The sequence below is a fragment of the Hemiscyllium ocellatum genome, chromosome 32, assembly GCF_020745735.1.
Source record: "Hemiscyllium ocellatum isolate sHemOce1 chromosome 32, sHemOce1.pat.X.cur, whole genome shotgun sequence".
In the NCBI taxonomy this organism is placed as follows: domain Eukaryota; kingdom Metazoa; phylum Chordata; class Chondrichthyes; order Orectolobiformes; family Hemiscylliidae; genus Hemiscyllium; species Hemiscyllium ocellatum.
Window position 1 is genome coordinate 35,723,732 of NC_083432.1, and position 144,179 is coordinate 35,867,910.

Here is a 144,179-nt window from a genome sequence, read left to right on the forward strand (position 1 = left end):
ATGGGGTGGGAGGGGTCTTTGATGCTGGTTGCCTTTCCGCAGTGTAGATCGAGTCTGTAGATGGGAGGTTGGCTTGCGTGATGGTCTGGGCTGTGCTTATAACTTTCTGTAATTTCTCATGGTCCTGGGCAGAGCACTTGTCATACCAAGCTGTAATACACCCAGATAGAATGAGTTTTATAGTGCATCTGTAAAAGTTGGCAAGGGTTCTTATGGACATGCCAAATTTCCTTAGCTGGGGAAGAAGAGGCATTGTTGTGCCTTTTTGACCATCATATGTATGTGGGAGGACCAGAACAAATTCCTGGTTATCATCACTCCGAGGAAATTGGTGCCCTCGACCTCTCCACCTCAGCTCCATTGATGTAGATACGGGTGTGGCCGCGTCCTTTCTTCCTGGAGCCAATGATCAGTTCTTCCATTTTGCAAATGGTTATAGACCTTTGTGGTATCAATAGAAAAAGATCCATTACACTGGTGTTTCATTACATAGATTGGAAGAAATTAACTTGTTTTCATTTCAGAATCATCAAGGACTTTATCTTAGTTTGGAAGATTTAGAGATTGAAAACTATGGGGCAGTTCTGAGAAGAATTGGTTGGGATCAGAAGAAAATACAGTTTCTCCCCTTTACAGGATTTCAAGACATTGCAGGGAAATACAGTTACCTCAATACATTAGATTAGATTCCCTGCAGTGTGGAAATAGGTCCTTCGGCCCAACAAGTCCACACCGACCCTCCGAAGAGCAATCCACCCAGACCCATTCCCCTACATTCACCCCTGACTAATGCATCTAACACTAGGGGCAATTTTACATGACCAGTTCACCTGATCAGCACATCTTTGGATAGTGGGAGGAAAACGGAGCACCCGAAGGAAACCCGGGCAGACACGGGGAGAATGTGCAAACTCTGCACAGACAGTTGCCCCAAGGAGGAATTGAACCCGGGTCTCTGGCACTGTGAGGCAGCAGTGCTAACTACTGTGCCACTGTGCCGAAAGTTTAATTTGGTTAGAGGTCTTGTTAGAAGTTGGGAAGGTTTAACCTCTCTGTTTTGATAGTATTCATCTAAGAAGACTTCACAGCTTACACAAAAGTAACTGTGAGAATCAATCACATAGGACTTAAATATCTGATATAGAGATTCAAGTTATATCAACGTAAATCTCTGCAGGTCGATGTGGTTGGGAACTAAAACTTGGATTTGCTGTTTGTTTCAAGATATTGTCCTGAGCTGTTTACTTTATCTAGAGAGCTGAGTTTGAAATTAATTTTATTCTGTTGTCAAGTTTTGCATAATAAACATCTGTCGTTAAAGAACCTTTGCAGTCTCATATGACTGTTTGAATGATTGACCACCATATTAAAAAAGTAAACATGATCTAGAGAGCCACATTTCATTCTGGAATCTGACTTGTCCAGTAGTACCATAAGCTGGGATCATAACAATCTGGGCAGTAGGAGCAGGAGGATGACTATTCCCTGTAAAGAGTTAACAAACAAATAGAAAGTTGAATGTAGCTGAAGAAGCAAAACATATTTTTGTGACAATTTCCATGATAGCAGGGAGTCCCTGACCTATATTGGCTGCCATTTTAAATACACCTCAGTTTTAAAATGTTGATCCTTGTTCTCCAATTCCTGCAGGGCTTCAACCTTTCCTAAAGCTCCTCTCCCCCTACAACCCTCAGGTATCTGAACTCCTTCAATACCAAGTTATTGTTATGAATGCTTGTCATGTTATTAATAATTGAAATGTGGATTCTGAAGTGAACAGAATCATGTATTGTGTTTTGCATGATTTGTAATTCTATATTGTGTGTGTTAAGTGGGGCATTTTAATTTTATTTTGAGCTCCGAGTACTGTCAGGTTGTCTGGTTTGTCTACATGCATTTAGATAAAGCCAATAAGAAGCCATTGACTTAAATACCTCAGTTATATTACCTGCACAGTAACCAGGAAATTTAAAATGTGAACATTTATAGTGCAAACGATCTGATGGTGAAACGATTCCTGAGCTTTAGAGTGGCCCTGGCAGACCCAAATAGAGCATTAATGAGCAGGTTATTACCGAGAAAATGTTGATTGTAGCAATAGGAAACACTGTTGACGATCCCTTCCATAACTTTGCAGATGATTGCAAGTTGTAATGGTAATTGGCCATCTTGAATTAATTCTACTTTCTGTGGGAGTATTGCATATGAAAATACTTTCCTGTAAGTGTTTCATTGAGCGTCATTCCTCAAATTATAAAAAAATGAAATCACTTATAATCAAACTGGAGCTTTTTTACATGGTCCAGTTAATCAATCTTCAGTTGACATTGGAATGGCTACTTGCACCTGTACAAAGTGAGTATGAAGATGATAGACAACTAATTTTACTGTCCCATGGACCAAGGGATTAATAAAAGTTTGGGGTGCAGATTGTTAATGAGAAAAATGTCTAAATGAACATAACTGGCATGAATATAATGTCATAATATTTAGAAGTGAATAGTTTACACAAAAGTTAAAGAGGGCAGGAAAGAGAGGGCCCAGGATCTCATTTCTCCCAGGACCTCATTTGTTCTGGCACTACTGGATAGTTTGCTTGCCAAGTTTACTAGGCTTCTCTCTGGTAAATCTATCTGTTGGAGTAATTTTACACCAGATGTTAACCATCAGAATGATTTTAAGTTCAAGGTCTACGGTTAAGACTGAAGCCCGACTCGTAATGGCAAGTTGTGCAGTGCTAGCTGGAAATACGTCTCCCACCAGGTGACTAAAGAGAAACAAGAGGCATTAGGTTATGTACAAATAAAAAGAACTGGCCTGGTGCCTGGTAGGCATCCTTTCTTTTTGCCCTGGGACAATGGAATCCAGTGCAGACTGATCTAAGGGACATCAGTCCCAGGAATGCCCACAACACAGCAGGTAACCTTATTTCTCCTGACTCCACACCAACTGGAGGAGATCACTATTCCCAACCAAATAGCTAGCAGCTCTATCACCCTATCAGCTTTGAGTGCCCACAATAAATGTCTGGTCTGTCACCATCTTGGTCCTGCCTGCAGATGGACCTCAATTCCAGCCAACAGACCAGGCACCACACAGCACTATAAGTCATGAAACTGCCAAACCTGAGACTTCATCCTCACATTAGATTAGATTAGATTACTTACAGGTCCTTCGGCCCAACAAGTCCACACCAACCAGCCGAAGCACAACCCACCCAGACCCATTCCCCTACATTTACCCCTTCACCTAACACTACAGGCAATTTAGCATGGCCAATTCACCTAACCTGTGGGAGGAAACCAGAGCACCTGGAGGAAACCCACGCAGACATGGGGAGAATGTGCAAACTCCACACAGACAGTCACCTGATGTGGGAATTGAACCCAGGTCTCTGGCGGTGAGGCAGCAGTGCTAACCACTGTGCCACCGTGCCACCCCTTTTTAAACAGATCTGGATTCTATCAGCCTCCTTTGAAATGAATTGAACTCCAATGGCTGGAGAACACAGCATTTATTGAATCACAAGGCAAATTAATACAGATTTCAATTTTAGGACACTATTTTAAAACAGAAAGATGTATGATGAATGTCAGCATTGCCAGTTCTTGCGTTTTCCCCATGTCCTTTCCTGAAATCACATAGCATTATTTCTGGCTAGATCTGAAACATTGCAAATTGTTTCTGCTTTTGGAAGCAGCGTCCAAAGTCACCTGAGGTGTGCAGCCACTCATAAACAAGGATTTACTGGCTCCCTGGGATATTTTGCACTAATCATTGCAACTGCACCTAACTTATGTGTCATCTGTAAGCGACACATAAACAACACTGATCAATGTAAATTCACCTCCAGCCAGTGGCAGCTCAGAGGGAAACCCCCAATATATAAAAAAATTGTTACTTGGTATGAACTTACTGGTCATGTATATCTCAAAATGGAGCTGCATTAGGTGAGTTGAAAGCATGCATTATTCTCAAGTTTTAATGGAATTTAGGAACCTAAGACATGGAACAGAATAGGCCATTCAGCTCCTCGAAACTGTTCCATCCTTCTATGAGATCTGGCTGATCTATGGCCTAACGTCCATATACTTGCCTTTGGCCCATATCTATTAATAGCCTCACAAAATGACCCATCTCAGAATCAAAACAAACTGATCTAGCATCAACAAACAATATTCCTTCTGGGAGGTGCTCTGATCAGCTGAACACAAATGCATAACCAAGATTGAGTGATGAATGGGATTTCTGTTACTCTCCAAGCAACTTCCAGAGGACTGCTCCGCTGTGAACAGGAAAGCCACTGATTGCATTCAAATCTCCAGGCCTTTGTTACTGAAACGTTGATTTTCCTGCTCCTTGGATGCTGCCTGACCTGCTGTGCTTTTCCAGCACCACACTCTTGACTCTAATCTCCAGCATCTGCAGTCCTCACTTCTACCTCGTCCATATTTTGTTTGACAAGCAGCAACAGTGAATGCAAGACACACAGGGATCATTTACTGATTCAGATGCAGTCACATCCATTCCATTACCTGTTACAGTTAAAACTTAATGAACAGTTAGACCTCTGCCCTGACAGTGATTCACTCGTAAGATCTGAGCTTAACTACTAACATAACAAAGGGATATCCATGTCAGAGCAAATTACTGTAGATGATGGAATCGTTACTGAAAAACAAACAATGTGGAAATCACAACAGGCCAGGCAGCATCAATGGAGAGAGAACAAGCTAGATGACTCTTCATCAGACTTCAAAGCATCTACTCAAAAAGTTAGCTTGCTCTCTCTGTATGGATGCTGCCTTACTTGCTGTGATTGCCAGCATTTTTTGTCTTCATGGAAATCAATGTCTCCTTGAAAGACAATCAGATGATAAAGAAGTTAGGTCGTCTGAAGTAAGGTTTTTATCATATGAAAATGTCAATGGCCATGCTGCAGTGTCAGGTTGCTTGTTGTATCTCTTAATATAATGCCATTGGGACAGGAACAGCAGGAGTACATGGAACTAATACTAATTCCAGGTAAGGAGGAAACAAGCTCTCCCAAACCAGTTCCAGGCTGAGAAAAATGAAAAGGCCATCTATGAGACTTTTATCACGACAGTCAGGTAATATCTTCTTCCTCCCTCATCACATCAATATGACTAACACAGCATAAAGTGTGTCACTTAGAAATCTAAATTACACATCTAGAAACACCATACACCCACTAAGAACATAAATTCACATTCAATAATTGCAAATACTATAAGTGTTTCAAAGTCAGTTGTTTATCACAGTTACGGCTTAACCTCGCAGCTGCATATCAAAGCTGTGCTCGTTATTAGCTAGGTATTCCTTCCTGCAGGTCCTGGGAGAGAAGCTTCTGTGGTTGTTGTCAGCAAGATATTCAAAGACACATGGTTTCATGATACTGATCAACCTGGCACCATGGAACACCTATTTCACTGTCATTGATGATCCTCTAAGCTCTTTAAGAGACAAGGAGGTTGGACTGTTTATGTCATACTGTTAAGCAGCATTTTCTTTTTGGTTTCAGTTGTTCCATTTAGGATGCCTTACCTGTCACTGTACCTTGCATTGACTGTGGAAGTAAACCACAGAGCAGAATGAAATTGCTGAAACCAGAAATAACGAAGGAAGTGGGCTGAGGAACTGGAACCTAATTCAGTACTTTTGCAGATAAATGTCTGGATAAACTTGTCAAATAATGAAAATATACATTTGAAAAAAAGGACAATTTTTTATTGTGAAGTCTCATGAGGTTTATACGATACACATGGATTGCCAAAGAAAATGCTAAAACCTTTATCACAATTTTGACGCTCCTTGATCAAAAAGAGCAAGAGCTGATGGATTGGTGTTGTGTCCTAATATGGATTGCTGAACCCAGAGTAAAAGCATCAAGAGGCACTGTATAAAATTGAAAATAGTTTATCTGCAGAAATAGACTGAAGCTGCGATTCAAACAGTTGCTACTAGGTACGTAGTAATAAAATATTCAAATCCCATCAAACCATGATCATTATGACATGGAATGTCCATCCCATATACATTGTCTAACTTGACTTCAGTGCATTTCTTCTGTTTTCTTGCTTACATCACATTCACAGACATGCAAAGAACTGTCACCATTTCAAAAAGGGAACCGTGCTAAGAATTCCATGAGTAAGTTACTCTTTGCCACAACTTCATTTGCAGGAGAGTGCCCAAATTTTCGCCTCAAACTTCAATTTATAGCACCATACTCCTCAAAAAAAAATTATGTTCTATGGTAGAGAACATTCTGTGGTTACAATCAATGATTGAATTGTAAACATATGGGCAATAAAACACTTTGCTGACAGGTTTCTAAATGCTCATCAGTTGATTTAGTTGAGATGGTAACAATAGCTACTAGTCCTTTAGTTTACAGTTCAGTGATTGGAAGTATTTACTTTTCAGTTTTAATGAATGGTACTGCATTCTGGCCATGTGTTGAATATCATTATACACAACAGCAGCAATTACAAGTTGACTCTTCCACTAATTCTCTATCCCATTGATAAGAGAAATCATTGTGCTTTATAAGGTAACAAAACATGGTTAATAAAACATTGTACATGGGCATCTTTGGTAATACAGGATTAAACCTAAGGAACAAAACCAGTTGTGTCTGACTTTATCAGTGGAAACTTTTATAGAAAAAGGCCAGATGTTGGTTTTGCAAAATGCATTTCTCCAACCTGATAAGGACATGCAGTTTCATTTTCTTACAATTACTTGGAGGCTATCCATTTGGATTTTGAAATAGCACCTCCCACGTTGCAACTCTGGAAACATTGTACTTTATGTGAAGATGGGTGGGTGGGTGGGGAGGACGAGGTGCTTATGTGGTTGAAGCGGTGTGGAGAAGAAAGGAAGAAACCCAAAAGCCAAGTGGCTGCCTTCCTCTTGCGCACTTCTTATTCCCCTACCACAGGATTTCCAAAAGTGTGGGTTGTGACCTCAACTGGGGTCAAGAGCTGAAATGTTGGGGTCACAAGTTCCAAAGCAGCATTGGCCATTATGGAGGTCTGACTGAATTATGACAGCTGCAGATTGGCTCCCATTTCCTCAGATTGATTACCCTGCACACCACTTCCGTTCTCACAGGTCTCACTGTGGGGTGTCACAAAAGTTTTTAAGCCTTGAAGTGGGGTTACAGTGGGAAAAGTATTTGGGAAGCACTTTCTTATTGACTTCAAGGAAAGCAAGGCTTCCTCATTACTACACTTAGAAAGCAAACTAAAAGGCTTTTTTTGTGACAATTTCAGATGCAAGAATTCAGTTAAACTTGAAATAAGACACCTTGTAAGTAGCTTTCCAGTCATTGAATGAGTAATGAAAAAATGTAGATACTCATTAGTACAAGAGGCACATGTTTTCTTGAACTCATTTGAACGTCTACAGTTCAAGTTAGTTATCTTTTGTTTGTTCGTTTTAAACTGAACATCTTTTATTTTGCAGAGTTCTTTTTGAAACTTGTGTAAGTTAGTCAAGTGAGGCTGGAGAATATAAGAGTGCAACAGTGATGTGAAACATCAGCAGCTCCTGTTACTCAAAGAATAGGCAGAAACCAGCAGAGACTCCACACCCACAGTCAGACTACAGAACATTAGGTTACGGTTGAAACTGCAGAACACAAATGGCAAAAATAGAATAGGCCACAATATTTGTTTTAAAAAAAGCTGTAAAGATCTATTCAAGTCTGTAGGGAGGCCATCAGAAAAAACACAGCCTTAGGGTTCCTGTGACCTCACTATTCAAATCATTTCAAGACAATTGAGAACAATGTTCACATTGTTGGAAACCAAACCAGCTGCAGGAGACAGCTTCCTAATAATCCATTTCTCAAATTTAAAGGAGTCAACCATTCTGTAACGATGCAACACGTTAAAAGTTAGTGCAGTCTTTGCTGAGGTAAATACCACTCAAGCTCCTTTTTTTTGAGAAACAAGCGGTCTAAAAGTTCCCTGGGGAAACGTGTTCCATAAATCGTCTGCCAGTCATGTCATCACCACTTAAAACACCTCTTTGCTGGTGACTTTAACGATTTTAGAAGAATGTACAGTCAGGAAGAACACTGGTACAAAGATAGTGGTAATTCGTGAGGCAAGTTGAGACAAGTCAAGAAAAGCAAATGGAGTGAAAAGTTAGAAAGTCAAATCTAATGAGTAGAGCAGTATTCTTAAATCAGTTAAAAATGACAGTGTAAACCAGAGTCAAAAAGTGTGGCGCTGAAAAAAAGCACAGCAGGTCAGGCAGCATCCGAGGAGGAGCAGAGTCGACGTTTCGGATGTAAGCCCTTCTAATCAAACTTGCCTGAAAAATGGGGTTACCTCAATTTGCAAGAAAGCACCACATTTTGTTCTGTTGTTTTCAGCATAATGCTCCTGTCAACTATGTTGTGTGCAACATAACCAGATTACAATATGCAAAGCTACTGCATACATCAGACACAGATCCCAAAACACATTGTCTCAGAGGAATGTTTTATTAAGTCTTAGATAATTTCATAGTAGTCGTCATGGTCTGAAAGTTGGGCTCACCAGTAAATGTGCAGTCCACCCACCAAAAGCTCTTGACTAATGAGCTCAACATTCTCAACCTTTGCAAGAAAAGAAAAAGGGGTGAATGGACAAATACATAACAAAGTGCAGAGATGGGGTTTAAAAATTGCAAGCAACTTCACAAGAAAAGGAAGCTGAAAAAGTTAAACTGGAGAAACTAATGCTCAGTATCCTAATTTAGGGCAATTAGAAAAATCATAGCAATACGTAATTTACGTAGAATTTATAACTTCATTTATCCCCACTTTGGAGGCTCACACTACGCATACAGCACAACTTTTTATTTTAAAAGAACATCTTCAAATACTTCTCTTTAAAAAAAAATGGTGATCAGGGAAGGGAAATAGAACAGTCAGTGGGTGTACCGTCCCATATAATACGGTGCAATAGGTGCTCCTTTCTACAATTTGCAGCCTTCAGACCTGTGCCTGGTGCTCTGTGGGTGTTTGCCTGTATGTAAAAGTTGTACATGACTAGCATTCAGCATTTACAGGATAATTTGTACATCATCTTTCATCTTTTTTAATGAGGGAAGGATATGACAGAAATGGGAAAATACCATATCTCGAAATAAAACTAAGTTACTAAACAGAATTCTTTGCTAAGACCACTAATACTGTACATTACAAAGAGATTTGTCAAGCAAAACGGGAAAGAATTCCTGAGGGTTAAAAACCTCTGTACATCATAAAAAGAAGAGATGAATGAAAATCCCTTTTCAGCTATTCCACTGAAATGTAACAAACGCTGTGCTTCACTTTTGACTTCAATTCTTTCCATCTCAACAAGACCAATCTCACGTAACAAAGCCAAGGCAATCACGGTCTTATATTTGGGGTTACAAAGGTCGGTTTCCAATTCATGAAGCACACCAATTAGTACAATGCATCTGTGTTGCTATTCCTGGGTCGTTTGATTTTCTCAATATTTTTGATGATCATATCGTGTAATGTTACCTGTTGAGGAGAAAAAATACAATATTTAAAATTCATAAATAAGTGCATTGATAACAGCAAGAATAGCAAATTACTATGTTTGCTTCTACAGAAGCTTGATGTAAACAAACCTTAATGTTGGAATGCAAGTCTGTTCCAACATAAGATCAGATTAAGTCTTAATATTGAAAGGACAGCCAGTGTCAGAAGCTGAACCGTTCACACCAAAGTGGTGGGAAGCTGAGTTTTAGGGTAAGTTGTATTATTGTAGAAGATTAGAACTAGACATTAGCCTATAATCTACTTGACCAATGCCAATTTACTGCTGAATTTAGCTGCTGATTGTGACCTCCATTAAGTAGCTCACTTTCATGAAAAACAAAAACCAGAATACTTTTAAGAATTTATTTTGTGTCCTATTGTATACTGTTAAATCATCATGCGTAGCATAGAACATACAATTTCAAAAGAATACACTGACAAACCAATTTAGGGTGGTCTGGGTGGCTCACAGCATTGCATACCTGCATATTCTGGAAGTTATGTACATTAATACGCAGGAATATGTACATGCACCATGCCTGTTTTAACTCAACAAAATGGGTGGCACATACCCATTGACTCATTTCTCAGAGAAAAGCCCTGACCAGAACCAACGCCTGGTTGACAACTGTCAATCATTATGACACATTCGCCATGGCAACACATCTACCAATAAGAGCGCACCTGTCCACAGGTCAGCACCCTCCCATCATGGACGATAAATATTCGGTTTCTTCTTGAATTATTATTCTTGTGAAACCTCCTGATGAGTGAAAAACTTGTAGAAAATGCATCGTTTTTAAAAGCATTTCAGTTTTAAGTCTCAGAAGAACAGCAACAGCCCAAACCAATGATTGTGGTGCTTTTCACTTATGGCAGGGCTTGGGCTCCAAGTGGTGTCATAAACTGACATACTGGAATCAGCAATGTCCAGCGCAGAACTCCTTAAAAAAAATGACTCCTCTGATATTTTTTTGGATGCCACTTTGCATCTTAAGAGATTTCCCATATCACTCACCCTGAGAACTTACAGAGTCATAGAAACATACAGCATGGAAACAGATCCTTCGGTCCAATCTGTCCATGCCGACGAGATATCCCAACCCAATCTAGTCCTACCTGCCAGCACCCGGCCCATATCCCTCCATACCCTTCCTATTCATATACCCATCCAAATGCCTCTTAAATGTTGCAGTTGTACCAGCCTCCACCACATCTTCTGGCAGCTCATTCCATACACGTACCACTCTCTGTGGGAAAAAGTTGCCCCTTAAGTCTCTTTTATATCTTTCCCCTCTCACCCTAAACCTATGCCCTCTAGTTCTGGATTCCCTGACCCCAGGGAAAATACTTTGTCTATTTATCCTATCCATGCCCTTCATAATTTTGTAAACCTCCATAATGTCTCCCCTCAGCCTCCGACACTCCAGGAAAAACAGCTGCAGCCTGTTCAGCCTCTCCCTGTAGCTCAGATCCTCCAACCCTGGCAACATCCTTGTAAATCTATTGTAAACCCTCTCAAGTTTCACAACATCTTTCCGTTAGGAAGGAGACCAGAATTGCACGCAATATTCCAACAGTGGCCTAACCAATGTCCTGTACAGCCACAACATGACCTCCCAACTCCTGTACTCAATACTGTGACCAATAAAGGAAAGCATACCTTCTTTACTATCCTATCAACCTGCGACTCCACTTTCAAGGAGCTATGAACCTGCACTCCAAGATCTCTTTGTTCAACAACACTCCCTAGGACCTTACCATTAAGTGTATAAATCTTGCTAAGATTTGCTTTCCCAAAATGCAGAACCTCACATTTATCTGAATTAAACTCCATCTGCCACTTCTCAGCCCATTGGCCCATCTGGTCCAGATCCTGTTGTAATCTGAGGTAACCCTCTTTGCTGTCCACTGCACCTCCAATTTTGATGTCATCTGCAAACTTACTAACTGTACTTTTTATGCTCACATCCAAATCATTTATATAAATGACAAAAAGTAGAGGACCCAGCACCGATCCTTGTGGCACTCCACTGGTCACAGGCCTCCAGTCTGAAAAACAACCCTCCACCAGTACCCTCTGTCTTCTTACTTTGAGCCAGTTCTGTATCCAAATGGCTAGTTCTCCCTGCATTCCATGAGATCTAACCTGACTAATCAGTCTCCCATGCTGAACCTTGCTGAATGCCTTACTGAAGTCCATACAGATCACATCTACTGCTCTGCCCTCATCAATCTTCTTTGTTCTTTCTTCAAAAAACTCAATCAAGTTTGTGAGACATGATTTCCCATGCATAAAGCCATGATGACTATCCTTAATCAGTCCTTGCCTTTCCAAATACATGTATATCCTGTCCCTCAGGATTCCCTCCAACAACTTGCCCACCACCGAGGTCAGGCTGACTGGTCTATAGTTCCCTGATTGTTTGACTCACTTCTGTTCTCAGCTGTACCTGTCTCAGATCGATCTCTTTCCTCACTATCTCCCTGGGTCCCACCCCACCCCCACCCCCCACCTTACTACTTTAAATCCTCCCAAGCAGTTCTAGCAAATTTTCCTCCCAGTATATTAGTCCCATTCAAATTTAGGTGCAATCTATCCTTCTTATAAGGTCACGTCTACCCCAAAAGAGATTCCAATGGTCCAAAAATGTGAATCCTTCTCCCATACACCAGCTCCTTAGCCATGCATTCATCTGCTCTATCCTCCTATTCCTGCCCTCACCACCTCGTATCACTGGGAGTAATCCAGATATTACTACCCTTGAGGACCTCCTTTTTAAATGTCTGCCTAGCTCTCTGTAATCTTCCTTCAGAATCTCAATCTTTTCCCTTCCAACTTGCTAAGGTAGAAGTGGATTAATCATGGTTAGAATTGGACGGAAACTTTCCATTTCACCCATGCATTTAACTAGGAGAAACGGAATATTTAGTCACTCAGTAAATGGAGATTAACTTTGATTTCATGTTGTAAATCAAAAGAACAGCTCTGGTATTGCACCATTGATATCTATACTGTTTTATAAGCTGAATGAGAGGAAGAATAATAGTGTTAACAATGTGTTTGAGATATCCATAAAGTTAAATTGCTAAGATAGGCAGGGTTCCTCAACCAATGTTATGACTAAACTCATACCCTAAGAGACTAGCTTTTTGGAACCATAACCTGGATTGGAAGTTGGCCTCCTGTAGCAGAAATCAGGAGTACTACATTTGAAAACCAAATTCTGTGTATTATTGAGAGGTTCAATACCATGTTGCTTTGAAACTGTATGGGTGTGAATTCAAGACTGAACAGCACATGGGAATCGAAGTTAAGGAATTGTTGCCTGACAACAGCCCTCTGATGGTCTAACAATCAATCAATAAGTGCCAAGAGTAGCAGAGAAGCATTCAGATCCTGCAGGCATAAAGCAACCATCTCTTTCCCTCTCCATGTGGGGAAAGAGAGAAAAACCAAGAAAGCAACTAGACCCATTTCCATGTTGCAAGCCATCAAACTGAAGAACAACTATTACTACAGACAATAGTGTATCATCACTGCAAAATTCAGAAGGACCAAGTTAAAATAGCCTTCTGTTTGTGGTCTGCCCTGTTGATTTTCAGATCTTTGCTTACTCTCTATATATTATTTTCCCTCCACAGTATACTTGCCTGTTGTCTGCCTTAATTGAGATGAAGTCAGAAGTTACAAGACACCAGGTTATAGCCCAACAGATTTATTTGAAATCTCAACCTTTCTGAGCAATTGTCATCAGATGAAATTACTTCACCTAACGAAGGAGCTTGTAATTTCAAATAAACCTGTTGGGACTGTAACCTTATGTCATGTGACTTCACTTTGTCCACACCAGTCCAACATCTCCACCTCCACATTATTAATCGAGATGGACAGCATGTGAATTTGGGTTCTTCAAGAAGTACATTTTAAGTTAGATATTTAATTAGATATCCTTTCATTTCCATGTCCTTGTCAAAGTTAGCTTTTCTGTTACTGATGAAATCTGGTCTGAATTGTTTTTGTCTTGAATAGCAGTCAGTAAAATAAATTGGTCATTTTAGTGGTCTCACTGAGACTTTATACTTTCTGTGACAGTTTATGGAATAGTGGGGGTATGATTATTGGCACACTATTCCCAGTAAAACTGCACATTTGGAGGACTGGAATACAGATTTGCACGTGCAATTATCCACCAGGCAAATTTTCACACGCTATTATGAATGGTGAGCACCCAACCCACATCAGGACATGTCTCCAAATGATGCTCAGGAGAAGTTATTCGTGGTTGCCATTACATTTGCTAGGGAAACATCATTCTTTAAAAGAGTGGGTATGCAAGTGAAAAATAAGAGATTACTGACAAGAAAAAGCTGTAGCAATTTTCAAAACACAGCTTGCAACATCAAAAACTAACTTTTTAAAATTTGATCACTATACATGTGGGCTGAATTCGTACTTACATATTGGTTTCTCAGTTCAGAAACAATTAACCGAAGGCTGATGTATTCCTTTTCGTCAATTTCAGACACGGTGCGACGGTAATCTTCCTAAATAACAAAACAAGTAAATTATTGCTCCAATTTCTACTTCAGAAGATGCTAACTCATCTCTTCTCTGTAACCCTGCAGCTATAGATACTGACCATTCTTCATATCCTGATTTAGCCTATTTAGGTAGGCATAGCACCATTGACATTACAAGAGATCTAGACATTCAGAGGTCACGGGGAAAGCAACCACAATCTCCTGCTCACAGTGTGCACCATGGATTTGAAGCACAATTTTGCTCGAGTCACATTTCGACTCAGGCGACTGACTGTGTGGAGTTTGCACGTTCTCCCCGTGTCTGCGTGGGTTTCCTCCAGGTGCTCCGGTTTCCTCCCACATCACAAAGATGTGCGGGTCAGGTGAATTGGTCATGCTAAATTGCCCGTTGTGTTAGGTAAGGGGTAAATGTAGGGGTGTGGGTGGGTTGTGCTTCGGCGGGTCGGTGTGGACTTGTTGGGCCGAAGGGCCTGTTTCCACACTGTAAGTAAGTCTAATCTAATCTAATCCTCCTTCAAAGACTCCCTATTTACTCTCCTGAACAGAATGAAGATTTGATTAGGGTTTTTGAAGGCGTCTGGCAAAAATGTTAGAGCTGGCAGGAGTTAATATATATTGCAGGAGAGGGCGAGTGGGTCCCCAAAATTTCACGAAGGCAAAATGACTGTGCCAGTCTGTGTTGCTCAAACAATACAGAAGTGAAATACAAAAGTACCAGCATTCAACACAACAAAAATGATAACATTAAGTCATACACACAGATCAGTAATAGTTCAGGCAGAGGCAAACTGGATAGGGGTGGATAAATATAACAAATTACTTCATGATAATATTGATGCCAAATCTTGTAGTACTAATGTTCAGTTTTGAAAGAATTTCATTCTGTACTTAATGTCTGATTCTAGCACTTATGGCAAATAGTACATGTAATTGATTTGTTGTATTATATTTTAATCTGTTTAAACATGATTCAGTTTCAACTTCTGAACCCAGCACTGTGGCTGCCCAAATTCAGGCTGAATTGAACACAGAACCAGTAGGAACAAAGAGGAAATTGTTCTAACTCATTTTACATTTACCATGGAATTGTTAATATCACCTCTCAATTAACATGAGCTAGATTTTTATGCTGGCTGTGAAGATAAAACAATGTTTTAAAAACAAATGTATAAAAACAAAAGCTAATTGGGATTTTATAATGATGGAAGTATCTGTGGCGAATAATTCCATTGTCTTACAAAATGCATTTCCCAGTGCATAGCAGTATTTACCATGTGGCTAACAGAATTATTTACTTTTATTTAAATTATGATTCAGTTTCCTTTGACCACAAGCAATTAAAGTTTCAGTGTAATCTTAATATCATTTATTTTGAAAATTACTTCTCAGGTCATACATCCTACTCCTAGACTCTGAATACAGTGCAGTGTACTCAGATCTCCATTTGGCAATGAAAGTTAAGTGGCATTTAGTGAGATCCCAGACTGACACACTTAGGCCAAAAACTTAAGAAAAAAATTACACAAGTGAACTTTTACATTTTGATCTCTAGTGCATCTTGTTGCATTGAATTGTAACTATCACTGCCACAAACAATCTACTTTTTCAATACATCTGTACAACAGGTATTAAAACTCGCTCCATTTTCTTTAAAAACAAATCACTTTCGTTTATATCAATCTTAACATAATCGAACATCCCAAAGCACTTCACAGAGGAAACATGAAACAATATGTCATTTAAGTCATATAAGGCGATATTAAGTCAGATAATCGTGGCTTCGACGAACGTAGATTTAAGGAGTAATTTAAAGGAGGGAAAAAAAGCAGGGAGGATTAGAGATGCAATGGGCTCATTGTATTTGTGTATTGAATATCTAACCCCGTGACCTAGGGGCACAGGCCTGAATCCTTCCACAGCAGATGGTAAAATGTGAATTCAGTTAGCTTGATAGTAACTGTGTCAATTGTTATAAAATCCCATCTAGATCACTACTGTTCTTTTGGGAAGGAAAGTCTGCCATCTTCACCCAGTCTGGTCTACACGTGATTCCAGACCTACTGCAATGTAGATGATTTTGACCTTCCCTCTGAAATGACCAAGCAAGTCATACCATTCAAAGGCAATGAGAGATGGGTAACATAAGCTGGTCTTGTTGGTGATACCCACATATCTAGTAAGAAAAATAATCCCAAAGTTTAGAGCAGAGGTAGCTGAAGGCACAGCCAATGGTTGACCAATTTACAGTTGGGACAAAGATAGGCGATGTTATTGAATTGGAAATAGGTGGTTTCAGAAACACCACAAACATCTGGTTGAAGGTCACCTGGGGGGTCAATGTCACAGTTTGTGACATTTAGTTAGATCCCAGTCGGTTATCAAAGAAGGAACAGAATTGGTGGTGAGGGAGTGGATTTTGTGACAGGATTAAAGACCCCAGTTTTTTCCAATATTTAATCAGAGGAAACTTCCCCATATCTAGTCCTGGATATTACAGAAGCAGTCCAACAACTTAGGAACAGAGGAATCAAGAAAGAAGAAAAGGATGTAAAGTTTGTTGTAGTTAGTGCACAAAAGTATGTCATTAACTTCAGTCACAATGTTATGATAAAATGCACCTATATGTCTTATCAACTATTATATATGTGATCAAAAATTTTTGTAGAAGCATAGCAAATAGTGTGATTAACTATTTGCAGTTTATAGGGCTTGATATAAGGAAGCAGTTGACCGGTTATGCATGTATTTCACTCCAGAAGTAACACTGCAAATTTTAGTGACAAATATGCTCTCACATCACAGTTGCACTGCCACTTACCACATGGGGATATTTAGCTACTTTGGACACCAACTTTGCTCTTGTAATGTAGTACCTGGAAAAGACATTAATGTGTTTTAATTTGGATTTTGTTGGCTTGTAGAGCAAGGAGTCTGGGCATTATTTATATATTTAACACTCAAAGTTATATTGCCCATCAATTAACATACTAAACCATCAACATGAGTTTTCATGAAAGCAAGCTGAAAAAATGTTAAACTGAACGCATTTTACATAAGAGTGTGTTCTGAAAGATTCTGCTAATATCTATTAATGGATAAGTTCAGATAATGAATTATACATTAAGGTCTATACTTACCGAGAGATCTGATCCAAGTATGAAGCAGCTTCACTTTCAACTGTTCGGAGTTCTGCAACAGTCTCTTCCTTTAATTGAATGTGGGGAGAGAAGCAAAAGGATTGAGGAAATGCTACTGCAATATGGCTGTAACCTTTGTGTAAAGTATTTATCTTGAGTTGCTAAAACTGAATTATCGTACAAATTATTTAAAATTGTATTAATGGACTGGTCACAATCGATTGAGAAAATCTCAATTTTAAACTGGACTCAGTTATTTATTCTATGTTCCCTTAAGTTCCAACACAATATGGGCATGCAAGTGATGGTTAACACTAAGGTGATGTTGGTGAAACAGCAACACTCTTTCAATCCCAAGCAATATCTTGATAAAATAGGATGTTTATGGTACAGTGGTAAAGTTCCTACCTCTGAGCCAGAAGGCCTGGGTTCAAGCCCCACCTACCCCATTCATGTGACATAATATCTCTGAATAGGTTGATTAAAAGATCTGTAATGGACTCTGATCAAGTGTCACATGTTGAAAAGCTAGTCATAATAACAAAAACACACACCTGAAAAGATATACTTAGAAGATACTCCAGAAGAGACAAAGTGACATTCCTAAGTTTGTAGCAGCTTTAGTGAGATTTGCCACATAGGACTTCAGCTTTTGCATAATTAAACTTTTACTTTCAGTGACAAGACTGGCAACATTGCAAGGAATATTGGCCATTCACAAAACGACTGGGAGTCTGACAGAAATAGATCCAGATACATCACCCAATACAGCAGTTCAGGTCAGCTTGTCAGATGGTGAATTGCGTTCATTCGCACATTTGAACAGCTGAGAATTTTTGTTTTTAATGTTTTACAGTTTCAGCGTTTCATCAAGAGCACTTCCATACTGGATTCTTGATAACGCTTGATCATTAAAGGAATGACTCTAATAGAGTCATAGGGATGTACAACATGGAAACAGACCCTTTGGTCCAACCCAGCCATGCCGACCAGATATCCCAACCCAATCTAGTCCCACCTGCCAGCACCCGGCTCATATCCCTCCATACCCTTCCTGATTCATATACCCATCCAAGTGCCTCTTAAATATTGCAATTGTACCAGCCTCCACCACTTCCCCTGGCAGCTCATTCCATACATGTACCACCCTCTGTGTGAAAAGGTTGCCCCGTAGGTCTCTTTTACATCTTTCCCCTCTCACCCTAAACCTATGCCCTCTAGTTCTGGACACCCTGACCCCAGGGAAAAGACTTTGGCTATTTACCCAATGCATGCCCCTCATAATTTTGTAAACCTCTATAAGGTCACCCCTCAGCCTCCGATGCTCCAGGGAAAACAACTGCAGCCTGTTCAGCCTCTCCCTATAGTTCAAATCCTCCAACCCTGCCAACATCCTTGTAAATCTTTTTTGAACCCTTTCAAGTTTCACAACATCTTTCCGATAGGAAGGAGACCAGAACTGCATGCAATATTCCAACAGTGGCCTAACCAATGTCCTGTACAACTGCATCATGACCTCCCAACTCCTGTACTCAATACTCTGACCAATAAAGGAAAGTATACCAAACGCCTTCTTCAATATCCTATCAACCTGCGACTCCACTTACAAGGAGCTATGAACCTGCACTCTAAGGTCTCTTTGTTCAGCAACACTCCCTAGGACCTTACCATTAATTGTAGAAGTCCTGCTAAGATTTGCTTTCCCAAAATGCAGAACCTCACATTTATCCGAATTAAACTCCATCTGCCACTTCTCAGCCCATTGGCCCATCTGGTCCAGATCTTGTTGTAATCTGAGGTAACCATCTTCGCTGTTCACTACACCTCCAATTTTGGTGTCATCTGCAAACTTACTAACTGTACCCCTTATGTTCGCATCCAAATCATTTATGTAAATGACAAAAAGTACAGGACCCAGCACTGATCCTTGTGGTACTCCACTGGTCACAGGCATCCAGTCTGAAAAACAACCCTCCACCACCACCCTCTGTCTTCTACCTTTGAACCAGTTCTGTATCCAAATGGCTAGTTTTCCTTGTATTCCATGAGATCTAACCTTGCTAATCAGTCTCCCATGGGGAACCTTGTCGAACGCCTTGCTTAAGTCCACATAGATCACATCTACTGCTCTGCCCTCATCAATCCTCATTGTTACTTCCTCAAAAAACTCAATTAAGTTTGTGAGACATGATTTCCCACGCACAAAGCCATGATGACTATTCCTAATCAAACAAAATCATATTAAACCAAGGAAGCATAGTCAATGATGAACAGCTGACCTAAAATGCTACATTGAAATATAACACACAGGCACATATTACTCAATTAAATAAAAACCAAAGAACTGTGGATGCTGTAAATCAGGAACAAAAACAGAAGTTGCTGGAAAAGCTCATCAGGTTTGGCAGCATTTGTGAAGAGAAATCAAAGTTAGCGCTCCGGGTCCGGTGACCCTTCCTTAGAAGTGTGTTCTGAGGAAGGGCCACCGGACCTGAAACATTAACTTTGATTTCTCTGTAGAGATACTGGAGCGTTTCCAGCAACTTCTGGTTTTGTTAGTTAATCAATGCATTCTCACAGAATGCACACATGTAGATAAAGTCATCAATTTCAAAATGTGCCTTTCTTGATATGATGTGCTATCTCATTTGCCTTCTTAGCAGAACAGGAAAACCCGAGAAAATGACAATACACACTGAACTGTGCCTAGTGACACAGACACTTGATCAAAGTTCATTATTGATATGTTAATCAACCTATTTGGAGATGTTATGTCACATAATTAGCAAAGGTGGGACTTGAACCTAGGCACATTCGGCCCTTGGGTTTAAAAGCAGCTCAGGCGGAGGTGAAGGCAGCCACGTCCTAATGAGCAGCAAATTTCGTGTGTAAAATAAGCCTGGATGATCTGAGGAGATGCTTTCATGCATTTCTACAGAACAAAGTTACCCACAATACAACAATTGGAATGGTAATCAGATTACAACAGATTGCACTCTTGCATAGTTGAAACTATGCAGAACACAGTGAAGTTTACAACACAACAGGTCACATTGCACAATTTGACAGTGTTTGATGCTGATATGCAGATATAGCAGCAAGACCCTCCAATTCTAGGTAACAACTCTCAGCTTGATCAACAGGGTGGAGGGAAAAATCCCTAAATGCAAAACAAATATCAAATCTAGGGTACTGGAAATAAATGTGAGGAAATCTTTTTTAAAAAAAGCATGCAATGATTGTACCTGAATAGAAACACCAAAGTTATTGCCATCTTCTATCCTTGGAATCAGTAGCTGAACCCACATTTTAACCTAGAGCATGTTCAAAAGAATTGAGAATAACAGTTGTACAACCCACATGAACAGGAAATTCAGATAGTGCTTCATGACAACACTACAAATACAGCTTTTGCATCTGGAGTCATTATTTTTATTCTCTCTTGTACAGAGTAATCCCATATGGGAGTGAGAAAAGAATAAAATGTTCTCTTGGCTTTGTCTACTGAATATTTGCCAAAATCTGTTTGTAAGTTTCTAGATGTTGAAACTTGGAAAAGTCTGAAGCACATACTTTCTTCTGCAGCCAAATTAATGAAGTTTGCTTCCTTTTAGTATATTAAAATATTAAAGTAATTTCTGCATGCTGCTTTCATTGAAAACATCTTCAGCTACTTATAAAACACATTTCAGGTTGTTTCTGCAGGATTCGTATTTATGTGACTTAGTATTTAATGTTAACTATACATTAAAAGGTCAGACATATGAATTAAAAATTATTTAGCAACTGAGTCAGATAGTTAACAATCAATCATTTTCTGTAAATGAAACGCAACTTTTGTTTAAAGCTGTATGACTGGACTCTGACAGAGAAACTGTACGATGGTTCCAATTCCTCAGGTAGTTGATATAAACATAGAACACTAGACATGGCTGTAAACCCCAGTAGCGTGGATCTCAAGATGCACATTCTCCTCATGTCAAAATTGTTCCTGAACATCACTGAACATCACAGAACATCATAATTATGAAGTTAATTTCTTCACTCAGATTATGGTGAATATAATTGTCTACCACAGAGAGGTGTGAAAGCTCAGTCACTGAACACATACGCGATAGAAATCAACATATCTTGAGACTATGCCATTAAACGGTATGGAGGTAACGTGGGAAAGTGGCATTGAAGCAGATGACTAGCTCTGACTAAACTGAATGGTGAAACAGGCTGGTCTATCCCTGTTTCTGTGGAATACCTGCATCATGTCCCACAATGCGTCTCAATGTCCTGAGGAAGAGTCGGGGTAGAGAGCTACCTATTTTAATCTCAGAATGCTCAATTTCAATCCAAATCGGAATTGGCCTCTCTTCCCTGCTTTCCATTTGAATCCTATAATTTTCATCTGTATCCTTACAATCCGATGATTCTGAGAGGACATTTTCAAAAGTTTTATTTACCTTGGAGCCTATTTATTGGTTTCCCATTTCTACTATTCACCTCTTTGCTCCCGGAATGTTGACCCCTTATTCCTTCACCCCGCATGCATCTTGTCTAAATGAACAATATTTTAGGTGTACAAGGCTGAATAAGGTCAAGATGTTCCATATGAAGAGCAAGAAGCTTTTGGTGAAAGAGTGACAAATGTTCACTTCCAATTAGCAGGGCGGTACCAGGAATTTTATCCTATTACAGTATACACTGGGTCGGTATCTGCTTTGTGTTAGTATGAGAGGTCAGATTCCAGATTCATGCTGGGAGCTGCAACTGGAATGAAAATATCTTTCATGTTACAGCCTCATTTGTAAACAGCAGTCTTGAAGATACAAGACATTAAACAAAAAAAAAAGAAAAATTAGGCAAAGCATACATCATCCAAGCTTCAACTTTTTAATCAGTTCTACAAAGTTCTTAAAACTGTCACGAAGGAAATGGGAGGGATGACTTTTCCACTTAACATTTCTAACATGACTTTTCTCAAAAGGGCAGGATGTGTCTTATAGGTGGAATTTCAACAGCATGGAAAAGTTGGTCCTTGCAGGGCCATGCTTATACTCATCTGTATGTAAATGCAGAAATGTAGCCTTAATCAAATTTTGCTAACTGCATGATGCCCAAGCTGCACCAGAATGACAAGTTCCAAAAGATGTCACTTACTGTATTGCACTTCTCCATGAGTGTCCTGATTTCTGGTTTAATTTTCTCAATCATCTCAACCAGCTGCTGGTTACTCTTCAGCATCCCATTTGGAATTACAAACACCTTTGTACCTGTAATTGGAAAATCAAAGTGCATTGCAAACTTTAAAAAATATTTTGTTCGATACAACGTTGTCACATTTAAAAAAATCGTTATTCATTCCCAATAATAAAAACAGAGGCTGAAAATACACAGCACATCCGTCAGAATTTCAGAACAAGACAAGCCATTTGACCTTTACCAAATGTACTGATGTCAAAAGTATTAACAGCCCAACAGCTGAACATTTTCAACAATTTGCAATTTTAACTGTTGAAGCAATTAGCTGTAGTTACACAGCCTGAATCCCAACGTTTGAATGACTGAACGCCAAGTGTGAACAATCTTTGGTGAATTTACTGCTAGGGATTACTAGCAGGGAATTAATTAAGACTGCTCAATGAAAAGGGTGATATATTCCCCTCCCTGGAGGTGGTAAGAAAGGGAAATAACAGGGAAGAGTTGGCCACGGCGAGAAGGTGAACACCTTCTCACCAATTTACTATTTAAGCTCTGGGTGAGAAGGTTTATGGCCATCTTCACCATCAATTAAAGTCCTTATATGGCCACTAAATGGTCACGTAAAGGCCTCAACTTGCCATGTGGTATACAAAAAACTGGTTTCATGATGACCTGCTTGCTCGATTTGATAAGAACTATAAAGTAAATGAACTTTCAGTGAAACATCCCAGATTATCTAATGACATTTCTGTTTTTCCCACTAGTCTCATGTTCATTAGCTATTTTTAAAAGTTTGTTTTTTTGTTGTTGTTTATAACTCTTCCAAGTGATGTTAAATTTAATATTTTCCTGCCTTTCAGCAGAAAATACTCATGTGATACGCCAAACATTAAACCCAAAGTTTCCTCAAGTCTGTTCAAATGTCAGATGTTAACAGCAATACTATCTACAACATCAGAGAATCTTCTATCTCAGTTCTCTTGTGAAGGAGATCATGAATCTTTAGGAAATAAAGGATCTTTCCATTGTGCACTCTGGGACTCACTAGGAACTGGAGACAACTGGTTTTCATTCAGGATTGGTTACAGATCAAGAAAAATGCTCCATTTACGCAATGCTGATTAAATCTCTCTAATAGGTTTTCCACTCCAAACACAAGAACACTAACAAGAAAATAAAGTCACAAATCACCTCCCAGGTAACTGACCCATAAAGCTCAACTTCCTTGGCACAAAACCCAACCTCCTCAATATGAGGTTGTGCTCACTCCTCCTCATAAATGGACAACAAAAATTCATTAAACTTGAAAAGTCAATGCTCTTCTCTACTCACAAGTATTATCGGATTCATTTTGCATTTATAGTGATATAAGAGCACAGGAGGCCACTGGTTCTATGTCGATTGTGCACAGTAATCTAAATCATCATTCTACCCCTACAGTTTTTCAAGTTATCTTTCTCAAGTGCCCACTCAATTTTATTTCGAAATCATTCAGCACCACTAGTGCCAAACCCTTGCTGGGACTAAGTTAGGTTTTCTGTTCAGCTTGAATCCATTCTACTACTTGTTCTGATATGCAGCATCTCATTGAAGATATGTTGAAATAGAGTTTCTGTCCTCCATACAAGAGTTGCAAGGCTGCTACTAAAAAAGCCTGGTGTGATGCATCTGCACAATGACACCATAAATGAAATGCAATTTGTAATACAAACTCTGCATAGCTCTCAGTGCCCTATTAAACAGCTGCAACCCACAACTTGTCTTTCTGATTCTTAAAGCCATTATTCCTGAAAAGCTAATTTCCTGGCTGAAGGCTATTCAAAGAGAAAGTGCTAAGATTGGTTACATGTCCCTTAAGGGAGATCACAGCAGTGAAAATGACAGTAGAATACAAAGGGTCCTTTCAAATATCAGAAAGACAAATCAATATAAAAATACAATTGCAGTCAATACTTTGAAGGCTATTCTCAAGGCCTCCACACCAAAGTGCTTTCACTTCTTTGGGCCTTATTCACACTTAGTTATAATACACAGCTCTAAATTTAAAAGCTGCATTCCTACTTTATGCATGCACACATATTGCTCCATCTAGTGGTGGCATTGGCCACATGTGCAACCATTTTAAAAATCCAAGATATATTTAATGTGATGCATGACCCTAGCCTGCTCTTTGCTTCTTCAATCGAAATTCAATAAAATTGGCCAAACATCAAAGATAACCTACTCTTTTTAAATCCAAGTTTTTGCTCTTTAAACCTGTAACTTCAAGCTTTAAACCTTGCCATTAGGTTTCTGCAGCTGCCATAGAGTGACAACGTGGAAACCGAGCCTTTGGTCCAACCAGTCCATACTGATCATAATTCCAAACAAAACCAGTCCCAACTGCCTGCACTTGGCCTCATTTTATCAGCACAATTGCTCAACTTAACTTTGAAATTGACAACTATTTATTCAGAAGTAATTCTTCAATTTTATAGCATTATTTGATTTGAAACCGCATCCCCACTAAGTCTCGTCACCACCTTATCCTCTGGTGTCTGAAGGAAATACCAGTATCACTCAAACACAAAGTAAATAAACCAGACAAGTTGTACAGAAGGGTTAATGCAGACAGCGTGATGTTTTTATGGTAAAGTGACTGGGGTACGCTTCAGACAACAAACCAGCAGCTCAGAGCCCCATTATACAAAAGGCTTTGCTCAGACATTGGAGATATAAAGCAATTTTTCTTACAAAAACAATCAACACACAATCATATAAACATGGCAAGATATTTGCCCAAAGAAGCTTCATAATTTAGAAGTACCTAACATTAAAACTTGGTCTGAAACTAACATTCCTGTCTTGATGCCAAAGATAACTTTCAATGAGGGGAAGATCAAACACTCTCACACCTTTAAAAAGTTAAAACATCTGTCTGTTTATGGTTCTTGGAAACAATACCTTTTTTTTAAACATTACTAGTGTGTTAATGATTTATTATTGTGGTATTGGCAATCAAGATTTTCTTTTAAAAACTGTTGGATAATATAATTTTGGCATGGTGGCTCAGTGGTTAGCACTGCTGCCTCACAGCGACCTGGGTTCCATTCCAAGCTCAGGCGACTGTCTGCGTGGAGTTTACACATTCTCCGTGTCTGTGTGGGTTTCCTCCCACTGTCCAAAGATGTACAGGTTAGGTGGATTGGTCATGCTAAATTGTCCATAGTGTGCAGGGATGTGCAGACTGGAAAGATTAGCTATGGGAAATACAAGGTTACAGGAAAAGAGGAGGACATTGGGTCATTCTTTAGATTAGATTAGACTTACAGTGTGGAAACAGGCCCTTCGGCCAAACAAGTCCACACCGACCCGCCGAAGCGCAACCCACCCATACCCCCACACCCACCCCTCACCTAGCACTACGGGCAATTTAGCATGGCCAATTCACCTGACCCGCACATCTTTGGACTGTGGGAGGAAACCGGAGCACCCGGAGGAAACCCACGCAGACACGGGGAGAACATGCAAACTCCACACAGTCAGTCGCCCGAGTTGGGAATTGAACCCGGGTCTCAGGCGCTGTGAGGCAGCAGTGCTAACCACTGTGCCATCGTGCCGCCCATAAGAGGGGTGGACTCATTGCAAATGGCCTGCTTCCATACTGAAGTGATTCTATAATTCTTCTTTTCAACTCCAAGCTGTTATTAATTGCTTCAATATATGAAACTGGGCTGTCTTGGCATTGTTTGGAAACTACATTTGTAATACCACCTCAGAGGGCTGGCTTGCCATCGCCCTGTATAAATGCTCACACACAGAATGGTGAATTATTGAAGGGTTGCTGCCACATGCCCAACTCTATGTAAGTAACCGCCATCACCGCTGAGGGACAAAAGGAGAAGGAAATTCCTTCAGCTACAGGCTGTTCCGAGATTGCAGTGCAGGGCCATAAAGCATTTAAACAAATGGTTATAATTAAAAACAAAAAGATTATCTGGACCAGAACACTGCCAATGATGAAATAAATACTGTCCTGCAGGCCAAATCATTAAAAAGCAGTTACACAAACAAACTGGAGTCAGAAACATGCAATCTTAAACAAGCTTGTAAGTTACATAAACAATATAGAGAAGAATTGTGCAACAGGAAGCTACATGGTTGCAACCTTCAGGTTATTTTCTCAGCCAAATGCTATAATAGGAATCATGGCAGGGATTTTTTGTGAGCTTCAGCATCCAGACATTAAGACTAAATGAGAACTCTCCCTTGCCAGAAACAACTGTTGAAGCAACATTTCTATAAACAGCCTCCCAAATGGTCGCCTACGAATTTTCGAACTCGTAAGCTAAAGTCTCAGACATGAAGGTGCGCTCAGAATTGAAAAGTTAAAGGGCTATTTCAAAGGGGACCAAATGTGTAGGCACCTTGGACTGAAAGGGAAACTTCTTAAATAAAAATGTTGGTGCCAACAAGACGGTGGTGGCTGCCAGAGGTCCTCTCTTTGAAGGTGGCAGCCTCAGATGCTGATGGTTGTCAGGACCGCCAATTGAGAGGCTGCCTTCATAGGAGTGGCACCTGCTGCACACGGTTGTAAGTGGAATGTTTGATACAAAAATCTCTCCTAATCAGGGCTACATAAATAAGCTGCCCTCCTTTGTTTCCCACGCTGCTTCAAAAGATGGCCTGAGCCATTTTTCCCCCAGTCCCGAGAAAGCTCAGCCCTTGGTTTCAGAAAATGGTCACGATGACAAATTATTAACAAAACGCCCAGTTCCAAGCAGGCCTCTGTTTACCTGGACAATTACTTTCTCCATCTTCTAGTTTTCTCTTCTTAATATTGCGCTGAAATTTAAAAAAAAATTAAAATCAAATTCCAGCATCTGGGAAGGATCAAGTGAGAAATATAATTACAGAACAAAAAAAAAGTTAGCAGAAGCCATGGGGCCATAAAGCAGATATCAAAATAGCTTAAAAGGCCAATTAAATTTATATCTAAAAATTAGAAAGAACACAGTGAACAGTGAGGAGGCCATACTTAAATATAATTACAATGGGCAAGAGGCAAATAATAAATTGAAAGTAAAAGCATTGGTCTTAAGCTGGTTTTCCTTAATTGTTCAGTTAATGTTCTAATATGTCCCTCTACGTTCTTTGTTTTTTTTTTCTCATCAGGTTCTTGGAATTGCTCTGCATACTCTTGCAGTACTCTCTCTTATTCACCTGGGAGGGGAATATTAAGCCAATGGAGCAACGTCCTCATTAGTTGAGAATGTACATTCACCTTGACTAATAGCAAACCTAACACTACATCAGAAAATTTAAAATGCATATCTTTGGGTAAAGCAAAAATTTAAGGTGTATGTTTCAGAAATGGAAGAGGAAGATTCAGAATTGCACCAAGTGTTTTTCTTGGTTCAAATAAAGATAACTGAGGTGAGGAAAAGTCTTCTTATTTTGATAGCCAATTAAAAGTGGACTAAAATCTAGCTTCCATTAAGTGTGAATCCAATTACACAAAACTGCCAGCAATTCATGCACAAATGGGCAATATCCTTACAAAACCAAAAAAAGACAGCTAGTGTAAGAAATAAAATTTTAAAAGTAAATAGAGCTGCTTTGAGATTGACACTCAGGAGTTTATTGAAGTGGCAAATAGGAAGCTTTAATCCAAACTGCACCCAATCGGGGACTGTTCTTATACCAAAATTGGAAAAGCACTCACAGCTCACCTGCTGAGCAAAAGGTTTTAATAAAAAGGTGAGGATGAAGCACTTGAGAAATAATAGATTGTTCTATTTATCGATGCTTCTCTTGTTGTTTTGCTTCAATTATTGTTCTCATAAAGCTCCCATATAATCAAACATACTGCGTACAACAATGACAAAGTACAAAAACAATGACAGTTCAAGAAGGATCTCAAAAAAACCAACAGAACATTGGGATAGGTTACAAAATTATCGTCAATGGTAAGGATATTAATATAAATGCGTAAAGTGCAGCATGGCTGACATTGGACCCAGTTTGTAGACAGATAACGTTGAAGATGCAGTAATATTCTTGTGCATTATACTGTGCTATGTTGTTGCTACATTTTAAAAATAAAATTTGTACCCAAAAAAGCAGCACAGCATTAGTACTCAAAACTTAAAATTGTGCACTTCACAAGGACTTCTATAATTTCTGAAAACATGGATAATGAGGGAGAAATCATGAGGTAGTTACCTTGTCAATTAAAGTGTTGTACACATCTCAATGCAAAGAGACCCTCTCATTCCAAACATATGCATTTTACTAAATGCGATAGGCAGCCAACATTGTCATCCGAAGAGCAGTCAGACCCTGACAGATTTACAAATGGTACAGCTGTCAGAGTTGGACAAATTGTTACTTTGTTTTTTGTGATGTCTAAGTTACTATAATGCTCAGCAGTGGAAAGGAATCAGATTTCAGTTCTTTCTTCACATATGATCAGAAATACTAACAATTAAATTAATTTAGTCAACTTTCAGGGTCATCTGCTTATCTCTTCAATTTGCTTTGGTTCATACTGACTGTCACCATCCCAAGAGAGATCTTGTATAACCTCTTGTCAAATACTCACTGTGCTATCCAAACCATCATGGCTGTTGGTCAGCATTATAGGTTCTGGTACTGGCAAATTGAGGTCCGAATGAATAGTAGCCAAATCCGAAACATTCAAGAGGGGTTCCTAGAAAGAAAACATCTGTTAGATAATTTACAAAAGTAAAATCCACACACAATGCATCATGAAGCCAGTCAGTGCAACCACAGCAATACTGCATTTTCAGAAAGATAAAGGAAATAAAATAATTTCCATTTGTATCAGTTACTAACAATAATGAGATACTTCCAATAAAAATATCAAGACTCACACTGCTTTACAAATTAAGTTGCCCATTATAATACTAACCATAGATAGAAAGACTGCCAAACTTTCTTTTTCAACACATTCAAGGATTAGTTATTTTGTTTTGCACTTGCATTATTATTGGCGCAATAAAAAACGAAAAGATATTGACAAAACTAAATGGAAATTATACAAGTCGCACAGAGAAACCTGTTACTCTTGGACGGCAATTACTGTAGATCTGCAACAAAGCAATAAATTGGCAAATCCCTCATTCCAAGCAAGCAGTGCAGATTAGAGATTTCAGATGTAGAATGTTATATGCCCAACACAAGAGCCTTTTGAGTAAAATGCCCTGGGTTTGGTGAATTTATCCTAACATCACCAACTTGATGATTGAGTCTTACCTTCAGAAAACCATCTAGCTCCAATAATTTCTTTGGAAAGAAACTTGCAACCAAGTCTTCTGCCTAAAGTATAAGACATAAATGTAAATCAGAAAAATTTCACATGGAATTGACTGCTCCCTTAAAAGCAGTACCACTTGCTGGATAACTAAAGCACAACCCTCAAAGCCACACTGGAAATTCTAATATGTAAATTATTTATGGTGGAGGCATAAATGGTAATGTCATAGAATGGAGAATAATATCTTTTGACCGTAGGCAGATGGTGAAATCTGAATTCAACAAAATCTGGAAATAAAATTTAACCTAATGGTCACCATGTAACCACTGTTGAGTGTCTCAAAAAACATCTGGTCCACAAATGTAAAATCTGCCATCCCTAATTAGCCTTGTCTGCATGTACATCCAGATCCAACAACATGGGTGATCTTACAACTGTCTTCTGAAACGGCCTAGTCAGCCACTCATTTGTATTGCCTGGGAACCCTCCAACCACAAGGGATGAACTCAGATTTCTCCAGTTTCCTCATGTCCCCTCCCCCCACCTTGTCTCAGTCGATTCCCTCGAACTCAGCACCGCCCTCCTAACATGCAATCTTCTTCCTGACCTTTCCACCCTCACCCCACTCTGGCCTATCACCCTCACCTTGACCTCTTTCCACCTATCACATCTCCATGGACCTTCCCCCAAGTCCCTCCTCCCTACCTTTTATCTTAGCCTGCTGGACACACTTTCCTCATTCCTGATGAAGGGCTTATGCCCGAAACGTCGAATTTCCTGTTCCTTGGATGCTGCCTGACCTGTTGAGCTTTTCCAGCAACACATTTTCAGCTCTGATCTCCAGCATCTGCAGACCTCACTTTCTCCACTCATTTGTATCAAACTGCTACCAAGTTTAAATAAAGAAATGAAATCAACAGTACTCCAGGCATCAACCTCAGCCCCAAAAAGGACAATAGCAAACACAGCCTTGTCAATTCTGCATAGGCCTCCTTACCCACACCCAAAGATAAGTGACAAAACTGGAATAGCTGTGTTATAGATTAGACAAACAACAGCTTGATATAATCATACTCACAGGATCCTACCTTATGGACACCATTTCAGATACAACCATTGCCATCCCTTAGTACTGCCCCAGGAGAAGGGGAGACTCAGTTGAGTTGGCAGCATAGTAGCATGAGGTCAGGAAGAAGTTGCCCTGGGAGTGGTCAACATCGATTCTGGATACCAAGAGTCTTAATGGCATCAAGTCAAAAATGAGTAAGGAAACTCCTGCTGATTATTACCTATCACCCTTTCTGAACTGATGAAATCAGAAATTGTTGAACACACTTGGAGGATGTACTAAGGGTAGGAAGGGTGCAGAGTGTACTCTTGGTGGTGGACTTCATTGTTCACGAGTGGCTCAACAGCACTATTACTGAGTTGGTCAAGTCCGAAACAATACAGCTGGTAGAGTGGGTCTGCAGAAAGCAGCAAGGTAAACAACATGAGACAAAAATTTACTCTCCACAGATGTGTCTGAAGAGTGACCACTAAACAGTCCTTGTCAAGACAAAGTCCCATCTTCACAATGAAGATATGTTATGAAATTGAAGGCGCGTCCTGTACCTTTAAGAGGGAACGAATGCGGTTTTGCACTGACAGCTTACAAGCACCTGTCATATAACTAGCTGGCAGTCTCAGAGCATACTGGAAAGTTGAAAATATGTAACATTTGACTGTGAAATAGGTACCTGAGTTGGTTGCTGTTTAAATTATGCCCCAGGATATTAAAACATAATCAAGTTTGAGTTTATTGTTTTTGCCAACATCGAACCAATGAGACAATCTGATATTGGGTGTATAAAAACAGGCATTTTAAAAATCAGACAAAGTAACTGCCATTGACAGAGTTACTGCCATCAAAACACTCTCTATCAAAGATACTTTTTTCATATGAAACATCTTTGCAGTAAAAGACAACCACCCAAGGATATCTTCAGCTGAAAGACAGACACTGGAGACGACAGCTGTTGTATGGTTTTGAGATTAAGTCGATGTAATTTTACTAAGTATTTATTGAAACAGCCTATTGTTATAGAGTTGGAGGCAGGTAATAAGCAGTGAAGTGAAAATGGAGCTTAGAGTTGTGAATAGTTGTTGTTAATGTTCACTTTTAGAGCTAAAGAATAAATTGGTATTATTTTCTTCAAATAGTAGAATTTGGGAGTTCTTGGTCACTTACATTTTAACAGATTATGAGGGGAGGTGAGCTTTTCTGGGTGTGTTTGATCTAATTAACAAAAGGGTTCACCATCGAGTCATTATAGATACCCTCCATCGTTCTGAGCTGCACTACCACTATCCTAAATGGAACAGACTTCAAACAGATCCAGCAACTCAAAACTGGAGATCCATGAGATGCTTTGGGCCAATCAGCACCAGAATTATATTCATTCATAACCTCAAATCTTATGGACACGCATATCCCTCACTCTACCGTTACCATTAACCCAGGAGATTAACTCTGGCTGAATGATGAGTCCAGGAGGGCATGTCAGGAAAAGCATCAGGCTTAGCTAAAATTGAAGTGACAACATTATTATGCAAAACAGTGGAAGTAACAGATAGATCTAAGTTCTGCAGCTGTGACACTCATGAATGACTTGACAATTCAACAACTAAATTCACAAATATTTCCATTAACAGCGATGGAAAACTTAACACATCAATGCAAAAGACAACACTAAAGTATTTGCATCTAGCTTTAACCAGAGGTACCAAGTGGATGATTCATCTTGTTCTCCTCCTCAGGTCCCTAGCATCATGGATGCTAATTTCAATCAATTTAGTTCATTCCATATAATAAAGAAACAGCTATAGGTGGTGGATATTACAAAGGCTTTAAACCCTGAGAATATTCCAGCAATAGTTCGAAAGACTTGTGCTCCAGAACTAGCTGCACCCCTTATTAAGTTACTCCAGTACAGCTACAACATTGGCATCTACCCAAAAATGTGGAAAATTGATTCGTTATGCCATATGCACAAATAGTAAAACAAATCCAAATGAGCAACTGCCATCCTATCACACTAATTCCCATCCGAAGTGATGAAGCTCATTGAGATTGCTGTCAAGCATCACTTGCAAAAGAATAATCTACTCACTGACGCTCAGTTTGGGTTCTGCCAGGGCCACTGGCCAGCTTCTGACCTCATACATAGCCTTGCTTTAAAACACAGACAAGAGAATTGAACTCCCGAGCTGAATTGAGGGCAAGGTGAGAATGAATGCTGTTGATGCCAAAACAGTATTTGGCAGAGGGGTAACAAGGAAGTCGAGCAAAACTCGTGTCAATGGGAATTAGGAGGGAGCTTTCCATTGGTTGCAGTCATAGCTAGTACAAAGTAGAATGGCTGTGGTTGCTGGCAGTCATTCATTTCAGCCACAGGACATCACTGTAGCCGTTCATTAGGGTAGTGTCCTCAGCCCAATCATCTTCAATTGCTTCATCAATGACCTTCCCTCTACTGTAAGGTAGGACGTTCATTGATGATTATGCAATTTTCAGCATCATTTGCATTACAGGAGTGTGTGCAGTGGTTGGTAAAGAAACTGAAAATGTGTTGCTGGAAAAGCGCAGCAGGTCAGGCAGCATCCAAGGAACAGGAAATTCGAAGTTTCGGGCATAAGCCCTTCATCAGCCCTTCATCATAAGCCCTTCCTGATGAAGGGCTTATGCCCGAAACGTCGAATTTCCTGTTCTTTGGATGCTGCCTGACCTGCTGCGCTTTTCCAGCAACACATTTTCAGCTCTGATCTCCAGCATCTGCAGACCTCACTTTCTCCTTGGTAAAGAAACTCCAAAGCTTTAATTTGAATAAATCTGATTTAACCTAGTTTAAATAGAAATCTACAGTTCAAATTTTCTACATTCGAATCTTCAGCAGGGTTTCTTATTCAAGACTTGCAGGGAAAGATAGGATTAATTAAATAGCAATTGGGTCATTATTAAGTGACTTGGGCAGACCACTCCCGTTGGAAGCATATACAAGCAGAGAATGATGTGTGACTTAGCCCATGAGTGCAACTTGTACTGCAGTGCTGGTTTTGCTTACCTTAAGTTCAGCAGAGGACAGACAGAGGTGTTTGGCTGCTTTTGCCTCAACAAAGCAACCGATTGCACATCTGTCTAGTCTTTAAAGATTTTAGTTTCTATTTAGGTCTCAAATCTTGCTCTTTTTCTTAAAAATAGCTTGCTAGTTCTATGACTGATATTGGCATAACAATTGCAATGAAGGGCCAAAAGCAGGAATATTAGAGAGATTAATTCACACATTAAATAAAACATGATAGAGATGGCAGATCAAGGGATAAGTTGCTGCCACTTTAGCATGTGGAGCTGTTAGATTCCAAGCTCTTTAAAGTAAATACATCTGTATCAAGTGTTTGCAGCTTGAACTACTGTGGATCCAAGCTGAGGAGGTGGGGTCGGAGCAAAAAGATATTGCTCCAGGAGATGGCCATACCCCTGAGGCAAGGTAATTCAAATTTGGTCTGTGATCATGAACAGAAGCATTTGACTACAGATGAGGCAGGTCATAGAGTCATAGAGATGTACAGCATGGAAACAGACCCTTTGGTCCAACCCGTCCATGCTGACCAGCTATCCCAACCCAATCTAGTCCCACCTGCCAACACCCGGCCCATATCCCTCCAAACCCTTCCTATTCATATACCCAAGCAAATGCCTCTTATATGTTGCAATTGTCCCAGCCTCCACCACATCCTCTGGCAGCTCATTCCATATACTTATCACTCTCTGCGTGAAAAAGTTGTCCCTTAGGTCTCTCTTATATCTTTCCCCTCTCACCCTAAACCTATACCCTCTAGTTCTGGACTCTCCCACCCCAGGGAAAAGACTTTGTCTATTTATCCCATCCATGCCCCTCATAATTTTGTAAACCTCTCTAAGGTCTCCCCTCAGCCTCCGACGCTCCAGGGAAAACAGCCGCAGCCTGTTCAGCCTCTCCCTGTAGCTCAGATCCTCCAATCCTGGCAACATGCTTGTAAATTTTTTCTGAACCCTTTCAAGTTTCACAACATCTTTCCAATAGGAAGGAGACCAGAATTGCACGCAATATTCCAACAGTGGCCTAACTAATGGCCTGTACAGCCGCAACATGACCTCCCAACTCCTGTACTCAATACTCTGACCAATAAAGGAAAGCATACCAAACGCCTTCTTCACTACCGTATCTACCTGCAACTCTACTTTCAAGGAGCTATGAACCTGCATTGCAAGGTCTCTTTGTTCAGCAACATTCCCTAGGACCTTACCATTAAGTGTATAAGTCCTGCTAAGAATGGGAAAGCATTTGAGATGTCACTTTTCCTGCAGTTATCCATCAGTTATCAAGTTATTGCAAGCTGTGTGGATGAGATGGTGTCAGCACAGAGGATGAATGAGCTGACCAAGGCATCATGATACAGAAAGTAAGGGGAGACAACTGTTCTGTAATAGTGGTGTTTTCACTATAATCTGGTGGGGATAAAAAGAGGAGAGAGACAGATACTGCTCAGAGTAGCCATGTGAGAGTCCCTGTGGCCATGCTTGGAGCCAGGGCTAATGACATCCTCAGGGCTGTAGAGGAACTTATGAGTGGGATGGGGGGGATCCAATTGTTGTCATCCACATAAGTCTATCAATGACGTTGGTACCAAACAAGGAAGTTCTATGAAAAGATTTTGAACAGTTAGGAGGTAAATTTAAAAGCAGAATCTTCATAGTAATAAGCTGGGATTACTACCTGAGCCACAGGCAAATCAGCAAAGGATAAATAAAGGCAAGGAGTTAAACGTATAGCTCAAACATTGGTAGAGGAAGAACAGGTTTCAGTTCATAGGATATTGGCACTAGTACTGGGGTAGAAGGAAACTATTTTTTTAAAGAATCCTTACAGTGTGGAAACAGGACCTTCAGCCCAACAAGTCTACACTGACTCTCAAAAGAGTAACCTACCCAGACCCATTCCCCCTACCCTAGTACAGCCAATTCACCTTACCTGCACATCTTTTGGACTATGAGAGGAAACCCCACGCAGACACAGGAAGAATGTGCAAACTCCACACAGGCAGTTGCTTGAAGCTGTAATCAAACTGGGTCCCTGGTGCTGTGGGGCAGCAGTGCTAACCACTGAGCCACTGTGCTACCCAAAAAGAAGCCAACTGGCCCAGTAAGACTCCATCAACCCTCTGAAAATCCCAGCTAGACCCACTCCATAACTCCACACAGGGGTTTTCTTCATCATAGTTAACCCTCCCAGCCCAAGGCTGGAATAGAACTAGTGCTAACCACTGTGCCACCAGTAGGGCAGGTTACACATTGACTGCGCTGGGACTAGTGTCCTAGTGACCTGAATAATTAGCACCGTAGAGTGGGCTTTAAACTATTTAGATGCTGAGCTGGGGTTGGTTCGGAAGAGGGGATATATAGGCATACTAAGCAAACGGTATGTCAGCATTATAGAACAGCATTTTACGAATGATAACTAGAGTGGAACGGAAGCAAACGGAGTGTAGAAATATTTAAATAAAAATCTGCAAATATTGTAATTGTACAAATGCCCCTAACTTAACACAATCGCTTTCAATCATTAATGCTGTGAAGTCAGTTTGGCTTTTTACACCCACTCAGTCCCTCTATCCACAGGGACGAACCACAGGGGCCATCAAATACATTCAAGGTGGAAATAGACAATTATTTAATCAGTAAGGAAATAGTGTGTTCTGGGGAAAAGGCAAGGAGGTGGAGTTAATATTAGCAATGATTTCATGGGTTAAATGGTCTATTTATGCCCCATGTATTTTGGCAGCCGTTATGTAATACTGCATGACTTCAGATGCTACTTCATCTTGTTTTGGTGGCTGGTCGATATCAAACTACCTTCTCTCAGCCACCAAGCTAATTTTGGCGACTGCTCTTTGACAAAAAGCTCTGAGGTAAACACTGTAGTATTCTTTTTCTAGTTGCAAATTCTTCCAGCTATATTTTCTCTTCACCAAGAGACAGACTCATCCACACTCTGCACCCTGAACATTCAAGTTAGTTGATCCTATCCTTCTGAAGAACTGTAAACAGCACCTCATGGGGCAGTGGAACAAAATTCCCAAGGTCAATGGAAACTTACAAAAATGAAATCAAAATGTCATCACAAGGAATGATAATGCATCCATAATGCACGCATTCTGCATCTTCCATCTGCATTGACATCTGGAATAGGTCAAAACACTGACAGGACACAGTCTGATGTTACAACCTCCTTTACTGCCGCTATGTTGATGTCCACTTTAGCTAGACTGAGAACCAGGACCACAATCTGTCTTCTGATCTGCTGAAACCCACTCTGCATGGGGTGCCCACAGATCAGGAGCAGGTGGGTGATGTGCGACCAAAAATGTAAGTTACTTCTTTAAAAAGGGTTATAAACTAAAACATTCAGAATACATATAAAAACATATATAAAAACTTAGTGGTCTTGAACTGAGCCCCATTCTCTGCAACTGGATCCTCAGCTTCCTGACCCACAGGCCACAATCAGTGAAGACTGGGGACAGTATTGCAACCTCACTAAACTCAACACTGGAGTGCCCCTTGCAGTGCATACTCAGCCCCCTACTGTACTCACTCTATACGCATGACTGCGCCGCCAAATACCAGACTAATGCCATTCACAAGTCCGCTGATGACACCACCATAGCCAGTCGAATCTCAGATGGCGATGAAACAGACTACTGATAGGAGGTGGAAGACCTGGAAAAATGGTGCACCGAGAACAACCTAGCTCTCAAAACCAAGGAACTCATTATCGACTTTCAGCAGGATGTTATTCATGCCCCAGCCCCCCCAAATATTAACAGCACAGAGGTGGAACAAGTGGAGAGTATCCCACTGGGAGTGGTCAACAATATTTTCCTGGTCTCTTCATGGGGATGCACTGGTTACAAAGGTCCAACATCTCTTCTTCCTCAAGCAGCTGAGGAAATTTGGCATGTCAGCGAATACCCTTTCCAACTTTTACAAGTGTGCTATCGAGAGCATTCTGTCTGGATGTATCACTACCTGGTATAGCAACTGTACCATTCAAGATTGGAGACAGTTATAGAGAGTGGTGAACTTGGACCAGGTAATCACAAAGGCCAACCTCCTACCTAGAGAATCCACCTACCAGGCCCGCTGTCAAGGAAAGGCTGCCAGCATTCTCAAAGATCCATCCCACCCTGGCAATATTTTTCTACAACCTCTACCATCAGGGGGAAGGTACAAAAGCCTGAACACGTGCACCAGCCGGTTTCGAAACAATTTCTACCCTACTTTTGTTAGAATACTGAATGGACTCACAAACTCTTAACATTTGACTGTACCTGTGCTTTTGTTTTTGATGCTGTTTACCTATTATTTACTTATCTATGCTACTTAACTACATGATCTGCTTATGTGATTGTTCGCAAGACAAAGCTTTCCACTGTGCCTCAGTACACGTGACAATAAATTCAATTTAATTAACACAGTTCCCTCCAGGCCACAAAAACACAATCTGGTACACAGCACTTAAATGTTTATTGTGTGAGACAGCTGCATGCAACATTCTCCAATCCAGATTCTTGATGGAAAGAGGAAGGAGTCTCCTTTAGAGAACCTTCCACTGGGAATGACCAAATCCAGGAGTGGGACATTACACCAAGGCATACCCAGGTGGCAGACGAAGTGTCATCACAGTAAATCCTTCCATACCCATTTGAAGGAGACAAAATGGACTTCCACAGGAGGTATTGTGGGGTACTAAAACCCAAGGGAAAAGCTAGTATTTTCTATCCTTCAAGTGCAGATCCAACTAAAATCATTAGATTAGATTAGATTAGATTACTTACAGTATGGAAACAGGCCCTTCGGCCCAACAAGTCCACACCGAACTGCCGAAGCGCAACCCACCCATACCCCTACATTTACCCCTTACCTAACACTACTGGCAATTTAGCATGGCCAATTCACCTGACCCGCACATCTTTGTGACTGTGGGAGGAAACCGGAGCACCCGGAGGAAACCCACACAGACACGGGGAGAACGTGCAAACTCCACACAGTCAGTCGCCTGAGTCAGGAATTGAACCCGGGTCTTGGGCGCTGTGAGGCAGCAGTGCTAACCACTGTGCCACCGTGTCATCTCCTGTCAATCCAGAGAAACAGTATACAGTACACACAACCAAAACTACAATGGCCTGATTTCTGAAAATACATGTAACTTAAACAAAAGAACCTTTCACCAAAACAATTTTTCTTTCCTTTTGTTCAGTCCATCTTTACAGCATGCTTTGGTATGGTCCAAGTAAAATGTAAACAAATATTACCGTAAACCTAATTATTTGATTTTGTAACTAATATTAATAATCAATATTTCTTATGGAGGTAATTACCATCTCTCCAGACTGTGTCCAAGAAGAAATTCCTAAGTTTAACAAAGCTGCTTTCAGCTTCATTCACTGGATTAAAAGATTTTCTGAATCCATAACAAGCTAACATAGAAGATGCCCATCTAGTACAGCCATAACTTTCTGTCCTTGCAAGATAAATACAAGCTACCTTTTAAGTGTAATTAAGCTAGGCTTGCTTGAGTTGCATTCACTTGGGATGCATATAAATTTCTTAACTAGTAATTTCCAATGATCTTTTAGTTAACATTTTAAACTTTAACCTAAAAGCTATATTCCTGAAACTATGTTTTATAAAAATTATGAATCATGAACAAGATTTTCAGAATGTAAAAAGAAAATTCAACCTGTAATAGAGCAGAATGAGTATTGCTTTATTATTAATTAAATCTTACTTACCTCCTCCAAGGTTCAGCGTAAACAATGACATTACAGTCATTTACACTTATGGATCATGTGTATCTACAGTATCGACAGTGTTTGGGAAGAAAATTTTACATGCAGCACCAAGATGCAAAGGATGAGTGTCCTTCTTACAGGGACTCCAAGTACAAAACACACTTGGTCAGTTCCATTTGTAGGGGTATGAGTGCGCTTATGACCGACAATCTTCTTGGATCATGTGCCACTGTCATTCGACAGGTAGTCAAGTCTCGTCATCATCACTGCTGTTCTGTAATGGTCAGAAACTAACTTAGCAGGCTTTGGACAAATCACCCATTACCTCTCTGGCATCTACTGGGAGGTGTCCACAATCGAGATAAGTTGTTCCATCAACACATTGAGATTAGCAACAAGGTAAAAGAATACTGCAAGAAGAAATCAGATTGGTCCTCTGTATTTACCATTACAGGACTAAATAACCACAATGGCCAGCACTGTGAGACTTACTCCTTTCTCACTCAAATCAAGAGAACAGCAAAAGGGACAGGGTCTGAAAACCTAAACAAACCCTCATCTAAGCTACCATTGCCAAAAATTGACCCATGATCCCAACGGTGACACTGCACTGGAATAAATTCAACTCCAGTTTCTATAGGAGACAGAGAGCAAGTCAATAAATAGATGTCTGCCTGGTTCCAATTGGAAGGTTACAGCAGGGCCCTGAGAGCTGACATTTTACTCCCAAGAGGTGCAAAGTCAGAGGAAACCAAATGAAATTATAAACAGCCATTTCATGTACAACAATTGTTTTCAACACTTTGTAAATCAAATTGCTACTTACTTCAGCAGTCATTCGCTCCCTGAAAGCATCCACCTAGAACAGAAAAAAAAAAGCTATTTTGTGGGTAGTGTAATTTTACGAACATGTCATAACAATTTTCCAACAGGGCTCCCTCAGTCCTATCTCAATCTTTATTAACCTTCGTTTAAATTTCAGTCATAAGAACACAGCCACAAGACCATTTAGTCTCTAGAGTCTGCTCTGTTATTCAGATAGGTGGAAGTGGGTCCTGCAGATGCTGGATATTAGAGTCAAGATCAGAGACAGCATCCGAGGAGCCTAATGAAGGGCTTTTGCCCGAAACGTCGATTTTCCTGCTCCTCAGATGCTGCCAGATACTGTGCTTTTCCAGCCCCATTCTAATCTTGACTCTGCTATGCCGAACACATCTGTTCCACACACCCACTTTCTCTTCACATCCCTTATTACTAATGGTTAACAGAAATACAGTACACCAATGTCATATTTAAAATTAACATGTGAGATTTCCAACCTATCAGTTTTAGCATGTACAAGTCTTTCCTAACTTCAGTACTGAAATGTTTGACTGTGTTCAAATCCTAGACACTGGCAACCAGTAGAAAAAGTTTATCTGTCCTGTTACCCATAATAACGTATTGTTTTTGATCAAATCATCCCTTAAATTATTTGCAATTGAAAGGAACTCAACCCCATTTCTCAGAACTTAATCCTCGAAGTCATTCTGATAAATCAAATGTTACACTCTGTCCCAGGTCAATGTGTCCTTCCTAGGAGCTAGTGTCTAGAACTGGTCACATTAGTCCAGATGTTGTTTAACAGGAATTTGTAGAGTGTAGCATAATCTTTTCCTTGCAATCTGGATATAAAATGTTGGCATTCCATCAGCCTTTTTGATTACGACCTGCATCTGGCCTTTTATCCTTGCACATAAACCCCAGTCGCCTAGAAAACATTTTGAACTTCCAGTATTTTAAACATTTTTAAAGGATAATTCTGTCACTACTTAGAAAGTACTCTACTTTTCATTATCCTTTTAGGTCAAAATTTTTGACCTCAGATATGCCCGCATTTAAATCCAGTTGTCAGTTTTGCTCACTCACCTAATCTATTAAAATTAATTGATTTTGTTCGGTTTCTTACCACAATTTCTACAATGGCAAAAAGGGGACATGAAATAGCTTTGGCAAATAGAGTTAAGGAGAATCCAAAGGGTTTTTACAAATACATTAAGGACAAAAGGGTAACTCGGGTGAGAATATGGCCCCTCAAAGATCAGCAAGGTGGCCTTTGTGTGGAGCCACAGAAAATGGGGGAGAAACTAAATGGGTATTTTGCATCAGTATTTACAGTGGAAAAGGATATGCAAGATATAGAAAGTAGTGAAATAGATGGTGACATCTTGCAAAATATCCATATCACAGAGAAGGAAGCGCTGGATGTCTTGAAACACAAAAGGTGAATAAATCCCCAGGACCTGATCAGGTGTACCCGAGAACTCTGTGAGAAGCCAGAGAAGTGATTGCTGGGTGTCTTGCTGAGATATTTGTATCATCGATAGTCACAGGTGAGGTGCTGGAAGATTGGAGGTTGGCAAATGTGGTGCCACTGTTTAAGAAGGGTAGTAAGGACAAGCCAGGGAACTATAGACCAGTTAGCCTGATATTGGTGGTGGGCAAGTTGTTGGAGGGAATCCTGAGGGACAGGATGTACATGTATTTGGAAAGGCAAGGACTGATTAGGGACAGTCAACATGGCTTTGTGCGTAGGAAATCATGTCTCACAAACTTGATTGAGTTTTTTGAAGAAGTAACAAAGATGATTGATTAGGACAGAGTGGTAGATGTGATCTATATGGACTTCAGTAAGGCGTTTGACGAGGTTCCCCATGGGAAACTAGTTAGCAAGGTTAGATCTTATGGAATAAAGGGAGAACTAGCCATTTGGATACAGAATTAGATCAAAGGTAGAAGACAGAGGGTGGTGGAGGAGGGTTGTTTTTCAGACTGGAGGCCTGTGACCAGTGGAGTGCCACAAGGATTGGTGCTGGGTCCTCTCCTTTTTGTCATTTACATAAATGATTTGGATGCGAGCATAAGAGGTACAGTTAGTAAGTTTGCAGATGACACCAAAATTGGAGGTGTAGTGGACAGTGAAGAAGGTTACCTCAGATTACAACAGGATGGGCCAATGGGCTGAGAAGTGGCAGATGGAGTTTAATTCAGATAAATGCGAGGTGCTGCATTTTGGGAAAGCAAGACTTAGAAGGACTTATACACTTAATGGTAAGGTCCTAGGGAGTGTTGCTGAACAAAGAGACCTTGGAATGCAGGTTCATAGCTCCTTGAAAGTATAGTCGCAGGTAGATAGGATATGCTTTCCTTTATTAGTCAGAGTATTGAGTACAGGTGTTGGGAGGTCATGTTGCAGCTGTACAGGACATTGGTTATGTCAGTGTTGGAATATTGCATGCAATTCTGGTCTCCTTCCTATCGGAAGAATGTTGTGAAACTTGAAAGGTTCAGAAAAGACTTACAAGAATATTGCCAGGCTTGGAGTATTTTAGCTATAGGGAGAGGCTGAATAGTCAGGGGCTGTTTTCCCTGGAGTGTCGGAGGCTGAGGGGTAACCTTATACAGGTTTACAAAATCATGAAGGGCATGAATAGGATAAATAGACAAAGTCTTTTCCCTGGGGTGGGGGTGTCCAGAACTAGAGGGCATAGGTTTAGGGTGAGAGGGCAAGAATATAAAAAGAGACCTAAGGGGCAACTTTTTCACACAGTGGGTGGTACATGTATGGAATGAGCTGCCAGAGGAAGTGGTGGAGGCTGGTACAATTGCAAGATTTAAAAGGAATTTGGATGGGTATATGAATAAGAAGGGTTTGGAGGGATATGGGCCGGGTACTAGCAGGTGGGACTAGATTGGGGTGGGATATCTGGTGGATAGGTTGGACCGAAGGGTCTGTTTCCATGCTGTAAATCTCTATGACTCTAAATAAAACCCCAAATTAAAAAAAACTCCATCATTACCAAAGCTGCCAACAGAAGGCTTACACACAACTCCAGTTAGGTTCTTAAAATCTACACACAAAGACTGCAGTGAATGCTTAACTGGTTATATTGACTTCTCATTGATGTGATTTCATCCTTAATCATTGTGGAAATGCTCCCTATCGCCCCCCCCCAAAAAAATCACCTTTCTTTCCTGTATACCTTACAATCTGCTATTTAGATTTCAGCCCTCACCTAGTCAATCTAGCATTAATTCTTACGATTAGAACTTTAGGGAACTAACAGGTGTATTGCTCACTTTTGGAAAAAAATAGTGTGGATGCTGGAAATCTGAAATAAACACAAATAATTCTGGAGAAGCTTAGCAAGTCTGGCAGCATTTGTGGAGAAAGAAACTGAGTAAATGCTTCGAATCTGGTATGACTCTTCTTCAGAATCTTTCGATTGTTGATATCTTTTAAAAGGGAGTCAAGCAACCCGAGGAATACTGCAGTATTTCTGGATGGCACCCGTGAATAGATTTGACGATCATTACAGTACATGCAGTATTTCAAGAGATGCCCTTCAGATCAGTTTAGCATGCACGCTTTGTAAGGAGGATTCAGCTGATTTTAGAATGAGCAAAGGTATTGTGGCTAAAAAATATAGTAAATGTAAAGTCAAGCGAAATTAATGGATTAAAATGTAATTTGTAGAGGCAGTGTTGAATGGATAAAATTGTGATTATTAAAGAATTCTGCAAATTTATAGGTATGGATCCTAGCTTTGTTGCAAGGCTAGCTGTGGAGTGACAGAATATTAAAAGTGAAAAAAAATTGAGTGTACAAGAACCAAATGCAACATTTATAAGAGACTGTAACTGTAAAACATTCCACATTAGAAACAGATGGATGTACATTATGGGACGAAATTTAAGTTCTTATTTGTTTTATAATACGCTATTGTGGATTAGTTATTTGAATATTGATTTAGGATATGAACTTTATCACAAAACCCAAATATAGAATTATCAGCATTTAAGCATGGTAGAAAAGGTACAATGTACTAGTCATAATTCAAATTAATTTTTTAACAAGACAAATAGAAGTGTAATTATTTTTGGGCGCATGAGAAAATTCAAGCAATTCAACACAAACGTGCCCGTGTTTATGATGCCAGAATTGTTGAAAAAACGACTAAGACTTCAAAACTTTGGGAATCAGGAATGGTGGCTCAAGAAAAATCACGACCAGTAATGACCTGCCCTTACACCCAACTTGTCTTCTGGCCATGAATAACCTCTGGATGCATTTCTCCTCATCAGGTGTTTAAAAAAACAAGGAAAAGTGTGTCATTCTTATGATTTTACAAGAACAAGTACGCAAGAACAATTTAGGACATTATAGATATTTTTAATCAACATGTTGGCAGGTGGGATTAGATTGTGTTGGGATATCTGGTCAGCATGGACAAGTTGGACGGAAGGGTCTGTTTCGATGCTGTACATCTCGATGACTACGTTCAGTCATGTCAATACGCACATCTGAAGCTAGTGGGACTTGAGTCCAGATTTCCTGGCCCAGCTGTAAGGACACTACTACTGTACCACAATATTCCCCAATTCAGTTTGTGTATACATACATATATCCCAGATAATCAGACTTATTTGCAGTTAACAGTCTTCAAAAGTATACAACTGGTCTGAATGTTTGTGTTCAGAGAATCTCTTCCAGCCCTAATTTTATCTGAATATTTCCCTCTGTTCTTTAATAACAAGCTAAACATTCTGATTGCTGTCTGGATGAACAACCTTCTGAAATCTTCATTGTATGTATTATGATTACCTTGTCTCTAGATCTAGACACCCTCCATTCCCCACCCCCCACCCCTCCCAAACTGCCTTACAACTTTCCTCTTCAATTTTGGCACTTGTCTTGTCTTAATTCTATATCTGACTGTTGCAATGTATCTACATTCCAACTTGCATCCTCTACTCTTTCAAATCTTCTCTCTCACATTAATGGGCAATAGAAGAGACTGATGTCAATTGTGCAACTGTTAGTCGGAGCAAAAGATAAATTGAGGAATATTCTCTCCATCCCACCTCCTCAAAGTTGCCATATTTTTAAAAAGCTTATGCCCTACAGTGTCCGATTTAGTTCCAAGAATAGTGCCTGGTTACCAATAAAGAGAATGCATGGGGATGTGGAAAAAGAGAGAATCACAACAAGCCTTAAGAGTAGTGCTGGACTTAAAAGTCTCCCTCTCCACAGAGGCTGCCACATCTGAACATCTCCAGCACTGTTTTCATTTAGAAAAAATACAAATCTATACGCAGCAAGACACAAAGCGTGCTGCTATTCTGAGTCAACGTGAAAGCCACAGCATCTGGGCTGAGAGCAAGCAAGCTCCCATACAGTAGGCCGCCCTGAGCCACATGTAGGGGCTTTCTCAGACTGAGAGAACGGAGGTGATGGGGAGCACTCGGGGACGGCGGACGGTCGGAGCTGGTAAGGGGAAAACCGGGCGTATTAAAGCCCCGGGCCCAGCCCAGGAGGAGGGTGGACTGAGGAGGGTAAGAGGAGAATGTGTGCGGATGGCCGGGGGGGGGAGTGGGTGCAGCCGGTATCGAGGAGCACGGAATCGGTAAAGAGAGGAAGGGGGTGTTGATGGAGGGAGGGAGAGAGAGAGAGAAGAGTAGGGAGAAGCGCCGGTTCCGGGGCCGGCCCTTACCTTGGTCCGGAGCGCATTGTCCAGCTTCAGCAAACCCGACATGTTGCAAAGAGGGAGCGGAGCGCGAGCCCGGCGCCGCCTGACGTCAGCCGCCGCCCGCCCATTGGCTGCCTTCATGTAGCAAAAGCGAGGTCGCTACACACAGCCCGGAAGTGAAGGTACTTCCGGCTTCAGGGTGGAGTGGAGGGGGAAGAAGGAGAGAGCTGGAAGAGACAGGAAGGAAAAGGAGAAAAGAGCAACAATATCACCGAGTGCTATGTGTGAGAGAGTGAGTGAGTGAGTGAGGCAGGATATAAACCCTCCTCCTGCCTCACCATGCGGCTGTCCTGAGCTGTCTTCCCAGCATCAGACTCCCTCCTTGTCAAGTGAGAAGCAGATGAGGTACGTTACCCTCGGCTGGGGGAGTTTCACTTTATTTCTTACCTCCGTCTGCGCTCAGCGTTTTCACCAGCCGTGACTGAATAGGTTTTAACTCGGCAGCAGTGGGTACGACAGATGCTGGAGATTAGAGTCTAGATTAGAGTGGTGCTGGAAAAGCACAGCAGGTCAGGCAGTATCCGAGGAGCAGGAGAATCGATGTTTCAGGCAAGAGCCCTTCATCAGACTCATTCCTGATGAAGGGCTTTTGCGCGAAAGGTCGATTTTCCAGCACCACTCTAATCTTGACCCTGAATAGGTTTTAAGCCTATTCCCATTCCCTTTTTTTTCCCCCTCGCCCTGCTTGTTTTTTTTTAAACAGAATTGGGGATAGTTGATTTTTAAGGGGAGTGAGCGGACGCTGGTTTCGGGATGAAGAAGCAAATCGCTGTCGGCAACTGAAAGGTTAATATTTTAGCTGGGAGCTGTGGCTAGACAAGGGGATGGGAGAACATTTAAAAGTCCGTTATTTGGATGTGACTAAGTGGTGGCAGTGAACTTTGATATTGACTGAACTGTGCATTTTCTACTTGTATTTAATTTTGTCAGCATTAGTTCCCACTTACTCTTCATGAGAAATTATTTGTGGAGTAAGATAATTGCTGTTTTGTGGCTAGTGATCATCTGTTGGAATATCATGCTGTCATATTTTCTGTATTATGGTAACTCTACGCTGATGAAGGGCTTTTGCCCGAAACGTCGATTCTCCTGCTCCTCGGATGCTGCCTGACCTGTTGTGCTTTTTCAGTAACACATTCTCGACTCTGATCTCCAGCATCTGCAGTTCTCACTTTCCCCTAACTCTACGTGACAGTTTGTCGTACTTTTTTTAAAATTTGCTTTAATCTCTCCCCAACTAGAGCTCACCATCTCAAAATTTTGTATTTCCTTCATCATGCTTCCTCTTGTTGCATGCTAAAATAATAAGTCATTTAGCCATCTGTTGCCTGCCATTGTGCTCATTGTAGCTAATTCTGCTTTGTGTATGCCTTACCGTTTTCCCTTTACTTTGCTCAATTACATTCTTGTCATCGGATGTAAAATTTCAGGTGAATTTGATGAGGTGACCAGAGTTGGAGTGTTCATTTAATTGCTTTCCACACAATTACTAGCCTCACTTAGTTTTCACCATCTCCTGTTTGTTTCAATATACAGCATCTGCAATATTTTCTTTTGTTTTCATGCTTGATCTGCAATGTTCAGTATAATAAGGCAGAATTTATGTGAAAATTTCACACATTAAGTTAGTCTGTCAGAGTTCACAATGTGCTTTCTTATTTTGTATAGCTATGGAAGGTTCAAAGTCTTCAAGCTCCACCATGCAAGTGAGCTTTGTATGCCAGCGTTGTAGTCAACCCCTAAAGCTGGATACATCCTTCAATGTTTTAGATAGAGTCACAATTCAGGAACTCACAGGTAAGTAATTGCAATACCTGTATTTTTCCATTATTGTTAGTTTTTAAGTTACTGTCCTGTCTCTAATTCTGTAGGCTGAGGGTTTAAGTCTCAATCGAGTCTGAAATTTAAAAATTTGATTTGACCCTCAGTGCAGCCCTTTCTTGCTACTATTTAAATCAGCGATTCTGGTTATCGGCCCCATCTAGAATCATAGAATTTTACAGTACAGGAGGAGGCCACTTGACCCATTGTGTCTGTACTGGCTCCTGAAAAGACTACCAGCTGGTTCCGTTGTCCTGCCCTATCTCTGTAACCCTCTAAATTCATCACTTTTAAATATACATGTAACTCTCTTTTGAAACCTCCACCACTCTCCCAGGCAATACATTTCAAATCATAATAACTCTGTGAATAAAGAGGTTTCTCTTCATGTCGCTTAGTTCTCTTGCTGATGATCTTGAAACTGTGATCCTGAATTATTGACGTGCCAAATAGTGGAAATAAAATATCCTCCTTCACCCTGTCAAAATGTGTTCATAATTTTGAATACCCAAATAAGGTTATCTCTTGATCTTCTCTGGTCCAAGATGAATAAGCCCAATTTCTCTAATCTAAAATCCTTCATTCCTGCAATCATTCTCGTAAAATTTCCTTTGAATTCTAACCTGGATTTCAACATCCTTTCTTAAATAAGATGTCAAGAACTAAATGCACGACTCCTAATGTGGTCTGACCATTGATTTATAGACATGTAGCATCACTTTATTGTTTTTACATTCTCTGCCTCTAGTTTTAAACCCAAGGATCCTGTAAGCCATCTTAACAACTGTTTTAGCTTACTTGGCCACCTTCATGTGAACCCTGAAGTCCCACTGCTCCTCTACTCCCCTTAAAGTTGAACCATTAAGCTTGTATTGCATCTCAGTGGTTCCTCTCCCACAATGCACTACCTCACATTTCTCTGCACTGAAATTCATCTGCCAGGTGTCTGCCCATTTGGCCAACTTGTCAATGTCCCTCTACAGTCACTCAGCATCATCCTCCCAATCCACTAATCTCCTTATCCTAATATCATCTGCAAGTTTAGAAATTTTGCCCTCAATACCCATCTCCAAATCACTTATATAAATTTAAAAAGTCCCAACTGGATCCCTGGGGAACATCTCTTTCAACTCATGTCCAATCTGGGAAATGATATCTGTGACTATCAGCTTCCCCATATTTTAGCCAACTTCTGAATCATGCTACTGTTAATCCCAAACATTTCTAAATTGCTCAGGAACCTGCATGTAGTACCATATCAAATGCTTTCTGAAAGTCCAAATATACAACATCCATGGCACTGCCCTCTACCACTGCCTTGAAAATAAACTTTATTATAATAGTTAGACATGAACTACTCTTGATAAAGCAATGTATTAATCTATTTTTCTCGGTGTCTATTTACCTTGTCCTGTATTCTGATCTCCATCAACTTTCCCACTTAGTGTAAAACTGACAGATTGGTAGTTTCCTAGGTTTTCCTTTGTTGCCTTTTTAAACATGGTGTTATATTTGCAATCCTCCAGTCTCTTGGACTAGTCTTGTGTTCAAAGTGGCCTGGAAAATTTCTGTCAACGGCTCTATAACTTGCTCCCTTACCCCTCTCAGCAATCTTGGATGTATCCTGTTTGACCTGGCTACTTCTCTGCCTGGAATGCTGCCAGCCTTTCTGGCGCCTCTTCTTTTATTTATATAGAATCCCTACAGCGTTGGGACAGGCCCTTTGGCCCACCAAGTCCACACCAATCCTCCGAAGAGTAACCCACCCAGACCCATTCCCCATTCTATTATCCTATAATTACCCCTGGCTCATGCATCTAACCTGCACGTTCCTGAATACTATGGGCAATTTAGCATGGGCAATTTAGCATGGCCAATTCACCTAACATGCATACTTTTGGATTGTGGGAGGAAACCGGAAAATGCAGACATGGGGAGAATGTGCAAACCCCACACAAACAGTCACCCGAGGCTGGAATCGAACCCTGGTGAAATGAGGCAGCAGTGCTAACTACTGAGCCACTGTGCCGCCCCTTAATTTATCATATACTATTTGGTTGCTCAAAACCCTCATTTTCAACTGAGCCATTGTCACCATTTTCTATTTTGGTAAAGGTAGAGCAAAATACTCACTTAGGACCTCTGCCAAAGACTTTGCTTCAGTGAGCAGCTTACCCTGCTAATTCCTTGTGGGACCCACTCTACCCTTCATTAATCTTTTACTATTAATATGCTTGAAGAACATTTTACTATTTGCTTTAGTGCAGCTTGTTAACTTTCTCGTTCCAGCCTTAGCCTCTTTCTTGGGTTTTAACTACTCTTCCGATTTCTATTTTCATAGAATCCCTGCACTGCAGAAAGAGTTGCACTTGGCCCTTGAGTCTGCACCAACTCTTTGAAGAGCATCTTACACAGATCTAGTCCCTGTCTTCTCCCTTTAACCCAAGCATTTTACCATGATAAATCCTCCTAACCTGTCCATCTTTGGGCTATGGGAGGAAACTAGAGCACCCAAAAGAAGCCCCCACAGACGCGGGGACAATGTCCAAACAGACAATCACCCAAAATTGGAATCAAATCCAGGTCCCTGGCACTGAGAGCAGCAATGCTAGCTGCTAAGTCACCTAATGATATTGCTATTATTATTCCTGTAAACACACGCCTCCTTTTTCTTCTTTTATTTTCTCATCAATATCCTCAGTTATCCAGTGAACTCTGGCCATAGATGCACATAATTCTCATGGGTATGTACTTCTCATGGGTGTGTACAGACTTCTCTGATTTGAAAGTCTCCCTTTTTTCCATTCACACAATGTTTCCAATCAACGTGCTCCAGTTCAAATTTTGAACCTTTTAAAATCTGCCCTTTTCCGGTCTGGGATCTTAATCCTTGATTGATTTTTTTTAAAAATCATTTTCTGACTTAATTGTAATAAGGTTCAATATTGCTATTTCTCAAATGCTTCTCCACTTGGCCTGCGTCATTTCCTAGGACCACATTCAGCAAAGCTCCCTCCCTAGCAGGACTGGAAGTGTCCTGTTCTAGAAAGTTCTCCTGCACACATTGCCCTGTCTTTATTTCAGTTTGTTCGAGGGTAATTGAAATCATCAATTATCACAGCCCTGCAAATTTCCTTAATCTGCCTACAAATGCTCCCTTCTACTTCCTCGCAAGTATTCGGAGGTCGAAAATAAACAGCCAAAAAGGTGCTTGCTACCTTCCTATTTCTCACTTCCAACCATATATGTTCATATCCACCATAGCTACTTCCAGCTTGGAGTAAAAGATCCCAAGAAGTGTTCATTCCGCTCTTTCAAATACATCCCTCAATCTACATCATAAAAGCAAATTTATCTTCAAAGTTTGGGAGAAGATTTGTAGCTCGGGTGCTCGTTGTTGTGGTTCTGTTCGCCGAGCTGGGAATTTGTGTTGCAGACGTTCCGTCCCCTGTCTAGGTGACATCCTCAGTGCTTGGGAGCCTCCTGTGAAGCACTTCTGTGATGTTTCCTTGCCGCTTCCAGTTGTCAGTTCCAGCTGTCCATTGCAGTGGTTGGTATATTGGGTCCAGGTCGATGTGCTTATTGATTGTATCTGTGGACGAGTGCCATGCCTCTAGGAATTCCCTGGCTGTTCTCTGTTTGGCTTGTCCTATAATAGTAGTGTTGTCCCAGTCGAACTCACGTTGCTTGTCATCTGTGTGTGTGGCTACTAAGGATAGCTAAGGACAAGCAACATGAGTTCGACTGGGACAACACTACTATTATAGGACAAGCCAAACAGAGAACAGCCAGGGAATTCCTAGAGGTATGGCACTCATCCATAGATTCTATCAATAAGCACATCGACCTGGACCCAATATACCAGCCACTGCAACGGACAGCTGGAACTGACAACCGGAAGTGGCAGAGACAAACCACTATAAATGCCGGAGGAAATATGACACAAGCGTTTCACAGGAGGCTCCCAAGCACTGAGGATGTCACCTAGACAGGGGACAAAATGTCTGCAACACAAATTCCCAGCTCGGCGAACAGAACCACAGCAAATATATCTGGTTATTATTGCACTGCTGTACACGGGGGTGGGAATGGGGGAGGATGTAGTCGTTGAGTCTCTGGGATGATCTTCGGAGGGTTAGTGCAGACCATGTAGGGATTCTATGATCCTCCATTATAGTCCAACATAAATTGCACTTGTGTACAATATACTGATCAATCACCTTACTGCAAACAGAAAGCTGATAGATGTGATTAGTATCCAACCTGATTATGTTGGTGTTGTCTTTGTACATTAACAGTACGTCTGTATTTTTGTTTGATTTGATGAGACAGTGTGAGTAGATTTGAACTGAAGTTAAAGCTGCTTATAGCAAGGAAGTGCAGAAAGCCCATGGGAGTGAATCTTGAGAATAGTTGGCATATTCTGCACATATCATGAGACCAAAGAACTATAATGTTCTGGGTGGGAATTCCATGAATGAATAGAAATGTTATTGTCGTGACAGGGCTTAGGAGAACAGAGAAGTGGGCCCTAGGATGTAGTAGTTTAGATCAGAGTGGTGCTGGAAAAGCACAGCAGGTCAGGCAGCATCCGAGGAGCAGGAAAATTGATGTTTCGGGCAAAAGTCCTTCATCAGGATCTAGTAATTTTTTTTAATTTAGTCCACACCCCTACCTCTATATATCATCAGGTTTAAGTTCTAAACTGGGAAGACTACATATTTATTTTAATGAATTCTAATAAAATAAATGTTATTATTCACTTGGATAAAACTGCAAATTTCTACTTAATACAAGAAATATTCCAGACACTTGAATCAATGGGGAGATTAGTGAGAAATATTTGGGTTCTTCCAGCAAGGAGGAAGAGGCATGCATTTCAAGAGGGATTTCTCGAGCGTCAGGCCTAGTGATTGAAGGCAGTGGTGGGGGGAGAGAGAGAGAGAGAGAGAGATGAGTGAAAGAAGCTACGGAAGTGTGTGTAGAACAGCATGATGTAAAAGTCATTCAAGAAGAGCGAAAGTACAAGTTTCATCATAAACACTTTGAATGAAGTGCTGTACAGAAGCATAGGTGATACTAATGGCAACAAGTGCCTTGAGACAGGTGACTCTCGGGTACTGGCTCAATCTTATGCAACTTTTTAAAAAATGTAGCCTATCCTTTTCCCTTTCTCAAAAAAAGTGTTCTAATCATTCAGGTACGACCTGATATCCAAACCTATCGTTTCAGAGGGAATTTTTAAAACAAGTTTAAAAGCAATTAATATTAAAAGACCAGTATGTTGAAAGTTATCCTGTCTTTTTTTTTCTCAGCCCCTTTAGTTACAGTTACTCCTGTAAAACCAGAAGAAGGCAGGGTGGAAAATGGCAGCCCTGCAGAGGTAAGAACCAAAGTAGCTGTCTGTAAATAAATTCATTAAATTCAATTTTCGTTGCTGTGTATCTACTATAGTTTAATTGTTAAATATGCTGGTATGTTGTGTGTTGCTGAAATATGCTGAGTGCATCATGTCCTGGGAATAACCTGTGGAGACAGTAAATGTATGGATTGTGCCATGTATAATACATGTTGTGAACCTTTTTTTGTATTGGTGTGTGTGGTGGTATTTTACAGCTGCTTTATGATACATTTTTAAAAAAAATAAAGTTCGATTGCACTTTCCAGATAGGCAGATCACTTTCCTTTCTGTAAAATTTGAGCTTTTAAGGGGAGGCATTTGCTTCACATCCAAATTATAGAACAAACTAGAAAAATGCAAATAATAAACACTTTCAGAATATCTATTTTGCTGTGTGGAATGTCAGAATGGAGGAGTGCTGTCTTGGGGATGTCATTAAATGTGACCATTCAATGTCAAAGTCAAGAGTGTGCTGCTGAAAAAGCTAGCAGTTCAGACAGCATCCGAGGAGCAGGATTATCTTGAGGCTTGTGGGCTGGGGGGCTGAGAGGTAAATGGGAAGGGGGGTGAGGTAGCTGAGAAAGTGATCGGTTGAAGGTGGGTGTGGAGCGGATAGATGGGAAAGGTGATGGACAAGTCAGGAAGGTGGTGCTGAGTTGGAGGCTTGTGGGGGAGGGGAAATGAGGAAACTGATGGAATCCACATTGATCCCATGTGGTTGCGGGGTCCCAAGGCAGAATATGCAGCATTCTTCCTACAGGCGTCGAGTGGTGATGGTGGATGGGGCCCAGGATCTGCATGTTCTTGACAGTGGGAGGGGGAGTTAAGTTTCAGCCACAGGGTGGTGGGGTTGGTTGGTACGGGTGTCCCAGAGATGTTCTCTGGAACGATCTGCAAGAAGGCGTCCCCTCTCCCCAATGTAGAGGAGACCACATCTGGTGCAACAGATACAGTAGATGACATTGGTAGAGGTACAAGTAAATTTCCATTGGATGTGGAAGGATCCTTTGGGGCCTTGGATGGAGGTTAGTGGAGTGTTGTGGGTGCAGGTTTTGCACTTCCTTTGGTGGCAGGGGAAAGTGCTGGAAGTGGGGTGTGGGTTGGTGGTTGGAGGGAGGAGGATCTGATGAGGGAGTCCCGGGGGTAATGATCTCTCCGAAACGCTGATAGGCGTGGGGAGGGAAATATATCTCTGGAAGTGGTGGAGAATGATGTGATGTATGCGGACTTTGATGGGGTGGAAGGCGAGGACGAGGTGAGGTTCTGTCCTTGTTGGGTTGAGAGGGGTGGGGTTCAGGGGCGTGGGGGGGGAGGGAGTGGAGGAGATGTGCTGGAGGGCATCATCAACCACATGGGAAGGGAAGTTGTGATCTTGGAAGAAGGAGGCCATCTGGGATCGGAGGAATTGGGTATAAGGGATGGTGTTTTTACAGGAGGTAGGGTGGGAGGAGGTGTAGTCTAGGTAGCTGCGGGAGTCGGTGGGCTTGTAGTAGATGTCCATGGTTAGTTGGTCACCAGAGATGGTGAGGGAGAGGCCCAGGAAGGGGAAAGAGGTGTGTGAGATAGTCCAGGTGAATTTGAGGTCAGGGTGGAAGGTATTGGTAAAGTTGATCAACTGTTCAACCTCCTCATGGGAACACAAGGTGGTGCCAATGCTCATCATAGCGGAAGGACAGGTGGGGGCTGGTGCCGGTCCAACTGCGGAAGATGGACTGTTCCACATAGCCAACAAAGAGGCAGGCATAGCCTGGTCCCATGTAGGTGCCATGGTTCCCCTTTTGAGTTGGAGGAATTGGGAGGATTGGAAGGAGAAGTTGTTGAGGGCGAGGACCAGTTCAGCCAAGCGGGTAAAAGTTGGAAGAGTACTGGTTGGGACAGCATGACAGGAAGAAACGGAGGGCTTGGAGACCTTCGTCGTGGCGGATCAATGTGGGTAGGGACTGGATGTCCATAGTGAAGATGAGGTGTTGGGGGCCGGGGAAATGAAAATCTTGGAGGAGGTGAAGGGCGTAGGTGGTGTCCCGGACGTCGGTGGGGAGTTCCTGTACTAAGGGGGTCAGGACTGTGTCAAGATAGGCAGAGGTGAGTTCAGCAGGACAAGCACAGGCTGAGACATTGAGTCGACCAGGGAAGTCGGGTTTGTGAATCTTTTGGTAGGAGGTAGAATTGGATGGTGTAGGGTTTCGGGTTTGTGAATCTTTGATAGGAGGAAGAATCGGGCAATGCAGGGTTTCAGGTTGACATTGACATTGAATGTCAAAGATCCTGTGGTTCTGCAGGGGGAGCAGCCAAGATTCTCTTGGTGTCTGGACTATGTCTCCATCCACTAATACCACCAGAACAAATTAATTAGTTATTAATTCAGTTGTGTTGTATGTAAAGTGATTTGGCTGCAGGACAATTATTTTATTTCAAAGTAATTCATCCAGTAAAGTGCTTTGCACTGTTTCAGTTGAAATAAGGAGCTATTTGTATCGATCTTTTCTCTCCAATAATTTATTCTGTAATATTTCACAAAATATTATTTTAGTTTTGACACAGGCAAGATGGAGAGGTGAACATGATTATTTTTACTGTTTTCCTCTCCTATCTATATATTTTTTAAAATCTAATTTCTTTATAACCTTTTTCCCTTTTAAAAATAGGTGGTGGTCTATTTCCCAATTTTAAATGATCTACAGCAAGTTCTTTAGGATTAAAACAAAGTAAGGTTTATTACTGCATTCAAAAGCCAAAGGAATGATTTGTGATGTATACTCTCTCTCTCATGCACACAAGAAAGGAAAGGGGAGGGGAGAAATAAACCAGACTTATGGGAGATACTGAGACCAGAGACAGGTGCTTAGCTAAGTTGGGAGGTACTACTCCTGATATGATAAACGGATTATCGAACAAAAATCAAGCTGAATCCTCGAAGGGTGGCATGGTGGCACAGTGGTTAGCACTGCTGCCTCACAGCGCCAGAGACCCGGGTTCAATTCCCGCCTCAGGCGACTGACTGTGTGGAGTTTGCACGTTCTCCCCGTGTCTGCGTGGGTTTCCTCCGGGTGCTCCGGTTTTCTCCCACAGTCCAAAGATGTGCGGGTCAGGTGAATTGGCCATGCTAAATTGCCCATAGTATTAGGTAAGAGGTAAATGTAGGGGTATGGGTGGGTTGCGCTTCGGTGGGTCGGTGTGGACTTGTTGGCCCATAGGGCCTGTTTCCACACTAGGTAATCTAATCTAATCTAAGGAGATTTAAACAAACCATGTGACTAGTTTTTGGTTAAACCGCTTAACTAATCGGTTTTAATGTCCTGCCCCCATTTATTGTATTTTGGACTAGATATGTGAAGTTGTTGGGACCATATTGAACAATAATGGACTTCAATGATCTCCTTTTTGCTCAGAACTGACTGGGATAAACATATCATATATTAATCCTTGATGTTGGCTTGGGTGGAATGGTCATACAGTGCAGAGTATCATATGCCAGGAAGTGTTGAGTTCACTTTTGTCCAGGTACTTGCTAGAAATTTGTGGAAGCAGCCAACTTGCTCATTCTGTTTGATAGCATCCATTTTAAAATCAAGCAAGAGTTCATTTAAAGAAAATTTAAGCATGAGAATATTATATGAAAATCTTTTTCTTGCCCTCTGAGCATTTCAGTTTTAAAAAATAAATTGTGTATAAAACATCCAACAGTTGGTCTTCATTTTGGCTTCACTTAAGGTGTTTTATTTTTTTAGGAAGCTTGCACAGAAGGTAAACCAGATAGTGTTTCCAGAAAATATATACCTCCTGCTCGGTAAGGACACATAATTTAACTTTCTATGTACTAAACCAAGTCCTAACTTTGTTTTCAGCTTTTAATTGGTAATTAATATATTAATTCGGCCACGCTGATGGTTTCAAGTTATGTTTCGCATGCCTTGACGCAAGGTGATGTATCATGTGATATAAGTAGAACTTTGAACTTCACAAGCTGGGAGGGAAGATTCGAGGCCAGGTCATTTGGCTTGTTCTTCCATGTTTCTTTCTTCTGGTTTAAGAATATTCATCAAAGGGGCATGGAACCAGTTTGCTCCATGGCACCTTGTCTTAAAAAATGGGGAAGAATAAATTGAAAAATTTGATGCTTAAAAAATATTCTACAATGTAGTAAAACAGTATATTTTCAAATTAGCATTTTACTTTTTTTTATGATAGTATTCTCTTCCAGAATTACCATGATGTTCTATTGAGTGAGTAATTGTTTTGCATGTTGTGGTGCTGAGGTGTACAGGTTAGAAAGATCCTACTTTTGAAATCTCTTATGCTGATACTGAAGGGATAATAAGAATGCTATTTATTATTTGCGTCATTTAGAATGAGGATGAGTATTGTAAACCAGTGACACATGGTGGTAGTGAAAATATCTCCAATTGAAGAGAGGATGTAGCTTTGCCAAGGTACAGCTGTTGGGTAGTTGTACTTGTTTTGGTGCAAGGTTCACTAGATTGATTCCTGGGATCAACAGATTTTGAGAAAGTTGAGAATAGTGTGAAACGGGTAGAATGCTTGATACTATCCGGTTGAATTTTTGAAAGCTATTTCCCCTGGGTGTTATGTCTAGAACTAGGACTTAGTCTCAAAGCAGGGCAACATTTACAAACAAGATGGGGAAAAATATTTACTGAAGGAGCTGTTTTCTTTAGAACATTACAGCGCAGTACTTGCCCTTTGGCCCTTGATGTTGTGCCGACCTGTGGAACTAATCTGAAGCCCATCTAACCTACACTATTCCATTCTCGTCTGTATGCCTATCCAATAACCTTTTAAATGTCCTTAAGCTTGGTGAGTCTACTACTGTTGCAGGCAGTGCAGTCTATGCCTCTACTACTGAGTAAAGAAACTACCTCTGACATCTGTCCTATATCTATCATCCCTCAATTTAAAGCTCTGTCCCTTCGTGCTAGCCATCACCATACGAGGAAAACGTGATTCCCTGTCCACCCTATCTAACCCTCTGATTATCTTATGTCTCAATTGTCACCTCTCAACCTTCCTCTTTCTAATGAAAACAGCCTCAAGTCCCTCGGCCTTTCCTCATAAGATCTTCCCCCCCCCCCCCCCACCCCTCCCCACCAGGCAACATCCTAGTAAATCTCTTCTGAGCCCTTTTCAAAACTTTCAAATCCTTCCTTTAATGTGGTGACCAGAACTGTAAGCAATACTCCAAATGTGGCCACACCAGAGTTTGTACTGCTGCAGCATGATCTCATGGTTCCAACACTCAATCCCTCTACCAATAAAAGGTAACACACCATAGGCCGCCTTAACAACCTTCTCAACCTGGGTGTCAACTTTCAAGGATCTATGTATCCGGACACAGAGATCTCTATGCTCATCTGCACTACCAAGAATCACACCATTAGCCCAGTACTCTGCATTCCTATTACTCCTTCCAAAGTGAATCACCTCACACTTTTCCACATTAAACTCCATTTGCCACCTCTCAGTCCAGCTCTGCAGCTTATCTATGTCTCTCTGTAACTTACAACATCCTTTGTCACCATTCACAACTCTATTGACCTTAGTGTCATCTATGAATTTACTAATCTATCCTTCTATGCCCTCATTCAGATAATTTATAAAAATGACAAACAACAGTGGCTCCAAAACAGATCCTTGCGGTACCCCACTAGTAACTGAACTCCAGGATGAACATTTCATATCCACCACCACATTCTGTCTTTTAGGTAGCCAATTTCTGATCCAAACCACTAAATCACCCTCAATCCCATGCCTCCGTATTTTGTGCACTAGCATACCGTGGGGAACCTTATCAAATGTCTTACTGAAATCCATATTCGCCACATCAATCGCTCTATCCTCATCCACCTGTTTGGTCACCTTCTCAAAGAACTCTATAAGGTTTGTGGGGTATGACCTAACCTTCACAAAACTGTGTTATCTACCTGTAATCAACTTATTCCTTTCTAGATGATTATTCTAGATGAAATCTTTGGAATTCCCTACTGCAGATGCTCTAATATTATTTATATTTTACTGAGATCAATAGATGTGAGTAAGGGATGGAGGATATGGAAATAATTTCATAATACTATAAGAATTAGAACAGGTTTAGGCTGTTACGCCCCTCGAGCCTGCTCTATCATTCAAAAGAATTATGGCCGAAACGACATTCCTCACGTCCACTTTACTGCAATTTTTCCGTAGCCCTTGATTCCCCTACTGATCGAGAATCCATCTGTCTTAGCCTTAAATGTACATGAGGACTCTGCCCTCATAGCTCTCTGTGAAAAGGAATTTTAAAGATTCTCAACCCTCCAAGAAACAATTCCTCATATCAGTCTTAAATTGGCACCCCTTTATTCTGAGACTATGTCCTCTGGTCTGAGACCCTCCCGTGAGGAGAAGCACCCTCTCAGCATTTACCCTGTCAAGCCCTTTAAGAATCCTGTATGTTTCATTGAAATCACCACTTCTCATTCTCCTAAACTTCACTGAGCAGGGTCTCGACCTAATTAGGCTTTGCTCATAAGACAATCCCTTCATAGTTTGGAATTCTGTAGAAGATCAGTCATGATTTTATTGATGGAATAGGTTTGAAGAGCTCAGTAGTTGCCACCTGCTCTGTTTCTCAAATCTCATGATACCACTGTATTTATGTCTTGCACTTAAGTGTTTCGTGTACTTTGAAATACAGTATACTGTGTATTTTGGAACCTTATCCAACAGTAGTTAAGAAGAGAAAATGGGGGAAAATCGAAAAATACCTCTTTCTTACTCTTATTACCTTGACTTGTGTCTAAATGTCTGGACACTTCATTAAATGGTTTACAATGAATTTGTGAAATTATTCAATATTGCTGAATAGATGAAAATTATCATTTCAAATCCTAAATCAGGCATATAATTTAAAATACTTTAATAGTTTTCTTAGAAGATATTTATTCATGTGGTTAATTTAGTCAAGTTATAAGATTCTTTGTTTATGGATACAGTGAAAAAATACTATGTTTTTATTTTCCACAGTTAGTGGAACAGCATCTTCTAACTTAAAATAGGAGATATATTTTCTTGAGGTTTGAGATTATTTGGAGAATGGCTATAGAAGTTTAATCTTTTATAGGATGTTGTCCACAGAAAGTGCTAATAGTTTTACTCTCATTGGAGAAGCTTCTGATGGTGGCACAATGGAAAACCTAAGCCGAAGACTCAAAGTGAGTTTGTACTTTATTTGGTCTGATAACTATTCATCACTGTTTACTTGTGTATATAGCAAATATTTTCAAATTATACATTTTAATAATTAGTTTTACAGCAAAACACTCTTGTACATGAAACAATGTGTGTCTGTAAAATACTTTCAAACAGACCCCTCTGCTGGACTGATAATGCTAGGTCAGATTGCATAGTCTTATCCAAAGTTCGTGACAACTTCAGGAAATAATATTCCACTCAAGGTTTTCAATATATGATGGCTATTTTTTAATACAGTTTATCTTTATTCAAATGAATTTGTAGACACAGTCTTCAGTGTGTTTTTTAATTAAATTAATTTCAAAAGATAGAAATGTTTCTAGAACTTAGATTATAGAAACATTGATAAAAATTGAATGGCAGATTTTGAAAAGAAAGCTATTCTTCAAGTTGATTTCCCATGCTTTGCTCGGAGGTAGTCTGGGATCTAATTATAGTTGTGATGTTTATCATTAAGATGGAGGGGTGTAGGTTTCAGAAAAGCTCTCTATATTCCACAGTTAAATCCCTCTCCTGCTTTGTGGTCCAGGAGAACTGCATGTTTATCCTGCTGCATATTGCTTCTATGAAAATGGCTTTTACTAATCTTGGCCCATCACTGGGAAAAGTCCCACATTTGCTGAGCTGCTCTGTGCAAATGCAGGACCAGTACCTGTTTTTTGGGAGAGCTTTGTGACCACCATAAGATGTTTAACAACCCTTCCCCTTCACTAATTCTCTCTCTTTTCTTCCTCCTCCTCCTCCCCCCACCACACCTTGCCGAGATTGAGAACATTCAGGGTGAGCCACCACCTGGGCTCAATGCAGGGTGAAATCCTGTAGAAAGGGAAAGGTGTCGCCTTATTGTGAGGATGCTGGCGTAGTGGTAATGTCACTGGACATAGTAATCCAAATTGTCAGGCAAATTCTGGGACATGTTCAAATCACACCATAACAGATGGTGAAATCTGAATTCAATTTCAAAAACTAATATTACTAGTAAGCTTGATGGTGACCACATAACCAATGCTAATCGATTAAATGCAGGCCTAGCCAGTGATGCTCACATCCATGAATGAGTTTTTAAAAATTGCCAATGCTAGATCTTGCTGGGGGCGTATTAGGAGTTGTGCATGCCAGTTACTTTAATTGTGTCGTCCATTTAAATGTCAGAAATTCTTGAACTGGACAGGTTATGTCCTGTTGCTTCCTGCTTGTCCATCACATGGTCAAAACAGGGATACAATGTATTGTCAAGCTCATTAAGGTGAAGTCAAATTTTGTTACTTACCACATTTTAATTTCTGTATGTTCTAAATGAAAGATTAAAATTGTGTATATCATTAAATTCTGTGGGTACTTGTTATTAAATAGGTGACCAGTGATCTGTTTGACATCATGTCTGGACAGACAGATGTGGACCATCCTCTCTGTGAGGAATGTACTGATACACTGCTTGATCAGTTGGACCAGCAACTGAATGTCACAGAAAATGAATGTCAGAATTACAAGTAGGTTACTAATACTATCTATCTCTATTGTATCCAAAAATTATACAAGCATTGGCATCTAGATTACTTTCACTTGAAAAATATAAAACATTGATCAGAATCCAGGCCATCATGTTCCAGATATTTTAAAGCAGTTAAATGTACCCAAGAAAAAGTTTTTATTTAATACCTGAGAATAACATTTTCAAATCTACATTTCTGAAGCTGATTGCGTGGTTTAGATTTTTGGTGAAATATAAACATCCTCATCAAGTGGATTCTATGTTTTTGATGCAGAAACTGTTTAGAGATACTTGAACAAATGAATGAGGAAGATGAAGAGCAACTGCTGCAAGAGTTGAAAGCACTGAACTCCCAAGAGAACTTTTTAATTCAGGAACTTGAAAATGTGGAAGTGAAACGGAAGAAGGTAGCAGATGATTTGGCCGAGGTTAGGGCAGAGACAGAGAGACTCAATCAAGAAGAAGCCCAGTGAGTAGACCAGGTTTTCATGTTAAAGTATAAAGCAGTATGCACAATAATTGGTGCATGACATTTATTGCTTTGCTCATTAATAGTAATGTATGAAACAGGCTTTTTATTGCAAGATTTTAACATTCTTCTGTCTAAAACTAGAGATACTTGAGGAAAAGGGAAGTATATAATACATCCCAGATCATTTCTCAACAATGACACTCAACCTGGTCCCAATCAGGAAAAAATCTGAAATACCGACGCATGTATAAAGATTACAAGTGCAAATATAGTAACTAAAAAGGGATTCAGACATAAAGAGAGACTTAAAGAAATTGAGTGTTATTTTCATCTCTACATTATGTGCACCAGTACAGAAAATTCATAGCATTGCTTTGTTTTGGTTCTTTTATTAGTTCCAGCATGAAATTGGTTCATTTTGAAAGTTTTCAAATTCTTTTAAACGAGAATAAGATGCAAGAAATCAGTCTTTTTTTTTGCTCTTGTATGAATTGTTATGTTGAAGGTACCAGCGGGAGTATTCTGAATTCAAAAGACAGCAATTGGAGCTTGATGATGATTTAACAAGTGTTGGCAATCAGATGCGATATGCTCAGATTCAGCTTGATAAACTCAAGAAAACCAATGTTTTCAATGCTACGTTTCACATATGGTAAGAACTAGTTAACTTTACCTGTATTTTTATTAGATTTTCTACAGTGTGGAAACAGGCCCTTCGGCCCAACAAGTCCACACCACCCCTCCGAAGAGAAACCCACCCAAACCCATTCCCCTACTCTATATTTACACACCTAACACTGTGGGCAATTTAGCATGGCCCATTCACCTGACCTGCACATCTTTGGATTGTGGGTGGAAACTGGAGCACCGGAGAAAACCCACGCAAACACGAAGTATGTGCAAACTCCTCACAGGCAGGATTCAAACCCAGGACCCTGGTGCTGTGAGGCACCAGTGCTAACAACTGAGCCACCGTGCTGCCCAATAATGAATTTTAATTGCTGTAGGTATCATTCATAATCATCCTGTATTTGGATCAATATATTCAGAGGCTACATTTTGTTCATTTAAACCTGAACATCCTGACTTTGGTAAGTCTGTGATGACACAATTAGCATTTAAGCACATGTAGTCTCTTAAGTGTGGCAGGACTGTATGTTCACCATATTGTTAACTTGGTTCCTTATACATTTTTGTTTGCTTTTCTGTTTCAACATCATACGAGGCTGGCTAGATTATTTTGAACTCTTTATATTATCAATTTTTTTCCCTTCGTTGACTAACTTGAGTCACGGACATTTCAGATCGAAAACGGGATGAATCATAGCTCACTTTATGTTTGTATTTCTGTATTAACTTTTTGTTTTTCATGACTGGACAATATGAATTTCAGGCATAGTGGACAGTTTGGCACCATCAATAACTTCAGACTAGGACGTCTACCAAGTGTTCCTGTGGAATGGAATGAGATTAATGCAGCTTGGGGGCAGACTGTGCTGTTACTGCACTCACTGGCTAACAAGATGGAACTCCGATTTCAGAGGTGCATTTTGAAATTGCATAAAGTCTGTACCATTTGTGTAATGATGAGTTTTGAAGTGAGACCTGTTTTGCTTGGAATCATAAATGCCAAATGAAAATTGTCTTAAGAGTCTGAACGAAATTGACCTAATTGCTAATAAAACGTTTCAAATATGAGAAAATAAAACTGACAAACGAGAAAAAACTGAGTGTAGACTTCAGCATTTTTAAATAAGGAAATATAAAGATTATATTTCTGATCCCCATTTTATAATTTTTGCTTAAGCATTGCTTGATGTAATTACAGAACTGAGAATTTATTGCTAACATTGTTTTTTGCTAATTTAATTATTTAGTATTTACATGATGTTTTGGCAATTTTGCTATTTCATTATATTTAAATTGGCGTCTTCGCATTTCAGCTTCCTCTTTGTCCTTGAGATGACTCTCTGCTCAGGGATTATTAACATATGGGAAGTGGATTTCCCGGTCTTTGGAATTTGTGCCAGTACAGTAGAGGGTCAGAAACGTGCACAGAAAGTATGGCCTAATATCCCAAATATTGCAAATTTATTTTACTTGATGAACCTGTGCAGGGGTTACAAAAATATGGAGGAATATTCAGTAGGAGATGGATTAGGTCAGAGAAGGGATGACTCATTATTGAAGTAAATTAGGAGGTAGGAGATCATGCGATGGTGTCAAATTGGGATTGGAATCTGAGTTCTGACCACTTTAGTTTGGTCTGAGACAGTTGCCAAGAGGGTTTGATTTTTAAAAAAATGTTCTTTCTAGTGAGAAAATTTCAGCACATTTGACAATAGAGGTCAGACCAGGAGTTTGACTACATATATAGGGAGGGGAGGGTGAGAGACTACACCATCAGTGATGTTGAGTGAAGTATAATTGGATATGTGTGGAATTTTTGATGTGGTTTTAATTTACAAAGTGTAGGTGAGGAACAGGAGAATAGTGAATAATTCCTTTTGAAGCCATTGTTAACATTGTTGGTGACAGCACAATTTTCAGCAATTGCTACACATGTAAGAGTGAATCTAGGAGAAGGCTAGGGCCATTCAACTCTACCATGGAGAGGTGATTTTGGTAGTCTGGACTTTGGTCTAACACATTTTAATCAGTGTGTGGAAAATGAACTTCCACTTGAAACTATGCCCAGCTTTGTTTGTTATGTGTGATTGAAAGGGTTGAGAGTAATCTTTTCTGATGTAGAAGAAACAATTCTGTCATGAATGTTTTTCCCTTATCAATAAGTTCCAGAACACACCGATGTAAAGAATGCCTAAAAATGCAAAATATTTTAAATTGTCGAGTAATCACACATCTTATACAAAATATTTTCTCTGCTTTTATAGGTATCGTCTTGTCCCTTATGGGAATCATTCATACTTGGAATCACTTACAGACAGAGCAAAGGTCTGTACTGTGGTCGTAAACAGAGAAATGTCTTTGTGAGAATGTTCTCTTCTAGGTTCTAACAGTAAATTTAAAAATGCATTTTCTTTAAATGAGAAAACTGGCTTTTATCAAAATAGTTTTCAGGAAGACAGAGTATTTGGTGTATACAACTGTGTGTGTGTGTGTGTGGGGGGGGGGGGGGTTAGGGCGGAGGGAGGATCAGACAAACAGAATTAGGACCTGGGTTTCTTTGACCTTTTCAGAGACTTTGATTAGGATACTGTCTAGACCGCTGAGTTGAAAGCTTATGGCTACATATAAAGTTAGCATGGGATAATCTCAACAAATTTCACCCAAAGTGAACTCCACAGAGCAACTCATTTGATCTGAAGTTACAAGTTATATTTGGTATCTAAGATTACATTAAGGTATTTGGTTGAAGGAAATAATGTTTTATCCCATGCTGCAGATGACTGAAGTGTTTTGACATTAAAAGTGGAAAATAGCTTTCCACTTCTCCTATGCATTTTAGATATGTATATATTAAAAACAATAAAATTATTTCATGTGGGGAAATGTGCTAATATGTAAAAAGTAATTTTATTACTTTAGTTCTCTTGAATACACTTGCGTTTGTTCATTTGTTTTCTTAAATATTATTTTTACAAGAATTATTTGATGAGAGTTTTTCTTTGGCTTTTAGGTGATTGTTGATTAAATGGATAGTTAATTTTAAAAAAAATCATGGCACTGTCATTTGTAATGTAGCACAATGGACCATATGTGGCGAAATGCAAGTTTGACATTTTTTTCATTCTCTAGTGACTACTGAGTTTTAGTAGCTTCTTTGGGGGGGGACAGAATAATCCTAGGCTACCCTTGCATCACCTAGCAATCTATGCAAACCTGAATTCACCATTTTGTTTTTAGTTGCAGTTGTTGTAGGAAATGGGAGAAAAGATAGTGTTAATCATCCAAATAAATTAAGTATAGACTTGGCTTTTAAAAAACATTGTTTCTTCCAACATGGTCATATAGGAGCTGCCATTGTACTGTTCTGGAGGATTACGATTCTTCTGGGACAACAAGTTTGATCATGCTATGGTGGCTTTTCTGGATTGCGTTCAACAGTTTAAAGAGGAGGTAGAAAGAGGTGACACTGGCTTCTGCTTACCATACAGGTAGATTATTAAGTACTTCAACCTAGTCTTGAATAACGTAAGAACAGTCAAATATTTCTGTTCCAAGGATGATATGACTTAATTGCATTCATAAATTTTGAGTTTACATATTTAATACACGTTTTTATAAATTGTATTTTAATAAATTATCTATGCTGCATTTGGAAGAAAACATCAGAAATAAATTGACAAACACAAGTTCTTTTACAGAAAACATCTGATAAGTCATTGCGTTTGAGTGTGACTGATCCTAAACTCCTCTTCACATTGTGTTTTATTTAATTACTGACCCTCAAAACACTAACATTAATGACAATGATCCAAGGAACCAGGATTCTATTCCTATTGTATATAAAAGGGGAAACACTCAATTTACTAGTATGTTGTATGCCTGTTAACTTTGGGCATATTTAGCAAATTACATGCTATTTTTGGGGTTATCAGTGTTTGACTACAGTATACAATATGATGGCCCATTCCATTGCTCAGATTTATTAATGCTGTAAAATTAGGATAACCACCTTGCAAATATGGTATATATAACTGCTGCTCATGATGCAAATAAAAATCTCTCTGGGATTAATTTTTGCTTTACCTTTTACTTTGGAGGAAAACTAATATTTCAGCAATTACATCCATTTGGAACTTTTCAAAGTCGATGCTTTGCAATTCCCCTTGCCTTGCCTTCAAATGTGACCATACACCCATCTCCTTGGTAATCCCTTATGGCATCTCCACTGAGGATCCTCTCTCGTAACTGTAAATTTTTTTCAAATTACTACTATTTTGTACGCAAGTACTGTATACGATCTAAAAGATGTGATAAATTTGATATTTTATAGTCAGCATTGTTAATGACAACAGTGGGTGGCCAGCTTGAATTGCCTTTCCTTCAGCCACAAAGAGGAATAACCCCTATTCAGAACTTGATGCTTTTATATCATTTTATACTATAGTTACTTCAGTAAATCAGACAAAGAAATAATCATTAAACTAACCAAGTTAGCAAAAATACAAAATAGTTTGAGTGTTCAATGAATAAAAGTGAAAAATTTGAGTACAGATAAAGGTGTCTTGATTCATTTGTACGTAAGCTTGGTGAGAGGGGACCTGGTTTGGTTTGGTCTCCTTATCTGGGAAATAATATAATTCCCGTAGAAGTGCAACAGATGTTCACCAGATTAATTCTTAACACGGTGGAATCATCCTATGGGGAGAGACTTGAGGATACTGGTTTGCATCCTCTTAAGAAGTAGTGATTACAGTTTATAGTACACCTGTACAGAAGAAGACCTCTTGGACCATGTCTGCATCAGCTGAAAAATGAATTAGAATTCCCTTTAGAAGTCACCATTTACGGCACCATCTTTGGTACAAAGGTACCTAGGTACAGATACTTAAGTACAGATCCCTTGATATAAAATAGAAAAATTTAAGAAATAAGAAGTCCAGCATAAGATTAAAATAGAAAAATAAAGAAATAGGATGTCTGTAATCATGTATTTCTTATCAGTCCATGCCAGGGCCCTGCTTCAAGTCCAAACCTATTTTATATGAGTATGTTGAAGTTTCAAAAAAACAAAAGAAATAACTGCCTAGACAAGCTCTTGGGATCAGCCAAACAGTTTTATTCCACTTTCCAGCAGGATAAACAGTTCAGGTGCCTTATGCAGACACCTTTCAAATGCGATAAGGGCGTTTGTCTTGAGCCTTTCAGGCCATTTGTTTCCTCCTCTCCCTTTTAATCTGTCTATCAACATCACTGAAGCAGTCCATGTCCAAATGCGGCAATAGCTGGATAATATCCAGGGTTCAGCTGAAAGGTGGAGAGTAACATTCATGACACTTAAGTGCCAAGCAATGACCATCTCCCATGGAACAGAATTTAACTATCTCCCTTGACATTCAATGGCATTAACATCCCTGAATACCCCATTGCCAACATCCTGGTGGTTATCAGAAAATGGACTGGATGAACTGTGTACAGTGGGTAGAAGAGCAAGTTAAAGGCTAGGAATCCTGCAGTGAGTAACTTACCTCCTGACTGCCCAAAGTCTATCCACCATTTACAAGGGACAAGTCAGGACTGCGATGGAATACTCCCAACTTGTTACAACATTATTCAAGAAGCTTGACACCATCCAGGTCAAGGCAGCCACTTGACTGGCATTGCATCCACACTCCCCACAACAGACACTTTAGCAGCAGTGTGTACCATCTGCAAGGTGCATTGCAGAAATATGCCAAGCCTTCTTAGATAACATCTTCCAAACCTACAACCAGGGCCAGCAAATACATGCTAACATCATCATCTACAGGTTACCCTCCAACCCACTCATCATCCTGACATGTAAATATTATAGCTGTTCCTTTCAGTGTTGTTTTTCAAAATTGCGAAATTCCTTTATTGATGGTATTATGGGTCTATCTACAGTACTTGGATTGCAGCAGTTCACCATCATAAGTACTACTAGGGATGCACAAGAAATGCTGGACCTGCTAACAGCATCTACATCCTAATAGTAAATTTTTTTTTTTAAAAATCCTACTAAATATATGCCCGAGTCACTAGCTTCTCTTCATGATCTAATTGACATTTATCAAAACTCTTAGAGTCAAACAATGTTTCCCTTTTGGGGGGTCTAAACTAGGGACACAGTCTCTGAAGGACAAGTTATTCTGAATGAGACGAGGGAGAACTTCTTCCATGAAGGTACTGACTCTAAAATAATTCAGAAACCTCAGAGGGCTGTGGAAACTGAGTATATTCAAGACAGCGTTTGATAGATTTTTAGATGTCAATGATATCAGGACGTGGAGAAATCATACAGAAGTAGTCAGCCATAATTTAGAATTGTGGAGCAGGCTAGATGGCCGGCTTCAATGTTCTTTCTTACTCAACTTAAAACTGAATTTAAGTAACTTTTTTGTAATACTTTTTTGCTGCATAGAATGGATGTGGAGAAGGGAAAGATTGAAGACACAGGAGGAAGTGGAGGATCTTATTCTATAAAAACACAGTTCAACTCTGAGGAACAGTGGACAAAGGCACTCAAATTTATGCTCACCAATTTGAAATGGGGGCTGGCATGGGTGTCTTCTCAATTCTATAATAGGTGATTAAATATTATTTCCTTGTTGAATCCATACTGCATTTGCTGAGCATTGTTCCAAGGTTTCATCCAATGTTATTGCCTGTCTGAGGTGATTCACTGTGCTTATATGTATGCTTTCCTTGAGAAATAAACTGTAAAATCATCAAACGCGACAAACTGGAGAGGTGGCTTGCACAGTGGGTTAGATGTGGAATGCGAGCATTTCAACCATGGACCTAGTTCCAAACCTGACAGAAAGAAAGTTCGCTTTTAAGTATTGTGTGAAATGAGTTTGGGTAGATCTAGTCTAATTCTGAATGAACTGGCAGTAATCCAAAGTTGCTTTTAGTGGCAATCTCATGGCAAAGTCACAGAATAGCTGGTGAAAAATGGGGGAAGGAATGACACAGTGGTACTGAAACAAAGTGCTGTTTTTATCATTTCTAGCATGTATATCTGACTTGATGACACTCAGTACCTGAAATGGAAAGAGATCTGTTCTGCAACATCATTAATATCTCTCTTAACCTTGATAAGCACAAATGGAAAAAAAATACATACACAAGTCACTTTGTTTCTTGTTTTACTTTTTTTTAATTTGTGGTTGACATATGCCTGGATTTTGAGTGTAATATCCCAAATCACGATGTACTGCACCAACGCAATTGACTAATGTGTTTGAACAGACTGGAAAAATGTTGCTTTTTTAAAATGGATGCTAAATAATTGTAATATGAGTTGTGGAGGATTTCAGACCTAACATTGTTCCCTGTGATGTAACAGTTCAACAATGCCAAATTTTGATAGGCAAGTAGCTAAAGATGTTTGCTGTTAATCTACAGTTTGTTCATGCCTTGACCTCTGAATCACATTTGAGCATGTGGAGGTGAGACTTCATAAATACGTACATTTTGGCATCAAGACGCTTTTATTTCAATGCACTGCTTTGAGTGCTTATCACTTAACTTGCAGCTGGGCTGGAGTATGTTGCATAGTTTGGTTGGTGTGGTTACAAGACATTAAGAAATTCAATACTATGAAATACAAACAAGATGCAAGCAGTTTTTCATCTGAACCATGGGTTGACAATGCTTTTATCACACCAAAACACACTATTTAATAATGTGTGTGTATATATTATATATAGAAGTTTTATTTATAACTAATTTTGGCATGTTGTGCTACTGTTTGTCCAAGATGAAATGGAAACAACTTATTTTTATGCACTGGTGTTATGACTGACTGTAGACAAGATGCTCGTTCCAGTAGGGATACGACATTCACATCAAAGAATTAAATTTACAACTTAATCATTACATTATTTCCAGAATCTGACTTATCGTGGATATTGTACAAGAAGTATTATTTAGACCAGATACAATACGCTTCTGTGAAACAGTATATAATTTCTCAGTAAAACCTGTCCACTGATCCTGTTGTACACTTGGTCTAGCTTTGAAATGTATCAATTAGCTCCTTTTTATCTTGTATCACTAGAAAACAAATGAAAGCTCTGAAACTGATTCACAAAGTTAAATACATAAAATAAATTTGAATGCCTGTTCAAAGCTCTAATATACTGTCTTTGACATTTAATTAAAAGTTATCTAAACAGTTTGAATGCATTTCAGGCATTTCTTTGTTTCTATCATAAACCAAGATCAGTCTTGTGGAATTTGACCATTTGGTGACTAGAATCACAGTCAAGCTGTTTTTGTTATATCATTTATTCATATGAAATTTATCGATTAGTCATTGTTTATTCGGAAGCCTGCTGCGATTGTTTAAAGACAGAAGAAGGGTATGACATTGTGACAGGATTTGGAATTGCCTGCTTATTAACATCTTGACTGTGTCACATCTTGCAAGATGGGACGTGAAATAAATAGATTTATACACAGGTGCATTGAGCATTTCTTTTGAGACTGTGTGTGCGTTCCATAAAATAACAAAGTGAAAGATGAAAAGTTGAGCACAAAATTCAGTTTCTGATTAAAAATTTACTACAGTTCATGTCGCTTCAAGCATCTTTCTCTATGCAATGCAAAGCTATATGTTCCTAAAGTATGAAGACATTGTACCTATGCTACTGTTAATAACTTTAGCTATAGTTTATAGAATGAATGTATTAAAAGATCAGTCAAAAAATGAGGAAGAATAATGGAATTATCATCAAATTTGCTCTTGACATCATCTCTTTACCAAACTTTAAAGTCCTAGAGGACCATAGGGCTACTCTCTCATTAGAGAAAGACAACTGATGATGATTTAACCTGAGGGTCACTATGCATTGAGCGAGGTTGAGAAGGCAGGACCTTTGTGGTGTCTTGACTCACGTGGGAACTGAACCCTACATTACATACCAGCCATTCAGCCAAATGACCCCCATTGAGTAATTAAAGAACCACCACCAATGCCAAATGTTTTGAAACTTGTGATAATAACTGCATCTAAAAGTTTGTACAGTATTCCTTATTACAGAGAATTTAAATTAAAGCAGATTGATCGTTTTGGGTACTTCTCAATAAGCATATCACACACAAAAAAAAACCACAGTGCTTCCAGGGTATGACGTGATATTAGGAAAATAGTATTTTGTGGATGTCAACTAGAAGCTGTTTCTTATTAGGAAATAAATGATGGCTACCTGAGTTATATATTGTCTTACAAAGACTATGTTTTGTCATGTTGGATAAAGAACTGGGTTTTGAGGCATGCTGAAAAGGAAGAGAGGTGGAGATTTAAGAAGAGAATTCCTGAGCTTGGCTACTAAGTAACTGTAGCTGAAGGATGGCTGCCAATGGTGGAGAGAGAAAACTTGGATCTGGGCAGGAAGCCAGAATGGAACAGCATAGATCTTGGAGTGATAGGAAGGACTGAAATCATACAGAAATATGAAAAACAGCATTACACTATCCATTCTGAAGATTTTAATTTTGGTTTTTGCAAGTGTGTCAATTACATTATCTGTTGAGGTTTTATATGCTTCACCTATATGTTGCTATTGTTTCAATGGTAACTTAGCTGTTTTGATTTTGGCTTTAAAACTAATAACCAATTCCTCTATTTACAGTATTTTCTTCTCTGCATTTATTTTTATTTTTCTTATCTTCATATTCCTGAGGAGATTATAGAAAGCATTTAAACAACCCTTCATTTATGAAATTGATTTTAAATATTTAATTTAGAATTATTTGTGCTGTAATTTAGAATCATGTGCAGTATAAGAATAGCACTTAAGGTCAACATTTTTTACAAATTGTCTGAAACTGACTTTATATCTCTGATTAGTGACATGCAATTCGCTCATGTATAATTTACAAAATTACTGCACTGACAAAGTTCAATATCCATTAACATTGGAACCTATTTCAAATGACTTACTCCAGGAAAAATGTTGTTTAATATTATTTGAGAAAACTCAGAGATGCTCTCTTCTGTTACACCACTAATTGAAGCCAGCTGCTGCACAACCTTTTTTGTAAAGTAAAATAATAAAACAAAATTAAGATTTTTTTTGTGACAACCTAATGCTTATTTTCTATTAGAAAAAAGTTATGATTCTTAAGAATAAAAGACAATAGTAAATTCACCAATACAAATTATCAGTGCAACCACTATATTTACTACCTTGAACCATGGTGTGTAGTTCAGTATGAATGCACTTGTTCCAATGACCCCAACAGCTAGAAGCATGCAATCTTCCTTTACCGTCAAAAATTTTGCTCTATGATAAAGTCAAATATTATTTGATTTTGTGTTTCCCTGCGAACAAAGGGAACATCTGGATGACTTGCATAAATTAAAAATGCACACAATTGTTAGGTATATAGCTGCCTACCATTCTAACTTGTTGACAGAGTATCTCTGAACCACAGTGTGTCAACAAGGTGTTTTATCATGAGAGTTAATGCAATGGCCAATCATTTTTCTGTACTTGCAGTACTAGGGGTTTTGAGCAGAACTTGAGGTTTTTTTCACATTTTTGAAAAATAACTCATTAAGGAAATCGTATAGAAGTAATGCTGTGATGCAGATTTACACACAACTTCCATGCAGAAGTCTTACATTTTTAGACTTGTCACTAAACAGACCTGACCTTATTCTATGATTACCTTTTGAGTATTCTCAAAAATCTTCCAAATATTACCATAATTCTGAATATCCCCTTTAACTTATTTTGTACCTATGCGGCTTATTGTCATATCTCTAACTGCTAACATTTATAAGTACAGAATTAAAATGCTTATACTACCATATTACATTGGTTGTATTCAAAACATTGTACTCATCTGCTGCATCAGTGAAACTAGTAATCAAATGTAGAAAGCTTCTTTTGGCCAGGGGGTTGTTTTTACAGTATCAGAATGACTCAAACTGAAGGGAAATCTTTTCTGACCCATGATTTATAGCAAAATCTGGATTGAATTAGCCCCTTAGTATATGACTGATTTATTTTGTTGCAAAGTTTAATTTGAAGCTGCAACACCTTTTGTAAATAGTAAACCTCTGTTTACTTGAGTTTAAAAAACAAAAATGCTTTTTAAAAACAACTTGATTCTAATGTGACAAACAATAATACTTACCTTTGGAGTTCACTAGGTGTAGAATTTTCAATAGCAATTTTGAGTAAGTTTTCGTAAATGGTGTTTCTCATGAGATAAACAAATTTTAGCACCTTTAGGGAAATACAGTGTAGATACTTAACGGGAACCGATGGATCATTGTACCCTTTTCAAAAACAAAATCATAAATTAGTTATTTTGAAAGTAGCTTATACCGAAATCTAGTTGTTTAAACTGCACAGGAATGAAACTTAAAACAAGAACACGGATGTTGGAGAAACTAAGCAGGTTTGCCTGCATTTGTAGGGAGAAAGCAGAATTAATGTTTAGAGTCCAGTGCCTCATCAGAGGTAGGAAAAGGTGGTACTTATGCTAAAGATAAAATTGGGGAGGGGGGGGGGTGGTGAGAAGGAGGAGGGGGTGGGGTTGGGGGGATGAGAGAGGAGAGGTGAGTGGATAGGTGGAGATTGAGCAGAGAAACAGATGAAAAGGGTAAGCAGATAAAAGGTGATTATTGATAGTAGGCTTTTCAGTAGAGAACCTGAATAAGTGTTTATTAGATCTGAGAGTGGGAGAGAATTGGTAGAGTGTACTGAATGCAACACGTCTAATATGACAAAAGTTATTGAATTCTATGTTGAGTCTTAGAAGCTGCAGGGTCTCCAAGTCAAAAATTAGATACCGTTTTGAGCTTGCTCTCAGACTTGCTGGAATGCTGGTCTGGGAACATAATGATGTGTTGAAGTGACAGGCAACTGGAAGCTTGCGGTCATTTAACAGACAGAACGTAGTAGTTCTGCAGAGTGGTCGCCCAGTATATGTTTCATTTCTCCATTACACAGGAGACCACACTGAACAGTGAATACAGTAGGCTAGATTTAATGAAGTGGAGCTAAATCACTGCTTCACCTGGATACTGAGAAAGGAAGTAAACAAACACGTGTTACACCTTCTGCAACTGCATGGGAAGGTGGTGTGACAAAGTGCTGGAAATGGAGGATATGTGGACCAGGATGTCCCTTAGGGAACAATCCCTACGGAACGTGGACAAAAAAGGGAGTGGAATATGTGCTGGTCCTGACGTCCTACTTGAGAAGGAATGGTGGCTTACAATCCTTTGGCTGCAGAGGTTCGTGGAATAATAAGTGAAGACCGGGGACCCTATTGTTGTGGGAAATAAGGAAGGGGTGAAGGCAGAAGTGTAGAAGATAGGCATAAACAGCTAAGGGCCCTGTCAAACATAGTAGTGGGGAATCCTTGAGAAAAAAGGGTGGACATTTCTGAGACCCTCCTGCGGAAGGTGGTATCATAACAGCAGTTTTTGAAACTGGGACAATGGGATGGACTCCTTACAGAAAGCGGAGTGTGAGGATGTGTAGTCCAGGTAATTTTGAGAGTCAGTGAATTTGCAATTGATATCAGTTCTGGGTGTAGGTTTGCTCGCTGAGCTGGAAGGTTCGTTTCCAAACATTTTGTCATCAGTGAGCCTCCAGATGAAGCACCGGTGGCATGGCCCACTTTCTATTTATGTGGCGTCCTGTGGTGATGTCATTTCCTGTTCTTTTTCTCAGGCGATGGTAAATGGGATCAAAGTCAATGTGTTTTTTTAATAAATATTTTACTAAACATCGATATACAAAAAAGAATAATACCAAAAAACGGAAAGATACAGGCAGTACAATGTTGTATCTTGATCTGTTAGTAACAAACTACCTCCTATTCTACCAGAATAAATGTATCTACTTAACTTAAACTAAACTACAAACAAATTAAATAAATACTAAATTAAACTCAATTCAAATTAACTTAAATTATATCTCACTACTTTATTCTATTTCATTCATCATACCTCCACTGAGGTTCCCATCCCTGGGAGTATCCATATTCTTTTCCCCCAGCCTCCCCCTCTCAGGGCCCCACGGATGTCCAGACTGATTCCCATGGCAATACCACGGCCCTAATTAATATTCTGATAAGTCCGCATCAATATAATTTAGAAAGGGCCACCAAGTCTCGTAAGATTGCACCATATTTGTGAGGTCATCTTGGGGAAGCTGCTCCATCACCAGCCTCCACCACCCCATAAGACCTAATGGTTTTTCCAGTGTCCGAATCATTAAAATGTTCTTCCTCGCACAGTGGGTAAGAATGTTACACAATCTCTTCCCGTGTTTCCCCAGAGAGGGCAAATTTGGCAAACCCAGAAGAAGAAATACCGGATCCACGTTAACTTCAATCCCCAGGATGTCCTTTAGTTCCCTTACTATAGCACTCCAGTATTTCTGGATCTTACAAAAGGACCAGTAGCAGTGTGTAAGAGTGCCTATACTAATTTTACGTTTGGGACACCCTGGTGACACCCCTTTCTTGAACTTAGCTAGCCTCTCTGGCGCCATATCAGCCCTGTGTAACATCTTCAATTGCATGGCCTGCACTCTGTTACATAGTGAACTTTTCTTTATGTTTTCCCATATATCTTCCCATACTTCCAATGAGATATCCTCTCCTAGCTCTCGATTCCACATCCTATAGAGTCCCTCCACGTCCCCTAAGGCATGCTCTTTCTGTAAATGATAAAAAAGTACTAACTGAAAGAGCGCCCATACATAGGAGCACTCTTTTTTTCCACATCTGACTTTAAAACTGAGCCAGGAGCGTGTATTTCTATATATAATCCCTTATCTGAAAGTACCGGAAAAGGTCCTTATTTAGACAACCCATATTTGAAACTTAGCTGGCTAAATTACATCAAGATCTCCCCCTTGAATATATCTCCCAGACAAGAGGTTCCTTTATACTCCCATTACTTAAAGCTGGAGTCCATTGCCCCAGGTTTAAATCCTTGGGCTCCCACCAAGGGGGTAAATGGTGATGTCTTACCTCATTATTGCCTTCGTCTTGCCTCATTATCCTCCAAGCTTTTGTTGTCTTTAAAATGATTGGACTCTTGTACTGCTTGGTCACGAATTTCATCTTATCCATAAATAATTGATTAACTTGGGGACATCTTGACCACAAGGCTTCAACGTCAAGCCAAACCCAAATTCCCCTCTACCCAGTCACCAACATATACTACCAGGGCGCTTATTTGATATTTCTGTAAGTCCGGAAGATCCACCCCTCCCTCACCCTGCGAAAGCTGCAATTTGGTAAATTTAATTAGGGGACGCCTGTGACACCAAATAAAAGAACCTAGCCGCCACTGAGCCTTGATAATACTTGTCCAGGTAGCAATAACGGGAGCATTCTCATGGGATACAACAGGCGAGGAAGAACATTCATTTTAATCAGGGTTGTTTGGCCTAACCATGATAACGGTAATGGCTCCCAATGCTGCAAATCCTGTTTTTATCCTCTCCAGTAATTGTGCATAGTTAGCTTTATACAGCTGGTGGAAGGCTGGGGTAATAAAAACTCCCAATTACAAAAATCCTTTTGATGACCATCTAAGTGGGAACCGTCCTTCAGATCAGACACCTCCACTAATCCCCCACGGTTGATTCTATAGCCTGAAAAACTGCCAAATAAATTAATTGTTTGAATCAATCAAGGAACAGACTCCTCTGGCTTGGCCAAGAACAAAAACATGTCATCAGCATAAAGGGTGACCTTATGCTCCACCATTCCCACCCAACGCCACTATTTCAGGATTCCTCCTGATAGCCTCAGCTAACGGCTCAATGGCCAAGGTAAACAATAGCGGTGACAGAGGACAAGCCCTGTTGACTATCTCTCTCAATATTAAAGTTATCTGATTTAGTGCCATTTGTGATGACTGCTGTCTTAGGATCATTATACAATACAGCCACCCATCTGACAAAGGTCCCCCCCCAGACCAACACGCTCTAGGACCCCAAACAGTAATGGCCATGCTATCTGGTCAAATGCTTTTTCTGCTTCTAGGGAGATCACCAAACCAAGGATCAATCTTTGCTGGCATACCTGCACTATGTTCAGTATCCTCCTGATATTGTTGGAGGAGCTATGGCCCTTTACAAAACCCATCTGATCTTCTTTTATAATATGGGGCAACACATTTTCCAACCTCAGGGCCAGCATCTAGGATAGAATTTTAAAATCTACAGTCAACAGTGAAATTGGTCTGTGAAGCATATTCTTCAAGGTTTTTCCCCTTCTTTAAAATGAGTGAAATATTAGCCCTAAGAGAGGATGGCAGATAATCCTGTAAAAAGAATAGCTGTATATTCCCAGAGGTAGCTCCTCCAACACATTTATGATTTCCTTATAGAAATCACTTGGGAATCTATCTGGTCCCGGTGTTTTGCCACCCTGGAGTTGCTTTATTGCTGCTTGCACTTCCTGTACCGTCATAGGCGTATTCAATAGGGAAACCTGTTCCATGTTTATAGTGGGGAGATCCAGTTTCTCAAAAAAAGGACTGCATTCTCGCTGTACCGTGTTTGCCTCCCTCCGACCAAAATAACTCTGCGAAGTATTCCCTAAATCTAACAATGATTTTCTTCAACTCATGGGTAACTGTGCCAGCCTTCTCTCTAACTGACATAATAGATTGGGAAGCTTTTTTCTTCCTAGCCAGACAGGCCAGATATCTACCTGGCTTATCTCCAAATTCAAACAAACAGTCTCCACAACCCCTTCTTTTGAATAAATACCACTTGTGGGCTCCATCTCCACAACCCCTTCTTCAGCATAAATACCACTTTTCCTAGCTGCTGGCAGTTCTGATGAAGTCACTAGACTGCTTTCTCCCTAAAGATGCTGTCAGACCTACTGAGTTTTTCCTCCAGTTTCTGTTTTTGAGCAAGTTCATTATCTGTTTACAATACATTCAATTGTTAATTAGTGATTACATGTTTCTCACTCACCCATGACTTCTAATAGTATTTCAGTGTGAGTGAAAGGGGAAGGGACATTGACTTGAAAATTCAAAGTTTCAAGGACAAGCAATTCTGATTCCAGAAAGTCTTCTTTCTTATATGAGCAACCAAGTGACTGGAGAACCTTCAGGGCCATACTAATGTTGACAATCTGAAAAAACAAATGGGTTGCATTTGTAGTTCTGGTCAAACAGTAAGATGGAATTTGTATTTTACGTAAATGCAGGAAAGGATCTGATGATGCTATACTTTACCTGGTAATGAAATGACATTTTGCTTGCTATTTGAACACATGACATGATCCGTAGCACAAAATGCTCTTGGATTATATCCTGCAATTGTTCCCAACCAAGTTTTTCTGTACTTTTGTCAGATCCTGTGCAAGTAGATGAATATAGTTTTTCAATGTATCGAATCATAAACCTGTAAAATTAAACAAGTTATAGCTAGTCTCATAATAAACCTAATTTTAAAATTAAAGGGCCCTGCAATCATGCTTAATAATGACATAAGCTGTTGTCTTCTCGGTATTTTCCTCCACTAATAGTGATGATGCCAAGTAGGTGAAGTAGCCAATTGCACTCAAGTATTCTTAGAGCCAGTAAACCAGGAAGTGCCAAGTTTGTCCTTCACTCTTAATCACCTTTTAATACTGTGATAACAATGAAGCTTAAACATTGCACTGTATTTATATATTACGATGCCAACCACATCAAATAAAAAGCTAATTAGTAAACTGTTTATTCGTACAATTCTGGATGTGGACCATTGAATAGAAAAGATGTTTCCCCAGCCCTAAAATAATGGGCTTATTTTCCAAAACAAAATCACAAGGCATATTATAATTGTTTTACCTTTCCAATAGCTCCACAGCTTGATAACCTGTAACCTGATGAAGTCCCAGTTGTTCACAAAGAAGGAAAACAAATTCTGTGATATGAAATAAAATAAATAGTAGCAATAAAGTTACAAATTAATCGTGATAACAAGTATTACAAGTTTACAGTTGTTGAATAATGGGCTCCTGTGGCTCAATCGTTAGTGTCACTATCTCTGGGCTAGAAGGCCCTGGTTCCAGTCCCACCTGTGTCATAACATATCTGAACAAGTTGATTTAAAAATCTACAATTTCTGACTTTAAACAGATGTACGCGCACGCCTACCAATTAAGGTTGTTTTTTTGAAACAGCCTGCGTGCTGAGAGAGGTTCAGCAGGTTATTTTCATTCTCCTTGGCCACATCAACCAGAAACTCTTCCAACATCTCGGGGGTTACAGCGCTGAAGGACAGCTCTGGAGTATTTTTGCTGCAGCTCTGGCTTTCCTCTGTGTTTACAACCACCACTTTATTCATGGCAACACAACCTTTCGGCCTTCCTCGGGTTAAGTGCCAGTGATTGCGCAAACGTTGCAGGTCCCAAGGAACGCATCGACTTTGGGTTGTCACAAGACCTGGAATGCTAAGCTAGATTCGAAAGCGGGACATATTAAACGAAAGGACTGTCGAATGTGTGGTTCCTGGGAAGGTGCTAAAATAAGACAAAAAATGGCGTCGTCTCCCCAACCCACGTGCTTCTGGGTGGGGGCGGAGGTGGAAACAACTGTACTACGCCTGCGCCCAGCCGGCATACCCCGACTCCGCCTGCGCGTTGTGCCTCCTCCCGCTCCGTCCCAAACACCTGTGCCGGGAATACGCCTGCGCAGTGTCTTGGTCGCCGGCTTCTGAGCTCGAGCTGCACCCTCGTGCCGGAGCCGTTGGTCGTTTGATTTGGCTGCGGGAGGCCAAACAACCAGAACTCAAAACAACCCACTGGGTTATAGTAAAACGGGGGGAAAATGGATGAGCTTGAGTGTACAAACATAAAGCTTTCACGTACAAAACCTCAGGATGTCTGGAAATGCTTTACAGCCAATGAATCACGTTTTGCATGAGACTTCGCCGTGTAGCTATCCCAAACTAAAATCCATATTTCGTCAACGTTCACGAATGTAGTGAACAATATAATAATGAGCGGATTTCCCTGTGATGTTAATTGAGGGGTTAATGGCTAAGACACTGGGGATAATTCCCCTCTTCAAAATGGTGATGCCACAGGATCTTTTACATCTACCTGATGGGACCTCAAAATGTTGTCTGGCACCTCTGACCGTGCAAGAACCTGTCAGAAACTGGACCATCATGGTCGACTGCCTGTGGTCAAGTCCTGAAAATTGAAAGTGTAATGTGGGGCACAACCATATCTGGGTCTGCTCTAAACTGAATCAAACCTACTTTCGGAAATATGTGCCGAACTGAGAAACACACCTGCTTAATTTTCATACTGTTGCTTCTATATCAACTGATTCTTTAGATGGTTTCAAAAATACTTTGTTTTGAAGTTTTTCACCCTCCAAAAATGCAGCTTTTATATCAATTCATTTAGGTTGTCTGAAGTGGTCAAGTTCTGGAGTATACCTGAACCCAGAAGCTTGTGATTCGGAGACATGAGTTGGACCAACTGAGTCAGGAGTATATTTTTAAACACTAAGCAGATCTTAAAAGTTAACTTTTTTTCCAGTAGGGAATCCATTCTAACATCTGGATCACCAAGTTTCTCTTCAAATCCCCAAACCATTAGTCTGACTTTAGCTTTATTTGTCTCGTGGACCACATTTTCTACATGTAGCCATCTGAATGGTAAGGATGGCTGACTCATACCTGGAACTACAAACTTTTTCCAGCTCTCCAATTCATTTTGTTTAGCATCCTTATCAACTTCTTGAGAGTTATTAAAACATTTTGATTTTAAAGACTTCTACTTCTTGAGGTATTCCCTCACAGTTCCATTGTCCTTGATCTTGTTAAACCATAACCACAACTTGCTCTTCCATCCAGTTCTGAACAATTGTATAGAAGCAGTGTATTGTATTCTGTACTTTTGATTGTGGACTAAATTGAAAGAAAAGACAACCAAACATTGGAAGGAATTTGGCACTTTAAAGAAAATTACCAAAACTCATTGTGTGTGGTGTTTTATGTTGCTGCTTTGTTCATACCTGGGAAGATGTTGATTGATGGCACGGCACTATCATGTGCATAGACAGTGAGATTGGGCCAGGACCAGTAGATTGGTTTGTGCAATTGTAACTAGAAGTGAATGCCAATTGTCATCAGCCTGATAAGAACTCTGTAGTTCCTGCACAACTGAACAGCTTGTGGGTGTGAACAACATAGAGAGAAGCCTTCAGACTGCTGGAAGAGCAGGGTGTGTGTCTCTCTGCAGTAAAAATACCTGAAATCTGAAGGTTAGTTATTCTCTCATAATAGCTGATATAAACTGTTGCCTTTAACAAGTAACTTTGTAGGTAGTGTGCCAGTCACCCTGTGCATCCTGTGAAGAAATGGAAGAACCTGGAGAAAAGAAATTGAAAAGCAGAAATTCTTGGCAAGCCAAAGGGAACATCCTAACCAACTTTGTGGACAGATGCTATTGAATTGTGTTTCCCAGTTTTTCTTCCCTCCATCCATAAAACCAATGTATTTTTGTTTACCTGTGTCTGTCTGTATCTGTGTGTAGATGTTCGAAAAGTGGGTTAGATTTTTAGCTATTAGAGTAGATAGTTAATAGCTGTATTTGCTAGGGTTTTTCCCTGCTTTCCCTATAACAGCGGTATTCCTTCATTCACTTGCCTGTTCTGGTGCTGACTTTCAGTTATTGTCCTCTGGGCAAATAGTGAAATCCTGTATCTCTGTATCTTTTCTACAACCAGCCTTTCATCTGCTGCCATCTGGTCTTCATAATTGTCTAATATATGTGAAGTACATGGTGTCTCCTCACTTTTGACAATGTGTTCAGATTGTCTAAGTTTGGAATCAGTGCCACTTAACCTTGAAACTGAACAGTTTGTCCACCATGCTGTAAAATTTTATGCTTTTCCATCACTATTAGGTAATTAGGGCTGGGCAATAATATTGGCCGAGGCGAAAGTGGGTACTGCAGAGATGATGGTTTGGTGTTAGAGGGTGAGGTCATGGTCAAGGGGGGCGGTAGGAGGAGGTGTCTTTGAGTTGGCGCCTGGCTTCAGCAGTGTAGAGGTCAGTGTGCCAAACTGCCATTGCAGCCCTTCCTCATCCATTGGTTTGATGGAGTGGAGTCTGCACATTGGGAGGGTGAGAGGTTGGAGTGAGGGTTGGGGGGGGGGTGCGGTCAACTGTTTGAGACGGTTAATGCCTTGGTGGCAGTTGGAAATAAAGAGGTCGAGGGCGGGTAACAGACTGGCACGGGATGTCCATTGGCCTAGCCAGTGACACCCACATCTCATGAACAAATAAAAAAAATCTATAAACTTATTTTCCAATTTTCCTGCCCTTCTCATTTTGTATATACTATGTTGCCAGATTAAAGTTTATTTCTGATGGCCTTACCAGACTTGCTGAACTTTCTCTGAAACCTCAACCAAAATAAATGCCCTTCTCCATACATGCTGCACATTCAGGTGCACAGAAAAAGTGGAGCTAATTGTAATTCTACACTAACCTTGCCAGCGAAACAGTTGAGACTACCTCATTGAATATTTTTAAAGCAAAGATAGATAGATTTTTGAACAGTAAAAGAATTAAGGATTATAGTGAGTGGGTAGGTAAATGGAGTTGAATTCATGAAAGATTCAGCCATAATCTTTTTGAATGGCGGAACAGGCTTGACAGGCCAGATGGCCTACTCTTGCTCCTACTTTTTATGTTCTAAACGTGGGACAATTGCTCATTTGCAAAGGAATCATTGGCTGTCTTCCAAAAAAATCAATTAATATAGACTGTAGACCCCAAACATTTGGAACAAATTATTTATATGGACTGTAAATTAATTATAAGTTGGTTAATTTACAATTTTGTTGGTCAGCTAGGATTTTGTGAAGCATTTCATTGATTACCATGTGATTTATTTTATAGAATTGTTACTAAAGGGATTATCTGCTACCATGTTCATTCCATAATGTTCATAATTTCCAACATATCCCTAAATTCATCACTGGCAAATTCCCCTGTCAGGAATTTAGCTGATACAAGTACACAATCCTTTATCTGAAATCCTTGGGCCCAGTTGTTTATCAGATTTTGGAATTTTTCGGATTTCAGAATAAATGACATTTTCACACTGAAATTAAAAAAAACTTACAGAACAGAACAGCACAGCCATATGTGACTAGTACACGCGCTGAGACACAACTGACGCCTGCCAGTGCTGGGTCACACTGCCATGTCACACCTGAGTGACGTTGGTCGAGTGGGTGTGGAGTTGAGCCACCTGTTCACATGCCAAACAACCTCGTTATGGAAAAAGAAACTTCACGAAAAAGCTTTGGATTTCAGAGCTTTTTGGATTTCGGAATTTCAGATAAACAATTGTGTACCTGTACTTTCAGTCTGGTCCCTATCCATTTCTCCATTAACTTGTTTACTATTAGTCATTTCTTTTTATAAAGTATTTTTGGAGATTGATTAAAGCTAGTTGTGGTCCTATGAAGTACAAAATGAAAATTCTTTTCCTAAACTCAGTATCTTCAAGTGCTTTGCGACAACATCTTTCAAGTTTGTTGCTAATGGGAGATCAACTAAGAGTCATGATGGTGTCCTCCTATATTTTCAGCTAGTTACCTGAAGAAGGAGCGAGGCTCCGAAAGCTTGTGGTTTCAATAAACCTGTTGTACATTAACCCAGTGATGTATGATTTTTGACTTTGTCTACCCCAGTCCAACACCGGCACCTCTACATCATAGTTTTAAGATAATTAGCCTTTTTATAAACCTTTAAATTCATATGTCCTTGTGCCAAAAGCACCCGTGTTAAATGAATCTTGTTAAAGGAATGCAATAATGTCTGGATAGTGTAAACTAAATCCACTGACTTCCCAAAAACAGTTGCTTTGTTGTCTTTCTTGATCAGTTCCACTTGAGCCTTTTTCAAGAACGATCGCTGAGCAACACTTGATACTATGTCTGAGCATATAGAAGGTTTACCCTTGCCATTTTATGGCGAGTGACCACTCTCATCCTCAACCCTTCTGAAGGACGCAGGACTCTCAAATTTCTTTACTTTAATTCTTACTACTTAAAGAATCTAGATGCAATTTTTAACCAAACCATTCCACACTCTGGATGTGCATCTACTGTCCAACAAAATGCAGTGGAATCATGTCTGTGACTAAAACATTCATTGCTATGTTGCTGGTTCTTCTAACTAGGGCAATTCCCTCTACCTCATCAGTATTACCATCCTTTCCTTCTGAACTTTTCCCATTGTCTATAATTTTGCCCACCTTGTTCTTCATTTAGAAAAGTTCATTGTGTAATGGTATTTTGAGTCACATCTATAATATAGAAGGTACAACTCTAAAGGGAGTGTAGGAGTTGAAGGACCTTGGTGTATATGTACATAAGTTATTAAAGGTTACAAGACATATTGAGACAGAAGTTAATAACACATTCAGTATCATTGGCCGTATTAATAGCAGCGTAAAGTTCAAGAGTAACAATGAACTTACAAAAGACACTGGTCTGACCTCAGCTGCAGTATTTGGTCCAACACCTAAAGAGGTATGTAATGGCATTGGAAAGAATGCAGAAGAGGTTTGAGAATGGTACCATGTATGACGAATTTCAGTTATGAATTCAGATCAGAGAAACTGGGACATTTCTCTTTGAAAAGAAGGCTAAATTGAAACAGATTGAAGCATTCAAAATCATGACAGATGTGGACAGAATAAATAGACAATGTTCCTAAGAAAAAGAGGGCATTGATTGAAAGCAATGAAGCAAAAGTGATACCTAAAAGTGATTCACGTAACAAAGGTTTTTTATCTGGAATATGTTGCCCGAGTATGTGAAGGCAGGTTTAGCATTCAAAAGGGAATTAAGTGTTTACTTGAAAAGGAACAATGGACAGGGTTAAGAGGTGAAGGCAGGAGATTAGCACGATGTGACATGCTCATTTGGAGAGCTGGCTTCTTTCTGTACTATAACATTTCCGTGATCTATGATGGTAAATGGTGTTTCATAAAAGGTAGTGAGGAATGGGTTTTATGCACAGATGACTTGGCTGCTTGTTCATTATTTGCTTCTTTCAAACTTAACTCAGCATTATATCAGCACTGAACTGTCATTCCTGAATTGGACTACGGTAGTCGTTTGGTCCTTTAGTGCCACCAAGTGGTTAAAGGTCAGAATTCAGTATAATTGATTGAACCTTTGTATCATAGATTCATAATCCTAAAACAAAACAGATACAGTGCGAGGGAGATATATGGAGGAATACCAAAAACTTGATCAAAGGAATGCGTTTTAAGGAAAGTCCTAAAAAGGAGAGATTGCAAGGGTGAAAACCTTAGTGAAGAGATATCAGAATTAATGTTTCGAGTCCGGTGACCCTTCCTAGAAGGGTCTGAAGAAGTGTCACCGGACCCGAAACGTTAACTCTGATTTCTCTGCACAGATGCTGCCAGACCTGCTGAGCTTTTCCAGCAACTTCTGTTTTTGTTTCTGATTTACAACATCCGCAGTTCTTTCAGTTTTTAGAAAACGTTAGTGTTTGCATTCATGATATTGAACTTTTTTTGTTATTATTCATTTTAACGATGTCACTCATACTGCAGCTAAGGTATATGTTAAAAGCGCTTTTTCTTCTTTTGGCTTGTTTCAACATTCATATACTGACCGGTACGTTCTGCTTGTAATAAATCAAGGTCGCATTTGGGCATCATATCCAATTCCACACCGTATCAAGTCGTGTCCACCTGCCACCCCTGTGTGCCCTGACCTACATTGTCTCCCATTCGGACAATGTTTCTCGAGATTTAACTCATCCTTGTTTTCGGATCCCCATCGCTATGCTCCTGACTCTGTGACCTCCTACAGCTCTGCAACTGTCGGTGAAATTTATGCACTCCTCCAATTCTTTATCTTGACGATCCCTGATTTTATCCCATCACTCATCACTGACAACTCCATTTCGTTGACTTAGGAATTTCGCAAACTCCGGAATTCCTTCCCTACAACATTTTACCTCTTCTTCTAAAAACAAACTTCATAGGCCAAGCATTTTGTTTTACAAACGTGGTTTAAATGTGTGAAATGATTGGGATGGAGATATTTAATTAAAATTACTAAAATAAGATAACGTAATTTTCCCTATCTGCTCTTATTTCGTCCCTGAATATGTGTTTTCACTGTGATCTGATTGTTTGAAATTACCAAGTGGAACAAATCGCGTTGCTGAGTTGATTTGTCCTCTTCAGCTTTCCGTATTTGACCTTCCGCAAACTCTTCTGGTTGATTTGGAAGAATGGCGGAAATGAATTCGCAAGGTGGCTCGCAGTTTGCGAAACGAGTCGACCCGAAAAGGGACAATTTGACCAAGGAACAGATTGAGTTCATGCAGAAAGCGGAGCTGGCTCAGTGGCATAAAAACATGCAGAAAAGGCGCGGAAGGAATGTCATCACGGGTTTAGCTATCGGCGCTATCGTGTTGGGCATTTGTATCCTTCTCATGTGTTTCATGGTTTGGAGATGCCGGTGTTGGACTGGGGTGGATACACACACTAACTTATAGTCCAACAGGCTTAATTAGAAGCTTTCTGCCGCACTGACTATAACCTGGTGTTTGATTTTTAACAACGTATTTAATGGTTTGGTGGAGATGAGTGTGTCTTGAGCTTGAGCTTTGTGATTTGTTTCGATGTTAACTAGCAGGCTGATTTGTGCGATTAAATCACGTCAAATTTTATAGTGGCTCATTTCTACCGCAATTTCGTGCCACCATACCTATCCACGCTGTAGCAGAATTTACATACCGTTTCATATTTAAGTAAGAGACCGATTAGGCCATTCAGACCCCGGTGCCTGTACCGTCTTCGATGTGAATCATGATTCATCTGTTTTCTAGCTCGATCCACCCCATATTGCTTAATTCCCTAAACTAATAAACAGCAATCGCTGGATCTCACTGTTTTAAAAGTGTTCTTTTCAGCTAGCATTTGCCACTTCCTTGGGGAAGAGTTCCACACTTCTGACACCCTTTGCGTGACAGACCATCCTAACTTCACTGAAATTCAGAATTTTCGCATTCTTCTGGTGCGACAGGGAGTAATATGAAACTGATGATTTAAGTAAGGATGTCAGTAAAATTGATAGCCACTGGGACAATAGGAGCTGTACGTGATGGTGTGCTTAATGTGAACAGTGTTGGAACTAACATCTTCGCGAGCAGAATAACGAATACTGTAAGAGGAATGTTTAAACTAACATGGCAGGGAGGAGGAAGAGAAAAACAAGTGGGAAGAAAAGAAAATATGTACTGGCAAAGGGGATGGAAAAGAGTGAGAGGGAGGAGGCATTACAAAGAACAAGATTGTTTAACCAACAGCCTCAAACAACAGCAGATGCTGGAAATCTGAAAAACAGATTTTCCTGAAGAAACTCAACAGGGTCTGGCTGCACCTGTGGAGAGAAAACAGTTAAAGTTTCAGGTCCAGTGACCCTTCATTGCCAAACTTGCTGAGTTTCTGCAGTAATTTCTAGGATTGTTTGACACATGGGAATTTGAATTCAACTACATTAATGTACAAAATAACAGAAATGGTAGTGTTCCAACAATGCAGCCAGACAATGCAGACTTTCTAGTTTAATCTGTTTTTAATATGTGGAAGGTGATTATGCAGGATCCTCCCCCAGAAAATTGGATAGGACAAGACAGTATTTGTGTAAGTGGACATTCAGGATATGTCCAAAAATTTAATCCAAGCTCAAGAACATACATACATCCAAACAAATGAACTAGGAACAGAAGTAGACACACAAAGGGTGATGTGTATATGGAATGAGCTGCCAGAGGATGTGGTAGAGGCGAGTACAATTACAACATTTAAAAGACATTTGGCAGGTACCTGGATAGGAACGGTGGAGATGGATATGGGCCAAAGTCATGAAAATGGTCTCGTTCAGTTTAGGAAACCTGGTTGGCATGGACTACTTAGGCCAAAGGGTCTGCTTCCATACTGTATGACTATGACTTGAGACCATTCAATCCCATTGAGACTATAAGATATAAGAGCAGAATTAGGCCATTTGACCTATCGTGTCCACCATTTGATGATGGCTGACATTTTTTTTCAACCCCATTCTTCTGCCTTCTGCCCATATCCCTTGATCCCCTTACTAATCAAGAATCTATCTCTCTCTCACTGTCTTAAATATGCTGAAATGCTGGGCCTCCACAGACCTCTGTGGCAACGAGTTCTACAAATTAACCCCCCTCTGGCTGCAGAAATTCTTCCATCTCAGTTCTAAATGGTCATCACTTCACTCTGAGACTGTGCCATTGGGTCCTTGTCTCTCCTACTAGTGGATACATACTTTTCACATCCAATCTATCCAGGCCTCTCAATATTCTGTACATTTCAGTTACAGTCTCCTCCCCCCCCCCCCCCCCCCCCCCCCCCCATCCTTCTAAACTTCATTGAGTAAAGACTCAGAGTCCTCAGTCATTCCTCATGTGACAAACCCTTCATCCTAGGGTTCATTCTCATAAACCTCCTCTGGAACCTCTCCAAGGCCAGTAGATTCTTTGTTAGGTACGGTCACCAAAACTGCTCACAGTATTCCAAATATGGTCTGACTACAGCCTTGTTCAGCCTCAGCAGTACATCTCTGCTGTTGTATACTAGCCCTCTTGAAATGAATGCTAACATTGCATTTGCCTGCCTAACTGCTAACTGAACCTGTATGTTAACCTTAAGAGAATCCTGTACTAGTGCTCCTAAGTCCCTTGGTGCTTCAGATTTCTGAAACCTTTCACTGTTTAGAAACTAGTCAATACCTCTATTCTTCCTACCAAAATATATAATCTCACGCTTTACCACATTGGATTCCATTGGCCACTTCTTTGCCCACTTGCCTAGCACGTCCAAGTTCTTCTGCAACATCCCTGCTTCCTTAGCACCAGCTGTCCCTTGTTTCTGTGTGTCATCTGCAAACTTGGCAACAATGTCCTCCATTCCTTTGTCCAGATTGTTAATGCACATTGTGAATAGTTGTGGTCCCAACACTGATCCCTACAGAACTCCACTAGTCATCATCTGCCATCCTGAAAAAGATCCATTTTTACCTATTCTCTGCCTTCTGCCAGTCAGCCAATCCTCCATCCATGGCAGTACCTTGCTTTTATTTCGCAGCTTCTTGTGCAATACCTTGTCAGAGGCCTTCTGGAAATTCAACTTGATCATGTTCACTGGCTGTCCTTTGTCTAATTTGCTTGTTACCTCCTCAAAGATTTGTCAAGCATGATTTCTCCTTGATGAAGCTGTGCTGACTCTGCTTTATTTTACCATGCATTTCTTATTACTCAGCAATCTCTTGTTTACTTATGGACTCTAAAATCCTACCAACAATCAAGGTCAAGTTAATCCACCTATAGGGTGTTACATTAGCCATTTTCCAGTTCTTTTGGACTCTCCTTGACTCCAGTGATTCCTAAGAGATCACCACCAATGCCTCTATAATCTCCTTCAGAACTCTGAGGTAGCCCACCTGGTCCTGATTGTTTTCCACCTTCAGACCTTTCAGCTTCCCCAGCAGCTTCTCCTTAGTGCTGGCTATTACTCTTACCTCTGCCCAACCTTTGGTATATTGCTGGTGTCATCGCTGTGAAAACTGATGTAAAGTATCTATTCAGTTCCTCCGTCATTTCTTTTTTTCCCTATTATTACTTCTCTAGCCTCATTTTCCAGCAGTCCAATGACCACATTTGACTCTCTCTGTTAGATATCTTAAAAAAAACTCTTGCAATCTTCTTTTATTTTACTAGCTAGCTTGCTCTTGCTTTTTTTTAATGTCTTATCTTTCATTTGCTGCCAAATGGATCAAATTATTTAATATGAGAATAACTTGTATTCATTTGACTTCTGTTATGCTAATGGTAAGTTTTTTTTGTTATTTCAAAAACTGAATTACACCAACAAAGCTTTAGATTTTGAATAGATTCATGCAGATTTTTGCATATTTCCTTCACAATCTCCTTAGATGGATACACATTTTATTCAGTATCGCAAGAACGTTTTTTGGATGATTTGGAAGAAGAAGCAAAAGTTGTTCAAGCAAGAAGTAATTCTAAGACTTCAGTGAACTGAAATGCATAGTTTACATCATGTATTGCTGATTTATGACTGGTCAAATTGAACAATTATGCAACTATTATATATTAGTGGAAATTAAACACATTGGATCAAGATGTATGTTTTTCAGAATTCGTGGAGATTTTCATTTTCTGTCTCTGACTGCCTTTATCCAGAAGTATCTTATGTCAGTCTAAGTGAGGATACAACTTATTAAATCCATGATTTCTGATACTTTGTATATGGCATAATTGAATGTATACTTTTGCTGCAGTAATAAACTTTGTTAATGTGGCGGGAAAGATAATTATAATCAATTTCAAAAGAAATGTAAAAACGTTGTGATTCAGTATGTCATGTCCTGTTAATTCCAATAAAAGCTTTTCATACAATTGAAAAATTTAACATAACTGAGGTTATGTTGAGCTTCTTGTGATTAAAATGTTGCTGACATTGTATAGGTGTTTAAATGGAAGAAGCTCATGTTACCAAAAGCTATGACTACAGGAACATCCTTTGCTTTGGTGACAGGATACCAAAATCCAATTTTTTGATTCTATCTTTTGTACGCAGTGGTACAATTACTGTGTTAGCTACAGAAAGGCATACTGTATGGTAGTGTTCTCTTCAAGATTTTCTTGTTGCCACCAATCACTGTCACTGTACAGCTCCTGAATTGTTTACAGAGCTGCTATACGTGCATAGTACTTAACACAGACCTGAACTTGTTAACCTTCCAGACTATTATGCTTGACATGAATACTGTTCTAGAGTGCTTTTTCATTATCTTGTTTTTACAATTCTTACATGGGATGTGGGTATTGCTAGCAAGACCAACATTTTTTGCCCATCTTTAATTATTTTTATTGAGTGATGGGATGTGAGTGTCATTGGCTGTGCCAGCAATCATTGCCCATTTCTAGTTTCCCTTGAGAAGATGATAGTCAACCACTGCCATCTATTTGGTGTAGGTACACCCACAATGCCACTAGGCAGGGAATTCCAGGACTTTGACCCAGTAACACTGAATGGTGACCTACAAGTCTAGAATATGAATGGCTTGGAGTGCCACTTGCAGATGGTGTTTCTCATGTATCTGCTGCCCTTGTACTTACAGATAGTAATGTTCATGGGTTTGGAAGGTGCTATCTAAAAAGCATTGGTGAATTGCTGCTGGAAATCTTGCAGAAGGAGTACAGTGCTGCTGTGAAATGTCAGTGGTGGAGGGACAATGTTTGTGGATATGGTACTAATCAAGCAAGCTATTTTGGTCTGAATGGTGTCAAGCTTCTTGAGTGCCGTTGGAGCACACATAGCCTGCGCCTTATAGATGGAGGACAGGCTTTGGTAAGTCAGGTGTTGAGTTGATTGCTGCATGATTCCTAGCCTCGTGAGCTCCTTTTGTAGCCACACTACTTAGCTGATTAGTCCAGTTCATGTTTCTGTTCAATAGCAAGCACACAGGCTATTGATATTGGGGGAATTCAGCAATGGTGATGCCATTAAATGTGAAGAGGTGATGATTAGTTTCTCTGTTGCATCTGGTTATTGCCTGGCATTTGTGTGGTATACACTACTTACAACTAGTCAGCCCAAGTCTGGATATTGTCCAGATCTTGTTGCATTTGAACATGGTCTGCTTCAGTGTCTGAGGTGTTGTGAATGGTGCAGAACATTGTGCAGTCATCAGTCAACATCCCCACTTCTGACCCTATGATCCTATTGCTGTAGCAACTGAAGATAGTTGGACTGAGGACACTACCCAGAAGAACTCCTATAAATATGTCCTGGAGCTGAAATGACCGACCTCCAACCATCTTCCTTTGTGCCAAGTGTGACTCCCCAAATGGAGAAGTTTTCCACCCTGATTACTATTGTCTCCACTTTTGCTCGAGCTCCTTGATTCCACACTCAGTCACATGTGTAACAAAAACTACAGCACGGAGACAGGTCCTTTGACTCAAACTGGTCCGCGCCGACCAAAATGTCTGCCCATGTTAACCCCATTTCCCTGCATTTGGCCCACATCCTTCTCATCCTTTCCTATAGATTTGTCCAAAATGCCTTTAAAATATATTAATGCACCCACCTCACATTCCTTTTGTGTACCACCCTCTGGAGAAACTCAGCAGGTCTGGCAACAGCTATTGAGAGAAAGCAGAATTAAGGGTGTATGGCTAGTGACTGTTCTTCAGAACTGATGGCAGCTGTGCTGAAGATGGGGTGGAGAGGGGAAAATAGTGAGAGGATCGGCAGGGATAGAGTGCAGAGAGAGAGAGAGAGAGAGAACAACAGTTTGGAAGATAAAGGGATTGATAATAGTATGCTGAGGAGAGAGAAAATCTGATAATGGGGATCATTAGTAGGTGACAATAGGTTGGCATTGCATAAAGCAGCCCAAATCATGACAGCCTGAAGTGTGGGGGTGGGTAAAGGGTATGGAAGGTGTCCTAAAGGCTATAATGTTGCCAGATGGAAAATGAAATGCTGTTCTTCCAGCTTCCAGGTGAAATAACAACAATAATTTACCAGTATTTCACTCAATCTAGTCTAGTGTATTTGCTAGTCACAATGTGGTCTCCTCCACATTGAGGAGACGAAACACAGACTTTATGGAACATCTATGTTCTGTCTGCAAAAATGACACAGCTTTCAGATACCTGCCACTTTACGCACCATGATCCCTGACCAATATTTGTGTCTTGGGCCTATTGCAGTGCACACTTTGATTATATAGAATGAGATCCTAGAAGGCTGTACAGCAATTGTAAAATTTGAGAATTGTTCATGTCCCAAAACTTTAACAAAGAATACAGAGATAGGAAGATGTGAGATCATGGAATGATTTGAAATCAAGGTTGGGAACTGTGGTAACGAGCAACAATAAACAGGAACAAACTTTAAAAGAATTATCATGATCTTGCGTCAAATGGCCAATTTACACCTCTTTTTCCTCTCCCTAACATGGGGAAAAAAAGCTACAGCCAAGACCATTGCTGAACTGATATTGAAATTGCGCAGTATTCTTTGTTAAAGTTTTGGGACACAACAAACAATTCTCAAATTTTACAACTGTCGAATAAACTTGAGAGAAATATTAACATTGCATTTTGATGCTGAACATGTCATTTATTGGTTGTCATAGACAAGGGCCGACCAATCAAAACATTCTCAAGCAGCAGTCCAGACCGTAACTTTGCTCTTTGTTTCGGTAAGTGTACAGTGAAAATGACCCAGAATAAGTTAGTGAGGTTGACTACCAGGTTTTAAAACAGACAGCAATTTATTCACAAAATTACAAAATGAAACACAAAGAACAGAAAATAGAATACACACAGAACTCAGTCTATCCAAATTAGACTTTATTATGCTGTTCCGAAAATACACAACAGTCCCAATAAAAAAAAACCCCTTAAACATAGAGTAAAACTGAAACAAAGGCTGCACCAACACCCACATTACTGGCATCGATAGCCACCTTGAAAGGCTTCATGTTATCAGTCATGGCTAATACTGGGGCAGTGGTTAACACAGTTTTTAGGCTGTCAAATGTCTTGACAGACTGCTGTCCACTGAAACTTTTTTTTTGTGTTTAGATTAGATTACTTACAGTGTGGAAACAGGCCCTTCGGCCCAACAAGTCCACACCGACCCGCCGAAGCACAACCCACCCATACCCCTACATTTACCCCTTACCTAACACTACGGGCAATTTAGCATGGCCAATTCACCTGACCCGCACATCTTTGGACTGTGGGAGCACCCGGAGGAAACCCACGCAGACACGGGAGAACGTGCAAACTCCACACAGTCAGTTGCCTGAGTCGGGAATTGAACCCGGGTCTCAGGCGCTGTGAGACAGCAGTGCTAACCGCTGTGCCACCGTGCCGCCCACTTCTTGTCCTTTGTAACAATTCGGTGAGTGGAGCAACCACACTACTAAAATACAGTACAAACTTTCAGTAAAATCCACTCAATCCCAGGACCTGTAGTACTGCTCTTTTCATCGACAGTGTGGGAAATTCCCCAATTACTTTCATTTTTGCATCCAGTGGGGCCATTTGTCTGTGTCCAATAACATGGCCCAGGAACGTGACTTGGGGTTTGGCAAATTCACTTTTAGCTAGGTTTACCATCAAGCCTGCCTTCCAAAGTCACTCAAACAAGTCTGATAAATGCTGTAAATGTTCCTTCCATGTGTGATTAAAAATCACCAGGTCATCAATATACACCACACAGTTAGGTAATCCATCAATGTCCTTATTAGTTAGTCTCTGAAATGTGGCTGGAGCGTTTTTCATACCAAATGGCATGAGTTTGAACTGATACAGTCTATTTGGTATTACGAAAGCTGAAATAGCCATTGCTCTTTCTGACAAAGGTACCTGCCAGTAGCCTTTGAGCAAGTCCAATTTAGAAATGTTAGTTGCTTGTCCCACCTTTTCGACACAGTCCTTCAACCGCGAAATTGGATATGCATCAGTCTTTGCAACGTCATTGACTTTTTGATAGGCCACACGTAACCGTTGGGTACTATTTGGCTTTGGCACCATGACTATGGGTGAGCTCCAGTCACTGTAACTCACTTCAATTATGCCATCTTGGAGAATGTATTCTATCTGCTTCTGAACCTGTACCAACTTTAGAGGGTTTTGCCGATAGGTATGTTGCTTAATTGGAACAGCATCTCCTCTATCTATACCGTGAACAATTAGCTTAGTACTTCCCAATTTATTTCTGCATATCTCACCATGTGATAGTAATAACTTTTAGGTCATTTCAATTTTTTTGTGGAAGGTAACTCAATAATTTATCCCAATTTGTGACAACATCCTCATTGTCCAATTTGATTTGAGGAATGTCCCATTCAAAAAGTACAAATGGAACTCCCTTATCCCAGTCATGTGGATAGTCTTGATATAAGCCCTCAACATGGTCTTTAGTGTTTGATGCCACCTTTCCAATGCTCCCTGCAATTCTGAATGGTATGCAGTAGATTCAAATTGTTCTATTCCCAAGCTATCCATTACCTCCATGACTAGTTTGGATGTGAAGTTTCATACTTGATCTGACTGTATCTCTATTGGTAGTCCGTATCTAGTAAAAAAATTGAGTAATTCCTCTACAACCCTTTTAGCTGTGATACTGCATAATGGGACTATCTCAGGAAATCTAGTCAACACATCCATTATTCTTAATAATTACTTATTCCCACTTTTTGTTTAAGGTAGGGGACCTACATAATCATCAAGTCTCTCGTGAAAGGTTCTCAAATGCTGGTAAAGGTATTAAAGGTGCAGCTTTTATTAATGCCTGTTGTTTTTCCAATTAGCTGACATGTATGACACATCTGGTAAAATTCAACATCCTGTGTAGTGTAGACAAGTAAAATGTCTTTGTATTTTAGCCTGTGTTTTCCTCACTCCTAAATGACCTCCGAGTGGTAGCTCATGCACCACTCACAGCACTTCCTTTCTGTACCCTACTGGCAAAATAATGTGATGAACCTCTGCCCATTTCTCATCTGCTTGAGTGTGTGATGGTCTCCATTTCCTCATTAAGACATAATTTTTCAGGTAATAACACATAGGGATGCATTCACTCTCCTTCCATGTATATGCCTTTTGATACAACTGCTTTAAGTTCTCATCTTTCTGCTGTAACTTAATAAGCTTAGCAGAGCTAAAGATACTTGCATGTTTACCTATTTGATCCTGTTCTCTCCCACTTACCTGATAAAAAAAGTCTCTGAGAAGATCACCTCAGCTTCCTTTTCTGTGCTTTTTGATCTCTTCTACTCCAGCTTGTGACTCCACGATCTTGTTACTACACAATCAGGGAATATCCCAAATAAGACTCCTGTAGTGCTTCAGTTGCCTGTATCTCCACTGGCTTTTCAGCTAGAGTAGGCAGCATGCCTACCAATGAATCAGCTCTATCATTTGCAAGGTTAATTTTATTCCTGGAGCTGAGGGTTTGTCCAGTACTCCTACCACAAATTCTTCATTCTTTGTGTGGACACTTTGGCCTCACTTTACATAACTGAGCGCTTTTTGTCTCACCTTGAATTCTTGTTACTTTTTCTGGCAATAGTCTTTCAGGAATACATATCTCCTCATCCTTCATATCACAGACTAAGAATATTCTGCGTCCCTTGATATTGTAACTTCTTTACCTGGCCTATGTGAATAAACTTTATCCTTGCTTTTATATTTTTAAGCAGATCTGGCACTTCCTCCTTAATCAACCTCTGATGCAGTTTCTAGCTTGCACTGTGCTTTCGGCTACCATGCCGACAAAACGCCCAGGCTTGTCCTGTTTTTGTACATCTGGCTTTGTCCTCGCCCACCAACACTGTGATTTCATGTGGCCCACTTTATTACAATGAAAACACCAGAGCGTTTTACCTTCTTTGTCCTCTTCAAGGGTTTTTCCTTTTTACCCTGTAAGTTATCCCTAGGATCTTCACTGAGATCTACCTTTCCCTTTCCACGTGAGGATTTCTCTTTGCCCCAATTTCTATCCCTCATGGACTGAAATTGATTCTGAAAGCCAAACCATATTTTATGGACCAGCCACTTCAGCTGCTAATCTCGCTGTTTTAACTCTCTGCTCTTCCACATAGGTTCGTACTGCTTCAGGCAGTGATTTTTTGAATTCCTCCAAAATAATTACCTCTCTAAGGGCATCGTTGGTTTGCTCTATTTTTTAAAGCTCTTAACCATCTATCAAAATTACTTTGTTTGATACTTTCAAACTCAATATAGGTTTGACCAGGGTTACTCCTTAGATTCCTGAAATGTTGTCTATAGGCTTCTGGTATAAGCTCATATGCACTTAAGATGGCTTTTCTTCACCTCCTCATACTCCCCAGATAGCTCCTTGATAGTGATGTGAAAACCTCACTAGCCCTACCTGCAAGTTTTATTTGGATCAACAAAACCCACATATAGTCACTGGCCACTGCATTTGTTTAGCCACTATTTCAAATGAGATGAAAAAGGCTTCCACGTCCTTAATGCTTGAACTTAACAGTTTCTCATCGGCTTTCACCCGCCATGGGTCTGGTCATCCCCACGCTCTTCCTCATAGACTTGCCTTTAGTCTTCATCTCCATCCTTCTAAGCTGACTTTCCTTTCTAAGTATAGTTTTTGAAGCTCAAACTTTTTATTTCTCTTCTGCTAAAGTTCTTTGTTCATTTTATTTCTCTTCCGCTTTTAACCGTAACTCAAATTGTTTCATTTTTGCTGCCCTTTCCTTCTCCATACCTCTAACTCAAGCTGCTTCATTTGCAATTAAATTCTTGCCCTCTCCCTAGATCCTGAATGCGTTTTCAGCAAATTTAAATGCTGAGCTACTGCTGAAATCATACCATTTTTCTTCACATTAGGAGGTAGCTCCAACACCAATTTGTCTACTAACTCCTGCAGCTTAGTCTTATTCACCTTCTGTAAAACTTCCAGTCATCTCGTCCATCTCCAAAAAACTCTTGATGACTGAAAGAAGCCATTGTTATCCCAAGCTTTGTCTACCCAACCAAACCAACATCTGAAATAAAGTCACTAGTACCTACCACTCGCTGTCTAAATCCTGCAAAGAGCCTCCAATGTTATAGACTAGGCCAGACCAATCAAAACATTCTTAAGTAGACAGCCCAGACCATAATTTTGCTATTTGTTTCAGTGAAAATTATCTGGAGTAGGTTAGCTCAGTTTTTAAACCAGGTTTTAAAACAGAAAAATGTATTCACAAAATTACAGAATGAAACAAAAAGAACAGAAGATAGAATACACACAGAACTCAGTCTACCCAAACTAAACTTAATTATGCTGTTCCGAAAATACACAACAGTCCCAATAAACAAACCCCCTTAAACATAGAGTAAAACTGAAACAAAGGCTTACAGGTCGAAGTTAGAAGGGCAGAAGGAGAGAGAGAGTCTAGCAACCCGTCTCCACACAGCCCACTGCTGTACTGACTGAAACAAGACTTCAGCTTTCAGGACTGACCACTCTCCTTTCATTATACAGGTTACTTCTAAAACATGAAAGCTGCGGTCTAAAGTCTCATCTGTTTATGTATAAACAAAAAGACTTCCCAATACCCTTTTCATTTCTGTACCAAACCAGTTGTTCTGGAGCCCTGACTGATTTATGCCCCCCTGAAAAACATCAAGGACACAGTATCCTTGAGAAAAGGAACAGTTTTCAGAAAAGGGACCAGCTTTGTTACGTTGGCGAACAAAATTGTAGAGTATCTGGACTTCAATGACTGTAGAATTGCATTAATTTGTGAAATATTATTTCAAGTTAAAATTAAAATCCAATTTTTAAAATAAAGTATTGTATTCAAGAAAATAATTACATTGTTTTTACACGAGTAAATCAGGAACTGTATGATGCAGCCTCCTGTAAGTAAGCAGATATTCAGATACATCACTGTTTGCTCATGTTGGTGGACAAAAAAGATGCCATGTCACTACTGGAACATTTTCAATATGTTGCCAGGACTAGAGGGCTTGACTTCTAGGGAGAGGCTAAATAGGCTGGGGCTTTTTTCCCCTCAGAACATTGGAGGCTGAGGGGTGACTTTATGAGATTTATAAAATCATGAGGGCATGGATGGGGTGAATAGCCAGTCTTTTTTCTGAGGTGAGTGAGTCCAGAACTAGAGGGCATAGGTTTAAGGTGAGGGGAAGGATTTAGACAGGACCGGTGTGGTAACTTTTTAAATGCAGAGGGTGGTGCATGTATGAAATGACCTGCCAGATGATACAATATTTAAAAGGCATTGGGAAGGGTATATGAATAGGAAGGATTAGAGGGATATTTGCCAAATACTGGCAAGTGGAACTAGGTCAGATTGGGAGGTCTGGTCAGTGCAGACGAGTTAAGCCAAAGAATTGTTTTTGTGCTGTATGATCTATGATTTTTACAAATTTAATGCAATTTTATTGACATTTTAAGCCATCATAAAAATTGTATATTGGTTTTCATATAGGTTTAAAATAATATTTCTCAACTAATACATATTAATTTAGATAGGACTTTTTTAGTCTCAAACTGAGATAGAGTCATAGAGACATACAGCAAGGAAACAGATCCTTTGCTAACTTGTCCATGCCGACTAGATATCCTAAATTAATCTAGTCCTATTTGCCAGCACTTGGCCCATATCCCTCTAACCCCTTCCTATTCATATACTCATCCAGATGCCTTTTAAATGTTGGAATTGTACTAGCCTCCACCACTTTCTCTGGCAGCACATTGCAGTTTTTAGTTTTGTTCAAGAAGCTTCTGCAAGCTTAATTTAAATTGTGAGGGAAGATATTGACCAAAAAAAAAATCAGAAACATAACCATTTGATTCACTCATTTAATAATTATAATATACCTCCAATAGATTGTTTGAACATAATCATCTCAGAAATGGTAATGAAGAAATATCTTTCCATTAACAATACTATACAAAAATTTACAAAGAGTGCATTTATGATTTTGATACACCCTGTATTCCAACAAAATTTCCCCCTCTAAATGTTACTCATAAACAAGTACCCCTTCCAACACACAGGCTGTTCCATAACTCTTCTAAATCAATATAATTTTATGTCCCAATCTTCCATTTTCAGAAATTGTGATAATTTGTGATAAAGTAGGCAGATAGTATCTGTTTTCTTTTATATCGCTATTACAAAGGAGAATTGAGGTGATAAGGGCTGAAGGCAATTTTATTAAAATAGATTGTCATCTAAACTTGGAAATATTTTGTAGAAATCAACAAATTTAAATCTAAATCTAAAGTAAGGAAAGGGACTTACTTTCACCAGCAACCTGCAGGGAGTCTGTTCTTTTTGCTGTCACTGTTACTTGCTAGACATCTTAATTGTTCTTTGACTTTAGGCCTACTATATGGGTTTGAAACCTCGTGTTAAGGTTTATGTTTATTTTAAGTGACTTTCCTACATTCATGATAATAAAACAAAGTTGAAACAAAACAAGCTTTCACGTAACTTTAAAGGCCAAATGGCCAGTATTGCAGGCTATTATCAAGTTTAATGTCTTGTAGGCTTAAAGTGGACACTACAATCCCCCCAAAAAATTGAGTAATTATATAAAATTTCATCTGTCGTAAGGTTTAAACATTCACAATCAATTAACTGAACCACAGATTTCGTAACTATCATTATTGTTGTAATTCTCTCAGATGTACACTGAATTCCAGAGCTTTGATAGAAGACACTTAAATATTTTATAAAATATTTCAGATACAATTCTTTGGCATTTAATGAGCATGTAAGTGCACAAGTAGAAGGAAATATTTAAGCTTTGAAGTCATTTACAATAGATTACACTTAACTTTCCAAATGAAAGTTGCTTTTATCGTTCTAAATTTAGAAATTTCCTTGATACGATCATTATACAGTTTGCTGATTCAACACCAGTTTTTACATATATACATACCATGAATAAAGTCAATTTTTACAATGTCACAGTGGAAGAGTATATTTTAATATAAAAATACATAAGTGATTTAGAATGGTTGCTTAGCACCTAGAATTCAACTTGAAGTTGCCTTATGCTGTAGAATTAATAAACTTTAAAAAGACAACAATTCTTACCTATTCTCATTTTGCATTTAATTTTAAATCTGATTTAATCAGACTTGTTTAGAAATAAGTTAATATGAATAGTATATCTTAATGGTCTATCAGTAGAAAAAGAAAAAAGATTTTTTTTGAAAGCAGAATGTGATTAAAACAGACCATATTTGAGGCATTTCACGCCAGATAATATTATCTGCTTAAAACTGTGATGTGCTTTCCTGTGTTCCCAGAAACCAGTATCTAGAATGAAAAGCAACTGCAGTGCATATCATGATGTGATGTGGTTGTATTAAAAGGTGTTTCATTCTGTGCCATAATACATTTGTGATCAGGGTCACCCAAAATATTTCTTAACATCCGGTTGAAGATCATAAGTTTATACAAAGGTAAGACTTTTATATGAAAACAGACAATGGTGTGCATTGAGTTATATTCCAAGCGAAACATGAACTTCCGCTAAAGTCCAATGATAGACGATATTTGTGGGTAGAATATTCAAAAGCATAACAGTGACAAATCTTGATTGCAATTGGAGCATGATGCATTTCTCTGTTCCTTTTCATATCCACCTATTTGCAGAAGCTTAGGTTTTTGATGATCAACAGTTCAGCCCAATTTCGATGCCATTAGGAAAAGTAACCTCCACTAACAGTGGATGGTGTTTGCCGTAGATCCTGTGAGCTGCAACTACCTGTTAAGGAATTTCTTCGACTGAATCCTGCAAATATTCAACACAAACATTGCAGGTTTATCATTAGAATGGTCTTTAAAATTTGTAGCAATGGTTCAATCTCAATATTTCTTTGCATGTGAAAAAGTAGTCATCTGATTAAACTGATGGTACAGACATGAAAGCTTCAACAGAATTATGCCAAAATTAAAACGAAACTCCACTTAATTAGACAATAAATGAGAATGTATTGTCATTTTTCTTTTCAAAGCAAATGACTGAAACTTTTGTACTATACGGAGACTTAAAACATGACATGAATTCCTCAGTATAAATGATATCAATACTTTTTTTTTTAAAAAACAATCAGCAAGAAACCATGTATGGGCTATTATACCAATGCCATGTTTTATTACACCAATGTCAATGTCATAAGATTGCTGCTGAAAATGTGTTGCTGGTTAAAGCACAGCAGGTTAGGCAAAATCCAAGGAATAGGAAATTCGATTTACCCGAAGTCATAAGATTGCTGAACTCTTAAAATTAATAATGACATGTTCACACTGTTTTTCATTTTGCTGTTATATACACTACGTGTGTGTTTAACATATGGACAAAGGGCTGTTAATAGAACGTATCTGCATGGGCCATGCTTGATCACATCTTCCCATATATTGTAATTATTCATATATGTACATATCTCTGTCATGTGATTGAAGTGTTTACCTCAAGGAAGGAAAATAGGCCATCTGGCATGTTAACTTAAACTGAGCCTTGTGTGGATTGGTTGTAAAAAATGAGGTCTGCAGATGCTGGAGATCACAGCTGCAAATGTGTTGCTGGTCAAAGCACAGCAGGCCAGGCAGCATCTCAGGAATAGAGAATTTGACGTTTCGAGCATAAGCCCTTCATCAGGAATAACCAAACTAACTGTTATCTAAGGCAACCAGAATGACAAAGGAGGATTTCTGAAATATGTTAATATTTACTATATACTTGAAGATATTTAAATGATAGCAGGAACAGTATGGTAATTTAAATTCCCACAAATTTCCATGGTTGAGTTAAATATTGAAACTGTGTAATGATCTAGAACATTACATTGATGTTAAGAGGCTCTTCTTATAGTGATCAATACATGGTACAGGCTGCAGAAATAAAGGCAACATTTTAAAATCACTTAAACAAGTACTGTAGACATTGCAACAGAGCTGGGGGTCTAGGATCTTTATGAGAGAACTTAGATGAGGTGAATGTTTGAACTGCTATTCCATCCTTCACTTCAACCAAAACTCTGCTCTGAAAGTGCATTGACTTCTATCCCCCCATAATTCTGGAGTTTACATTGACTCCCAAACCCTAAACAGTTCAAACTTATAATTGTCATCCTCCTCTTCAAACTGCTGTATGGCTCCTTAACTCCCTGCTTTAAATCCTGCAATTGCACCCCATCCACAAACCTTGGTATTTTCTGTACCACTAAATCTAGCCCATTGTAGTCCCCTTTGACCTCTTGTTTTACCACCCAATGATGGCAGAGCATTATGCCACTTCGGCTTTGTTATATAGTATTCCCAATCTAACCACTCTCCCACTCCATCTTCTGTAAAATGCCCCATAAATCCATCAGTTTTGACCTATGCTTTCGGTCAACCTTCCTGATAGAAATATCAATAAAAGTGGATGGTAAGCTATCAAACGTATTAAAATGCTCTCCATTAAAGGTTTGAATTTAGGGCATTGTTAAATGTTCCTAATTCATGTCTGTCATGTGATCTTATAAATGCACTTTATATCACCAATGAATAATAATTAAACATTGTCATTCTTTAAGCTTACTAAATAAAATTACCATGTAAACACAATTTCATGTGAAGTTTGAAAATATCAAAAAAAGGTAAATCTTCTGGTCCTAAAGTGCAGTCATTCATTTTAGGCGATTATAGATACCTGCTTGCTGTAAACTCTCAAGTCGTTGCAAGCTGTTACGGCGGGATTGGTTAAAATTGCCTTTCGATAAACGCCTTTGCCGTCCAGTTAAGATTGCAGCAGGTGAAACTATTCCAGCAGGAGGGACTTTACCCATCTTTTCATACAGTTCCTCAATCTCCTTCTTTTGTATTGCCTGTAACCTTTGAACCTCTGCCATATGCCTGTTGGATTAACACAAAATATTTCAACCTCTTAAACAAAGGGAAATACTGTAAATAATGGAAGTCTAACATACAAACAGAAAAATGCTTGAAATTTTCAGCAGGTCAGGCATCACCTGTGGAAAAGGAAACAGAGTTAACGCTTTGAGCTGTTCACCTTCTGACCACCTGAATTGTATCTTAACCTCCTGGAAATGTATTATCCCTCTCGGAATTCAGTGAGACCATGCATCAATCAGGAAAATTTGGATATTGCACCTGGACTGAAGTTCTTATGATAGGTCAATGACCTGAAATAGTAACTCTCTTTCCTGATGCTGCCTGAATTGGTATGATCTCTGGCATTTTCTGGTTTGACTTCAGCCTCCGTATTGTTTTCAGCAAAACTGATTGGTAAATTTATACTTGTACTTTCATTAGTCTGTTTATTTAGTGATATTGTGGAGCCAATTACTAGTTAGATTTACTGAAATATAAGGATGTTGTTTCCCCTACAGAGCATTTATTGTGACAGCGGCATCACTTTTTCCTGAATGAGTTAATTAAATGATAAATAACCCCAACCTCTTGCACATCCTAGGATGTGCCAAAAGAAATGGGCTTACACATCCTGTAGGAGAATTATGGTTTGCCACAGGTTACATCTAGATGTCGAGGTAAAATGTATGAAAAAAACAAAGCGGTCATCTGTTGCTTATTCTGTTTTGACTAAGAACAGGGCATTTTTGAGCAGCTTTCAGGTGGGCCAATTTGACCAAAACCGAACTCCACATTACAAATGGTATAACACCCTACCATTAAAAGTATTGCTTAATTATGCAATGCATAGCAACTCTATAGGAGACTATTTAGTAGTTAGTGCTGAACTTAACTGATGGTTAAAATAAGTCTACATATTTGTTCAGTACTTAATAGTACAGGTCTTGACCTTTTAAAAAATTGATATATTAGTAACTAAAATAAATAAAACTTGCATTGCGTAAAATTAGAAACGTGAAATGTGTTGCAGACTTGCATTTAAACTTTAGAAAACATATTCCAAAGGCTAAATTATGATTCAACAAAATTGGGTACAACACAATGAACAAACAGCTCACAGACTTAACTCAAGAACTTACTTTTCTCTTAAGTTTTGTAATTCTTCAAATATTTCATCGCCATCACTTTCAGAATCATCACTGCTTATATAGATAGTTGACCGTGAGTACTGAACCCATCCATGCACTGGGGTTGAATCAGTGTGATCATCTGATAGTTTGGAATCAGTATTTTGCTTTTCATCTCCTGAACTGACCATGACTCTGTTACTGTCCAGAGAATGATTGTCAGCAGCAGCCTCAGAGATTCCCAATGAAGGCTGCAGAGCCTGGGTGGATGAGCATAGCTCTGAATTGCTATCTTGCTGACATCCCATTGCAGTACTCAATCCACTGCCCAACATTGGTTCCCAAAGAGTTGTAGCTGTTCTCAAAATGGTGCAGTTGTCAGGAACTGAACGATCTGGTTTACAGTCATCCTGATTTGTCAGGTGATCGCCCTCTTTGATTTGTTCTTGAGTTTTCAAAACTTCAAAGCGTCCGACTGTAACAGGTTGGGGTGAACCAGATTGCTGAAAATTCTTGAACTCTGCAAAACATTAAAAAAAAACAAGCTACTAAAGCTACGTTTGTTTATTTTCAATATGCTAAGAACGTAATTTGGAAGTAATTTATTTCTATACATTCTGAAAGTATTTCTTGCAATAAGAGTACATAAAGCTATTGAATCAATCACATTCAAAATATTTATTTTTAAACACTTAAATTGAATAATTATGCACTAAAGTAATACATGGAAACGGTTTTATAATATGTTCTTAGAAAGTACTAGTACATGGTCCCAAATCTGGCTATCCAAAGACCAGGAAAGTCTGAAAACCAGACAGCATTCTTTTAGGCTGTCTTGCATGAATTGTATTTATTAGGGGAGTAAAATAACTTGCTGGGATATTCACTACATGTTGCTTCATTTCATTGACTGATTATTGGTTTTGTGCACCTGTTTTTCCTGTACCCAAAGTCAGCCGAATGGCCCTTGATCCAAACCTCCCTACCAAAAAACTGGGCAAGATCAAAAATCCAGCATGGGCCCAGCCCCGAGATTGCAATGTTGTGCTTGAATACCTATGCTTTTCCATAAAATGCATTCTCTTTAATCGCCAGTTAAGAATGCAAGGACATCACCAGTTTTTGTAACATCAACTCTAAAAAAAAAAACCTAGCTTTACTTTTATTTAGAAAAACTAAAACTACTTATTATCATGTTAATACATCTTCCCTCAGCATTGTTCAAATTTTCCGGACCAAATGGCTCTGGTAGTAACGGCACTCGAGGAGACATTTCATCACTTGGGATAGTTTTTCACAGACAGAATTGACCGAACTCATTTCCCCAACTCCACTTAAGGAACTTGCAACAACCAATACCAGTTGTGAAACTACTGAAAATACCCCAAAATGTGGCCTATAAGACATGTTTCACCGTCTCCTTGACATGAGTCATGAAATAACTGGTATGCTTCATCATAATTGTATTTACAAGTCGGCATGATGGCAGCTGTAGGGGTGTAGGCTGTACACCCCTACAGCCAATCTATAGGCTGTAAGGTGGTACCCTTTGCTTTGAGCTTTTTTGTAGTTAGGTGGTCTGGAGGAGAGTATCTGGAAGATGCTGTAAAACTCTGCTTTGTTAGACACTACCTATCCACTATTGACATAACTAGTGCCCATCTGATGGGCGGAGCAATACCAGCAGGCATTTTCACTTTGTTAGGCTTTAAGAGGTCAGCAATAGCTCTGCAGAGTACGTTGGGAATGGAATTCAGTTTCTGGGAATGAGGGAGAATGTCCCCAGGCTAAGCAAGCCTATTCAGCCATTGAGTAACACAGCAGCTGACTTGCTAATCCTATTGGAGCATGGAATTCACAACACAGTATTCCATTCTGTTTTGAGCAGGTCAGGATCCTCTCCATACCAGTACACTCCTCCAGTAACTTAAATCAAGCCCATATCTCATTTTGATGCTCTTCCAGGTCCAGAAGACACTACTCTCAGCCCTGACTCTGAAGCATCATTACTCCAACCTCAGATCCCCATCCCCCTAGCCCCACCTCCATTCCTGAAGAAGGTTTATACCAGAAATGTTGACTTCTCCACCTCCTGATGCTGCCTGGCTTGCTGTGTTCTTCCAGTCTCCTGCTGGTCTACTTTGGATTCCAGCATCTGCAGTTGTTTTTGTGACTGTGAATGGGTCCAGCTAATTCATGTGCCAAGTTCTTCACTCAATCCACTCGCAAAGACTGGAAAGCCTGTTGGCGGGAGTAGCAGAGTGCCTCCTGTTTCTCTGCTACAGACACTCCAACTCTATCATTTACAATGCCAACCCAGTATATCAACTTGTTTTTGCACATCTAGATTAAAATAACATGCTCATTTTGCTACAAAATGTGTTATATATTTAATATAACAGCCTACAGAAAATAGCACTAATTCAAAATGTAAATTCAGTGACACATCTGAGATACCCAGCTACATTATTTGGATTTTCAGTATTGCTAAGTTAGAGATTGATTGATCTTTATTAGCATTAAATTTTATATGACCATATTTGAATGGATGTTCTATGCGAAACAATGCAACCTTGTCAGCTGAACTAGTTTCAAGTGCTATTAAAGGTTAATTAATTTCTACTATTCTTCCCTGGACTAAATATGTTTGCTAACACTAAAACTAACAAGATCAATAACTTCTTAGCCAAATATAACAGCAAAACAGATTGAAGGGAGAAATTTGTGATTTTATTTATGCATACCAAAGTACCACTATAGCTTTCAAAATATACAGCCTATGCAGATAATGTGGATAAGTGAAAAGTTACCTACCTTTGTAGGAAAAGGTGATTGGCAGAAAATTATTTAAAGATGATTGTATTTCAACATTTCCCAAACTAAGAGATCTGGGCATCTTGTCCACCAATCACAGAAAGAAAGCATGCAGGTGCAATAAGAATTTTGGAAGACAAATAGTATGGAGGTGTTTATTGCAAGTGGATTTGAACACAGGTCAAGGATGTCTTATTGCAGCGTGTCAGGGCAGTGGTGAGACTACAGCTTTGCAGTTTTGGTTTTCTTGCCTAAGAAAGAATATACTACTTGTGGAGTGAGTACAGTGACAAACCACCAGACTGACTCATCATGCCATAAGGCAAAGTGTCCGTTTCTCTTGGTGAGTTGAGTTAGAGTGAGTGGTGGTGGTTTTGTGAATGAGAGGTAGCAGACAGAAGATAGTGGCTCTTACGCTTAAAGAATACAAAAGGTCAACTGGTTACAAAAGATTATAAAAACCTCACTGCACTGCTCTGCTGCATGTTGCATTTGAAAATTGAGCCCTACTCCACAAATCTGTTTCACAGCATGATGGAAAATAACCCTTCCTTTTCAGAACAGACATGATAAAAGAAGCAGGAGAAAGTGAGGACTGCAGATGCTGGAGATCAGAGCTGAAAAATGTGTTGCTGGAAAAGCACAGCAGGTCAGGCAGCATCTAAGGAGCAGGAGAATCGACGTTTTGGGCATAAGCCCTTCTTTAGGAATGAGGAAGGTGTGCCAAGCAGGCATAAGACCTTCTCTAGGAATGAGGAAGGTGTGCCACAACCACCCTCTGTTTTCTACCTTTGAGCCAGTTCTGTATCCAAATGGCTAGTTCTCCCTGTATTCCATGAGATCTAACCTTGCTAACCAGTCTCCCTTGGAGAACCTTGTGGAATGTCTTACTGAAGTCCACATAGATCACACCTACTGCTCTGTCCTCATCTTTGTTACTCCTTTTAAAAAATTCAATCAAGTTTGTGAGACATGATTTCTCGCGCACAAAGCCGTGGAAGCTGAAATTAACTTTGTGGTTCCACAACTATTTAGTTTAACAGGTTAATATTACTAAGATAAGCAGAAATACATTGCAGGTTGGATATAATAACAAACAACAGATACTGATACACTGATGTCACTGATTTTCTGTTTGCAAGAACGCTTGTATTAATCATTAAATTTGGTAACTGCTACTGAACAATATACATGTCAAGAACAATGGCTGTATGGGAAAAAGATCGTAAACCTAAAAATCTGATCAGAAATTCCACCATATTTTAAATATATTACACGCAAAGAATTGCAGACTCTAACTTCACCTGAGAGATAAATATGGTGCATTGAAAAATTCAAGATGAAAAAAACCGCTCAAAATCCAAAATATCGAACTTAAGTTGGCCCCTCCTTAATGAAGTATATAAAGAAATACTTTTGAAAAATTAGTCTTGTACATGTGCTGTGCTTATGTAAATATTATTGGGAATTACATTGTTTTACTCAAAAACATTGCTAATAAAATGCACCACATTGTTTCTAAATATGAAAATACAATTAACTAACCAATCATTGCTGCAATTCTGTAACTTTATAGACTATCACAAGTTGCACATCCGAGCAATTGTGAATGAGAGAAAGAATGAAATTATAGGAACAGCTGATAGGAATGCTAAGTAACTAATTTATAAAAATACAAAGCAAAACAACTTGCCAAAACATATTGCAATGTAATAGTTACTTACCCTCATTAATAGGTGGCAATGGTGATTTTCCTGATTGTGATGTTAGTGCTTCAGTAATAATCAATGATGGTATACTTTTCTTACTAATATCCAGCAACTGTTAAAAGAGGTTTACATAAATGAAAATCAAAATTGTGCAACAGGACCTTTTCTCATTTTTCCACTGCAATATACAAATCAATAGTGGGACCAGATAGAATGTTGAAAAGTTGCATTGTTGTAATCTCAATAACCATAATTTTTATTTAAAAAAACATTCATGACATGTAGGTGTTGCTTTAGCATCTGTCTGTAATTGTCCTTAACGTAGTGACTTATTAGGCAATTTCAGAGATCAGGAGAAAGCTCCAGGCCTGCTGTGTATTTACTGTTCCCCAGACCTCCCCCTCACTGAGGATGAACGCTTAGTCCTCAGCAAAGGCCTCACCTTCATCCCTCTACATTCCTGGATTGATGAATTCGACATGTGTCATGAGCTTGAGCATTTCTTCCACCACCTCTGCCTCCAGGCCCATCTTTTCAATCAAGACGCCCGTCCACCCACCGAAGATCCCTTCTCTCACCTTCAACACAGCCCATCCAACTGGACACCCCATACTGGTCTTTATCCACCTTTGAACTCTTCAGTTCTAACTGTTGCTGTGACATAGACCGCTTCAACGTGTCCACCCCTCACCCATGTCAACCTCCCGCTCTCGCAATGCACAGCCCTCCACTCCCACTGCTCCAACCCCAACCTCACCAACAATCCTGCAGATGGGGCGAGGGTGGAGGGGGGGTAGAACGGTGTTATTTTGGCACACCGACCTCTACATTACTGAAGCAGACTCCTACTGCCCCCTCGACTACGACCTCACCCCCCATCACCAAACCATTCACAACCTCAACACCTCTGGGGATCTCCCATCCACAGCCTCCAACCACAGCCCAATTCTACCTATTATCGAAGATTCAAAAACCTGGTCGACCCCATTGTCTCAGCCTACTCCTGTCCCACTGAACTCATCTCTGCACACCTTGACACCGTCCTGCTCCCTCTTCGTACAGGAACTCCCCACCTACGTTCAGGACACCACCCATGCTCTTCACCTCCTCCATGACTTTAATTTCCCTGGCCCCTAACACCTCACTTTCATCATGGACATCTAGCCCCTGTACACATCAATCTGCCATGTCAAAGGCCTCCAAGTCCTCAGTTTTTTTCCTCTCATGCTGTCCCAACCAGTACCCTTCCACCGATATCCTCATCTGCCTGGCTGAACTGGTCCTTGCCCTTCTCCTTCCAATCCTCCCACTTCCTCCAACCATGGGCACCCAGATGGGACCCAGCTATGCCTTCCACAGCTACACCAGCGCCACACCCCACCTGTTACTCCTCTATATCACTGACTGCATCGGCGCCACCTTGTGCTCCCACAAGGAGGTTGAACAGGTCATCAACTTCACTAACACCTTTCACCCCGACCTCAAATTCACCTAGACCATCCTGGATACCTCCCTCCCCTTCCTGGATCTCTCCATCTCCATCTCCATCTCCAGCGACCGACTAACCACGGACATCTACTACAAGCTCACTGACTCCCAGAGTTACCTGGACTATGCCTGCTACTACTCCTGGAAAAACGCCATTCCTTATTCCCAATTCTTCCACCCCTCGCTGCATCTATTCCCAGAATGACCAATTTCACCTTGGAAGAAGGAGACCATCTAGTATTTTCTAAGGTCGCAATTTCCCTTCCCACGATGGTTGATGATGCCCTCCAGTGCATCTCCTCCACTTACTGCACCTCTGCCCTTGAACCCATCCCTCCCAACGTAACAAGGTTAGAATCACCCCACCCCGCCCAGACCTCACCTTCCACCCCACCAACCTCCACATACATTGCAGCATCCTTCACCACTTCCGCCACCTACAAATGGAGCTACCACCAGGAGGTATATTTTCCGCCCCATCCCGATCATCATTCCAGAGAGATCATTCCCTCTGCGACTCCCTCATCAGATCACCCCACCCAGCCCACACCCCACTCCCAACACCTTCCCCACTCCCAGCACATTCCCCTGACACTGCAGGAAGTGCAAAACCTGTGCCCACATTTCCCCCTTCACCTCCGCTCAAGGCAAAGGAAGAATGCCTCATATTCCGCCTTGGGACCCTGCAACCACATGGGATTAATGTAGATTTCACCAGTTTCCACATTTCCCCGCCTCCCACATTATTCCAGTGCCAAGCCTCCAACTCGGCACCACCCTCTTGACCTTTCCCATCTATCTGCTCCACCCTCCTCTCCGACCTATCACCTTTCGCCCCACTTTCATCTACCTCTTGCATTCTCCGCTACCTTCCCCTCAACCCCCATCCCCCTCCCATTTATCTTTCAGCTCCCTGGCCCCAAGCCTCATTCTTGATTGAAGGGGTTATGCCGGAAATGTCAATTTTCCTGCTCCTCTGATGCTGCCTGACCTGTTGTGCTTTTCCAGCATCACACTCTCACCCCAATTTCAGAGATCAGTTGTCGATCTGGAGTCACATTTAGGCCAAACCAGTCAAGGACAGCGGATAGCTTTCCCTAATGACAATTACCGGGATCTTCTGATGTGGATCAGAATTCCAATTTCTGATCCAACCTACCATTTTTGGGTGACATACAGAAACAAAGGAGGAGTAGGCCACTTTGCCCTTCAAACCGCCTCCAACATTAATTATGGTCATGGCTGATCATCCAAACCAATGGCCTGTTCCTGCTGTTCCCCTGTAACATTTGGGCCATGACCTATCTCAGCTGAAGTAATGAAAATGAGTCCAGGAATCAGTGAGGACAATATTGGAGAGGATCAATGTGGAAACCATATCCTCTCTTTAAGTAGTAAGTGCCATATTCTAGGATTTAAAGGTCTTGTAATCATTTTGACAGCCACTAAGAGAATGCAAGTGTGGGTGATAAGGGACAGGTGCATAAGGGGGTACGGTAGGATATGGATGTCGGATGCCAGGTAAGAGCAATATGCTTAGGGTCAGTCGAGCGGTACAGTCATTGAGGGCTATTGAGGTAGGTCCAGTCCATGTGGGGGGCTGTCAGGTCGGATCAGGTCTGTTTGGGGATGAGTTTAGGGATCACGACACATAAGGGGATGGGTATTCCGGTGGGGTACCTAGGCAGGAGTGGCGCAAAACAGTTTAGTGGTTACCCAGAATCAAGAGAGGCTTTAATTCTCTGAACTCTTTCCAGTTAAGCATTTAGCTTGAAATAGCCTGAACCTCCAATATCTCTGCCTGTAAACTCAGAATTGCGGACATTTTGGATAGTTCCGCGTGCCATTTAATTGCCTAGAACTTGCTGGGCAGTTCATGGAGTCAGTGGTGTTCTGACTTCTACCTGATCTCATGCTAAGCTCCAGTCCACACTGCTGCAACAGTACTGCTGCACTATCTTTGATGAGTTTAATGGAATTTAACAAAAAATCTGATAATTAATTACCATAAATGAAACCAGCTTCCTAATTCCAGCTTCTCCTGTTGCTTTGGTGGATTTTGAATTCTGGATCATTATTCTCTGGATCATTGGATTACTGGTTCAGTAACAGTACCACTATGCTACCCTTCCCTCAGTTTTAAATCACTATGGAGAGTTATGATATTTTAATTACACATTTCAGAAATGACAGCAATTAATTTACAGAATTCTAAATCGATTGTCCTTCGCAGAAATTTTACTTACCGAGACCTGTCTATTCTCTTGCTCCTTAGTGGAAGTGCTTATAAGATCCGAAACAGCAACTTGAGTTGTGGAAGTTGGAAGTGATGTACTGACACAGATACCAGAGTGTACAGAGTTTCCTGGATTAATATTCTGATGTGGTCGAATGGAACTGGCAAAAGTTAATATCGGACTGGAATGTGAATAAAATGGAGTGCTTGTTGTTGAAAGATTGCACATGTTTGTGGCTGTTATTACTGTGGACATTGGTAAGAAAGGTTTTATGGGAGTTGTTACATCCTCATATGGGTTACCTGGGAGATGTAAAGATACAGGGGTGAAGTCAGTTTCTTTACTTGATAATGTGGTTAGACCAAGTTCAGAACATGGTGTTCCTGGACTGATGTTTTGCAGCAGCTCATGAGATCTGTTGCATTCATTAAAAATTGATTCAAGTTGTCCTTCTAGACCATTCACGCCACCATTCTCGACATTATTTAGTTGTTGTCCAATATTTACTTCTGGAGATGAAAGATGAAGCTGCCTGGGAATGTCGAATGGAGAAGTGACTGGAGAAGTAATGTCACTACAGGGGGACATCAGTGGCGATGGTGAAGAACTGTTTGGTAGCATTGTATGGGCCAATTGACTCATGCACATCAATGATAATATATCAGCCAGAAGAAACAGAGGCTGTGTGCTTGGAGGCCAGTTATTATTCTGTGGCTGTATAAGCTGTGGTGCATCTTTGCCAACATTCTCTGCTTCCTGTGTTGAAAATTCTTGTTGGGTACCATGCTGTGGACTCCTGTGCTGATTCAGTGCTACATTTACAGGACTGTTTGATTCACACACAGTATTAGGCAGAGATGTTAGCACTGGTTTAAAATTCTGCGATGGTGTAGAAATAGACAGATTAGTTCCATGGTGGGCACTAGTAGAAGCTTGAATTGGGTCAGGATTGTTAAATGGCACATTATTAAATGTTCCTACTGATGTATGGTCTGTGGAAGTTGATAGCAATGATGCCTTTGGCTGGTAGATCACATTTGCCGAAGCTGTAGGAAAACAAAGTAATAATGGTTCAATCAGTTCACAAAGTCTTAGCGGAACTCATTCAAACATTCAAGTTTCACTTTTTTTGCTGGCAATAGTACTAAAGAATTGTTCTCATTCAGGTGTACCATCAGAAAAATAAACATTTTAATCACAGTTACTACATTAAAGATGCTTTTAAGTGATTCTGATAAAGGCAATTTGACAATATGTAACAAAGACAGAAAATGTCATTTTGGGACCAGATGTAGAAAGGGCCCAAACTGGAAATATTAACACCTGTTCTCTCTACAGATGCTGACTGAATGGGTAGGACTTTTATCCAAACTGAAGGGTGATTTGGACCTAAGTGTGCGCTGGCAATCTCTCTCTACCTGTTGGCATGCCAATTCTTTCCCACCTCTGGGCCATTTTCAAGACCAGCAGTTTGAGGGAATGTGCTTGCTAATGGTAGCTGTAGCCTAGTGGAAATTATATAATATACAAGTCTTCAAAGTGCCTTGTTCTTCTCGCACCTCTCTATCCACTATAGCTGCAGCCATTTCATCTGTTGTGGCTCTACCACCCAGAGCAATGGACACTGCAGTACGTCTCATGGCTGTGGGACCCTCCAGTTCTTCAACTGGATTGCAATCTTCCCAGAAACAGCATCGGAATTGGCCACCTCCTCAAGAATGTCCTCCAGGCTTCCTCCAGCTGAAGCTGGATTGGATCCCTAATACTAAAATTCATCCCAGTGACTCTGGCATTTTCTACCTTGGTTTCAGTTTGCACAATGGTAGTGGTTACAGTTCACAGTTAAAAAACTAACAGGAGATGGGGTCTCCACAAGTATCCCCAATCTCAGCAATGGAGGAGCCCCATATACAAGTGTAAAGGACAAGGGTGGTAAATTTACATCCATCTCCAGACTGAAGTGTCAAGTGGATGATCTACCTTGGTCTTTTCTGGAGGACACCAGTATGACAAATGTTTGTCTTCAACCAATTTGATTTATTTCATATGACATCAAGTAGTAGCTAAAGGGACTGGATACTGCAAACGTTATGAGGCCTGACAATGTTCCAGCAACAGTGCTGCAGACTGGTGTTCCAGAGTTGCCACACCTCTAGTCGAGCTGTTCCACGACAGTTACAAAGCTGGCATCTAGCCAGCAACATGGAATGTTGACTAGGGTATATCCTGTACACAAAAAGCTGAACAAATTAAACAGCAATGTAATGAAAGGGGTCATTGACAGTGCTATCAAGTATCATGTTGCAAAGGAGTAATTACAAGATAACGCATGGCTTAGAAAGGGTGGCGCTGGGAATCAGATGGGGATACTCGGACCCGTGGACACAGCCTTAGAATTAGAGGGGGTCAATTTAAAATGGAAATGAGGAGACATTTCTTCAGCCAGGTGATGGGCCTGTGGAATTCATTGCCACCGAACGCAGTGGAGGCCGGGACATTGAATGTCTTCAAGTCAGAGATTGGTAAATTCTTAATCTTGCAAGGAATTAAGGGATATGTAGAGAGTGCAGGTAAGTGGCTTTGAAATGCCCATCAGCCATAATTAAATGGCGGAGTGGACTCGATGGGCCAAATGGCCTTACTTCCACTCCTATGTCTTAAGCTGCTCACTGATGCTCAGTTTGGGTTCAGCCAGGGCCATTCATAACATGACCTCTTTTCAGTCTTGGTTCAAAGATGGAGAAAAGATCTGAATTCTAGAGGTGAGGTGAGAGCAACTACTTTTGCCATTTGATGAGAACGGCATCAGGGAGCTCTAGAATAAGTGTCACCATTAACCAGAAACTGAAGTGGACTAGCATGTCCCTGCTGTGGCAACAAGAGCAGAGCAGAGGCTACAAATTCTGTAGCATATAACACACCTCTTGTATCCTCATCATCTACAAGGGAGCCATCAGGACTGGAAGAATAGATAATAATAGAATCAGACCATTTGGCTTAACAAGTCCACACCGACCCTCCGAAGAGTATCCCACCCAGTCTGTTTCAGAATGAATCAATGATAAAGCTTCAAATGTTCTTGTCCTTATAGCACCCACAAATTCTCTCCAAACATGTCTTTATTCATCCTAACCAAGTGCTTGCAGTTCTGGTGCACATTGGTCCAACATTTATAGGAATCTATGTAAGTCACCAATTTTTCTTTTGTTCTTGTATGTGATGTTGGAGTCACTCAAGACTAGAATTTGTTGCTCAGCTCTAATTCCCTTTAAACTGATTGGCTCTCCAAGCCATTTCACAGGGCCATTAAAAGTCAACCTCATTACTGCGGGTTCGCAGTCACATGTAGACCAGACCAGACCAGGTAAGGATGATATATTTCCAATAGTTACAAGGTCGCCTTCAGACTAGCTTTTAATTCCAGACCTAATGGAATTCAAATTTAACTATCTACCCAGGTGAGATTCAAACCCATCACCTCAGGTCATCAGTCTGGGCTCTGGATTCCCAGTGGAATTATGATAACCAAATTCATCATTTGAAAACCTGCTTACCATGATGCATATACAGAACCAAAATCATATTAAGGTAGTTGTTCACGAAGCAAGGCACAACTATATTAATACAGAATTGTTTATGTAATTTTGAACTGATGTAACAACATTAAAAACTGGAACACATTCATCTTATTCTACTCCCTAGTAGTGTTTGATATTTTGTTTAGGAAGGCACTCATACCTGTAGATGTGGTAACAATACAGGTTTTTGCTGAGGAGTTAATTGTTAAAGGACTTGACAGCTTATTTTCAGGAACAGGACTAACCAGAAACTTCCTTGTTGCAGATTCTATGACATGAGGGGTATTCACTTCACCTAACATGGGAATAAGGAGATCAAGTTGTAACTGCAATTCAATACATATGTAAACAGCAACGAGTACTGGTAGGCAGATCTGATAATCCCTGTGTCTTTTCATTTGATATTAATGTTTTGCCAAAGAACTGTCACATTTATGCTCTGCATCTGTAGGCTGTTCAATGCAGTAGACAATTTTTTGGGGTAGGAGAACTGATTCAGAGATCAGAGTTCAAATTCAGCCTCACCTAAAAGAACAAAATCTCTCAGGTAGCTGACAAGGCCTATTGTGAATTGCGTTTGAATATTCAAACTAGTTCCTACTGGATACAAGTCCACAAACACAGAACTATCCATCATTTAGCACAAATGCCACTATTAAAGGTTTAATAGATGCAAAAGTCAACACCATGATAGAGAAACAAAAGGCATTAATTGTGTTATTTACCTGCTCCTGCTGAAGATAATAATGTGGGATGGGGTGGCTGCTTTAACCTTTCTTCACGCTGTGGAAAAAAAAACTCGTAATCACATGTCACCAGATTTATAAACAGGCCATTGTTCTTTTCTTACTTGGGTTACAAAAAGAAAGTACTTATGGAATTTAATATTATAACTGATAAATGAAAGCACCCAGGCAGCATCACTTTAATATGATAATTACTTTTCAACTGCCTGGAACCACATTAGCATTATAGTGTTTACCGTTCAGTTTACAGATTACATGTACACACAGGTTTCCAGCCATACTATCAAACGTACTAAGCTATAAAGTACTCTTGCTAGTAATACCGGACTGACTGCATTCATATGGCATTCCTCTGTCTATTATTTTAATGCATACTTATTTAAGGTAACATATACTTCAAGCACTGATCCACCAGTACTGGCAATAGTAACTTTCAGCCTAATGATTTTATTATTAATAACATGTAGCAAAAACTAAGATTTGAAAGTTAACACAAAACCTTTCTGGTGATATAAAGTGGAGTGTTATATCTGTACTCTCTCTTACGTCTGTTAGTAAGTGTACCACTAAGTTTGTTTACAAGGTATGATAACACTCAAATGGTAGAGGAATAAAGAGGGTGGGCTATTACAATAGTTTTAGTTTGAGAAAAATATCACATTTACAGCATTTCTTACCTGAGACTCGTGTGAACTGGGAGTATTTGACTGCTTAGTAACTTTGTCAGTGCTAGGATCCCCTTGAATATCCTTCTTTAACACAGCTTCTGCTTTGTGTATGATTTCTTGCAGCTTGCTGACAAAACCATCCTGCTCTGACAGTAGAATGAACTCCCTATTGATCTGGAAATTCCAGAGCATAATCAGTTCATAGTACTTCAGTGTGGATTAATCATTCATAGCAAAGTTAGAGGAAGTATCACCACATTTTGGAGAGCCCTACAATTTCAGATTCATTACATGCTAAGTATTCTATTTAACCAATGTAAACGGACACTTTGATCATTTGATTAGCCGACATATTGGTGTGTTTGGTAATCTCATGGAATTTGCTTCAGGAAATATAGCTTTCTCTTTACTTCATAAAAGAATGAGTCTCATTTTGCATCAAATTCAAACAATTGATTCAAAGTTTGGCATGTTATTTTCATTGTACAAAAGCTGATGCAATCATGCAAAAGAATGTGGGCGTTACTGGCTAGACCAGCATTTGTTGTCCATCCCTAATTACTCTGGAGAAGATTGTGAACTTCTGCTGTTCTCAAGTGCAGGAACAACCAAAGTAAGTGGGTCAGGATATGTACCCAGTAACAGTGAAGGAAAGGGGATATATTTCCAAGTTAGGATAGCATGTGGCATGGATAGGAACTTGCAAATGATGGTGTTCCCATGAATCTCCTACCCTTCCCCTTCTAGGGGGCAGAGGTTATGGGTTTGGAAGGTGCTGTTGAAGGAGTCTTTGTGAGATGCTGCAGTGCATCTTGCAGATGGTACACACTACTGCCACTGTGTCAACGGTGGAGGTACTGAATGTTGAAGATGTTGGATAGGGTGTCAATCGAACAGACTGCTTAGAGCTGGATGGTGTTGAGCTTCTTGAATATTGTTGGAGCTGCACCCATCCATGCAAGTGGGGAGTATTTCATTACCCTCCTGACTTAAGTGTTTTGTAAATAGTGGACAAGCACTGGGGACACAGAAGATGAGTTAGTCGCTGCAGAGATGCATGCATCGGAGTTTGTTAATCACTGGTCCATTTCAATTTCTGTTCAATGGCAATCCCCAGGCTGTCCATAGTGAGGAATATTGAACTAAATCAACAGTAAAATAAATAGCGCTTCTATTGGAATATTATTGCTGTCTGTGTCGATGACAATTTGTGCCCTGCACACAGGAGCTGGTTTGGTTGCGAGATGGTATATGGGTCTGGCCTATTCTCTTGACCTTGGCCATGGTGTTGAATGTCATTGCATGCATCTTGGACCAGGTCTCAGCCCAGAGTTTGGGAACTGTTGCTCTTTTGCCATTTGCAAAAAGAGATTCCATGCCTAAAATTTCCTGAGGAAGAGGATCTCTCTCATGTTTTACCTACCATAACTGCAGCAATATCTTCAGGGGAGTCTCCTTCCAAATCGAACTTGAACGTTACCATTTTGTTGTTGTGTGTCTGGAGTTGGCACTCTACAACCCGATCTCCTTTGTCGGAGATCTGCAGCAGGAAGGAAAGCTGTTAACCAATAGTATGTAGTAGCTATGACAGCAAAAGCTAGCATGATCCACATTATCAGTAAAAATTTCAGGCATTCCCCTTGTGATCTACACTATTAAAAACTAAATATCAAACAAAACAAAAGCTAGGAGCTAAAAGCAAGAAGTGGTGGCCAATTTTAAATTCAGTAATAACAAGGATAAAAATCACAGCATTGTTGCAGCACAGAATGAGGCCATTTGACACTTCTGCGTCAGCTTTCAGAGTAAGCATCTCTTACTTAAGTGAGATGCCATTCTGTCTGTAACTCTGCACATTATTCCATTTCAAATAATCATTCAAATCCCTTCTTAATGCTTTCACTGAACCAGCCTCAGGCAGTGCAGTCCAGACCCTAAAAAATTTGTTTTGTGGAAAGGACTTCTCCGATCACATTTCATTTACAATTACTTAAAATCTGTGCAATCTCATGCTTGAATCCTTTGCAAGTAGGAATGTTTTCTCCCTATTTGCTCTGTCCAGGTCACTCATGATTTTGAAAGGGAGAATCTACCTTTCACCAGTCACTGAGGCCAGAGTTACTTTTGAGGTTTGGGCCTGACTTCCTTTGATCTGTCAACATGGACTAACCAAGTTGGTATTCCACTTTTGCTTTCTAACTGGGAGGTTGTGATATTGGCCAATTCCTATATGAATGCTGCCAACAGTCTGGCTCTGGATGGATGCAATCCCAATAGGGACGGTATTGTCAGCAGCACTTTGGCCTCTGAACACCAGCACCAATGGGAGGTGTGCGCATCGTGTACACTCAATGCATTTTTAACTTAGATTTGGAGGAGCCGGTGTTGGAACGGGGTGGGCAAAGTTAAAAATCATACAACACCAGGTTATAGTCCAACAGGCTTCTTTGGAAATACTAGCTTTCAGAGCGCTGCTCCTTCATCAGGTAGCTGTGGAGCAGGATCATAAGACACAGAATTTATAGCTAAAGATCTCTACTTGATGAAAGAGTAGCACTCCAAAACTAGTGCTTCCAAATAAACCCATTGGACTATAACCTGGTGTTGTGTGATATTTAACTTTTAACTTAGAGATTGTTGTCAAGACTGCAGTGTAATTTTTCAGATCCTAATTTGCATATCAACAAAAGTTGGTCTACCCATCTAAAGACTTGTACTAAGCTGCATTGACTGGAGTACCACTACAATAGGTGCAGGAAATGACCCAATGGCCTATTTTCACATTTCAAACATCAGGGGGTATGGACCATTCGAGGCTGGAAATAAATGGATGCCTGTTTCTGGAGAATATAATCAGCATCATGGAGGCAAGTGTGTACCCAAAACAACAGGCTCAAAGACCAATGCTAGGTTGCTTTTTAGACTTCAACTGAATAATGTGGGTGGAGACCTGGCACTGGTTGCACTGCCCTGGGCAGCCCACTGCTCTGAGAGGAGGAAAATCCATCTCAATGATTCCAATACTGACTGATTTCTACTCCTACAACATTCATCAATTACATTCAATAGCACAATGCAGCAAGTCCACAAAGTGCAGTCACTGCGTGTTATGATACAGCCAGACCAGTTAGATGTTTGTTTTCTTTGCTCGTTCTGGAAGGTGGACTTAAAATCAAGGCCAAAATTTGTTGCCCATTTGGAATTACCCAGGGATTAAGTGGCTTGTTAGACCATTTCAGAGACAATTAAGACTCAACCACCTCAATCAAGAGTCACATGTAGGCCAGACCAGATAAGGATAACTGATTTCCTTCTAAAAGATGTTAATGAACATTGTTGTCCCTTCTTGGATTTAAATTCCACCAGCAACTCCATGGTGGATTCATGCAGTTTGAATCCATGACTCCAAAGAACTAATGAGGATCACTGGAATATTAGTCCAGTGATATTACCAATAATCCACAATCTCATCTGACTCTATTGTTGGTATTGTTCCATTGTAACATCCCTGAAAGTGTCTCTAGAGATTATATAATTCTAACTTGCAGCCAATGTTCTTTCTTCCAGTTTGAGTAAACAAACATTGTACCACATTATGAAGGGAAGAACTTTGTGAGAATGTGCAGGAGAATAAAGATTGGAGATAAGTGGATCTTCACTTAGAAACTGTGATGCAATTTCTTGTACTGCGCAGTAACCAATGATCTGAATTAAGATATGCTTACATTAAGAATTCGTAGCCTGGATCGACCGCGCCTACGAATGAGTTTGCTCGAGATGCGCTTCACTGGCAGTTTTGTTGATCCTTCTCCTGCAGATAGACCTTCATATCCATCACTCATTCCAGAAGCAACATCTGAGGCATAGCTGCATAAAACCAACCAGAACAGAAAATAGAGCTAACATTATGAAATGTATTGTTGGATTTCCATTAACTTGATCAACTTTTCAATTATAATCTACTAGTGAGAAAAAATGTGTTGCATAGTTAGTTTCTGAAACAGATGAAAATGCATCATTTGTTTTACAAGTTAAGAAAATAATGGAGGGTTAGAGTTTAATGTTTTCACTATGAGAAAGTAGTAATTCCATTTTAAGAGAAGTATTGATCCATTTAATTTCTGTATGCATTACTGATCTGAGACAAAGTTTATAATTTTTTAAAACAATTCCAAATCACTAGACTCTTGTTTAAAAAGGCGGTGGTTTAACACAATGATTATGTACTTAGGTTCTCATCTCAAGAGATTCTTTCTGGAATAGAACTGCCAAAAATAAGATATATCTCCCCAAATGCTGTCAAGGTGCAATGAAACAAACTAGAGCCACAACTACAGACAAAGGGGGTAAGATAGCTGGTTAATACTGTATACATCATGATGATCAACTAAAAAGATAAAGGAGCTATAAAATAATTTTTACAGCCAAATTGTAAAATCTGTACAGTTTTCAATGATTCACGAGACTGTTCAAATGTTACTGGATCTTAACAATCGATGTGACATTTCAAAGTGATTGTGGAACTTTAATTCTTTCTCGCAATCTCGTTATTTAATTCTTTCAGGAGTATAAGACATTCCAAAAATTGGTCTCTTTTTCACTTTGTTATTTATTGACAAAGAATTTTTTAATGTAAACACTGCAAATACAAATTACTGCAGAACAGGTTGATATTCAATGAAAGATAATAAATTCTTTATGATCATACAAAAATTTTCTCGTGACTCCATAAACAAAACCACTTGATCATATATTCTCCTCTTCTTGATAAGGATGTCTCTACGTCTTTGAAAGATTACACATTGTGGTCAAGGTAAGAATTAGTGAAAGTTACACGGACTAAAGATGGGCAAATTTAAATGCCAATGGAAGAATAAACACATCTTGGGAAAAAGAATTAAAACACATTCTATAATAATGTCCTACGCTTTTTTAAAAATTCTAATTGATAGTTATAACTGAATTAATGATTCAGATGCATAAAACTTTCAAAATAGAGATACAATTGGATTAAAGGTTTGAAAGAAAAATGGGATCGTCAACTAATCATAGTTATTTTGATTTACCTGTCAACTGGTGAATTTAGCCCACTGTGAAGTGATAAATGATGCTTTGAGGGGATAGTCACAGCAATATTCTGCAATTGAAAGATGCAAAATGGAATAAATATATGCAACATAATAAACACTGACTAAAGATGTTTCAGTGATCAGAAACTAAAGAACTAAACATTAATCAGGTGGAGGAGAGGGGAATCACTCTTCTTTTATACACCTGGCTAAAGTTTCAGTTAATTGAATGAACTAAAGATCAAATAAATTTTACAGAAGATCAGTTCTCTTGTCTCAATCAGTTTATTGCCCCCAGTGGGAAAGATGAACATTAACCCCAAATACAATCCAGGCTGTTTCCAACATTTTTATCCTGTAATAGTTATCCTGTAAATTATTAAACTAAGAATTACGTTACTACAGAGTTCACCCTGTTAAATCAAAGTTTCCAAATTTATAGAACATGTTTTACTGTTTAATTTTCCATTAATCCAGAAGCTCTAGCCTAAACAACATTAGGCAACAATTTTTGGCATGGCTATTCAACCATTGATGTACGTCATGTACTTGAGAACTGCCCTTGAACAATCTAAATTATTGCCTTGAATATTTTCAAAGCTCTTGATAATCTGACACTGTACATTTCCAAGAGGTTACCCTCTTATGTCCTCCCACCAACATCATGTATATGTCTCTTCCATTTTCTTCCAACTCTTTGTTTAATTAATGAACATTCCTTTTGATTCTGTCCTCTTTCCCATCATGTTTTTTTTATATATAATTGTCATGCAGCTTAATCCTTATTTCATAAAATTTCCTTCAAATCAACAGCTTGATAGCTCAGAACTTTCAAAGTCTATTCTTTTCAAATATAGTTTTCATTTATTCTACATTCTCATGTTTTGCAATCAAATGGTCTTGTTCTATAAAAAAAAAGTTCCTTTTTAAAAAACAAATCATTCGTAAATCGTGGGGGTCACTGGCCGGGCCAGTATTTATTGCCCTGACGGTAGTTGAGAGTCAACCACATTGCTATAGGTGGAGTCACATGTAGGTCAGACCAGGTAAGGATAGCAGTTTCCATCCCCAAAGGATATTAGTGAACAAGATGGGTTTTTCCCAACAATCAATTCACAGTCATCAGGAGACTTTCTATTGAATTCAAATTCTGCCATGGTGAGATTGAAACCCAGAACATTACCTGGGTCTAGCGATAATACCATAAGGCCACCAGTTCCTGAGGACATTTGAAGTGTAAAACTGCATAGCTAGATTGGTATTTCCTTCTTTCTATGATACTTGAACTTCTGAAATCTTTGAATCTTCAGAGGCAGTTATGCAATGAGTCCCGAGATTGGTGATCCCATGGGTGTTCCCATGGGATCACCAATCTCGGGACTCATAGCAGAGGCAGTTATGCAAAGGTTAGAACATACAGCCCTACCACAAATCCAACCCAAACTCTGGATCAGATACGTAGATGACACCTTTGTAATCATCAAAAACACAGAAATAGAAAAAACACACCGAATCATCAACGCCACACTCACAGGAATACGATTCACGAGAGAAGAGGAAAAGGATAGCCAACTCCCATTCCTAGACGTGTTAGTAGAGAGAACACCCAACGGAGAATTCACCACAAGGGTACACAGGAAACCAACACACACAGACCAAGTCCTAAACTATGAAAGTAACCACCCCAACACACACACAAACGAAGCTGCATCAGGACACTATTCAAAAGAGCCACAACACACTGCAGTACACCAGAACTGCGAAAAGAGGAAGAGGAACACCTATACAAGGTATTCGCCAAAAACGGATACCCACGCAACTTTATCACCAGATGCCTAAGAGATAGACCACGGAACGAGGACATGCCACAACCAAAAGGACTAGCCACACTACCATACGTCAGGAGCGTCTCAGAACTGACAGTCAGACTACTGCGACCCTTAGGACTCATAACAGCACACAAGCCAACTTCCACACTCGGACAACAACTCACTAGAACAAAGGACCCAATAGCCAGCACGAGCCAAACTAATGTAGTTTATAAAATACCATGCAAGGACTGCACAAAACACTATATAGGACAAACAGGAAGACAGCTAACAATCCGCATCCACGAACATCAGCTAGCCACAAAACGACACGACCAGCTATCCCTAGTAGCCATACACTCAGACAACCAGGAACACGAATTTGACTGGGAAAACACTACCATCATAGGACAAGTCAGACAGAGAACAGCCAGGGAATTCCTAGAGGCATGGCATTCATCCACTAACTCCATTAACAGACACATGGACCTGGACCCAATATTACAAACCACTACAGCTGAAACTGACACCCGGAAACGGCAAGAACATCCATCAACAGACACATCGACCTGGACCCCACATACAAACTACTACAGCTGAAACTGACACCCGGAAGCGGCAAGAACAAACCACTATAAATACCGGAAGAAACATCAAAGCAGCGCTTCACAGGAGGCTCCAATAGCACTGATGATGTTCCCTAGCCAGGGAACGAAACGTTTGCAGCAAAAACTTCCAGCTCGGCGAACAGAACCACAACAACGGACACCCGAGCTACAAATCTTCAACCAGACTTTAATCACTACTCACTTCATCTCAGTTTTTAAAGAAATTGTTCATTATGAATTTAATTAAGAAAGCGATCCCTTTTGAAATTGAAGTACACTACCCCATGAATGCAAACCAAATAGTAAATCTAGCAATTTATTAACTTGCAATATGTGGTCCTGCAATATTTATTTCATGAGTTCAAAATCAAATGACAAGAATTAATAGACACATCTGCTCAATAGTCAAAATTGAGAAGGTGTGCAAACTGAAAGACGGATTTGTTGGAGAAACTAGTCTCCAATATCCCATAACACTATCCTACCACACTGCAACTTGAGAACAAGCTTCTCCATATTGCCAAAATCTGCCCAAACACAATGGCATAAATTGATAAAATGATACCACCAACAAGAATGTCCTTAAGTGCTAATCCCATAATTAGCTCAGAGAACTGTATTAATTTCATACAATTTGATGCTGTCTGCAAAGCATCCACAAGTTTACAGCTATACTTACTGCTGGAAACTGGAGTCCAGTTCCAGATTTAGGAGTTAACTGGCCAGCCATTTGCAAATTATCATTCGAGTCCAAGAATCCAGAAGAACTTAGATAACCATCAGTCTCACAATCAGCTAAATCAGAAGCAGAGAAAAAAAAAGGGATATAATTGGTTTCATGTGACCTTGACAAAATCAATTTCATTCTTCCTGCATTACTTTTCAAACTGAGAATACAATAAAAATTCTGATATCATCTAAATGAATTTCACTGGTACACCTATTAACATATTATTCAGCATTAAAATCAGTGGAAGTGAAAATGTTTTAATGTTATAATGATGTTATCATTTAGTGTATCAAAATGGTGAAAATCTACCAACATAGAGTTGTTAATTCTTTAGAAAATGGGTTTGTAATCAACTGAAAATATTATGGAAAGGGAATGCAAGATATATCAAATTATATGTCTTGCCAATGTCATCAAATTAGATAAACCAGAAATCACAAACAATTTGAATCCTGTGAACTATTACTCAGATGGTTTGGCTAATATCAGAAATGCTCAAGGGTGAAATTACAGAACTGTATGTATTTCTTCCACAGTACATTAGAAAAACAAGATTCTGCACTGATCTGGCTTTATGAAAGTATACGTGGAAACACATTTTCTTTTTAAAAATGTTTTTCTAGAACAGATAGGAAGAGAAAAGTATCCACAAACTTCTCTTTGATCTCTTTGTGCTACTTGAATCACAGCTTTGACATTTTCCTGGCAAATATATTTACGCAATTAATCAGCAAACTTATGTATACATATCTGTGGTTTAAAACCAGCTTTGGAAATTACTTCAAACTGCAAATAAACATCTTCCACACAGCTAGTTCCTGATCTCTTATTGATCCATGTGGGACTGGACAAAGATATTGAAAAAAATAGCATGGAGCTGCATTACTGATACTAGTCTAACAAAGCCTGGAAAATATGAAGAAATTAGGGCTAATAGTTCAGGAAAACACAATTCAGTTGGTGCTTATTAATTAACTCAGAATTAAGAGATGCTTAACCATCTACTTTTGGATGCTAAGCATTATTTAGAAATGAAATACCATTGGCACAGCATTACGTCGGAATTGAATATTAGACAGACTGTACAATTGTCGGCACATTATACTACTTGTTTGACATCCCAGTCCAAGGTAAATTTCATCCTCCATAGGTCTCAGATTGAATCCACATAGATTTGAATGAAGTCCATATAACTAGTCAAGAATTTAAGCACAAGGGGAAGCTATTCCAGTTGTCCTACTTAATTAGGAGCACAGAACCTGGCTTTGTTACTGATTTACTTATGTCAATTCAGTCTTACATGTAGCTGAAGAATAGTTGGTATTCCTATAACGAAATGTCTGATGTTGATCAGCCTCTGGTTCCTCAGGCTCAGGTGGAAATGAAGGATTCAGCAGGATCTCTGTGGGGCCTGTGGGCACTGGAGACCGCGAGAGAGGAGTCGCTCCAGCTGCACTCTCTGTTGTGTCTTGAGGTACCTTTAGCTCTTCTAAGAGCTCATAAATTTTTTTCTTTTTCTCTTGCTCTTTCTTCTTCAGTTCCTCTTGCATGCGTTGGTTTCTTTCACGTTTTCTTTTTACCTCAGTCACACGATCTCTGATGGCCTTTGCAACTAATTTATAGTCAGCCTCAAACACAAAACCCAATGTTACCTAAAAAAAAACAGATGCACCACACATTTCAAAAGTGGAATAATATTCTATGGAAGAAAAATTAATTTCACAAGTGCATATCTTTGATCGTACAGCAACATACCACATCTCCTCTTGCATGTTGTTCCTAAAATGCATTCAACCGTGTGATCACAGATCATATGTTCACTGTAACAACACTTCTCTGAATCTCTTTAATTGACTGTATCTGTTAATATTACCTGGATCCTTTTTTCAACAGCAGTAAATGGATAATCTAACTTGTCCTCTCTGTCTTCAGTAAATAGATAATGTATGAATATTTTAAATAAATGGAGATAATCAACATTGTAATTTTTGTCACAAGATTCAGAAGGTTTCTGCTCTCTAAGCTGGTACTCAATAAAGCAAGACTCCAAGATGAAAATGTACTGTTTTTCACTTTGTAGCTATCCCAATGGTTTAGTGTGCAGTGTGACTACATGGTCGAAGTCATCCATGCTGACCAGGTTTCCAAAACTAAACTAGTCCCATCTACCTGCATTTGGCCCATATCCCCCTAAACCCTTCCTATCCCTGTACCTCAGTCCAAGTGTCTTTCAAATATCAGAATTCGACCTGCAATTTCTGTTGAGTCAGTATGTCTCATCTTAGAAATTACAGCAAGCTCCAGTACCCTTGGGTTAGGGAAGGGACAAAAAAAGTCCTACTTTCTGATCCTTGTATAAGTGCAGTTGGAAAGCAGCTATGTTGATAATTACATAAAGATCAAGCTAGGATCAGCTGAGATACATATATTGAACAGCTCGATTCAAATTTGATGGACAGCCATCACAAGTGCCTAAGCTCACAGACGGAGACAGACCATCTGAGAAATTAGTGCGAGGACAGTCAATGACTACAGAGCAATGCCATTGCAAATATTTGTGTCTTTATGACAGAAAATTGGCAAAAAACTGAATAAAAAGAGACATGTCACTGGTATCAAACTGCACAGACACAATGTCTGGTTTCAAGCTCAATTCTCTAATTGTTCAGTTGGCCACTTTGTACACGTAATACATTGTTTGAAGTCCCTGTACTGGCAAAATGGAGAATGGCTAGGAATCTACATCTGCTGTATTCAGTGATAATGGCTCCCATGGATATGTAGGTATCACTCATCCTGTGGATTTTAAAGTAAACCTCAATATTTATTCATGATGATATTAATCATTTACAAATTCAGCCTTCAAAAATTATAAATGCACTTGGATTGTTAGCCCTGTCAACTGTGGTACCATCCTATTAGAACATTTAATCTTCATGATTTGTTTACATATCCAAAATAGTATCTACATTATCCATTTGACAGATAAATCACACACAACTTGTAGACACCATCTGTCCAAATGCTACTTCTTTCTTTAGAATCAAATTAAATCTGTCCAAAGACCAGCATTGAGTACCTCCCATGAAGAGACTGTCTTGAAAAAAAAGGACAAATTCAATTCAGTCACAGGGCTTTAGGTAGGGCCCATTAGAAAATGTATAATAAAATACAGTTTCCTCATGATCTTACTCCACCACTTTGAGCTTGAATTTATTGCTGTAAAACATGAAATCCTATATCTGATTTCTGGACTAATGGCCTGAGGGTGGCTCTCTTTTATAGGGTCTTCATTCTGAGGCCTTTAAAGTTTATTTCCAAGACTAGCTTGACACTGGCTCTGATTTTGTTCTGTCGAAAGAATTTTGATGTCCGGAACTAGTCATGCTGCACGAACTTTGTTTTGGGTGGCACCAACTGCAGAGATGGTTTGTAACTTTCTCAATTACATTTAGATCAGAATTACACCAAGATTTTAGCATATTAATAAAATAGAGGTAAAGATGTGTTGAAGAATACTAAAACTGAGAATTGCTGATAGCATTTTAGAATAATAATTATTCTATCATCTAGGCATAAAAAAAGTTGGAAAACCTAGCTTTGGAATTCTTGTGGCACAGTGACTAGTTGGTTGAGCTAGCTGGATACTACTAGACTCCTAAAATCAGAGTTATACAGCATGGTGACAGACCCTTTGCTCCAACTTGTCCATGCCAACCAGATCTCCTCAACTGATCGAGTTGCATTTGCCAACATTTAGTTCTTATTCCTGAAAGCCTCTCCTATTCACATAGCCATCCAGTTGCCTTTTAAATGTTGTAATTTTATCCACCTCCATCATCTCCTCTGGCAGTTCAATCCAAATACAACCACCCTCTGCATGAACAAGCTGCCCCTCAGATTCCTTTTAAAATTTTCCCTTCTCACCTTAAACCTATGACTTCTAGCTTTGGACTCTCCTCCCTGGCTATTTATCCTATCCGTGCACCTCATGATTTTATAAACATCTAAAAGGTCAGTCCTTATGAAGCAGAATTGAGCCAACAGCACACGGTTCAATGTCTATTCCAGGTGGCGTGGATTCATAGTCTGTCTCTATGCTCTGTGGTGATGAACATGGTACTATGGATCAGGCTTGCCTTTGGTCATAGAATTCAAGAAGAACAACCATTTAGCTTTCCCATCTGCAGTCAGATGTCGATCCTGTTAGCTGAAGAAAGACTCAGACTAGTCACTGTCCGTATATTGGCACATGGAATAAGCAATATGATCTTGTGCAAGTGACTTGCCAACTGAAAATCCGATTATTGGAAATTTCAATTTATAAACTGTGTTTAATGGTCATAATTTTGCCAAAACCCAAATCCTTTTCCTTTCGAGGAAATGTTTAAATAAAGCTAAAAGACAGGATGAAGTAGGGAGGGGAGTATTTGCTAATTACTTCCAGTCTTTTTTTCAAGCAAGAGCAATTTCAAGAACACTGGCCCAAGATTCATGTTTAAATTCAACAATAAACCGTTGTTAGGGTTATTTTCAATATTGCGTTAAATGATAATATATCAAAGATAGGATCAAATGTAATCAAATACTTTGGTTGCAAAACTTACAAAGAAAATTTATATTGCCTTCAGCAATACACATCAGCTATGCATGTAAGTAAATAGTGGGAATTTTACCATTTCCTGTGCCACTTCTTCTGAAACATCCTTATACAATTCAAAAAGAAACTCTATGGCTTTGTTGTCTTTGTATTTGCCATGGAGTTTCTTTGAGTCATCCATGCGGAGCCAAAGTTTTAGGGCAGATTTTGCTCCATCATCTTCCTCTGCAAGCTCAACATACACCCCAGTATCCTCTTTAAAGAATGAGTGGTCAAGAAGATCCTGAATGGTGTACCTGCTCAAAAAGAGAATAGGATGCTAGGATTAAGCTGGCTAACAGACCTGGAAATTAAAGACATTGGTGTCTGATTATTATTTTGATATTGAGAAAAATAGTACTTACTTAGTGTTTACTGAAGGAGTGAAGTTGGGGTTAGGAAGCGGAGTTGGATATCGTTCGCCAATTTAACACAAGTTCGCTGGCTATATTATGGGAAGGAAATCAACTAGGAGGAAGCGAGGACTGCAGGTGCTGGAAATCTGAGTCGAGAGTGTGGTGCTGGAAAAGCACAGCAGGTTAGGCAGCACTTGAGGAACAGGAGAATCGATGTTTTGGGCATAAGCCCTTCATCAGGATGAAGGGCTTATGCCCGAAACGTCGATTCTCCTGCTCCTCAGATGCTGCCTGAACTGCTGCGCTTTTCTAGTACCACACTCTCGACTATATTATGGGAACCCAGCTTGGGAGTGGATGGAAAGGTTTTGGCTGAGCAACATATCATGTTTGTGTAACTCCGGCTGCAAAAACACACTTCCTACTTAACAAATTAATAAAATCAAAGGATGTAAGGAAATTACATGTCATAATTCTGAAGTTGTACTGATACCAGGCATGTCTATGAAAGATGGGTTCAACACACTATGTATTCCTCTATACAATTTATCCAATTGGAATTGCAATTGCGAGTTTGCTGAGAAGACCCATAATGAATTCACTTTCTGGGCATATATTTACCATAGAAATATCAGAGAACATTTTAATTTATTTACAATGCCACCATAAATAGAACATTACAGCACTTCGGTCCTTGATGTTGTGCCGACCAGTGAAACTAATCTGAAGCCTATCTATCCTAAATTATTCCATTTTTATCCAAATGTTTATCCAATGACTATTTAAATGTCCTTAAACCTGGCGAGACTACTATTGTTGCAGGCACTGCGTAACATGCCTCTACTATTCTGAGTAAAGAAACTACCTCTGACATCTGTCCTACATCTATCACCCCTCAATTTATAGCTATGTCACCTTGTGCTAGCTGTCACCATCCAAGGAGAAGGCTGTCACTGTCCACCTGATCTAACCCTCTGATTATCTTATATATATCAATTAAATAATCTTTCAACCTTCTTCTCTCTAATGAAAACAGCCTCAAGTCCCTCAACCTTTCCTGAAAAGACCTTACCTCCATACTAGGCAACATCCTAGTATATCTCCTCTGATCCCTTTCCAAAAGCTTCCACATCTTGCCTAGAATGCAGTGACCAGAACTGTACACAATACTCCAAGTGCGGCCGCACCAAAGTATTGCACAGCTGCTGCATGACTTCGTGGCTCCAAAATTCAATCCCTTTACCAATAAAAGCTATCACATTGTATGCCTTCTTAACAACCTTATCAACCAGGGTGGCAACTTTCAGGGAACTATGTACATGGACACTGAGATCTCTTGTTCTTCTACACTACCAAGAATCTTACCATTAACCCAGTACCCTTTATTCCTGTTACTCTTCCAAAGCGAATCAACTCACATTTTTTCCACATTAAACTCCATTTTCCATCTCTCAGCCCAGCTCTGCAGCTTATCTACGTCCCTCTGTAACCTGCAACATCCTTCAGCACTATCTACAATTCCACCGACCTTAGTGTCATCCGTAAATTTACTAACGCATCCTTCTACACTCTCATCTAGGTAATTTACAAAAATGACAAACAGCAGTGACTCCAAAACAGATCCTTGCGGTACCCCACTAGTAACTGAACACCAGGATGAACATTTCCCATCAACTGCTACCCGTTGTCTTTTTTCAACTAGCCAATTTCTGATTCAAACTGCTAAATCACCCTCAATCCCATGCCTCAGTATTTTGTGCAGTAGCTGATCATGGGGAACCTTACAAACGCCTTAGTGAAATCGATATACACCACATCAACTGCTTTACCCTCATCGCTTGTTTGGTCAACAGCTCAAAGAACTCAATAACATTTATGAGGCATAAGCTACCCTTCACAAAACCCTGCTGACTATCCTTAATCAACTCATTCCTCTCTAGATGATTATAAATCTTCTCTCTCATAATCTTTTCCAACACTTTACCCACAACCGAAATAAGGTGCACTGGGCTATAACCACCTGAAGAAGCAGCGCTCCGAAAGCTAGTAGATTAGATTCCCGACAGTGTGGAAACAGGCCCTTCAGCCCAACTAGTCCACACCGACCCTCCGAAGAGTAGCCCACCCAGACCCAGACCCATTTCCCTCCGACTAATGCACCTAACACTATGGGCAAATTAGCATGGTCAATCACCTGACCCGCACATCTTTGGACTGTGGGAGGAAGCCCACACAGACACAGGGTGAATGTGCAAACTCCATACAGACAGTCACCCGAGGCTGGAATTGAACCTGAGACCCTGGTGCTATGAGGCAGCAGTGCTAACCACTAAGCCACCGTGCCACCCTTCCAAATAAACCAGTTGGACTATAACTTGGTGTTGTGAGATTTTTAACTTGGTCTGGAATTACCTGAATTGTCTCTACACCCCTTCTTGAACAAGGGAACAATATTTGCTATCCTCCAGTCTTCTGGTACTATTCTTGTAGACAATGACAACATAAAGATCAATGCCAAAGACTCTGCAATCTCCTCCCTGGCTTCCCAGAGAATCCTAGGATAAATTGCATCCGGCCAGGGGACTTCTGTTTCCACACTCTCCAGAATTGCCAAGCTCCTCCTCGTGAACCTCAATCCTGTCTAATCTAGTAAACTGGACTCCCATTCACATCCCTTCTCTGCATTCATGATTTGATAACATCCAAAGTTATGCTGTTTAAAAAAAGTCAAGAGCAGTACACGAATGGGAACATTGCTATCTGCAAGTTCCCCTCCAAGCCACACACCATCCTGACTTGGAACTATACACATGATCTGTTGTTTGGTCAAAGTCCTTCCTTAATAGTACTGTGAGTGTCCATATATCTCAAGGCCTGCAGTAATTGAAGAAGGCTGTTATCTTCTCCAGGCTAACCTAGTCAGTAATATACACATCCTACAACCAATTTAAAAATACTATGGCCATACAGCAAACAATCTGTTGGGGAGAGGATAGCGCCATAGAACCACTACAGTCTGGAAACAGGCCATGTGGCCCAAGTCCACATTGTCCCTTAGAAGAATATCTCACCCTAACCCATTCCCCTATCCTACTACCTTACATTTCCCCTGACGAATGCACCTAACCTATACATCCTAGAACATTGTGGACAATTTAGCATGGCCAATAGTACCTAACTTGCACATCTTTGGACTGTGGGTGGAAACCGGAGTACTTGGAAGAAACCCACACAGACACAGGGTGAATATGAAAACTCCACACAGGAGTCTCCAGAGGCTGGAATTGAACCCAGGCAGCAGTGCTAACCACTGAGCCACCATGCCACGCAAATATGGTTGTTGTTTTCAGTGATGGCATGTGTTGCCAAGCTATTAAAGATTAGAAGTCTTTTATCAAGCAATTATAATAGCAAAGTGCAGTTTTGGCATGGAAGACAGAAATGCTGCTTTTCATTAAACACCTGGTTTCTTAGAATTGCAGTCAGAATGAATCAGTACACAGTGCAGGTTTTAGCGTGTTCCAACTGCCTATATGTCAAGTGGGGTGGCAGGTGGGATTCAGGCACAATCATTTTAAAATGGTGGACATGTTCTCTTGCTGCAATATAGTTGAAAAATACAACTGTGCAGTACACAACTTCTGGTGGTGAATGGCCACTCCCATCTCTAATACTGCAGCAAGTGTAGAGGAACTAAGAGCCAGAAATGTACCACCTGCCAGAATAGTGTAAGTAAATAAACTGACATCCAGGACCCATGTCTGAAACAGTTGAAAATGGTACTTAATGGCTGCTTTAAGTCCTCTCTGCAAAACTTTTTTTGGGTTTTGGTGTGAATATAGCCAGTATGCTACAGTATAAAGGGTAACTCTGTAGACAGCAACCATGAAGGCAGGAGCTTAAAATCCACTCAACCTGAATTGGAGCCTTTGCCCATATCTAAACTACACAGATTGCTGCCAGGCTAGTATCCTTCCCAATCCCCAGCGTATTCCAAACCTGTGACCCCTACTACCTAGAAGGTCAAAAGCAGCAGATATATGGTAACACTTGCAAATTCCTTTCCAAGCCACTCACCATCGTGACTTGGAAGTTTGCAGTCATTCCTTTATTGTCACTGGATCATAATTCTGGAATTCCATTCCTAACAGTAACTGTGGGTGTTACTATACCATACAGTTTGCAATCTGCCTGCCCTACCCTTTCCAACAGACTGATTACATTACCCTACTAGATCACCCTCCTGTCCTGATACCATCTCAGCATCTTATAATGGGCAAGCTGACAATTGATATGTTCTGCAGCTCAATCATTTTGTGGCCCAAAGTTCAATATCACGTGCACCACGATACACTGTGGGTGTACCCAGTCAGTGGGGTGAACCTATTTACAAAACTATTGTGATAGTTAAAAGATTAATTTGTTTAAAAATCTTGCATAATAATCATGTAACAACTCAATGAGAAGTAATCAAATTAAATATTGACATTTAGAAGTATTATGTACCAACCAGAAACAGCCTGAAGTATCTATACAAGTACCAATGTAAAGTTGTTACATCTGACTTTCAGTGTCAAGCAATTAAAAAACTGTCCACATCCTAGCTGGTCATATGGGACTGATAGACTGATAAAGTTCATCGATGATCCATGATCTAACTGTAAGGTCAATCTATGTCACCACACAAACAACGAGCAGATTCTTACCTCTCATCTTTATTTTGGCGTATGCATCCTTCAATAATCTCTTTCAGCTCTGGGACTTTTACTTTGTTAAAGCTGGCTGGCTTAACACCCTACAGGGGAAAAAAAAACCATGCAGTAGCCTTTAGTCTAATGCAAAGTGCAATCAAGTGTGGAAAATGTTATATGTAGTAATGATTAACAGGCTAACTTTTTTTATGGTATGCATTGAATTACATCTCAGAAAAAAAAGTAAACAAGTTTAATAACTTTACAATTAAAGTCATATTCTATCCTCACAACTTTATTTGTGTTTACAATAGCTCATTATCAGAGGTAAGAAAATCTAAATTATTTCCCTGCACTTCTTATAAACTACATGGTGAAAGTGAGCAATTTACTGTTGTGTCCAGACACTATGTACAGATTAGCCGAAATAAAATTCCAAAATGGACAAAAGTTTGGTTTGAATGGAAAATTATGTACTTACTTGCAGATTTGTCTTTTTATGTGGTTACATATAATTTAGCAGATTATTGTGTAAAAAGGCACAAACCTGATGAAGCTGTCAGGCAAGAAACTTAAAACAGGAGCTGCCTACTACCAAGTGTTACTGCCACACTATCTAAAAATGCTGAAACAAGTGTCACCCTCAGTGTAAACCAACATAATTCTGCAAACCACCAGGTGTAAAACCAGGACTAAACTCTTTACGCAGTCTCAGCTTCACCAGTTAAATGGAAATGAGCAATTATGTAACCTCCAAAATTTTCCTACAGACTAATCTAATCAAAAAGGATTGTGGAAATGGACTACAGTCACACTGTTTATTGCATATCAATGTTCACTTATTCCAGTCTGAGCCAGTGCTGGTGGCTTTTAAGAATATTAAATTAGTGTAACTGCCTTTGCTTCTCAGTAACTCAGACCATATAACACAAGTACAAATCTTGAAGGTCAAAGATGTATAATCAGATTAACATTGAAACAGTTCAGCATCATTAACTATCGGTACTTTGACTTTGGCCATATCCCAAAATCTTGAAACATCTTTGTACAAATACACAGAACAACAACAACAACACAAAAAATATTGGACCAAAACATCACTACGTTGCTGAATTAATTGATCCAGAAAACAGTCAGATTCACATGACCCCCTTCCCTCAAAGTGCATGTTGTACAGTCGGTAAAAAGATCATAGGCAAACTTCAAAAAGTGTTCCTTTTATTCTCAAATGAACAACAGATGTTATCAGCAAAGCTGTGCTTCCCAGATGTGTCCATACCAATTCTAACTATTGAACTGATGTCTTTTGAAAGACTTCAAAAACTATTTTTTTGCAGGAATCAAAAACAGCCAACAATATTGAACCAGATAGATCTTTCTCAGATGTCCTAGTGTGCTATTCTGAAGTCATTATCCATATCTCAATGGTCCAGTTAACCAAAACTGATCATTGCAGTGGAAATCCTGTCAACAGGAAGTACTCTCCCATTTATATAAAAATATAAAGTTGGTATCTCCACAGGCCAAGAAGTTGAGTATCAATTTCTTGCTCATTAATCAATTTCTTTAATCACAGTATTATTGTCGCTCAGAGATTATGATACATTGCCATAAAGAGGAATGACATAGGATTGAGAGATAACTGGCCTTCATTTGAATAATAGCATGACATATAATTAGCACCTTCAATAATGTTTAGTGTAACTTTCTAAGTGTTACAGTTTAAGGATACAATTAGGCCCCAATTTAAGGATACGAGGTAGGTCATTTGGGACTGAGATGAGGAGAAATTTCTTCACCCAAAGAGTGGTGAACCTGTGGCTGCTCTGCCACAGTAAAGGGTGGAGGCCAAAACATTGAATTTCAAGAAGGAGTTTGATATAGTTCTTACAGCTAAAGGGTTCAAAGGGCGAGGACAGAAAGTGCAAACATTGTGCTAAATTGGATGATCACCTGCGATCATACTGTATGGTGGAGCAGACTCAAAAGGGCATAATAGCCGACTCCTATTTTCTATGTTTATTTTTAAATTTTATAAAGCAGCACTTCATGAAGATTGCTGTGAATAAATTCCAAAAATTAACACCATGCTGCACATCATAACACTCATCAGAATTGCCTTTAATAATATCAAGGGTTCAATTGTTACTCAGACTGAGTATAAAAGCTGGAAGGGTATCAGTTGAATTCTACTGGTCACCTGGATGAAATAACTGAGCCCTCATGTCTGGCCTAAAAATCATCAAGGCTGGAGTATAGGGAAAATAAAGTAACAAAACTTGATTCAGAAAAATAGGAAATGTCAATTTTCTTTTTTTTGTTCTCAGTTCATTTTGTGATTCTTAAGCAGCCCTGGCACAATTTGATAATAATGGTTATAGATAATCTGCAGCAGCCACACTTTTGTGAACATTTAGAGCATTTGAGAGATCGATCTTAGGAGAAGACCATCAACTTACTCCTTGACCCACCCTACCAAGAGGTTACATTGTCTGTTTTCCCTTTTCTAATAAGACCAACTTGAAGACCATAAGACCATAAGACATAGGAGTGGAAGGAAGGCCATTCGGCCCATCGAGTCCACTCCGCCATTCAATCATGGCTGATGGGCATTTCAACTCCACTTACCAGCATTCTCCCCGTAGCCCTTAATTCCTTGAGACAACAAGAATCTATCAATCTCTGCCTTGAAGACATTTAGCGTCCCGGCCTCCACTGCACTCCGTGGCAATGAATTCCACAGGCCCACCACTCGCTGGCTGAAGAAATTTATGTTCTGAATTGACCCCCTCTAATTCTAAGGCTGTGTCCACGGGTCCTAGTCTCCTCGCCTAATGGAAACAATTTCCTAGCGTCCACCCTTTCCAAGCCATGTATTATCTTGTACGTCTCTATTAAGTCTCCCCTTAAATCTTCTAAACTCCAATGAATACAATCCCAGGATCCTCAGCCATTCCTCATATGTTAGACCTACCATTCCAGGGATCATCCGTGTGTTAACTTTGGGCAGAAGTTTAACTGTATACATCCCCTTTAATGCCCTTTCCCTGCACCATCATCCTAAAACATGAGAGGTAACTGGTGACAGGGGTGAGTATGGTATGTGGTAGGTTCTTTTCCTGAAGGGCATTATGTATATTCAACATACACAGCCCATAAGCATAACACTGCAATTTTCTAAATCCAACACTGTGCCAGTTGCACGTCAAATCCCTGATGCATTAAATGTACTGGTAATAATTGAGCATCATCTGCGGTCCTGAAGTAGGTTATCATTGGCAAATTTGCAGATCATTCCCTAACATACACTTAGATCATCAATAAAACTGGTAAAGAGCAATGGTCTCAATAATAATTCCCATAGGGTCAAGATTAGTGTGGTGCTGGAAAAGCACAGCAGGTCAGGCAGCATCTGAGGAGCAGGAAGAAATCGACGTTTCGGGCAAAAGCCCTTCATCAGGAATAATAATTCCTGTAGGACACCTTTGGTAACTGGTTGCACTTCTATCTAAACCTACCCATGACTATTTTAGGTCTACAGTGTTCTATTCCATTCTCAATCTAGCACAGTACATTGCCAGCAATAACTGAGCTTCCAGACTTGCTGAAAAGTCTCTTATGCTATACTTTATAAAAGCTTTTAGATAAACAATGATATCCTGTCCTAATTCACTACATTGGTGCCCTCTTCAACAACACACCAAAATTAGTCAGACAACATTCCCTTTCACTGAAGCCACACTAACTGTTCTTGCTCTGACCTTCTCAGCAATCACATAGTGCATTAATAATTAGCCCCTCAGGCATCCTCTCATTGCTCATCTCAAGCGAATGGTTATACTGATCTATCTCACAATATTTTTTAAAGATGAGAACTACATTAGTCTCTTTCCAGTTTAAAACAACAGTCACTGGCTCTTATGAACTATTAAAAACATGAGCAAGAAGCTTGTATGGCCCAAATCTCATCTCATTTCCCCAAGAGCCCTAGGATTTATATAGTCTGGGGACCAACTGCCCCATTTATACGGAGATCTTTCTAAAATGTACCATCTTGATTTTACTCAATTTAATTCAATTGCTTACAAATGTGACCTGAATAGGAATGCCATCTTTGTTTAATAAACGCCTTTCCTTTTCCTGTACACTTCAAAGCTCGCAATTTTCTTTGGTTTATGGAATGTCTGAATGGTCAACTAACAAGAGAATGCTTGGTTTGAAATCATTAATAATGTAGCATGGATATCTTTCCATTCTGTTACAGAAACCATGTGTTAACATTTACCTGTTATTGTTAACAATACAGCTCAACTTTCTGAAAGTGAATCGACTTTCAGCCAGAGTGAACTAACTGACATGTTTCGTGTTACTTACTCAAAAGGTTCATAATTGAATAAGTAATTAAACTAGTTGTTAGAATACAGTCTCTCACTCCAAATATTTAATTGAGGCCAAACCTCAGTGAAGTAGTAAAAGAGTGCCTCTTATTTACAGGTAATTATTTTGAATGAGACAATTCTAGCTTTTTCTAAAATGTCCATATACCCCCTGAAATCTTAGCATGTCTTAACAATGCATCTCTCATCTACTTGGGATTATCACTGCATTGATCACAGGGACCCAGTACTTATTGTCACTCATCAGCAGAAAACTAAGTGTTTGGAGGTCAGGAATAAATTCCCAAGGACAACTCCTAAAGTTCACTTAAGATGGTTTGTGGGACTTAACTACATAATAGACACAAAGTCGACTGCTTGGTTAGGAGCTGTTCAAAATTGAATGGCTTGAGCACTAAAATGGTCTGGAGATAGATGCAGAGATGTGTACGGGAGTAGAGTAGGATGATATGCTCAGTGCATGTTCTTTCAAAATAAGAATGGAGTCTGCCTATAGGACTAACAATGCCAACCCTTCATTTCAGCCTGCTCCTGCCTCAGAACTGATTTTTTTCCTAATTTGATTCTGGTTTCTTTCTCTCTATATCCAGTCGCTTCACACTTCCATCTGTAAATCTTCCAAATGCACTGGTGCCATTTCTAGTTCTTAGCAGAACTGGAAATTATTTTTAAAATGAACTTAGCTTCAGATTTCCACCCTCGTGTTCACAAGATCCATCTCAGAATATTCCTTTCCCTTTGTTTTTACTTCTGAGGGTGGGTTCTCTCCTAAACAATTCCTTCAAGGCCTTAATTCAATTCTACCAAATCCTCTATCTCCATCACATCTGTTCTGATAATACTACCCTCCATATAAGGGTTTCTGATTCTATGAGCTTTTTCCTTCACCAAAGATTCTCCTTCAATGTAACTGACAGGGATCTCTGATCGTGTCCATTCCAGCACTCTCCCTTATGCTTTTACCTGTTCCCCTTCTCACAAACCTTTCCTGAGTGTTCCCCATTTTCAATGCCCACCCCCCCCCATCCCCCCACCAGCTCCTACATTCAATTGGACTGCTGCCATTTCCTCTTCCTCCAGCTTGATGCCACCCCAAAACACATGTTCACCTCCCCTGATTCAGCATTCTGGAAGGTCCATTTCCACTGCAACATTCTAGTCCAAGAAACCCACTATTTCCAACTGCACCATCCATACACAGAAGTGGAGGTGCAAAACCTACCATTGTTCCTCCTCCCTTTTCCATTATCCAGACCCCAAACCCTCCTCCTGGATAATATAGGAATCTACTTGTATTTCTTTCAATTTATATGCTGTGATAAGTGTTCATTGCCTCTTGTATTTGGGGATTGACTGGACTTTGTAGCACACATCTGGTCAAAACAGCACACATCTCTGGGCACGTCATCTGCAAAATTAATAGTTTACCCGACTCCAACCTTTCTATCCATGACCCTCCCGACTATTCCTCAACTTTATTTGAGCTTCATGGAACAGCATCTCATCTTTTGAGTAGGTATGTTATGGCCTTCTGAACTCAGCATTAAATTCAAGTTCTGATCATAATGTCACTCATGTTTCAACAACTGACAGTGTTAATTCTTCTATACACATTCACACCTCCTCTAAAGCATGTGTCCATACTTCTCCCATTACCATTGCCTTTTTCTTTGAGCCATTACCGTTGTTATTGAATCTCTACTGCTTCCCACCTTTTGTAACTCTACCTCTCCCGTTTCCCTGTCAGGGAACCTGCTTAAAATTTCATCACATCTTTAACTTGTTCCAGTTCTAATGAAATCCAACTAAAACATTTACTCGGATTATCTCTGCACAAGTGCTGCTTGACATGCTTTGTACTACCAGCATTTTGTTTCTATTTTACTTTACTCTTAAGAACACATAGGAGCCAGAGTAGGCCATTCAGCCCTTCAAGCCTGCAATGGCATTGAATGAGATCTTATTTGAACTGTCTCAGACCTCAATTCTCCTTCATTCACTATCTCAGAGCAAAGCAATTCCTTCACACCCCAATGATCTGATGTGCTTTTGTGTTTTTTTTAAATCACTTATGGATCTTGGGTGTTGTTGGCTGGGCCAGCATTTACTATCCATCCCTTGTTGCCCTTGAGAAGGTGGTAGTGAGCTGTCTTCTTGAACTGCTACAGGTTGACCCACAATGCTGTTAGGGAGGGAAATCCAGGAGTTTGACCCAGCAACACTGAGGGAATCAAAGTTTGGGAAAAGATTTGTAGCTCGGGTGCTCGTTGTTGTGGTTCTGTTCGCCGAGCTGGGAATTTGTGTTGCAGATGTTTTGTCCCCTGTCTAGGTGACATTCTCAGTGCTTGGGAGCCTCCTGTGAAGCGCTTCTGTGAGCTTTCCTCCGCCATTTGTAGTGGTTTGAATTGCGGCAGACTCAAACCACTACAAATGCCAGAGGAAAGATCACAGAAGCACTTCACAGGAGTTCCCAAGCACTGAGGATGTCACCTAGACAGGGGACGAAACATCTGCAACACAAATTCCCAGCTCAGCGAACGGAACCACAAGAGTGAGGGAATGTGATGTTATTTCCCAGTCAGGATGTTGAGTGGCTTGGAGGGGAACTTGCAGTGGTGGTGTTCCCAAGTATTTGCTGCCTTTCTCATTCACGTGGAAGTGATCTTGGGTTTGGAAGGTGCTGTCTAAGGAGCCTTGATGGCTTTCTGCAGTGCATCTCTTAGGTAGTACACACTACTGCTACTGAG

At 39.8% G+C, this 144,179-nt stretch overlaps 5 protein-coding genes across 7 annotated transcripts in view; 2 read left to right on the top strand and 3 right to left on the bottom strand.

Moving 5' to 3' along the window:
* Nucleotides 1-6,418: 6,418 nt before the first annotated feature.
* psme3 (proteasome activator subunit 3) lies at nucleotides 6,419-46,196 on the bottom strand. The gene is made up of 11 exons (XM_060848759.1): nucleotides 46,111-46,196; nucleotides 40,404-40,436; nucleotides 29,704-29,766; nucleotides 29,030-29,137; nucleotides 27,222-27,270; nucleotides 22,405-22,517; nucleotides 20,499-20,567; nucleotides 17,254-17,321; nucleotides 16,935-16,989; nucleotides 14,033-14,119; nucleotides 6,419-9,550 (listed from the first exon to the last, which is right to left on the bottom strand). Exons 1-11 carry the CDS (start codon nucleotides 46,150-46,152, stop codon nucleotides 9,470-9,472), a joined length of 768 nt encoding a protein of 255 aa, XP_060704742.1. The 5' UTR covers nucleotides 46,153-46,196; the 3' UTR covers nucleotides 6,419-9,469.
* Nucleotides 46,197-46,289: 93 nt separating this feature from the next.
* becn1 (beclin 1, autophagy related) lies at nucleotides 46,290-71,693 on the top strand. The gene is made up of 12 exons (XM_060848649.1): nucleotides 46,290-46,491; nucleotides 47,815-47,943; nucleotides 53,283-53,350; nucleotides 57,097-57,155; nucleotides 60,486-60,576; nucleotides 61,970-62,106; nucleotides 62,383-62,577; nucleotides 63,086-63,232; nucleotides 63,974-64,123; nucleotides 65,475-65,535; nucleotides 66,556-66,698; nucleotides 69,650-71,693. The coding sequence occupies exons 2-12, from the start codon at nucleotides 47,817-47,819 to the stop codon at nucleotides 69,816-69,818; spliced, it is 1,347 nt and encodes a 448-aa protein (XP_060704632.1). The 5' UTR covers nucleotides 46,290-46,491; nucleotides 47,815-47,816; the 3' UTR covers nucleotides 69,819-71,693.
* Nucleotides 70,101-81,912, bottom strand: cntd1 (cyclin N-terminal domain containing 1). Its single transcript, XM_060848908.1, has 10 exons — nucleotides 81,672-81,912; nucleotides 80,786-80,988; nucleotides 80,381-80,681; nucleotides 80,072-80,147; nucleotides 79,472-79,640; nucleotides 79,206-79,368; nucleotides 74,380-74,524; nucleotides 73,424-73,520; nucleotides 73,178-73,267; nucleotides 70,101-70,271 (listed from the first exon to the last, which is right to left on the bottom strand). The coding sequence occupies exons 1-10, from the start codon at nucleotides 81,910-81,912 to the stop codon at nucleotides 70,101-70,103; spliced, it is 1,656 nt and encodes a 551-aa protein (XP_060704891.1).
* Nucleotides 81,913-87,499: 5,587 nt separating this feature from the next.
* LOC132830890 (cytochrome c oxidase assembly factor 3 homolog, mitochondrial) lies at nucleotides 87,500-91,769 on the top strand. The gene is made up of 2 exons (XM_060848812.1): nucleotides 87,500-87,726; nucleotides 91,268-91,769. Exons 1-2 carry the CDS (start codon nucleotides 87,534-87,536, stop codon nucleotides 91,372-91,374), a joined length of 300 nt encoding a protein of 99 aa, XP_060704795.1. The 5' UTR covers nucleotides 87,500-87,533; the 3' UTR covers nucleotides 91,375-91,769.
* A 10,003-nt stretch (nucleotides 91,770-101,772) lies between these two features.
* Nucleotides 101,773-144,179, bottom strand: part of wnk4a (WNK lysine deficient protein kinase 4a) — a 70,774-nt gene continuing 28,367 nt past the window's right edge. Inside the window, exons 5-19 of one of the 3 annotated variants that reach the window (XM_060849074.1) lie at nucleotides 137,051-137,139; nucleotides 132,026-132,245; nucleotides 128,650-129,001; nucleotides 127,299-127,414; nucleotides 124,201-124,271; nucleotides 122,860-123,001; nucleotides 120,558-120,674; nucleotides 119,144-119,308; nucleotides 118,446-118,503; nucleotides 117,881-118,015; nucleotides 114,152-115,188; nucleotides 110,433-110,529; nucleotides 105,907-106,414; nucleotides 104,586-104,788; nucleotides 101,773-102,683 (exon numbers count right to left, since the gene is read on the bottom strand). In XM_060849074.1, coding sequence (XP_060705057.1) covers nucleotides 102,592-102,683; nucleotides 104,586-104,788; nucleotides 105,907-106,414; nucleotides 110,433-110,529; nucleotides 114,152-115,188; nucleotides 117,881-118,015; nucleotides 118,446-118,503; nucleotides 119,144-119,308; nucleotides 120,558-120,674; nucleotides 122,860-123,001; nucleotides 124,201-124,271; nucleotides 127,299-127,414; nucleotides 128,650-129,001; nucleotides 132,026-132,245; nucleotides 137,051-137,139 — 3,402 coding nt within the window. In that variant the 3' untranslated portion in view covers nucleotides 101,773-102,591. Of the gene's footprint in view, nucleotides 102,684-104,585; nucleotides 104,789-105,906; nucleotides 106,415-110,432; nucleotides 110,530-114,151; nucleotides 115,189-117,880; nucleotides 118,016-118,445; nucleotides 118,504-119,143; nucleotides 119,309-120,557; nucleotides 120,675-122,859; nucleotides 123,002-124,200; nucleotides 124,272-127,298; nucleotides 127,415-128,649; nucleotides 129,002-132,025; nucleotides 132,249-137,050; nucleotides 137,140-144,179 lie in introns of all 3 variants that reach the window. The other 2 variants (XM_060849072.1, XM_060849075.1) reach the window with 2 other exon arrangements.

What these genes read in the sequence shown, in the direction of transcription:
- psme3 (XM_060848759.1), bottom strand. Translation starts at nt 46,152, where the DNA reads ATGTCGGGTTTGCTGAAGCTGGACAATGCGCTCCGGACCAAG. An exon ending in AGCTAGATGGTTTTCTGAAG is followed by an intron (nt 29,138 to 29,703) that starts GTAAGACTCAAT and finishes TTTTCTTTCTAG; the next exon opens with GAACCCCTCTTGAATGTTTC. An exon ending in TCATGGAGAAGTGCAATACA is followed by an intron (nt 20,568 to 22,404) that starts GTAAGTGACATC and finishes AACATGCTCTAG; the next exon opens with GTTAAAATGTGGGTTCAGCT.
- becn1 (XM_060848649.1), top strand. Translation starts at nt 47,817, where the DNA reads ATGGAAGGTTCAAAGTCTTCAAGCTCCACCATGCAAGTGAGCTTTGTA. An exon ending in CACAATTCAGGAACTCACAG is followed by an intron (nt 47,944 to 53,282) that starts GTAAGTAATTGC and finishes TTTTTTTCTCAG; the next exon opens with CCCCTTTAGTTACAGTTACT. An exon ending in ATGGAACTCCGATTTCAGAG is followed by an intron (nt 64,124 to 65,474) that starts GTGCATTTTGAA and finishes CTGCTTTTATAG; the next exon opens with GTATCGTCTTGTCCCTTATG.
- cntd1 (XM_060848908.1), bottom strand. Translation starts at nt 81,912, where the DNA reads ATGAGTCAGCCATCCTTACCATTCAGATGGCTACATGTAGAAAATGTG. An exon ending in TCACAAGCTTCTGGGTTCAG is followed by an intron (nt 80,989 to 81,671) that starts GTATACTCCAGA and finishes GGCCTCCCGCAG; the next exon opens with CCAAATCAAACGACCAACGG. An exon ending in GCTGTGGAGCTATTGGAAAG is followed by an intron (nt 79,641 to 80,071) that starts GTAAAACAATTA and finishes TTAATTTTACAG; the next exon opens with GTTTATGATTCGATACATTG.
- LOC132830890 (XM_060848812.1), top strand. Translation starts at nt 87,534, where the DNA reads ATGGCGGAAATGAATTCGCAAGGTGGCTCGCAGTTTGCGAAACGAGTC. An exon ending in CGCTATCGTGTTGGGCATTT is followed by an intron (nt 87,727 to 91,267) that starts GTATCCTTCTCA and finishes CAATCTCCTTAG; the next exon opens with ATGGATACACATTTTATTCA.